This window comes from Alnus glutinosa, chromosome 4 (genome assembly GCF_958979055.1).
Source record: "Alnus glutinosa chromosome 4, dhAlnGlut1.1, whole genome shotgun sequence".
Taxonomy (NCBI): Eukaryota; Viridiplantae; Streptophyta; class Magnoliopsida; order Fagales; family Betulaceae; genus Alnus; species Alnus glutinosa.
In genome coordinates this window covers 19,247,519-19,391,697 of record NC_084889.1, presented here as the reverse complement: position 1 = coordinate 19,391,697, position 144,179 = coordinate 19,247,519, and the positions used below count along the sequence as shown (strand labels likewise).

At 40.3% G+C, this 144,179-nt stretch overlaps 2 protein-coding genes across 2 annotated transcripts; both read left to right on the top strand.

Moving 5' to 3' along the window:
- The first annotated feature begins 544 nt into the window (after positions 1-544).
- LOC133866197 (uncharacterized) lies at positions 545-2,269 on the top strand. Its single transcript, XM_062302737.1, has 4 exons — positions 545-935; positions 1,314-1,383; positions 1,528-1,882; positions 1,994-2,269. The coding sequence occupies exons 1-4, from the start codon at positions 545-547 to the stop codon at positions 2,267-2,269; spliced, it is 1,092 nt and encodes a 363-aa protein (XP_062158721.1).
- A 25,192-nt stretch (positions 2,270-27,461) lies between these two features.
- Positions 27,462-106,147, top strand: LOC133867201 (G patch domain-containing protein TGH). The gene is made up of 16 exons (XM_062303912.1): positions 27,462-27,779; positions 36,959-37,049; positions 37,149-37,243; positions 57,604-57,707; positions 69,191-69,252; positions 69,346-69,420; positions 70,453-70,604; positions 71,396-71,471; positions 71,567-71,653; positions 71,800-71,877; positions 88,950-89,094; positions 90,010-90,499; positions 90,679-90,963; positions 91,041-91,169; positions 91,958-92,179; positions 105,076-106,147. Exons 1-16 carry the CDS (start codon positions 27,645-27,647, stop codon positions 105,829-105,831), a joined length of 2,982 nt encoding a protein of 993 aa, XP_062159896.1. The 5' UTR covers positions 27,462-27,644; the 3' UTR covers positions 105,832-106,147.
- The last annotated feature ends 38,032 nt before the right edge of the window (positions 106,148-144,179 follow it).

The following is a 144,179-nucleotide window of genomic DNA, read 5'->3' as shown; positions in this document are numbered from 1 at the left end:
TGAAGCTACTTATGTGGATGTTGTTGAGGAGGAGCCAGAAATCTCCCTCAATGCCATTACCGGAACTCCCACTCCTAAAACCATGAGGTTAATAGGATGGTTGAAAAATCAGCAGGTCATTGTGCTGATTTATTCAGGCAGCACACATAACTTTGTGGATGTACATTTGGCTACCTTACTTGGAATCCAACCTAAAGGGTAGGATGCCATAAAGGTCCGGATTGCCAATGGTCAGAAGGTTACTAGTTTGGGCAAGAGTAGTCATACTCCTTTGAAGTTGCAGGGAATAGAATTTGTAGTGCAATTGTATGTGTTACCTTTGGCCGGATGTGATCTTGTCCTAGGGATTCAGTGGCTACGGCTTTTGGGCCCCATTCTTTGGGACTTTCAAGCTCTAACCATGGAATTCTCTTTTGCTAACCAAAAATGCTTGTTGAAAGGTTTCCAGCATGGGCAGGTTTGGAGCTTAGAAGATGCTGACAGATTTAAGATTTCGAGGCAAAAATGAGTTATTTTCCAATTGCTCCATAGTTCTTCAGCAGAAATGTCTCTTATTGAATCTGTGCAACATTGGAATGCAGCTGAATTGCAGAGTTTGGAGAAACTGTTGCAGAGTTTTGCTGATGTTTTCCAAGAACCTACTAAGTTACCACCTCACCGAGATCATGATCACTCCATCCCGTTGCAGGCAGGGGTACAAGTAGTATCTGTTAGTCCATATAGATATCCTTATTATCATAAGGAGGAGATTGAAAGGATTGTGAAGGAACTATTGGCCTTGAGGGTTATCAGACCCAACACAAGTCCCTTCTCCTCTCCGGTCTTGGTGGTCAGAAAAGCGGATGCTAGTTGGAGGATGTGCGTAGACTACTGCTCCCTCAACAATGTCACCGTCAAAGATAAGTACCCTATCCTAGTAGTAGATGAATTGTTGGGTGAGTTATGGGGGTCTAGGGTCTTTTCTAAACTGGATTTGCAATCTGGATATCACCAGATCAGGGTAGTGGAGGGAGATATGACAAAAATAGCTTTTCACACCTACGAAGGCCATTATGAGTTTTTGGTTATGCCTTTCGGCTTAACCAATGCTCCATCTACATTTCAGAGCCTTATGAATTCTGTTTTTAAGCTAAATTTGAGGAAATTTATCCTTCTTCTTTTTTTATGACATCCTTGTGTTTAGTCAAGACTTTAACAGACATTTAAACCATCTCTCTATTACATTGAACTTACTTAAGGAACACAAGCTTTATGCTAAGCGTTCAAAGTGTAAGTTTGGTTGTCATACAGTAGACTATTTGGGGCATATATAGTCTTGAGTGACAGGGTGCAAGCTGATCCAGGGAAAATAGAGGCCATGTTGCTTGGCCACTTCCTAAGAAGGTAAAATCCTTAAGGGGCTTCTTAAGCCTCACAGGATACTATAGGAAGTTTATAAGAAATTATGGTACAATTGCTGCTCCATTGACTTCTTTACTTAAAAAGAATGCTTTTGAATGGAATGAAGAGGCTACTCATGCTTTTCAGATGTTGGAGGAAGCTGTCACCCATTGCTCCTATTTTGGTCTTGCCAAATTTCACTCGATCCTTCGTCATTGAGTGTGATGCTAGTGGAGTTGGCATTGGAGTTGTCCTCATGCAGAATAATCGGCCCAATGCATTTCTAAGTAAGGCTTTGAAGGGGATAGCCTTGCATTTATCAACTTACGAAAAGGAGCTCTTTGCTCTCGTGTCGGCCATCCAGAATTGGAGACCATATTTGTTAGGGCATACCTTTGTGGTCAAAACGGATCAACAAAGTCTCAAATTTTTGCTTGAGCAGAAGATTGGTACCCCATGTCAGCAGAAGTGGCTTACTAAGCTGCTTGGTTACAGCTTTAAGGTATAGTACAAGAAAGGAGTTGAGAACAAGGTGGCTGATGCCTTGTCTCTCAGAGAAGGTTGGGAAGTTGATATCAGTCTGTCTCTTCTGTCCATACCTACTACTTCTTAGATTTCAGAGGTCAAAGCTCATTACCAGGTGGATCCCGATATGCTGGAATTGCTTACTAAATGGCATGCTAATCAATTGGATACTAGAAAATATGCTCTTCGAGATGGACTGCTTTTTTATAAGGGCGGACTTTGTTTGGGAAACAATCTGGACCTTCGGACTCAAGTGCTGCATTTTGTTCATAGTTATCCGTTGGTTGGTCACTCAGTGTATGAGAGGACTATGCATAAGGCAAGAAGGGATTTTTTCTGGAAAGGCATGAAGGCTAATCTTTAAGAGATTTTATTAGAGAATGTTATGTATGCCAGCAGAGAATAAGCATGAAAACACTCTACCGGCTAGATTATTTACAGCCACTTCCTATTCCTCATAGGATTTGGTTTGACATTAGCTTAGATTTTATGGAAGGCTTGCCTATTTCTCAAGGCCATTCTGTGGTCTTTGTTGTGGTTGATCTCCTTTCCAAATATAGCCATTTCATCTCTTTGCCCCATCCATACACAACAACTATTGTGGCCCAGGCATTCATTACCAATGTATTTAAATTACACGGCATGCCAACTTTCCATAGTGTCCGACCGTGATCCCACCTTCACTAGTTCCTTTTGTAAGGAGTTTTTTTCGCATGCAAGGCACTTCATTGAATATAAGCACCAGTTATCATCCACAAAGCGACGGGCAAACTAAAATTGTCAATGAAAATAAATATTGACTTCTAATTTAACCAAGTGTGTTTTTATGTGTAACAAAAATATCTTAAATGCGGAATTTAAATAAGACAAGATATTTGTTATGAAGTAAAAACTCTATGAAGAGAAAAACCACTTCGGGGCAGCCAAACCATGTGATAAGCGTTGAATGTTGCACATTCAAGCCCCTTAACTTGCATATGTTAATTCCTTGGCATTGTTATTTGTTTGATTTTGTGTTGTTTTATTGTTTTCAGGTTTTAAATAAATATGCAATTAATTCTATTGATTTTGGGCTTAAAGCACACTTTGAGAAAACTTAGAAGATATGTTTAAGCTTAATCAATCATAATAGAAGACCTATATGATGTTGTTAAGTTTAATCAAATCAAGTGAATGATTAAATCAGAATTTCTCCACTAAGAGTCAAAATCGGATTGGATTCAAATTTGGATTCTGCACATGTCTCATTGTTTTGATCATAACTTTTGACTCAGATATTTGATTGCAATAAAATTAGTGGTGTTGGAAAGCTAATAAAAAATTTAACAAATATGTCAAAAATATATTTTTTCTAATTCGGACGTTTACTATGCCAAAATCGTCCCGCAATAAAAGACCACAATTCTGGACGAATTTGGAATACTTTTCCTACTTGGATTGAAATTTCAATCTCCTACTTGGACAAGAAGACTCAAGAGACAATTTTTCTGGAATTCCAAGAGCTTCTAAGCCTCTCCTAATCTCTATAAATAGCACTGCTACCTAGAACAAATTTAGAGAAAAACTTCTTGAAGGCTTGAAGAGTTGAAGAGAAGTAATCATGGCAGGAGGCCATTGCAGCAGCGTCATGAGCAGCTAAAAACCTTTGTAGGGCATTGATGTAGCCCTATCCAAGCACAATGGTTTGATTCTATTTTAATTTAGAAAATTTTAATTTATACATGTTGGTTGTATAATTATGAGAATTGCTACAATTTGATATTGTTCTTCATCTTTTAATGCAATTGTTCTTCAATTCATAATCAATATTGGTAGAATTCTTCTCTTATCTTAAAAGCCTTTTTACCTTTATTGAACTCAAATCACTCAAATCATTCTTATTTTCTGTGATTATGAGAATGATGATTATACAACGGGTTTAATTGACATATGATCAAGAGGATTAGATAGGCTATGCCTAGGGAAGACGAATCGTACTACACCCTAGTTTAGTGTAATTTAAGTAGATGATTCGTACCAACCGAAGATGGGTTATACTTTTCCATTGATTGTATGTATCCTACTAAAGACGTAGCTAATCCATGCCTAGGGAAGACGGATCGTACCGCATCTTAGAGGTTAGGTGGACGGTCTGTGCCAACCGAAGATGGATTATACTTACATAGACTTCCCAAACAATGTCGACTTTTGAAATCCAACTTCGTGTTGAATACTGATTGACCTAGCCGTCCGGATGGTGTTGCTCTGTCGTCCGGACGTCTTCAAAGCAAACTACTGGACACTGCGGGGTGTCCGAACGCCTTCAAAGGCTCGTCCGGAAGGTTGCACAGGAACCGGTTGATTTGGCTTGGAATTTGCAAAGACTCTTCATGGACATCTTCTAGAAGCTTGTGATCAGTCACATGCTTTGATTTGAACACTGTCTGAATACATGAAGATTCTGAATTAAGAACCGACCATCCTGTTAATTCGCAACCATTACATAAAGTGTTTTTTGTTATACAGAATGTAGCCAATATAAAATACTAACAAACTCTCCCTTTGGCCATTCTAGGACAAAAACACTTGACCGGTTTGGAAACACATTCCTGGTCTAAAAACCAAAAAAATACTCTCCCTTTTTGTCACACAATGACAAAGGGTAAACAGAGTATGAATAAAAACCTTAACCAAAAATAAGAGAAAAGAGCAAGGTTAGGGCTTCAATAAGAAATCAGCAAACACATGTATCTAAACCTGAGAAAACAATTAGAGAGCTTGTTAAAAATACGCAAACATATAAAAAAAAAAGTCTAGTAATCAATGAACATAAATTTCCCTGCATAAATTTTTTTCCAATAGTCAACTAAACTCATGCAATGTGTGTGTGTGTGTGTGTGAAGACTTGCTCAATAAGGTATGATCTTTGCAAATATGATTTAAAGCAACTGAACTTACTAAAGAGAGAAGTTTCATAGTTGGATTAGTCAAAAGTCAAACATTATTATATTAGGGCCTAGTCACCCTCATCTGATACACTACCCCTAAGTTGCAGCACTTTTCTTTTACTTCGTCCTTTAGTGACCGTCTATTTTCGCAATGATTGAGTCACTGACTGTTTCTATTTATAGCTCATAAGTAGTGGATCTTTTTAAATATCCATATTTATTCAATTTTGAATGCTTTTTATCACTTGGTGCTGCAACCTAAAAAGAATGCCAAAATTTATGGGTTATAGGTTCAACTAGCGAATTAGTCAATTTAACCATCCTAGCACAAAAAAAAAAAAAAAAAAAACTCTCAAAAGACTTTTCAAAAGCAAAAGATTAGAGGAGAAAAAAAAATACCTTAGGGGAGCCTTGGATAGTGCACATTGTCATCACATGAGAAAAGTGACTATCTATCAAATAGATGCAGCAGGAAAACTCAGCACATATCAGACTTAAAATCTTAACCATATGAATGTATATTCTATCAAAGCACAGAGAACTTATCTAAACAGAGAAATATACAAAAGATAGCTGAAAACTTTTAGAAGAAACCTTGCATCAAATCCCCCCAATTTTTTATTTTTTTTTAAAAAAAAAAAACAAAAAACAAAAAAAATCATGCAACCCACATAAAAGACTTAAAAGAACGGAAGAGTCTGATCTGAGCATGAAGCAAAGACATGCCTAAGACATGTCACAAACACCAATGGCTTTTCTAAGAGATTCAAATCTGCTTCCATCAAGAGGTTTGGTGAGGATGTTAGCCAATTGATTTTCTAAGGGAATAAAAATAAGAGCTACTTCCCTGAACTCGACAAGGTCACGGATGAAATGATGCCGGATGTCGATGTGCTTGGTTCGAGAATGCTAAACTGGATTCTTGGAAATATTTATAGCACTGGTATTGTCACAGTGAATGACCATCGTGTCTTGATTGAAGCCATAATCACAAAGCAATTTCTTCATCCACAGTAACTGGGTACAACAACTTCCAGCAACAATATACTCAGCCTCGCAGTGGAAAGGAAAATTGAGGCTTGTTTCTGACTCATCCAAGCTACTAGATTAGTACCAACATAAAAACATCCGCCAGAGGTGCTTTTCCTATCATCAGCATTTCCAACCCAATCTGCATCAGAGTATCCTACAAGCACAAGATTTGTTTCTCGAGAAAAATATATACCATAATGAACAGTGGCATTTACATACCTAATGATGTGCTTAACAGCGGTGAGATGAGATTCCATAGGATTAGCTTGGAATCGAGCACAAACTCCAACACTGAAAGCAATATCCGGTCGGCTTGCTATCAGGTAGAGAAGACTGCCGATAATACTTCTGTAAAGAGTAGGATCTACTTGCTTGCCTGTCAAATCAGTACTAGTCTTGACACTTGTGCTCGTGGGAGTACAAGCATGGCTTTTCCCATCCAAACCAAAACGTTTCACCGGATCTTTTGCATATTTAGCTTGAGAAATAAAGATCCCTTCAGAGGTTTGTTTGACTTGCATCCCCAGAAAATAGGCCAACTCACCTATCATACTCATCTCAAATTCTTGTTTCATTTCTTTAGCAAACTCATGAGCTTGAGAATCTAAGGTTGCTCCGAAGATGATATCATCCACATAGATTTGAGCAATGAGTTTGTGATTCCATTGATTTCTGATGAAGAGAGTCTGATCTGCCTGTCCTCTTGTGAACCCTTTATCCTGAAGATAAGTGGTTAATCTCTCATACCACACTCGTGGAGCTTGCTTGAGACCATACAAGACTTTCTTCAGCTTGTAGACATGTTGAGGATAGTGAGGATCCAGAAATCCTTTTGGTTGCTCTACATAAACTTCTTCCTGGAGAATGCCATTCAGAAAGGCACTCTTGACATCTATCTGATAAAGCTTGAAACCTAGATGACAGGATATAGAGAGCAGAATTCTGATAGATTCAAGGTGAGCAACTGGGGCAAAAGTTTCGTCGAAATCTATCCCTTTAATTTGAGTGTACCTTTGAGCAACAAGCCGTGCTTTATTTCAGATCACCGTGCCATGTTCGACTGATTTGTTCTTGAAAATCCACTTTGTGCCGATGATATTGTGATCAGATGGTCTGGAAATTAGAGTCCAGACATCATTACGAATGAACTGATGCAACTCATCATGCATAGCAATAATTCAGCTGTCATCTTGCAAGGCTTCCTCCACTTTCTTTGGTTCAAATTGAGCCAGATAGCAATTGTAAGTCATTTGATTAGCAACCTCATTAGAGGGATTGATTATTCTACTTCTCAACTGTCTACCTTTGTTGAGATTCCCAAGAAGTTGTCTGGAAAGATGATTGAGCTTGACCCAAGAGGCGGGTTCAATTGGAGGATTTATCGGCTCTGGATCTTGATCTGATGTAGGATTAGTCTCCTTAGTAGGCACAATATCAGTTGAATTAGGAAGAACATCTACTGCTGTAGGAGAGACAGGAGGAACAAATACAGAATCAACTGTTGAAGTGGAAGTCTCACTTACATTATCTAAGGGGAAAGGTAGTGCCTCTAGGGTGGACTAAGAAATCCCCCGTTGCTATGTGCCTTAATATCATCATCAATGACCACATTGATGGACTCCATCACTGTTTCTGTTCTGGTGTTATAAATCTTATAGGCACGACTGTTGGTGGAGTATCCCAGAAATATGCCTTCATCACTTTTAGGATCAAACTTTCCCAGATTTTCCCTGTCTCATAAAATATAGCATTTACTACCAAAAATCTGAAAATATTTAACAGTGGGTTTCTTACCTCGCCAAATCTCATATGGAGCCTTGCTAGTTTCTGGCCTCAAGTAGACTCTATTGATGATATGACATGCAGTGTTGATAGCTTCTCCCCAAAAATGATGAGCAAGATTTTTAGAATGAATCATTACTCAAGCCATCTCCTTTAAAACTCTATTTTTTTTTCACTCCACAACCCCATTCTGTTGAGGAGTAATTGGAGAAGAAAACTCCTGTTGAATGCCATAAGAGTGATAGTATTCTTCAAACCGAGCATTCTCAAACTCTCTGCCATGATCACTGCGAATTCTCATGATGTGACAATTTTGCTCTATCTGAAATTTTTTGAACAACTACTGAGCAACTTCAAAAGCATCAGATTTTTCATGAAGAAGAAGAGCCCAAGTGTACCGGGAATAGTCATCTACAATAACCAGAATATATTTCCTCCCACTGAGACTCGAGGTTCGAGTGGGACCCATGAGATCCATATGCATCAGTTCTAAATTACAGGAAGTAAGAATACTTGATGTCTTCTTATAAGTAGCACGAGTCTATTTTCCTAGCTGGCATGGACCACAAACTCCTTTCCCAGTGTCTTTCATTTTAGGAAGATCTTTGGCAACTTCCTTGCTTGCAATCTTGAACATGTTAGTGAAGTTTAGATGACCCAACCATTGATGCCACAGTTCACTTTCATCAATGGTAGCTTTATTGCAGATGATCTAAGACTCTGAGGAGAGACCTGGAATGCCATAACAGTTGTCACTAGTCCTTTCTCCTCCCATTAGCCACTTTCCATTGTTGTCAAAGATGTTGCATTCCTTTTTACGAACTGGACAACCAAGTCATCATCACACAATTGGCTGATGCTGAGAAGATTTGCCTTGAGACCTTCTACATATAGGGTCTTTTGAGATACTTCTATCCCTGGAATGTCAATCTGCCCATTGCCAATCACCTTGGCCTAACTCCCATCTCCAAAAGTAATTCTTCCTCCTCTGCCCATTTAAATATCTTTGAGGAGTGTCCTGTCACCTGTCATATGTTTGGAGCAAACACTATGCAAATACCACAAGCAAGTATCGAGACTTTTAAAGCAGTATGAGCAACTAAATAGAGATTGTCACTTTTTTTAATCCAAACATGTTTATTAGAGGAGTTCTTTTCCTTTTTAGACATGACATAATTTTTCTCAAAAAAAGTAGGACTCTCTAATTTTTTACTGATGAGCTTAACTTGATCACATAAATTATTGACCTGATTTCTAATACCAGGCTCATTATCCCTAGGTGCATGCTTTTTATCTCATGGCTTCTAAGAGCGCAATTGAAAACAATTAGGACGAGTATGACCAATAATACCACAATAATGACAAGTAGAGATAGATTTGTACCTTTTACCTCCATTTCTACTAGATGTATAATGAGTAGACATGCCAAGTTTAACAAATATAGTTCTATAAGCAGGCATAGCATGTGAAGAAGATGTAGCATTATCATTACTCATATTATAACCACAAGGTTTTTCCAAAGGCAGTTTTGAGTGCATTAGAGCATCTTCTACAGACTTAATTTTTTTAATAAACAAATCTTCTTTCTTTTCTGAAACTTTCAAGTCTTTGAAGATGATTTATGCTAAAAGTTTTACAATTTTCAAACTGATCAAACAATTTGTCACACATCCTTTGGAGTTCACCTTTTTCCATTATGAACAAAGATGTAACGACCCGCTTTTACAAAAGAGCATAAGTAATTATATCTGGATAATTACACGTCATTAACCATTCAGAGACGATAAATCTCGCAGCGGAAAATATGAATATCTTTTTTCTTTTTCTTTTTCTTTTTTTTTTAAACCGATAGGAACAATTCCCTTTCAATACATATAGAGCTTTCACTGAAATACCTCGTTTTGCATTATAATAATAAAATGTCTTACAAATAGATACACACAAAAGCGATAACATAAGAGCCACATACGGCTCGTATCCTACATGATTGTAGTCATATTACAAACCATAAAATAAAACATAAGATGTTCAGGAAGTACATAAAATGAAACCTAATATCAACATAGAAGATAGACTGTTCAGCAAGTCTATCACAAAAAGGGAGACATTAAGCAGTCTCATCTATGAAACCAGGATCATCACAAGGAACCTGATAATCCTGATACTTGTCAGTGTCTGTACCTGCACAATCATCTATGAGATGGTGGTTATAATCACAACCCCATAGTTCCATAAGTGAGCTAACTGTCATTCAACAACATCATGATTTATGCGTTATTTAAGGAACAGATATAACATAATGATGTAGTGATAGTTTTCTATGCAAAGTTTAACAGTTCAATATAGTCATTGTACTCCTCTCGTTTGAAGCCGTTAACTCGGTAAGCGTCTTTCTCGAGGCCATTCTCTCTACATTACATTTTGATTAGCTTATTTTCGCACTAGCAGAGTACGTCACATGTCACTCTACTAGCACTTTAAGAGACGTTGACTCCAATATGAATTATTAGGGTTTTCGGTTTCAAACACTATTCCCATCCTGAACCTTGGAGAGACGTTGACTCCAATATTAATAGATTGATTATTAACAGTATACAATAATCAGTCACACGCATCCAATTAAAATAAAACATAAACACAACACTATTGAAATTCAGTACTACCCTCAGTAAGTAATTTATACTCACAGTCCTTTGCTTCCACAGGGTCCACAAAAAATATCAACTGCAGGGTTATATTCATGAAATATAAAATCAGTAAATAGTAGTAAGAAAATTATCATTTATAATTATTTCTTCTAGTCATTTATTACATGGAACCATTAATTGTTTGGATATTTTAATAGCCACATTTTTATTTGCAACCTTATCATTTTTATACTAACAAAAGAGATCATATATATATATATATATATATATACTTTTTCCATTTATATATATTCCTTTTTAGCACTATATTTGGAACCTATAACTTCTTGTATTTAGCACTACAATATATATGTATACATATATATATATATATATATATATATATATATATATACATATATATATATATATATATATACATATATATATATATATATATATATATATATGTATATATATATATATATATATATATATATATATATTTTCATACATTCACATCAAGAGTATACATATACATATATAACTATATTTTTTTTTTTAGTGCTTAGTTAGGCAACCCGTGGACTTCGATTTGATTAACTGATGTGTGTTTTAATGAATACTCGCAAGCGCACGAATCGTTTGCAATATAGTGTGTGCAAGTGCGAGGTCGAATCCATAGGGAAATGGTCAAATGTTGGTATCTTGTTTAATCAACCTCATTTAACCTAGTTCCAAAAGTTTGAGGATTGATTCAAGAACAAAAGACTAAATAAAAGAGATGAAATGAAATATGCAAATTAAAAGAAACTAAGGCTAAGGAATCTACCAAACCAAATCCAACAACTCACACTCTTGGTTTCCACTTGAACACCCAAAGAACATTAAGCTTTGGATGTCACTCAAATGTCTTAACCACAATCTCTAGAACCATTAAATGAATCCAACTCAAAGATAAATCACAAAGAGTACCCATTAGAAATCAAATCATCCGATGTATCCATTCAATGAACAAATCACAATAGATATCATCATTCAAATCGATAAAACAATGTATCCATCGGTTGAAACACATTAAATGTCATATATCTACTAACAACCACATTCATTGCAAAAGATAAAGCATTTAAATGAATGGAATTTGAACAACAAATATGATATATCATCAAATGTGCAAGTAGTATAACAAGAGTGTAAGTGTCATCAATGGAAAGGTTTCATCCTCAACCTTAGTTGAGGTTACTAGCCTTCCACGACTAAAAACACCACAAGAAAATAAAGAACAAATATGGAAATAAAAGAAAAGCTTTACAAAGAGAAAGTGTCTAAGAACAAAAGCTACTGGAATACACTACAAAATGCACGAAATTAAACCTATCTACTGTTCTCTGAACTCTCCAACAATGAGGCATGGCTATGGCTTTTATAGAAGGAAATTAGGGCTAGAAACCCATGTAAAATGACTCCTCTAACCCCCTCTAGGGTTCATCTCTTGCTAGAGACAACCAAGGTCACGAAACCAGCGTGTTCTACTGCGAAAATCATATGGAGAACTGCTTTTTGTCATGGAGAGGCTCCTGATTGGGTGTTCTGGCGCGCTTCTGTAAAATTAAGTTCTGGAAAATTTCGATCGATCGATTAATATTCGATCGATCGACTTCGGGCAAAATTCGATTGATTGAATTTAAGTTCGATCGATCGAGTTCTTCAGAACTTCCGAATTTTCCAAGCAATTCCACATGAATTTTGCCATTCCTCACTTATTGACCTACAAAACAAAAAAAAAACACAAAAACTAACCAAAGCATCAGAAAATAACAAGGTTAAAAGTCTAACTAATGTAAATCAAGGGGTCCAAATACACAATATTTGGCACTCATCAAATACCCCCAAACTTACATTTTGCTAGTCCCTTAGCAAAAACAAAATGGAAAACAAAATCAAAGCATGAAACATAAATCCTCTTTCGTGGGAGAAACGATTGCATTTAGCATATGCAACAAGCCTTTTAAACCCCTAGGACTCCCTAGTGGACGAGTGAAGTCTCGTGAGGGTTTGTCAAAAATGATACGCACAAACATTGAAGTACTGAATTATCAATTGAGCAAAAATCAGCATTCAAGCACATGGTTCACATATCATGAGTATACTTAACAAAATGAATATCATATTATCATGTTATCAAAAATCGATCAACTCATAGATGGAAAATTGATACAACACATGTTCAAAAGTATAAGGTGTGAATAACATAGAGTCATGGGGTTTCGATTTTCCTCAAAGCACATATATCCAAAAATTCACAGGACTTCCATCAAATAACCAAAGCTTATCTTACATTTATTATTATTTATTTATTATTTTGTGTCGGCTGTGCAATGCTTGACTCCATTAAGCTTTCTAATTGACCCATGTAACAAGTGTTGGGCCAGTGACTCCCAAACCAGATGGTTTTAGGGCACTAGATGTAAAAACATCCCTAAGAGCTTAATTACTCAAGTCAAAAAGGCTACGAAGTCAAACTAGCCAAACAAACATCCAAGCTGAACTTCTCATCTTTTTACGCGAGCACCCAATGCTTAATGAGGCAAAGGGCCCGGTTACTCAATGAAAAGTCAAATTGGTGATATTATTCTAAGCAGAGATTTTATTTTTATTTTATTTTTATTTTTTATTTTTATATATATATATATATACAATAAGCCAAGGTTTCATCAACAAGTCATCCTACAAATCTCAAGGCATATAATTTTTAATTCAAATCTCATACCCCACAGAAACAATGCTAATGTGATTATGATAAACAATTTAAACATATCAAGTCTCTCTAATCCAAAGATGAGTCAAAAGATCTCAGATTTTAATGATATGCAAAATTCAACATGTTAAACAAACCAATGAGATGCAAACCATAGTAAGATGTAACCATGCTCAACTAACAATAAGGTATATATATTAACAATTATTAACAAAGAAAACATTAAATGAAAATAGACAGAAATGTCTACCCCACCCCCAAACTAGAATGACACATTGTCCCCAATGTGGCTAGAGATACAATACCGAAATGGTGATGCAAGTTGGGCACACTGCAAGAGAAGCGCTCCCCCAAACTTGAATGGCAGACACTGTCCTGAAAATCACAACTAAAACACAAGAAATAAAATCAAATGATAAGGAAAAATGATGAGGGTTGCCTCCCACAAGCGCTAAGTTTTCAGTCTTCAGCCAGACTTACCATCCTGACGACAATCACTCCGAGTAACTCGGATCCTCTAAAAGGGTCGTCTCAACCTCCAAGCTCTGTAACTCCAAAAATGGCTTCAGTCGTTGCCCGTTCACCTTGAACGTGCTGCCATTTTTTGGATCCTCAATCTCAATAGCCCCATAAGAAAATACTGATCGAACTATGAAAGGGCCTGTCCATCGAGATCGGAGCTTTCCTGGAAACAGATGCAGACGTGAATTGTAAAGAAGGACTTTCTGACCGGGCTCAAAAAATCGCCTCAATATGTTCTGGTCGTGAACCTTCTTCATCCGTGCTTTGTACATCCTAGCACAATCATAAGCATCGTTCCTCAGCTCTTCCAATTCATTGAGTTGGAGCTTCCTCTGTGAGCCAGCCTTTGTGAGATCGAAATTCAGCTGCTTAATGGCCCAGTAGGCTCTATGCTCCAACTCCACAGGCAGGTGGCATGCTTTCTCGTACACGATACGGTAAGGCGACATGCCAATCGGCGTCTTGAAAGCTATCCGGTACGCCCATAATGCATCGTTCAACCGGAGAGACCAATCTTTTCTTGACGGGTTCACCGTCTTCTCTAAAATCCTCTTGATCTCTCTGTTTGAAACCTCCACTTGTCCACTCGTCTGAGGGTGATAGGGGGTGGCAACCTTGTGCGTGATGCAATATTTCTTCATCAGCTACTCGAAGACCCGGTTGCAGAAATGCTTTCCACCATCACTAATAATTGCTTGAGGAGTACCAAAATGAGCAAATATAATGTCTTTTAAAAACTGAACCACAACTCTGTGGTCATTGGTCTTGCAGGCAACCGCCTCCACCTATTTGGACACGTAGTCCACTGCAACCAGAATGTACAGATAGCCGAAGGAGAGTGGGAAAGGTCCCATGAAATCGATGCCCCACACATCAAAGATCTCAACAATAAGAATGGGGTTGAAGGGCATCATATTTCGGCGTGAAATACTCCCTAGCTTCTGACAGCGCTCGCATGAAACACAATACGTGTGAGCGTCTTGAAAGATGGTCGGCCAGTAAAAACCGCACTGCAAAATCTTTGCAGTGGTCTTCTTTGCACTGAAGTGGCCTCCACAGGCATGATCATGACAGAAGGAGATGACACTGGATTGGTCGGCCTCGGGAATGCATCTCCTAATGATCTGATCGGGACAATACTTGAACAAGAAAGGATCGTCCCAAAAAAAATTCTTCACCACGAACATGAATTTGGACTTATCTTGCCGCCCCCAATGCAAAGGCATTTGACCGGTGACAAGATAGTTCACTATGTCAGCAAACCATGGTGAGTGAGCCTGAGCAATATGCATCAACTGCTCATCGGGGAAGGTCTCAGAGATGGGGACGACTTCTTCCGTGAAGTCCACGATTATCCTAGAGAAATGATCAGCCACCACGTTTTCGGAGCCCTTCTTGTCCCGAATCTCAATGTCGAACTCTTGTAAGAGCAAAATCCACCGGATGAGGCAAGATTTAGCATCCTTTTTGGAGAAAAGATACTTCAATGCCTCGTGATCCGAGTAGATGATGACTTTCGATCCTAGTAGGTAGGATCGAAACTTATCCAGAGCAAATACGACTGCCAGCAGCTCCTTCTCAGTGGTCGAATAATTCAGTTGGGCGTCGTTCAGAGTTCGACTTGCATAATAAATGACGTGGGGAAGTTTGTCAATCGCTGCCCCAACACAGCTCCAACGGCGTAATTGGACGCGTCACACATGATCTCGAAAGGTGTACCCCAGCTCGGGGCCGAATGATGGGTGTGGACATCAGAATTGCCTTCAAGGCCCCAAATGCCTTCTTGCAGTCCTCGTCAAAAATGAAAGGGGCCTCATTCACCAACAGTTTGCACAAGGCCCGGGCGATCTTGCTGAAATACTAGATGAATAGCCGATAAAATCCTGCATGGCCCAGAAAAGAGCAAACCTCTTTTACCGTCCGTGGGGGCGGAAGGTTGGATATCAGGTCTACCTTCGCCTTATCTACCTCTATCCCCCGACGAGAGATGACGTGCCCGAGCACAATTCCTTGTTGTACCATAAAATGGCACTTCTCCCAATTGAGTACCAGGTTCTTCTCTTTACACCTCACCAAGACTAACGTGAGGTGGTGCAAACACTCTTCAAAAGATGACGCAAAAACCGAGAAGTCATCCATAAATACCTCCAGGAAACGCCCCACCATGTCAGAAAAGATGCTGATCATGCACTGCTGAAAAGTAGCGGGTGCATTGCATAAGCCAAAGGGCATGCGTCGGTAGGCGAACGTCCCGAACGGACAAGTGAAGGTCGTCTTCTCTTGGTCTTCAGGGTCCACAGGGACCTAGTTATATCCAGAATAACCATCCAAAAAACAGTAATACTCGTGCCCGGCCAACGGCTCCACCATTTGATCAATGAACGGAAGAGGAAAGTGATCTTTCCTGGTGGCGGTGTTCAGCTTGTGGTAGTCAATGTAGACTCTCCATCCAGACTATACTCGAGTTGGGACCAACTCGCCTTCCTTGTTCTGCACGACCGTTACTCCAGCTCACTTGGGCACGACATGAATGGGGCTCTCCCATTTGCTGTTAGAGATTGGGTAGATGACTCCTACATCCAATAACTTGATTACTTCTCCTCTGACGACTTCCTGCATGGTCGGGTTTAGCCTTCTCTGTGGCTCCCTTGATGGTTTGGTGTCTTCCTCCATATGTATCTTGTGCATAACCACCGAGGGGCTGATTCCCTTAATATCTTCTATGGTCCAGCCTATAGCTTCCTTATGCTCTCTCAACACGTCTAACAATTTCTCCTCCTGAAAAGCATGTAGATCCGAAGCTATGATTACAGGCAAAGTTTCGGTTGGACCTAGGAACTTATACTTAAGATTGTCCGGCAGGGGCTTAAGTTCCTTCTTAGGAGGCTTAGGTACTATTGCCTCCTCTTCTTCCTTGCTCACCAGAGGAGCAAACTCTAAAATGGCATTTGTTTGCTCAAGTAACTCATCCAAGTCCAGATCCTCTCCGAACTGAGCAAAGCATGCCTCCAGGATGTCTTTGGTGCTTGATTCTTCCTCTATGATCTCCTTAATCAAGCAGGCATTTCCGATCTCATCACATTCCCTCGGCCTCTTGCTGATGTCAAAGATGTTCAGCTCCACTGTCATATTGCCGAAGGAGATCTTCATTACCCCCGTCCTACAGTTGATCAAGGCGTTAGCCGTAGCTAAGAATGGTCGCCCGAGGATCACCGGTATTTGAACTCCAATATTCTGTACCAGCTCAGTATCTAGCACTATAAAATCCACAGGGAAATAAAACTTGTCCACCTTAATCAAAACATCCTCCACTATTCCCCGTGGTATCTTAACTGACCGGTCAGCCAACTGCAGTGTCATGGAGGTGGGCTTCAATTCTCCTAACCCCAATTGCAGGTAAACTGAATAGGGTAGGAGATTGACACTGGCTCCAAGGTCAAGCAGCGCCTTCTCAATGTGGCTGATGCCTATTGTGCAAGAAATAGTAGGACATCCGGGATCCTTATACTTGATAGGCAGCCTACACTGGAGGATTGAGCTGACTTGCTCGGTCAAACAAACTTTTTTCGAGACATTGGTTTTCCGCTTTACAGTTACCAAATCCTTTAAGAACTTAGCGTAAGACGGCACTTGCTGGATGGCATCCAAGAACAGGATGTTGATCTGCACTTGTTTGAACACCTCCAGAATGTCCTCGAACTTTCCTCCCTTCTTTGGCGCGAGAAGTCTATTAGGGAATGGCGCCTTAGGTATGAACGACCTAGGAGGAGTGTCTATGGTCGGAGCTAATGTAGATGGCTCGACATCTCTCTTCTCTACGCTCCTGCTTCCTTGTCCTTCTTGTGCAACAGGGTTCTCCTCAAGGTGAACCACTTGGTTGTCTACTTGTTTCCCTGAGCTCAGTGTGACAACGGCTTGCACATGCTCCAGCCCATGCACTGCATTTGATGAACTTCCCTCATGGAACTGCAACTTTGGATTTGGCACAGGCTGACTAGAGAGCTTTCCCTTCTCTCTCTCCCCCAGGTGACTAGCATTTTGCCCGATCTGGGTCTCCATCTTGGCAATAGCTTGAGTGTTCACCATGGTAGCATTCTTCACGTCATTGATGGATTGGCCTGTAAGCTGGATGAAGGCCTTAAGAGTGTCTTCCAAAGAAGACTGTGAAGAAGAGGCAGGGGCTTGAGTAGGGGCCTGGTATGATGGTGCTGGCTGGGATGGACGGCTTTGATGGTGAACCGGCTGATGAAATCCAGGGGGGTATTGAGTATGGGATTGGTGAGGAACTCCCCCTTGAGTCATAGGCTGGTTCTGCTTCCAAGAAAAGTTAGGGTGGTTCCGCCACCCTGGATTGTATGATTCGGAGAAAGGTCCACTGGATTGTTTCCGATAATCATTGAAAGCGTTCACTTGCTCCATTGGTGACTCGACAAAAGCCGGCAATGATGGGCAAGTCTGTGCTAAGTGCATGGGACTGGCACAGATAGAATAGCAGTCAACATGGAATGGATTGGCAGCATTCATGGATTTGCTAACAACTAAGGCTTCGACCTTTTTGGTAAGGGCATTTATCTTCATTTTTAATTCTATATCCTCCTTAACCTCGTAGATGCCTCCCTTCTTCTGAATGCGAGCAGCTTTATCTCGACAGCTTGAAAAATCCCACTGTTGGGAATTGTCGGATAACTGATCTAAGGTCCTATACGCCTCCTCTCCTGTCAAACTCAGAAATGCGCCTCCGTTCATCGACTCTATCATGCTACGGTTGGATTGAGTTAATCCTTGATAGAAAAATTGCACGAGTCTCCACTTCTCATATCCATGTGGAGGGCACTTAATCAGCATATCTTGAAATCTCTCCCAACTCTCAGAAAATTTCTCATCTTCTTCTTGAGTAAATGAGCTTATCTCCTTCCTACACTCATTGACTTTGGACATGGGGAAGAATTTGTTGTAGAACTTGTTTAGCAAGTTCCCCCAAGAAGTGATGGAACCAGGCATGTGTTGAATCCAACCATGCCTTGGCTCTATCATGGAGTGAGAAAGGAAAAAGCCTAAGATGCACAGACTCTTCAGAAAAATTTTGAAATTTGAAGGTGGCACAGATGTCTTTGAATTTCTTCCCATGGCTATAAGGATTTTCAAGGTCCAAGCCATGGAATGCGGGTAGGAGTTGGATGACATGAGGCTTGAGGTCAAAGTGAGTGGCATTGGTTAGGGGTAACACTATACATGAAGGAGAATTTGTTGCAACGGGTGCAAACAAATCCCTAAGTGTCCTAGTATGATCAATGTTTTCTCCCCGATTCCTCTCATTCTCATTCACATGCATGTTATCTCCCATCTCAACAGAATTTCTAAGACTTCTCTTAAGAGTTCTTTCAATTTCGGGATCTAAAGATGCCAAGTCTAGGTTCAATGATCTTCTACCAAGCATACACCAAGCATACACAAATGTTTAATCAAAAGACAAACAAAAATAAAGAAAAGAATTTGCTAATGGGGAACAAAGTTCTCCAAAGTACAATCTAGGCTAGTTCCTAGGTAGGTGAGGGGAGTCACATTGGACACACTTAAATCCCAAGACCTGTCCTTCCCTAAATTCGCCTTGTCATTGTCCTTAGATAGCGAAGTAGACCCTCACTAGCAAAAAAATTTTTTTTTTTTTTTTTTTAAATCAAAAGAAAAATTAACACAACTAAAAAGGTAAAGACTAACAAAAATGCATACAATTTACACAAAGATAGCAGCAAAAGTAAAAAATAAGAATACTTACAAATTGGGACCAAAAAGAATTTTTGGTAAAAATTTCTGTTATTGATCTTATCCAGGAGCTGCCTTCTGAGTTGAGGTTGATCGATCGAATATAAAATCGATCGATCGAAAATAGATCGATCGAAATTGTAGTAGATCGATCGAATATTTGAAATTGTACAGGAACAAAAACAGAACAGAAACTCTCTTCTTCTTTTTTTTTTCTTTTTTTGTTAGAACAAAATAAAACAAATTGAGGGTAATATGAAACACAAACTACACAGAATTTGAACTAAATTATAATGAACTAAAAGAAAATTAAACAAACAGGAAAATACTATTAAACAGAAACAAATTATAAACAAAATGGACTAAAAGAAGTACTGGAACAAAGATACTCACCTTGTTCCGAGTTGCTGCTGTGCAGAAAGTTCGTTCGATCGAAGTCTATTTCGATCGATCGATTTTATGTTAGGCAGATGCTAACTCGATCGATCGAATTGATTTTCGATCGATCGATTCTTCAGGGCAACCAGTAAGTTGCAGAAGCTGCAAAACAAATTCGGGAGAAACAAAGAAAGAACTTTAGAATACAGAACAGAAGCTAAACAACAAAAAAAATGAAACAAAAATCTATCTAACTAGTAGAAAAACAAAATCAATCAAACAAAAACCAATTTTTGAACCGATATCCCTGGCAACAGCGCCAAAAACTTGATGTGTGTTTTAATGAGTACTCGCAAGCGCACGAATCGTTTGCAATATAGTGTGTGCAAGTGCGAGGTCGAATCCACAGGGAAATGGTCAAATGTTGGTGTCTTGTTTAATCAACCTCATTTTAACCTAGTTCCAAAAGTTTGAGGATTGATTCAAGAACAAAAGACTAAATAAAAGAGATGAAATGAAATATGCAAATTAAAAGAAACTAAGGCTAAGGAATCTACCAAACCAAATCCAACAACTCACACTCTTGGTTTCCACTTGAACACCCAAAGAACATTAAGCTTTGGATGTCACTCAAATGTCTTAACCACAATCTCTAGAACCATTAAATGAATCCAACTTAAAGATAAATCACAAAGAGTACCCATTAGAAATCAAATCATCCGATGTATCCATTCAATGAACAAATCACAATAGATATCATCATTCAAATCGATAAAACAATGTATCCATCGGTTGAAACACATTAAATGTCCTATATCTACTAACAACCACATTCATTGCAAAAGATAAAGCATTTAAATGAATGGAATTTGAACAACAAATATGATATATCATCAAATGTGCAAGTAGTATAACAAGAGTGTGAGTGTCATCAATGGAAAGGTTTCATCCTCAACCTTAGTTGAGGTTACTAGCCTTACATGACTAAGAACATCACAAGAAAATAAAGAACAAACATGGAAATAAAAGAAAAGCTTTACAAAGAGAAAGAGTCTAAGAACAAAAGCTACTGGAATACACTACAAAATGCACGAAATTAAACCTATCTACTGTTCTCTGAACTCTCCAACAAGGAGGCATGGCTATGGCTTTTATAGAAGGAAATTAGGGCTAGAAACCCATGTAAAATGACTCCTCTAATCCCCTTTAGGGTTCCTCTCTTGCTAGAGACAACCAAGGTCACGAAACCAGCGTGTTCTGCTGCGAAAATCAGAGGGAGAACTACTTTTTGTCATGGAGAAGCTCCTGATTGGGTGTTCTGGCGCGCTTCTGCAAAAGTAAGTTCTGGGAAATTTCGATCGATCAATTAATATTCGATCGATCGACTTCAGGCAAAATTCGATCGATCGAGTTCTTCAGAACTTCCGAATTTTCCAAGCAATTCCACATGAATTTTGCCATTTTCCTCACTTATTGACCTACAAAACAAAAAAAACACAAAAACTAACCAAAGCTTCAGAAAATAACAAGGCTAAAGGTCTAATTAATGTAAATCAAGGGGTCCAAATACACAATATTTGGCACTCATCATTAACCTCCCTTTTTTCTTTTAACACTACACCCTACATCCATTGTTGTAAATTTTACCCCTTTTTGGTACAGATTTGATCTCACTTTTATGCACCAATCAGAATACCAACTTACCAATAAGCAATTTTTTGTTTTTACCCATATGTTTCCCTAAGTCCCCTTCTATTTCCCTTCATTGTTTTTCCACTAGTTTCTGTACACTAATCCCGAAACATAGCACTCCATTTCACTCTCACGCATGTTCACTTTTCTTGATAACAAAATCACACTCACACACTTTTTTATCAAACACCATCAGCATGAGAACTTAAACCCACACACTTGCTACACATGTACACACACGGTTTTTCACCTCTAAGTGCATTTATATATAGATTTTATACCTCCACTATATACATACACATTTACCATAAAAACACAACACCTGTTTACCTAAAACACTCCCACATGTAGCACTTTACACCTAAACACCCATTTGTACACACACAGCACACACGGCTTCCGCTGCTTGCATGACAGTACATACCTTTTTATTTTTCTGTTTCATGACAACACACACCCTTTTATTTTTCTGTTTCAGCACCCCATATATGTCCACAACACACACATCTATAACTCATTCACACTCTCCAAATTACACGTTCAGTTCTTAGCAAACAGGTTCAGTTTATCTCATAGCATAAACACGTCATTTTTTCGATTCTGTTATGTACTTACTTACATATCATTTTCGGTTTCTGCTATGTACTCATGTATATATATTTCTATACAACAAATCATGCCTATCATTCCTCCATCTAAACATTTATCTATTTACATATCATGTTATTCTTCAACTTTAGAAAACATACCGGTTTCTTCTTGGATAGAATAAGTGCTGCACTTATCCCTTTTTGCTGCTGTCAACCGAATCCAAATGTCACTAGCAACCATATAAAAAGAAGAACAAGTAAGGACATGATTATATGGTGAAAAAGAGAAGATTTCCTCTATTTAACTAGGTAAATAGAGAACCTATTGCTGATAGTGAAACTAGGAGCTGCTGTTCGAAAATTATAGGTTGGGTTGAGATTCAAGTTGAACTCTTCTTTGTCTTTTTAAAGGTTACTGTTCGAAGGTGTGAGGAATGAAACTGAAACTGAGTTCCTTGGTTCATTTTTCTATTGTATATTGAACACACCGTGAAGGGACAAGGTACAAGGTGTTACACTTGCTCTCAAGAACTTCAAACAACAAGGGTAACAGGAAATGTAAAAACAGAGAGTTGAAGTTTTGTTTTTCGGTTGTCTTGCTACTGACCCGTTAATATCACAAGGAGGAAAAGATGTATATAACTTTCTAAGCTCTTCTCCATGTTTTGAAAACAGAAACGGCAATGAGGGGATGATTTCAGTTCTGGTTTTTCTACTCTAACCGAAGGTAGGGAATGTTGCAGGAATTCTAATGCAGAAATGAAGTTCGGTTGATATTTTTTTCTTGAACAATGGCTGAAGCTTGAACTCATATCTATAGAGAACATGAGGGGTCCCGATTTCTTTAAGCAAAATGATCTATGGTTAGGGAGCAACCAAGTGTTCGATGAATGCTGGATTGAGATAAAAATCATCATTAAATTTCTTAAATATCTTTTATCTCCTTTAACTATAATTTGAATTCTAACTAATTGAGCTAACTAACCATTTCCTGGTTTCACCCGAACGAAGACTCCTCTCACCCATTTTAAACTCATATTTGACCCCAAAATATCCTATTAGCAGTGATGATTACTAAACAAAAATATCACTTCCAGCTAAGCATTCAGTTACTGTTCACTCAGTAACTTCCAGCATGTTAACCCTTGTATCTTTCAACAAAAAATTATGATTCAACCCTACTGTCGAGCCCATTGCATGAGCTGATTAGTTTCTATTTAAGCTGAGTTTTAAGGGATCTATGATGATGGTCCATACTTTTAAAAACACCTACACAGTTAGTGTTTCCCGCCGAGTTTACTAAGCTAGAAAACCGGTGCTCTAGAAGTCATCATCTTTAAGATTATGTTTTTCAATCCGGTTGGTCACATAAATACATATATATATTGCTCAATTATATATCCCTATATATTTATATAATATACCATATAATTAGAACCTCTTGCAAGAATTAATTAAATACATCTATATAAATACATATATACATAGGTCAATTAGGTCTAATATTCTCACATGTGCATATTCACATTTACCAAAAACATATACTTACATTTATGCATTAACCATACTTTTATTTATCTAACCTTTCGATATATTTTTATTTTAAGTAATTTATTTATTTCTCAGGCGTTACAAAAGAAGTCAATAAAAAATATCACACTCAAGAAATAAATCTTAACCAGAGTGTACCAAGCTCTGATATCAATTAAAAATAAATATTGACTTCTAATTTAACCAAGTGTGTGTGTTTGTGTGCAACAAAATATCTTAAATGCGAAATTTAAATAAAACAAGATATTTGTTATAAAGTGGAAACTTTGTGAAGAGAAAAACCACTATGGGGCAGCCAAACCCAGGAACTCCACTATCCAAAAACAAAGCTAGTTACAAGACATTCGTACTCACATATCCTTATGCAGTAGTCATACCTTTAACTCTGAAATGAAGCCTATTGTGAACGCTTCCCAACCAAATCTCCTACCTGAAGGAGTTTTTGATGGATTCCTTTATCTTAGGGCCGACCCCTAAGATAGACTTCATACGAACTGTTGAGCACACGCCGGCAACGGCTTGAGAGCTAGCAGATCTTCGATTCTCCCTAAACACCCTCTCAAAGCTAAGAGAATTCAATACCAAATTCTGTACAGTTGACAAGCCTAGGGCCCTCTATTTATAGGCTTACAAAAAACCTAAAACTGCTAAGATTCGAACTCTGGCTGTCGAGCGTTCGGACGGAAGTTAGCCATGTCCGAACGGTCTTCTGCGATATCCTTTCAGAAATAGCGCAATTCTATCCTTATCAGGTCCACGTTCGGACGGCTTGGCCAAGAGTCCAAACGGTCTTCACTATAACTCCTTTCTGCGTTCGAACAGAACACTGGAATATTCTAAAATGCTGGACAGCGTCCGGACGTGTTGCCACGTCGTCTGGACGACTTGTAGAGACTTCCCAAACAGTGTTGACTTCTAAAATTCAACTCCGTGTTGAATACTGATTGACCTAGTCGTCTGGATGTGTTGCTCTGTCGTTCGGACGTCTTTAGAGCAAACTACTGGACATTGATAGGCATCCGGACGCCTTCAAAGGCTCGTCAGAACGGTTGCACAGGAACCGGTTGATTTGGCTTGGAATTTGTAAGGACTCTTCATGGACATCTTCTAGAAGCTTATGATCAGTCACATGCTTTGATTTGAACACTGTCTGAATACATGAAGATTATGAATTGAGAACCGACCATCCTGTTAATTCGCAACCATTACATAAAGTGTTTTTTGTTATCCAGAATGTAGCCAATATAAAATACTAACAGTCAACAAAAGTCTTGAGCATTACTTACGTTGCTTTTCTCTGGACTGCTTGGCTCCCTTGGGCTGAATACTGGTACAATACTAGTTGGCATTCTTCCATTCGTATGACCCCTTTTGAGGCGGTATATGGCATTCCCCCCATTCGGCTGCTCTCTTATGTTCCAGGAACTACTATTGTGGAATTAATAGATGTCTTGCTACGAGATAGAGCACAACTTATCACTCTCCTTCGCCACAACATGTAGCAAGCTCAACATCGCATGAAGAAATATGCGGACTTGCGAAGGAGTGAGCGCCAGTCTGAGGTTGGACAACAGGTCTACCTCCATCTTTAGCCCTACCGCCAGAATTCAGTGGTTACTCGACGTGCTCTCAAGTTAGCACCCCGTTTCTATGGCCCTTATACTATCTTGCGAAGAGTCGGCTCTGTAGATTATGAATTGAAGCTACCACCTACTTCTAAAATTCACTCTGTGTTCCATGTTTCTCAACTGAAACTGAAACTGGGGTCTTCTTCAACAGCAGCTGCAACTCTACCTCCTGTTGATGTTGATCATTCAACCAGAGCTTGAGGAAATTCTTCTTCGCCGCTTTTGTCCAAAGAGCAACCTCTCAATCACTGAATTGCTATTTTGTTGGGCGGGTAAGTCTTCAGGGGATGCTACGTGGGAAGAGTACCATACCCTTGTGCATGCTTACCCTCACCTTGTGGGCAAGGTGCTTTAAGAGGGAGGCAATGTAACGAGCTTCCAGTGAGCTCGCCACCTGGATGGACACATGGCGTGGCAATGAACGCGTGACAAGTTTAATAAGCTGCTGCTGGCTAGCTGGAGCTGAGGGCGCATGCAGAATAAGTTATGCCTTTTGTACATACGCTATCTTTTAGTCTTTTAGTCGTTAAGACTTGTTTTGATTTCCTGTTTGGGGTGGGTTGTTATGATTGACTTGCATTTAACAAGTCTTGGTGAAGCATCTTGTTGGATAAGATAAGATGATGAAGTAACTTATAGGATAAGTAATGTTCTTTGCTTATTGGATAAGTAACTTTAAGAAGATATTTGTGGAGAAGATATTTACTGAAGAAGATATTTGTTTGGGGAGATATTTAGGAGCTAACTTTATTAGGCATAGATAAAAAATTAATTGAAGGAAGAAAATTATAGAAAGATAAAAAAAAAAAAAAAAAAATTTGACGGTCATTGTCATCAACAACATGATTTCCAGACTAAAATCACTGCATGATTTAGAGGGTAATCAACCTTCTAGTCTATTGTCTCATGGTTTTGACCTTCTTTCCGGTGGAGATAGAAAAATCACTACATGATTGTGACAAAATGATTTTTTTTCTCATTTTTCACATCCTCCGGCCAACATCCAGAAGCAATAGAACTAGGCAAATTTTCAACAAAAAAATAAAATAAAATCAGGAATTCTTGCAAACATCCAGAAATTAGTTGGTGAGAGTCTTACCTTACTGCTGGTGAAGAACAAACGAAAAGAGAGAGAGAGAGAGAGAGAGAGAGAGAGAGAGAGAGAGAGAGAGAGAGAGAGAGAGAGAGAGAGAGAGAGAGAGAGAGAGAGAGAGAGATGGGCTGAGTTGGTCGTCGGCCACTGTCTCCGACGCCGTTGAAGAAGAACCAACATAAGAGACGGCTTGATGGGGAAAATGCTTGGTGCCTTTCGAAAACGACAGGAGAGAGGAATGCCAAGAGAGAGAGAGAGGGGAGGGGGAGGGAGTGATGACACTGGGGAGGGGAAATGACCTAATTTTCCCTCCCCAACACCTTTTGGCAACCTTTTCTTTCTTTAAAAAAATTAAGACAAAATGCTACGTTGGACTGTGTTCAAAGTATGCGCAATAAACATTTCCCTTTCTTAAAAAGCTTTTCAAATTCATTTATGAAATCCATAACGTGTTAAAAAAGTAATGTTATACATACTCTCGCTTTTTCAAATTCATTTTTCCACATGTCACATTTATAAGTGGCTTTTAAAATTATTATTAAATTAAGATTTAATAAAAATTTATCACAAATTTATTAATAATTTTAAAAGTCATATAAGGGTGTGCAAAAGAGTAAGGTTAGGAACCATATTTTATTCTCTTAAAGTTAATATGATTTTTAAAATCATCATTAAATTTGAGATGTATTATTATTATATTTTGATCAAATGATAATTTTAAAATTCCCGTTAGCTATAAAAAAATAAAAATAAAACAATATAAGTATAAGTGTGTAAGAGTAAGATTAGTCGATGCTAAAGGTGTTGTTTGGCAAAGCCAGGGACGGAACACAGTAGTGGATGATATTGTTCACGTTTTTTTAATTTAATTTTTACATTTTTCAATAACAATCAACATCAAAACATTTCCATTTTCTTTCACTTTTTTTTATTATGTTAATAATTTTTTATTACTATTAAAATAAAAAAAATTCACTACAATAAAAACTTTTTTCACTTTTCTATATAATTTTTTTTTTACTTTATATCACGTCATCACTTCTTACTAATTTCATAATTAATTATTAATTACTCTGTTATGTACCTGCATATGCCAAATAACACCAAAAATACGTGGCATTACCACCCAAGCATTTTTCCTTTTAAAAGCTATTTTTTGTTTTTATAGACACCTATAAAATGTACAAGTAAAATTACTAAAAAAAAATTACGCATCAGTTATCCTCGCTCTTTCTTTCTCTACACTCTTCCATCACAAGGCTTTCTTTGTTCTGCAACCATATTTTCCAAACCCTAGTTCTTAGGATGTAATCAATCACAGAAATTTCTCATTTACTCTAATTTATTTTCGAAATCAGAGCTGTGATTTCGTTTCTGATAATTTGAGGGAAAAATGGATTCGGACGAAGAGGATTACGTGTTCTACGGAACGCCGATAGAGCGTGAGGAAGAGTTTACTAGCCGTAAGAAGAAGGCCGTGGCTGAGGCCTCCGGTAACCTCCGAAGCCTCCCCGTCTGGAAGCAAGAGGTACGCTTGAAGTCGCTAACTCCTGGTTCACATTTTCCTCCTCTTGTTTGGTTCCTGGGAAAGCTCAGGATAGTGAAACCGAAATAAGATTTTGATTGCTTTTTATATATATATATATATATATATATATATATATATATATATAATATTTGTTTGGGTTGCGATGTAAAGGCGAAAGTTCAGTGTCATTGAGCCATGTGATTGCGTTAGGATAAGTTTTGGTGGGCCTCATTATTTGTTTGGAACTGGAAACAAAAAGTTTGCATTGGAAACCCTAAATTGGTGGAAACAGGAAAAGGAATATGAAACTTTGTGCTTAATGAAAAAGGAAAAGTGAAAACTACTAAGCCATTTTTTTTCCCTGTCCTAAGCCAAAAAGGTAATGTATCATTTGAGACGTTGAGATTCAACTCTTCAGCAATTTAAATCAAATGTCAAGTAACATAAATTTTGCTTCTACTTCATTTTCTCAGCAACATTTGCCTGAGTTCCTGTTGTATACCGCCTGTATATGTAGGGATGCCTTACATTTTTTTTAAAACTTTCTATTGCTTATCAAAAGAAGAAGAAAAAAAAAAACTAAAAAATGGGAGTGTTGTGCATTAATCATCCTATCTAGCTTTTTTTTTGATAAGTAATAAACTGGTCTTATTAAAAGCGTAAGACGCCCCTAAATACACCGGAAATATAATAGATTTTGAAGTTCAATGCATTTCATTGATGTATAGTAACGTATAAATAGAGGAAGATATTACATGAGTAAACCTATCTAGAATTTGAATTACAAATATATAAAACAGAATTGTATCTATCTATATTTGAAAATACAGAATCCTATCTCTAGATACTATCTATTTGTTAGGATTCTGTTATTTGAGTAGTTTGAAGGAAGTGGACTGTGAGAGGTGTTCTTGACTAGAGAGGAGTCTTCAAATGTATCTGGACGTGAGGATGTCTCTGCACATGTAGGTGGTGAGGTGGCAGTGAGATCGTCATCAGTTCTCAGTGCTCGGAGTGGCTCGCATTGACAATGGAGATCCTATTGGGTTACCCGGAAGATCAAGAGTTCATCAAATCCTTCAGGGAAGGGTCAAAAATCGTGATCACTCGGAGAGGTAGTAACTAAGCTGGCCGTTTCCTAGAGGTAGCAGTTTTCAGGCTGGGTGGCTAGAAAGGGTTCATTTTGATCCCTGAGGGCCGTGGTGGGTGGGGTTGGATCAAATTCTCAGATGAGATGAGAAAGACAGCTACTTTTCTTTCTGCAAAAATGGATTGCGGTTTTGGGTCTCCGACTGTGTCGGTCGAAAATGAGGGGAAGAAAGAAGAGCAAAAGCTGGGTATGGATCCTTACTAGAAGGGGCCCTCCTTTTTGGAGGTCTTGAGGTCAGGCATGGGCCCTATTGCGGGGGGTAGCCAATCCAGGCTGTTTCATGCTTTAGCGGAGCCGTGTGATCTGGACCTTCTCCCGTCAGTAAGGCAAGCAGAGGAAGAGCTTAGAATGACGGTGGATTGTTTCTCTTTGGAAGCACCTTTGCCTGAACTAATGGGTATTGACCGGCCTTTCTGTCCGTCGAGTAAGAAGATTCTAGCACATCCAAATTTGAATTTTAAAATTTCAAAACGTTGCACGTGGAGCAAGTTGGTTATTGGGTCTAACTTGGCTCTGGGCCGGGCTGTAAGAAAACTTTTGGCCCATTTTGTTGGGACTGGTCTGGGTCATCGTTCGGGTTTCCGCTTAGCCCGACTCTTCCCGAAACCTGTTCTTTCCTGTCCGTTGAGCATCCTGTTGGAGATGTTGTTGGAGATTTCTTCTGGGTCTCCCTTGGATAGCCTTTCTATTGGTGTCTTGGTGGACGCTCCGTTGGAAACCTCTGAGAGTGTGGGTTGGCATCGTCGAGCTCTCCTAGGTGTCTTCTTCAATCGGAGACCTCGTCGTCTCCTCCTCTGCCGGAGATAACATCGCCGGCAGACTATGGGGTGATGTTGGGTTTGTCTTCTTCCGGAGTTGGGCCTAGCTGTTGACACCTTGATCTAGACGGTGATTTGGGTTCGGGTCCGACAGAGATTCAGCAAGACTCTTCATCGGAGATTTCTTTGGGGTCAGAATATGGGGTGGCTTTAGCGGGTGTGGATCCATTGGACGTAGATGGGGACTCGGGTTTTGTAGTCGGGCCAAGTCTTCCTTCGGTAATCCCTGGGTTTTTGGGTTCTGTAGTCGGACTTTTTGAGACTTCTTCTCTTCTTTCAGCACTGGAGACGTCTTCCATGGTTTCTCCGATTATCCATACAGATTCACTCTCTTCGGCTGAGATGGATGAGAAGTTGACGTCGGAGTGGGAGGTAGATGCTAGGAAGAAGGTTGCTGGGTTTTGGGCGAGGTTCCGGGAGTATGCGTGGAAGGTGTCTGAGTAGCATAACGAGAGGTTCAGGGCTATTACGGAAGAAATTATTAAGCGTTAGAAGACTAAGGGCAAGAAGGAGCTTATGAATCTGCAAAGCTCCGTTAATTATGGTGACTTTAAAACTTCTTCTAGGTGTAGGAAAGGTAAGACCCATGTGATGTAGGGTTGTATGCCTTGGGGGTTTTTGTAGTTTGTTTCTCGGGGCCTTAGGTTTATTTTTTTCCTGTTACTTTAGTTGTTTGATGGGTTTTCGGGTTAGCTTTGGTTCTCCTTTGTATGCCTCCTGTGTACTTAGGGGCGCCTTATGCTTTATTTCTTAATAAAATTTTAATTACCTATAAAAAAAAAAAAAATTCGCAACCAAAAGAGGTCAGTGGTGGCAAGGGCAATGGCACGATATTCTGCCTCTGCCCTCTGTACTAGAATGTGCAACCACTGATTGTTTCTTTGCAGTTCAAGAAATTAGATAGGATTCCAAATCGATACCAATCCCAATTGTAGACCGACGATCATCCGGATTTCCTGCTCAGTCAGAGTCACAGAATGCCTGAAGAGTCAATAGTGCCCTTAAGGTAATGAAGGACTCGTTTTGCCGCTTTTTAATGAAGTGTAGAAGGATTATGCATGTGTTGACATAACTGGTTGATAGAAAAGGCAATATCCGGACGTGTGAAGGTACAATATTGCAAAGAACCCACTATATCCTAGAAAAATACAGTATTTACTCCTAGACATTATCTTATAAGTGGAGTAGGGACGTAATAATGGAAAACATGAACATCCAAAGGAACGAAACAGAGAATAGTCAAGACCTTTGTTAAAGAGTTTAAAATATGGTGAAACATCTTCAAGAACTGAAGAAGGAAGACGATTGATGATGAACATAGATGTGACAAAAGCATCAACCCAAAATAAGAGATGAGAAATGAGATTGAGCAAGCAGGGAAAATCCCATTTCCATGATGTGATAATGTTTGCGCTCGGCCACACCATTTTGTTGTGGTGTGTGAGGATAAGAGACATGGTGAATTGATTGGACATATATTCACCACCACCATCATATTGAAATTGTTTGATGGAACTAGAGAATTGATTTTCCACCAGAGATTTGAATTGAACAAAGACTGTGAAAACATTGGATTTATTATGAATGGGATACAACCAGGTAAATCTGGAAAAATCATCATGAAAATAAAAAATAGGACGAACAGCCACCCAAGGACTTTGTAGAGCATGACCAAACATCTAAATGGATGAGATCTAAAGGACACAAAGAGATACGAGGAGAAGATTGAAATGGAAGCTGCTTGCTTTTGCCAAGTTGACAAGGTTCGCAAACACCATTCAATTGCTTGACCCCACTGACTGGAAGGAAAAATTGCTTTAAAACTTGAGAAACAACTTGTTGAGAGGCATGACCAAGGCGAGAATGCCACACAGCTGCAGAAGTCTTGACACCTAAGAAAGCAGTCAATGCATGTTGCTTATTGACCGAGAAGGATTGCAAATGAAGAAGGTAGAGACCACCTTCACTCCGGCCTTCCAATAGAGTGATTCCCGTGCGGTTGTCCTTAACAAAGTAATGAGAACCATTGAGGAGAAAAAAAACGGTCATTATCTTGACAAAATTGATTGATTGAAAGGAGATTAGCATAAGCTTGAGGACAATGTAAAACTTTAGAAAGATGAAAAGAAGATTTAGGAGTATGAAAGCTCATAGAACCAGTGTTTTGAATGCTCAAACTTGTGCCATTCTCCACGGCTACATCTTCAGACCCCAAGTATGGCTACTGTAAGGAGAGATTCTCAAGATTGGTAGTGATGTGTTGATTCGCAACACTGTCAGCATACCAGGGACCATTATCAGCATCTTGGTTGGAGTGAGTTACTGTTGCAGACAGTTGAGCAAGAGGGTGACGACCTTGGAAGGCATGATCCATCCTATAAAAGCAATCCAACGCTTTATGACTTAATTTTCAACAGATTTGGCATGGGGGTCTAGCAGTGATAGAAGAAGAGGTAGGCTGATATTTTGGTGAATAAGAGTTTGGTTTAGGGCCATTCCAACGCTTTCCAGAGGGTTTAGACTTATGGTTTTGATTATTGGCATTGGGCCTAGAGGAGAACATGGCAAACTGATGACTGTCTGCAGTATTGGAAGCTGTTTGGCTATCCAATAGAAGCTTGTAAGAGAGTAATTCATCCTGAAACTCAGTGAAGGTAAGTGATTTGTAGCGGGAAGCCACAGACAAGGATGTGACAATAAGGTTAAATGAAGGGTGAAGTCCACAGCATCATCAGTAACCGGTTGACCAACAGCTACTAGTTGGGCAGAAAAATGCTTAGTAGTTTCAATATAATTAGTGCACCCTTTAGAGCCTTGATGAAGACTCTGTAGCTGGCACTGAAGATGAGAAATTCTGGTCTTTGAATGAGAGGCAAACCAGTTGGAGAGTGAGTCCTAGACTTGTTGGGCGCTGGTGACACCAAAGGTGGTTGACATCACTTTCTTCGTGAGAGTGGCATTAAGCCAAGAAAGAACAAATTGGTATTTCTTATTCCAAAGTTGGAAAGCTGGACGCAGGGTAGCAGTAGCTTTCCCTTGGTCATTCAGGATGTACTTGGGGGGGCACGGTTCAGGATGTACTTAGGTGGAATGAATGGGACATCAGAGTTGGAAGCCATTGATAGAGAAAAAGATAGAAGCGGAAAAGAAAATTGTAGAAGAGATCGAAAAATCTACTTGAGCAATTTAGAGCTCTGATACCATAATAGATTTTGAAGTTCAATACATTTCATTGATGTGTAGTAACGTATAAATAGAGGAAGAGGTTACATGAGTAAAACTATCTAGAATTTGAATTACAAATATATAAAACAGAATTGTATCTATTTATTTTTGAAAATACAGAATCCTACCTCTAGATACTATCTATTTGTTAGGATTCTATTATTTGAGTAGTTTGAAGGAAGTGGACTGTGAGAGGTGTTCTTCACTAGAGAGGAGTCTTCAAATGTATCTGGACGTGAGGATGTCTCTGCAAGTGTAGGTGATGAGGTGGCAGTGATATCGTTTACAAAGTATACTAGAGAAAGCACATAGCTAGAAGGAGAAAAGAAACCGCCCAAAAAAAAAAAAAAAAAAAGAAGAGAAAAAACCCAACAAACCTTCAAAACCAAAAGCCCTTAAACCCGAACCCTCAAGAAGCACACGCTACTACAACATGAGAGCCCTACTACAACACGTGAGGATGCGCTTGTAACACCAAGTAGCCTATAACAAGAAAGAAAACCCAACAACCCTAAAAAACCCAAGCCCTCAAACCCAAAACCAACGGGAAACCCCAACCCTACACCATGTGTGACTTGCCTTTCCTGTGCCGGGAGGTTGCGCTAGAATCACCGTAGTTGATAGAGCTTACCAGATTCTGAACTTCCCTCCTACCTTTGGACTTTGAACGCGCTGACTTAACTCCTTGATGGAAGTCCTCTTCAATGGCTTTCAAAACCGCCAATGACGGATCCAAATCCTCATCACTATCCAACTCCTAGTCCAAAGCCAAATTGGCAGGTAAAACTTCCAAAGGGAAGGGAGAGTTGCCAAGCTCCCCATCCCAATTTTTGTCACTTTGTTCTCACACAATCACCCCCCTAGATGGGTCAAAACCTACTGGCCACTTTTGAGATTGGGTCAACCCATTCACCTTGAGATCCTCTCCCTTAATGGTGGTAGGCGAACCTGGAATTTACGCACCTTCCTTTACAACCGAAGTCTCCCTTTAAGCAAAAACCGCTAGATCTTCTTTCTATTTCGTTCTGTGAGGACCTCCATCCTCTCCCTCTTCTTCCAGTTCCTTTCTAGGTCTTTCTTCTTCTTTGGGTCTTTTTGTTTTTGGGTTTCTCTTCTTCATGGGGTGTCTCTTCTTCTTCTTCTTCGGTGGATGGGTATTTTTCGGCGCTCTAGCGCCCGGCCGATGATCTCTCTGTCGTGTTCGACTTCAACACGCCTTCGGCGCTGCTACGGGTCTCTGCCACGCGTGTGGCCCATGGAGTTTTTTTGAAAGTTGGGAGTTAGATCTACGGGGTTGGGGGCTTCTTCTCCATGCACGCGCCCCCCCAGTGGCTTCTCCGGCGGATTCCGCGCCGTTCCGATGGGTTTCCTGCCCGGTTTAGAGCCACTCACTGGCATCTGTTCTTTTTTTTTTTTTTTTTTCTTAAAAAAAATTTCCTTGTATTTCTGTCATTTCTTTTGTATTGTGGGTTTGTTGTTGGCTCGGGTTTTGGGTGCCTCTCTTGGGTTTTACGGGTTTGTTGGTGTGTTTTTTTGGGAAGGTTGTTCGGGGCTTTTGGTGGGTTTTGGGGGGTTTGTTGGGTTGGGGTGTTTCGGGGCAGGTTTGGGAGGTTGATTGGGGGTTTCTATTTTTTTTTTGTTGGGGGGGGGGGGGGGGGGGTTCTACTGTATGTTGGGTGTTTGATTGGGGTTTTACTGTACTTTGGGTTTCTTGTGGGTTTTCTTGAGTTCTCTTTAGTGGGCTAGCTGGGTTGTTCCTGTGTATACTACCAGTGTACTTAGGGGCACCTTACGCTTTTTTAATAACAATTCTTACTTATCAAAAAAAAATTATATTGAAATTTATTGCTGGTTAACCCTCCAGTTGTAGTCGAGATTTTAGATGATGAAGTTTTGCTCATTTTTTGAAATAGTGGGTTTCTTAAGAAGGCCTAGGGCGTGCTATGATGATGCAAAGATTATGATTTTTATTCATCATTGGATTTCTTTGTAACACCCCCTTCTCGTAGGAAGACAATATTAAGCATCGTTCGAACCAGATACACAAGGATACAAGAATTCTATAAACTGGAAATTAAAGCAAACTAAACATCTCATTAAATAAAACAAACTATCATATCATTGCTACTATATCTCATCCCATTAAAACTTAACCGTTGAACCTTAGTTTTAACATAAGAAAGCATACTGAAACATAAAAGAACTAATGTGCTACATGCATAATTAAATCTCTTCTATGTGAAGGCTTTTGACTCTAGTTTCCCTAGCGTGTAGAATCATTTATGACATCATTTCGGTTGTCTTAAAACGTAAAAACAAAAGGTGAGTCGAATACTAAGTAGATACTAGATACATCATACAAAAATAAATGAAATTGGAAACATTTTTCATTTTGAAAACATCGAAAGGTACATGTAAGACATTTAGACGTATTATAAACATTCTTTCTTTTAATTTATTGAATGGCCGACACACAATTATGCCCTGTGTGTAAGGGTTGCGATTACAGGGATCCCGGCTCTGCTCCCTTGGCCATACGTGGAGTCATGTCTAGGATGTAGACATCACTCAATAAACGATGGTGCATTTGAGTGAGCCATACCGGACGGACCATATGAGATGGTTGCTTCTGCTCATTAGCTTTGGTACCATTGCACATCATTTCATATGGCCAAAACAATTGAAAACCTTTCATGCATTCATACAATTGTTTTCTTTTTTCTTTCTTTTCATTTACTTTTCATCAAGTATCATAACATATTCATAACATAGCGGAAGAATGTACATAAAGTCATTTACATTTAAACCCATAATCAAACATATAGTAGTGAATGCGTAAAAGGGGCTACCAAAAGAAAGGCTAACATTATATCATATACCTTAAAAACATTGAATTGGCATTTTGAAGAAAAGTAAAGGTACAATCATATCTACTTAGCTCGTTCCTTAGCTTGAGCAGCTTTGATTAGGTCTAACAAGGTCGCTTTGATAACCAAACTACTTAAACATGCCTGCGTGTCACCAATGATCTCAATTCCTGATCTTTCCATGTCTAGAAGAATCTGTGTCTTAGCAGTGAACATCACAGCCATAATCCCTAAGGATGACTTCCTGTTGAGAGTGTGCTACCACACGACAAAATAATAATAAAAAAAGAAGACAACAAACAACACAAAATTAACCTAGGATGGATCTAGGGTTTTACATTCTTATTAAACTAGTAGTGCTTGTTTGTGTTTTGGACATAGTATTGGAGTTAAAATCTCATTCTCTCTAAAGGGCTACTAGTAAAATGGGAGCCATGATGAAAAAAGAGTAACTTGAAAAGGGGCTTTTTTTCTTCTTCTTCTTCTATCTATTTATAATCACTTTTTAGATGGTTGCCATTTAAATGAGTTGAAGATTATTATGCTTTAAACATATTTTGTTTTGATAGATAAGCAAAGAAATATTATTAAATAAGCGTAAGGTATCCCTAAGTATGAAGTATACAAAGGAAACCAAACCAGAAAAAGCCGAAAAATCAAAGAAAACACCCGAAAAACCCAAACATCCAAGACACCCAAAGACAACGGAAACCTAAACCCAAATAGCCAAGACACCAAAAGCCCCACAACTGAAACCCCCAACCCTTGCCAAAACACCCTAAACTACATTACATCACAGCAAGGGTCCCCTTGCCTTTAAACATATTTATAATCCTTTTTTTTTTGAAAGGTAACATTTTTATAATCACTTTAGTGCAAACAATTCTTTGGGGCCACACCCGTGGACGAAAGCCCGAGCCTTACTTGACCTGTGTGGAGGGGATGCTTTGCACGGTGTTTTGGGGATCTAGTCGGGACAAAGCACCGGATACCCTGGTTATAAAAAAAGAGTTAAAAAGATCTTTTAAAATGGTTCTGAATATGATAAAGAGATGGCAGGTCCTGACTAATGCTGATTCTCTTTTCTCTTGATTTTTTTTTTTTTTTTGTTATCTCTAGGTTACAGATGAAGAAGGGCGAAGAAGATTTCATGGAGCATTTACAGGAGGTTTTTCTTCTGGTTATTACAATACTGCGGGATCAAAAGAGGGTATACATTTACTTATTTATTTAAATTTGAATCAGTGTTTTTTTTTAATGAAGTTCTGAGTGTAGGTTAACAATAAAACTGAGTGAAACAAATGTGTAGGGTGGGCTCCACAATCATTTATATCATCTCGAAAGAATAGAGCTGAAGTCAAGCAGCAGAGCATTTTGAACTTTCTGGATGAAGATGAGAAATCTGTATGTTTCATTTGGGCCTTGCCAAGATATATGTTTGCTTAAGATTGCTTCACTTAGAGTCTCTCAACTTTGTGAATTCATTGCAGGGATTGTAACTGTTGGGAATTTGGTACATGTTTAGGAAATTGACATATTTTCCATTTAAAAAGATTTTGTCTCTAGAATGAAATATCCATGAGGGGAATAAACTTCTATGGCATGAAAAATTTATATACGTTGTGTAAAATTTATATTTTTATTAGAGGATGATAGGCCTATGTATTGTATAATATTTCATGACTCAGGGTTGTGATTTATTCCTATTCTTCAGCAATTTCAAACATTGTTTAGGGGGTAGAGGATAAGGGGGGATGAAGATACGAAAAGATGAGGAGAGAGGGAATAATTATCACTTTTTTTTTTTGATAAGTAAGCAAAGAAGTTTATAAAAAGCGTAAATGCGCCCCTAAATATACAAGAAGTATACAAAATGACACCAAAACAAGAAAAAAGAGGGAAGAGAGGAAAAACACTCGCAAAACTCAAATACAAGAGAAAACCCAAACACCACAACATAACCAGCCTACAAAACCCAAAGACTATTATATCACATCAGGGGCCCTCTTGCCTTTCCCTGGCTAGTACCAAAACCCCTGGCATCATAATTAATTGTGCACTCTAAGTTCTACACCTCACGACTCCCTTTCAACTTAGAAGTGGAGACTCGAGCCTCTTGACGTTGTTCCTCGTCAACTTGAGCCATTTAGTCTAAAAAGCCCTGTACATTCCCCCTTGCGGGAGACCCCCAGAGTTTGGAAATAGAAGCTAAGATCAATCGCTGCCATGGGAGAACCACCAACCTCTTCAAAACCGCATCCCCTCGAAGATTCACCCACCTTTGAGAAAGACTACAGAGGAGGGCACCCAAACACATAACTAGTTAGTAGGTATCCCTCCTCTTGTTTGTATGTAGGGTGACTGGATAGGAAATGATAAAGTATTATGTAATTGGTAATGGGGGAGAAATTAGTGATGAAGGTTTGTTTAGACATTGTTGAAATGTTAATGAATTAGCAAAGGTGAAAAAGGAAGTAAAGGAGAATTCACTAAACATGGTATCCTCTTCCTTTAAATTATCCAATTTGAGGGAACTAAAAAAGTGGCTTTGAGAGCCTATGACTAAGAAGCCACAACACGGATATGGGAGACGACATAAGAACAATGCATATATGCGATACTTCAATTCTTGAAAAGCTATGATATTACATGGCATTGATACTTTAATTAATTTACATATAAATAAATATTGCTAAGTACATGTTATGTTAATGTTTAGTTTAAAAGACAATAACAATTGCTAAAAGGTAAATCATGTCTAAATAATAAAACATTTTCATATATACATGTAGACACAGAAATAGAAACACACACACATGGAGTTATCATGGAGAGAGAGAGAGAAATTATATAAGTATCCTATAATATCTTGGAGTTTTCTTATTGGACACACTTATCAAAATAAGTTTCCTTACTGGACACATATTGGACATGGACACAACTATTGGTTCAAGGTATCCTTGCTTCCTAGAGTAACAGTATTCTTACAATTTCCCTCCAATCTAGATCGGAGGGTCTGCTCCTCACCTTTCCTCTCCTATCCCTCCTTTCAAATACCCGTAATTTTTCAAGAACGGTTCGGAGGTTGATTGAGTTAATGACCTGATTGTGCATGGTTAAGGTTTTCTTATATGTTGACGAAAATTATTAGAAGAAAATTTTCCCTTTCCGTTGACTTGAGATTCACGTCAATTTCATTTTTTCCAGCCAATTTATTTTCTGAAGAGGAAGTTGCAGTTCAATGGAAGTAAATAATTTTATCGATTTCTTTGTGTTTTCAATTATTTTATTTTTCTAATCAATACAAGGGGGAGAGATTAAAGAGGGAGATCTTTGCCGCTGTTAATATGGATGAATGATACAGGTTGCGAGTTGGCGGGAAAGCTTCCATACACACTGTAGGGAGCGGCCCATTTAGCAACCAGGTGTGCTCTTGAGTTTGCTAATTTGCTAACTTTTGAAGCAATCTAGCTGGGGAAGGTGTGGAGTTGCCAATGGATGTCAGAGATAGTAGGGGCTATTTGTCAGTCGGAGATGAGGCTGGGTTGTTAATAGCCAAGGTAACCACCAGGGAGGTTTGGAGTCCCCTTCCAGAAGCAAGGGTTTGATTCCCCAGGAGGCTGCAAATTTCAATGCAAGCAAAGCGGCAAGCGGTTTCCTCGGGTTGACATCCTGTAGAGGGAGGCATTCAGCTATTGTAGAAAGAATCTGGCCTTGGTCATTGTTGAGGACTGCTGCTGCCACAACAAAAGACTTCCTAATAGCCACATTGAAGTTGACTTTGAGGCGGCCTGGGGTTGGAGGTTTCCATGCATCGTGGTTGAGGCTTGAGTTCACCCAGGCATTCCTGTGGGCTCGGTTGGCAGAACAAATTTGTCTCAGGATGGCTGGAATGTCGGGTTTGGAGTCATCGTGGGCTAAGTTGTTTCTAGAATACAAGATAATGTCCATTGTTAGAGCACTAGCAGCAAATACTTAACCATTTTCCCTAAATTTAGGGAACAAAATTGCTTTTTGCTTCCCTATACAAAAACATTTCACAATAGATTCCCTTATATTTTCCTATATCAATTAATTACTTTATTCTTATTCATACTTTCCTACTTTTTGTCATTATATAACTCATTGGGTACCTACAGTGCTACCCAATACATTAGGTAGTACTGTAGGTACCCAAGGGTTTAGGGGAAATATAGGAAATTGATGTGGGTGATTTTTTTGTTTCTTTTTACAAATTTTTCCTATATTTAGGAAATGGAATCCCCTATAGGGTATCTGATACTAGTGCTCTTATTGCAGCGTGGATTTGGAAGTCATGGGCCTCTTTATTGGGGCTGGCTAGGAGGGAATGGGTGCTAAGGATAGCCTTTATCCTTGTGGAGATGGGTTGGCCATCAAAGGTGGCTGAGTCCAATCACCACATAGATTCAGATGCCATAGGTTAGGAGATGGGAAGGGATTGCCTATTTTTCTTCTCATAGCTGTAAAAATTATTAGGGAAAAACATTCACATTATGCTTTCTAGGATTATGCCAAATAACTAAAAACGAGGGTAAAGTATTTTTTTGTTTGTTTTTATTTTTGTGGCTATAGATGCTAAGTGCAATATAGGTATGAAACATTGCGCTTTACGGGGGCACCAATGATACATGGGCTCTGAGAGAGAGGGGCATAGTCATGATTTGTTGTTAGTTTTTCCAAGGTATTCATGCATCACAATTTTGGTTTTACTTTTTTATTTAGTGAATGTCCTTTTTGAAAGCTGATTGTAAATGTATTTTCTTTTTCGTGCAAGAAGATATGTGTTCCATCTTTATTTGTTGAGTTTTTATTTTTTATTTCTTTTATTTTTAATATATATTAAAGCACAACACACTCTTAGTGGTTCTCAAACTATTAAGACTCCTAGCGAATATGGTGAGAAGACTCCCGGTTGATCAAACTCCCGGTGAGTGTTGATAACACAACGGTTAATAAGGATAAGATTAAGTGGAAGAGTTTTACTTGTATTTAGTTTGCTGATTACAGTTTCTGTATTAGAATAGGATACTTGTAATCAGGTTCTCTAAGAGTTAGTGTTAGATTAGAAAGCTAGAAGATAGGACTTATCTTGTATTCTGTGTAAGCTCTATATATATTGAATAGACGCTCACTAGATGAGCAAGCTTGAAAAGCCAAATAATCAGAACTTTTACATGGTATCAAAGCCTCTCATAGACTAACGTTCCCCCCCCCCCCCCCCAAAAAAAAAAAATCATGACTGAATCCACGGCTTCTTCTGCTGCCTCATCTCTTGCTCGATTTGGGATACAACTCACCATTAATCCGCCATCTTCCAATATTGTTTTCACTGTCCCAAACATGGATCATACCTTGAAAATCAAACTCTCCAATTGGCATTTTACTAGTTGGAGAACTCGGATCATGGCTTATGTTAAAGCCCAAAACACATATGGCTTCCTGGATGGAACTTCTTAGCCTGTCCAGATCATTCCAAATCCGAGCACTACTCTAGATGCTCCTGCAACCGTAGCAAATCCAGAATACCTTGCCTGGTGTCGACGTGACTAGATGTTGCTCAGCGTGCTGATCTCCACGCTCACCCACGCTCACCGAATCACTTGTTGTTCATGTCGTAGGATATGCAACTTCTCATCAACTTTGGACTACTTTAGTGTTCATGTTTGCCTCTCAAGCACGATCTCGTGTTATGCAGATTCATTATCAACTCGCTACTGCCAAGAAGGGTAGCTCGTCCATCACTAAATACTTTCAATCTTTCAAGGCCATGTGTGACAACCTTGCTGCTGCCGGCCAGCATCTCAATGACTTTGAAAGCATCTCCTATCTTCTTGCTGGCCTCGGATCCGATTATGATCCGTTTGTTACCTCAGTCACTACTCGGCTGGATCCTCTCTTTGCAGATGAAATCTATGGTCATCTTCTTGCCCATGAGATGCAGATCGAACATAATCTTTCTCCCACTGAGCCTTCCCTGCCAATGACTCATCTTTCTACCCGAACTCCAATGTCACGGGGCCGAGGTTATCGTTGTCGTGGCCGCAACAAATATCGAGGCAGAGGATCCTTCTCCACTGGCAATGGCCGAGGCAATTACTTCCAACCTGATTCAGCTGCAACTTCAAGGCCCATTTGCCAACTCTATGGCAAAATTGGACACATTGCTCCCAGATGTTATCAACGTCCAGATCCTGCTCTAGCTGCACCACCTTCTTCACCGTATCAGCTTGCTCAAGTTTATTATTCCTCACCTACACTTCCTCCGGAAGAAAATTGGTACCCGGATACTGTTGCAACTCATCACCTTACCAATAATTTGCAGAATCTGAACATCTTTTCTGAAGAATACACTGGCAAGACTAGATTCGCATAGGAAACGGTACAAGTTTGTCAATTTCCCACTCTGATTCTTCTACTCTGTCTCTCTCTATCGTCGTAACTAGAACCTCAAGCAATTACTTCATGTTCCTAACATATGCAAAAACCTTCTTTCCGTTTGTCAATTTGCTCTTGATAATGTTGTTTATTTTGAGTTTCACTCTTCTCATTTTGTCATCAAGGATTGCAGGACCAGGATCCTAATTCATTACATCCAACTTAAAAATGGCCTCTATCACCTCTTTTCTCCGCAAGTGCCTTCATCTCCATCTCAAGCACTCGTTGGTGAGAGGCCTACATCACATCGTTTGCACAAACGCTAGGGACATCCAGCCCTTCGGATTGTCAACCTTTTTAGCTTCCAGTTTCTTCCAATAAGGCATCATCACCTTGCAATGCCCGTCCTTAGGTCAAGGGTCATCAATTGCGCTTTTCAATTTCTACTACTACTACTATTTGTAATCCTTTAGACTTGCTTTATTCAGATAAGGGTCCTTTCCCAACTCTTTCAATAAATGGAAATCATTATTATGTCTCTTTTGTGGATGCTTTTAGTAGATTTACTTGGGTTTATCCTATTCAATCTAAATTTGATGTTATGCCTGTTTTTCTCAAGTTTCAATTAATGTTTGAACGTCTCCTTAATGCCAAAATTAAGTTTGTCCAAATTGATTGGGGTGGCGAATATTGAACCTCAACAAATATTTTCTATCTGTTGGCATTCTTCATCGTGTTTCCTGTCCTCACACTCATCAACAAGAAGGCTGTGTTGAGAGGAAACATCGACATATCATTGATACAACTTTAGCTCTCCTAGTCGATAGTTCTATTCCCAAGAAATTCTGGGATGATACTTGTTTAACTTCTTGTTATTTTATAAATAGATTGCCAACTCCATTACTCAAAAATATTTCTCCCTTTGAAAAGCTTTTTTCTCAAGTTCTGGCTTATAAATTTCTCAAGGTATTTGGCTGTGCTTGTTTTTCGAATCTCAGACCTTACAATTCTCACAAATTCTCCCTTTGGTCCCAAACCTTATGTCTTCTTAGGCTATAACACACACCATAAAGGCTATAAGTGCTACCATCCTGAAATTGGTCACATTTTTATCTCTAGGGATGTCATCTTTCATGAAGAAGTATTTCCTTTTTCTCACAATACTTCTTAGCAAGCTCCCTCCTCACCAGATCTTCCCTCTTCCAGCACTATCTCCGTTTCTCTTCCCTTATCTATTCCATGTAATCTGGAATCTTCTCCTCCAATTACCTTACCTCACTCTACTCCATCCATATTACCTACTAATTCCAGCCTTACTCCTCCTTCTCTTAGTTCTTCTTCCTCTCTTGTAGAATTGGATGTGTCTCAAGCATAGACACCTACTCTTATCCATCCTATGTGGACTCGATTTCAGAATAATGTTTGCACAATCAGGCAGCTCATTGACGGGACTGTTAGATATCCTCTACCTCGGGCCTGACTTTCTGAAGCTGCTCTTATCGAACCTACTTGCTTCTCCAATGCTGTCAAGATTAGTGAATGGCGCAATGCCATGCAGGTTGAGTTTAATGCTTTGCTTAAGAATAAAACTTGAACTCTTGTTCCTTCGTCGGTAGCCAAGAATGTTGTTGGCTGCAAATGGGTTTTTAAAGTAAAGAAAAAGGCTGATGACTCTATAGAACATCACAAGGCTAGTTGCTAACGAAAGCACCAACGTGTCGGTATTGATCATGGTGAGACTTTTAGCCTTGTGGTAAAACCAACTACCATTTGTACTGTTTTGTCGCTTGCTTACTCTGCAGGATGGACAATGAAACAAATAGACATAGAAAATGCGTTTATGCATGGCCTCTTGTCTGAAGATGTCTATATGGAGCAACCCCCAGGTTTCACTCATCCATCTTATCCCCATCATGAATGCAAGTTACAAAAGGCCCTTTACGGCCTGAAAGAGGCACCACGAGCCTGGTTTGCTCATCTCAGTGGGAAACTCCTTCAACTTGGTTTTCTTGGCTCCAAGGCAGATTCCTCTTTGTTTATTTACTGCGCAGCAGCAGTCACTATGTATTTGCTTATTTGTGTTGATGATATTATCATTGTTTCATTAGTTCCTACTGCCATTGATGACCTTTTACAGCTACTAAGCATTGACTTTGCCTTTGAAGACTTGGGTACTTTGCACTATTTTCTTGAAGTTGAAGTGCTACCCATGAGGGATGGTCTCTTACTTTCACAGTAGCAGTATATTCGGGACTTGCTCACTAAAACAAATATGACCGAAGCCAAACCAGTAACCTCTCCAATGTCTTCCTCTTCGGCCTTATCAGCATTCATAGGAGATCCTATGGAAGACCCCACTTTATATCACAGCACGGTTGGTTCTCTTCAGTACTTGTCGCTTACTCGTCCAGATTTGGGGTTTGCTGTCAATCGGGTTTGTCAATTTATGCATTGTCCGACCAAGCTCCATTGGCAAGCTGTCAAATAGATCCTTAGATACCTTAAGCATACGATCACTCATGGCTTGTCACTGCACAAGGCTTCATCATGTTCTCTTCAAGCCTATTCGGATGCTGATTGGGCAGGATGCCTTGATGACCGCCATTCTACTGGTGCATATTGTGTTTTCCTTGGTTCAAACTTGATTTCTTGGAGTTCTCGCAAGCAACCAACTGTCTTCAGGTCTTTAACAAAAGCTGAATATAAGTCAGTTGCTAACTGGTAGTGCGCTAATCGACTATGTGGATTTTACATTTATAAGTTTACCACTCGCAATAGTACGAATCAATTGTACTATAGTAAGGGTGATAGAACCATAGAGATTATTGGTTGTTTTGCGTAATAGGATATTTAAAATAACGTATCTAACTTTAACTTGAGAGTAAAAATAAGAGTAAAGGTTGTAGAATTGAAGCTACAACAATAGGGTGAATAAATGAAAGCGGAAAATGAAAACAAACTTAAAAGAAACTTAGGGTATTGATCTTGTCCAATCCTCAACCAATGAAATGCTTAAAGTCTATATGGATCTTCCTAACATGCATGATATGAGCGCGTAATGGGCGTCAACCATTACGACGACCTTGACACGAAAACACTTTCGTTAAGACGTAATCATAAGGCACCTAGTTTTACATTAAACAACTCCACATAAAGATTTAAATTACAATTGAAAAACGTTTACACTACGAAAGGTGTGGAGTAATTAATGCTCCCTAGCTTATTACTCTACAACACATCCTAATAAGCATACACAATATATGCCTAGTTAGGCTACAATGATAAGGTATCTAGTTTCACACCGAATGCATCACGTAAAAGTTACACTATAATTGAAAAACGGTTTAAACTACCAAAGGTGTGAAACGACCGGTATTCCCTAGTATACCCTATAAGGTGACTCTAATGAGAAAACACACATTATGTCAAAAAACATCATTGCACAAGACATCATTCTCTTTCAAAAATGTTGATTTTACTCATGAATCCAAGAAAACTCATAGACAAGCATAACTCTTTTTCATGAATAAATGGATTGAAATATTGAAAACAAAACCTTTTAGCATGGGTTTTGCAATCCTCTAGCTTTACACAATCATCAAACATATTAAGAAAATCTCAAAAACATCAAGAACACCTCATGGTTTTTGGAGAGGATTTTGATCAAACCCTAAGAACTAAATTAGCTAGACATAATTGAATCTAATCTAAGCATGAAAATTAATGAAAACAGTAAAGGAAATGAAGAACAACAACTATATTTAACTTCTAAAATTCGGATACAAGAAAAAGAAGAAAAAGAAAAGCAAACTAAGCTAGAAAATTGAAGAACAAAGAAGAAAATACAAAGGGAACAAGCTCTCTGGATTTAGGTCCAGAGAGTTGCATTAAAGGAAATGAAAAACACTAGGATTTAAGTGATACACTTGAGCAAATCCAAAATCCCCAAGAGATGCATGTCTAAACCTAAATCCGTAATCTCATATATATAGAGAATTAGATTTACAAAAGACCATCAAGAATTAATTTTAGCCAAGTATTCAGAGCTGGTCGGCGTCCATTTCTGTCCACAAAATCCAACTTATGATTTGAATTACATAAAGAATTCAAAAGATCTGAAAATATCTGATTTTCTGGAAGACAAAGAAATCGATCGATAGATTATAAAGTCGATCGATCGCATTTCGCTTGATCGCAGTCGGGCTTGTCCTGGTTCGATCGATCGACTTTTCTTTGACTGATGAACTTCGATCGATTGATTATAAAGTCGATCGATCGATTATAAAGTCGATCGATCGAATTGCCTTGGTCAATTCTTCAACTAACAAGAACAATCTCGAACTCTGGAAATGACTAAAATACCCTTGATGTATTTTCAGGTCTAATTCAAGTGTTTTGAATTAGATTTCAACTAAGACCTGAAAATAAAACATAAAACAAAACTACAACAAAACGTTATATATACAATACGAACTAGGTCTAACAAATGTAAATTAAGGGGTCTTGAATCGAACAATTCAAAACTTATCATTAACACGGTTGTTGAATTAATCTGGATACGCTCTTTTCTCCAAGAATGTGGCATTCCACTTCCTACTCCACCAAAACTTTGGTGTGACAACATTGGTGCAACTTTCTTGTCTGTCAATCCAATATTTCATTCTCGTATCAAACATGTGGCCATTGATTTCCACTTTGTTCGAGAATTAGTTGCTTCCAAAGACTTGGAGATTCTCTTTGTTCCAAGTGCTGATCAGCTTGCGGATGTGCTTACGAAACTACTTGTTTCAAAACGGTTTCATCATCTATCCTACAAGCTCAACGTCCGATCACTCCTGTTGAACTTGAGGGAGGGTATTAACGCACAACACACTCCTAGTGGTTCTCAAACTATTAAGACTCCTAGTGAGTGTGGTGAGAAGACTCCTAGGTGATCAAACTCCTAGTGAGTGTTGATAACACAACCGGTTGATAAGGATAAGATTAAGTGGAAGAGTTTTACTTGTATTTAGGATTTTGTCATGTGGAGTCCAAGTCCTTTGAATTTTGGTTTGAGGTTAGTGGTGGAGTGCGGTTGGCTGGGAGGAGTAGAAGTATCTTCCGGGCGGTCATCATTGGGTGGCCAAGTCTATTATGGTTGATGCAAGCAATGGAGGGGTTCACCAAGGGAGATGATTCCGGCGAGAATTGGAGAACTTTTGGTCATGGAAGCATAGCATACGTGGTGCTACGTCGAAGAAACAAGCATGGCCGTTGTCTTGAGCTGTCGGAGTATGGAGGGGGAGGAAGGCGCAACTTTGTTGTTATTCCTAAAGGTAGTGATAGGAAGGGCTGGATGGACTGTTGGGTTTAGTTGCAGAGGTTGAGAGCCTATTACGAGAAATGTCTAGGAAGAAAATCTGAAAGGAAGAATATAGCTGTTGCACTAGTGGTGACCGGTCTACATCAGGATGGGCAGTCGTACGCGGCGTCACTAGAAGGAAAACCGATCGGCAAAGTGATCCCAATTGAGTGCAGGGGTAGTCTGGGCAATACGGGGACTTGTCCGGAAGCAAAGATGGAAATCCCACAATTGCAGGCCGATGATCACACTACAGGAGCGGGTGTATCTTCGTTCAAATTGGGAGATGCTATCAATATGGGAGACGTTATGCAGCAGAATCTGGAACATGCGCAAAATCTAGAAGAGTTGAAGAATTTCCTAAGGTGTTTCAAGCTGGATGCCGAGCGTTGGTTGGGCCTGTTGGAGTTGGGCCGCAAGAATAAAGATGCGGTGAAGTCAGGTGTGCTGCTTGTTGGGGTGGTGGGTGGGACTGTCAAAGCCCAGTGTGAAGCTAGGCTGAGACAAAATGCCCCAATGACTCACGAGGCTCGCGTAGAAGAACCCACATTACTGTGCCAGGTGTATACTCGTTGGTCTCCTTGAAAGGTGATGACTCAGTGGAGAGTTAAACCGAAAGAGCCAAGAGTGTCGTCCGCTTCCAACTGTCAGTTGGCTTTTGAGGTGGTGCAGTCTGAGAGGGCCGAACTAGCTCATGGGAGTGGGACGGAGATTGTTGTTGGCGTGGTGCTGTTGGCTGGTTCGAGTTCAGCTGGGCTGCAGACAAACAACATCGAGAAGTGGACTGAGGTCATCGAAGAGGTGGTTGCAAGTGGGTATCTTGCTAAGGAAAAAGAAACGGAAGTTTCAGCAGTTGATGGGGGCATGTTGGTGTGTATGGAGGTTAGAGGGATGTGGGTTGGGGCGAAGGGTAAACTTGGGGTATGTTCAGAGTTTGCCGATAGTACTGTTGGAGGAGTATTGACATTGGTGCCAGCAGTTTCAAATGTGGATATAACGGTGGGTTTGACAGACATGATTCATTGTGAATCAGAGCGTGTTTAAGAGAAGCTGGGTGACGGTTCTCCTAAGGGTGACGTGGAAGGGACGCAGATGTCTGGCCAGATGGGAGCAATCTTTTCTGTGGGTCATTCTGGAGAGATGGTGGGGTCTAAATTCTTGTCTTCTATGGAGGCATATGATGTTGAATATGAAGTTTCCCACACTCACTGCCAAGGGTACAAGGGTAAACTTGGGGTATGTTCAGAGTTTGCCGATAGTACTGTTGGAGGAGTATTGACATTGGTGCCAGCAGTTTCAAGTGTGGATATAACGGTGGGTTTGACAGACATGATTCATTGTGAATCAGAGCGTGGTTAATGGAGAAGGGGAAGAGCTGGTGGATAGTGGCCCACTATCAATTGTACCCTTGGCAGTGAGTGTGGGAAAGGAGCCCAACTCTAGTGTGTCTCCTAGATGGGTGGTTGAGCGAGTGAAGGGTTTTTACAAAGTTGTAGGGTTGTCGTGTGATCGTTTTGAGGATAACTTGATGACACTTCTTGAAGAGATTGAAGCTATGAGAGATTAATTAATAGCAGAGACCATGTCTGCGGCTACCTCCAGATCAGAGATGAAAGGCCAGCGGGAGAGAAAGCGTTTGGATTGTTCCATTAATTATGATAAGAAGGGGGATCACTCAATTAGAAGGCGAGGAAAGGATAGGGGCTCTTCTTGTGTTAATGAAGCCTAAAATAGTAATTTGGAATGTAAGAGGGCTCAATGTGCTGAATAAAAGATTGCGGATTAAAGGGCTCCTCAAAGAGTGAAAGGCAGATTTTGTTTGCTTGTTGGAGACGAAAATGGAAGTCATTACTAGGGCGGTTGTCCAGAGCTTATGGGGATGCCAACATGTTGATTGGTGTTATATGGGTACAAGTGGGGCCATAGGTAGTATTTCGATTATGTGGGATAGGCGGGTTGTGGAGAAGATTGATGAGCGTGTGGGAAGATATACTGTTGCTTGTTCTTTGCGCAACATTGATGACAATTTTGAGTGGGCCTTTTTTTTTTTGGGGGGGGGGGGGGGGTGTATGGGCCTAATGATGATAGGTAGTTGAGTGTTTTGTGGGATGAGATGACTGGTTTGATGAGCTGGTGGGAGATGCCATGGTGCTTTGGGGGAGATTTCAATGTGGTTAGGTTTCCTAGTGAGAGATTGGGTGATTCTGGATTTTTCTGAAGCTATGGAGGAGTTTTTGGAGTTCATTTTTGTACAGAGATTGGTGGATCTACCTCTCCACGGAAGTCAGTTTACTTGGTCCAATGGTCAGGAAGATCAGGTATGGTCTAAAATTGTTAGATTCCTATTATCTTCAAAGTGGGAAGAACATTACCCTGAGGCGACACAAAGACGATTGCCTAGAATTTTATCAGATCATTTTCCTAATACTATTGGACTGTGGAATGCAAAGAGAAAGGAGCAGATATTTTAAATTTGAAAACATGTGGCTTCTGAAGGCTTTGTGGAACAAGTAAAACGTTGGTAGGCTACTTATGAGTTTCATGGCCTGCCTAGTTATGTTTTGGCAAACAAGTTGAAAGCTTTTAAGGTGGATTTGAAGAAATGGAATGAGGAGGTGTTCGGTGATGTGGTGATAGAACTAGTATATTAGGCTGTTAAACCATGCTCAATAGTTGAGCATTCATTGAATATTTATAGGAGAATTACAAGAGTTCATAATAGACTAAGACTCCTATACATACTGAAACTAGGACTCTAGCTTAGAACTAGGAGTCTGGATGAGACCGGATGAGATAGATTTCTTATCAACAACCTTTGGATAGAGTTGTGCCGCACAAGACTCATGCTTGGAGATACAGTCTTGTGTTGTAGTTGCATTAATATCCTCCCTCAAGATCAACAGGGGAGATTGCACGTTGAGCTTATAACAAAAGTTATGAAACTTGGCGGAAACAAGTGGCTTAGTAAGAACATCAACAATGTGATTCGAACTTGGAACAAACCGAACCACTGAGGATTTATCAACAACTCGGTCACGAACAAAGTGAAAGTTGATCTCCACATGTTTCGTACATGCATGAAAGACTGGATTGATTGACATGTAGGTGGCTCCAATATTGTCACACCAAAGTATTGGTGGAGTAGACTGTCGAATCCCGAGTTCTTGAAGAAGTGCACGTATCCAAAGAAATTCTGCTGTGGTATTTGCAACTGCTTTATATTCGGGCTCAGTGGAAGACCTTGAAACCGTCGGTTGTTTACGTGAGCTCCAGGAGATTAAATTACACCCAAGATAGATACAATAGGCACCTATAGAGTGGCGATCATCTGAACATCTGGCCTAGTCAGCATCGGAGTATGCTTGTAAGGTATTGTGAGAGTTGCGATGGAGAAGAAGGCCATGAGAAAGTGTATGCTTCAAGTACCGAATTATTCTTTTTACAGCTTGCCAATTTGGCTCGAGTGGACGATGCATGAATTGAGACACACGGTTGACTACATAGCTTAGGTTAGGCCGAGTGATAGAGAGATACTGTAATGAGCCAACCGTACTATGATAGAGAGATGGGTCTTCCATTGGATCACTTGTGAATGTCGAGAGAGTTGAGGAGGAAGCCATTGGAGAGGTGATCGGTTTTGCTTCATGCATATTAGTTTTCTTCAAATGGTTCATAATATAACGTCTCTGAGAAAGCAGTAGACCCGAATCCAGCTTTAGTGCTTCAACACCAAGAAAATAATGGAGATCATCGAGGTCTTTGACAGCAAAATCTGCACTTAGAAGTTGTAAAAGTTCGGTAATAGCAGCCGGATCTGAGGCTGTGATGATGATATCATCAACATAAATAAGAAGATACTGGTGATTGTCTCGGTGCAATAGAGGAAAAGGGAAGTATCCGCTTTTGATCCCACAAAGCCGAGTTGAAGTAGCTTGTCACTGAGTCTTGAAAACCAAGCTCTTGGGGCCTGTTTGAGGCCGTAGATGGCCTTTTTGAGTCTGCACACATGGTTAGGAAAACTAGGATGAACAAAACCTGGTGGTTGCACCATAAAAACATCTTCAGAAAGGAACCCATGGAGAAATGCATTCTGGATATCAATTTGCTTCATGGGCCAGCTAATAGAGTAGGCTAGAGATAAGACTGTCCGAACTGTTGTTGGCTTCACAACTGGGCTGTAAGTCTCCCCATAACTCACCCCGGCCTGTTGATGAAACCCTTTTGTTACAAGTTGAGCTTTATGTCTTTCTATGGAACCATCGGCCTTTCTTTTAAGCTTAAACACCCACTTGCATCCCACAATATTTTGAGAAGGATGGGGAGGAACAAGTGACCAAGTCTGATTTTGAAGAATTGCATTTTTTTTTGATAAGTAAAGTATATTCAAAAAGCACAAAGGGGCGCAACCCATAGTACATTTTGAAGAAGTGCATTGAACTCGGTTTACATAGCATCTCGCCATTCTGGAATGGGGACAACATTGGAGTAGCATGTTGGTTCACAAATGGCGAGAGATGATGTTGCCACTAAAGCTTGAGGAGCTGGATATTGAATACGACCATATGTGAGTTGCCGTTGTTGCACAATGTTGTTCATGGACCGAGTTCTCATAGAGTGTACTTGAGCAGGAGGCTAATCTGCATAGGAAGTGGAACAAAGCATACTGGAAACTGCTGGAGAATTACTTGAAGAATCAGGGGGGGACCGGGAATGAGAAGAAGAAGAAGATAAAATAGGAGGAGAAGCCGGGGCGACATATAGTTGTAGAAGGAGGAGAAAACAATGATGGAGGAAGCACAATAGGAAGAGAAACACTTGGAGACTCGGGAATAGGAGAGACCTTGGAAAAAGGAAACTGGTCTTCATGAAAGATGACATCTCTAGAGATGTACATCCGGTCAGATTCTAGATGGAGACCATTTATAACCCTTGGGATTTTGGCTATAACCGAGAAAGACACATTGCTTTGAGCGGGGAGAAAATTTGTGAGAGTTATAGGGACAAAGATTTGGATAGCACGCACACCCGAAGATTTTTAGGAAAGTGTAGTCGGCTGTTGTATGGAAAAGTTTTTCAAAGGGAGATTGATTTTGTAACAAGGGAGTTGGCATGTGATTAATGAGATAGCATGATGTAAGACAAGCTTCATCTCAGTATTTTTGGGGAAGGTGGCTGTCAATGAGCAATGCCAAAGTGGTGTCGATAAGATGTCTGTGTTTACGTTCAACATATCCTTGTTGTTGATGTGTATGAGGACGAGAGACGATGAGTAATACCAACAGATTGAAAGTATTTGTGAAGATTACGATACTCACCACTTATAATTTTATGATTAAGTAAACGTTCAACCGTGGCTTGAAATTGAAGAAAAGTGGGCATGACATCAGACTTTGCTTGAATAGGAAAAACCCATGTATATCTAGTGAAAACATCAATGAACGAAACATAATAACGATTTCCATTAACTGAAATATTTGGAGATGGTCCCCATACATCAGAGTGAATTAATTGTAAAGATTTACAAACTTTAGAAATAGATGGATAAAAAGGCAATTGATGACCCTTTACTTGAGCACATGTAGAGCAAAAAAGTTGGGCCTTATTGGAAATAACTGGAAGTTTAAAATGAGACAGGACACATTGAATGGTGTGAAAAGTTGGATGACCTAAGCGCTTGTGCCGGAGTGGTGCGTTCACCAACAAGAGCTTGATTTATTGACGACAACGACGAACTAGATGACAGGTGGTGGGATGAGTGGTGGGGGAAGCTGTGGAGCATGGGAAGCTGCCGATGTGGCAGAGGATTCGGAGTCTGCAGCCATGGATCACGACGTTGGTCGATGATGTAACGACCCACCCCCAATGACACAATATTGTCCGCTTTTGGCTCTCCAAACCAGACTTCCCAGGAGGTCACCCATCCTGGGATTGCTCTTGTAGAAGCACGCTTAACTGCAGAGTTCTGATAGGTTCATAACCATCACGGCTTTAAAACGCGTTGTGTCATAAATGATGCATGTATACATATAAGCATATCTTCATTCCCAGGCAATGTTGGACGTCACAATCACCCCTCTTTGGACCCAGCGTCCTCGCTGGCGTCCCTCATTAGCTTGTGCACGCTCCCCCCATCTCAGGCTGGGCAATGGCTCTGATACCATTTGTAACGACCTACTCCCAATGACACAATATTATCCGCTTTTGGCTCCCCAAACTAGACTTCCCAAGAGGTCACCCATCCTGGGATTGCTCTTGCAGAAGCACGCTTAACTGCAGAGTTCTGATAGGTTCATAACCATCACGGCTTTAAAACGCGTTGTGTCATAATGGTGCATTTATACATATAAGCATATCCTCATTCCCAGGCGATGTGGGACGTCACAGATGATTTGGCTCTGATACCATGGTAGAACTAGTATATTAGGCTGTTAAACCGTGCTCTATAGCTAAGCATTCATTGAATAATTATAGGAGAATTACAAGAGTTCATAATAGACTAAGACTCCTATACATGCCGAAACTAGGACTCTTTAACTCTCATCTATTTAGCATACAATTAGACTTAGGACTCTAGCTTAGAACTAGGAGTTTGGATGAGAGCGGATGAGATAGAGGCCCCGTTTAGTAATCCCCCTGCCCTCCCCTCCCCTTCCCTTATGAGAAGAATTTTTTTTTGAGTGAAAGTAAAAAGTGATTGATGTGATATAAAGTAGAAAGAATTTATATGGAAAAGTGGAAAAATTTTGTATTGTAGTGAGTTTTTTTTATTTAAATAATAATAAAAAATTATTGATGTGATATAAAAAGTAAAAAAAGGTTAAGAATGTTTTGAGTTTATGTTTTTTGGGAGAAGTAAAAATAAGGGGGAGGGGAAGGAGAGGGGGTTATTGAACGGGGTCAGACTTCTTATCAACAACCTTCGGATAGAGTTGTGCCACACAAGACTCATGCTTGGAGGAGTCTTGTGTTGTAGTTGCATTAATATGTGGGGAAGAAAAAGGAGTAATTGGAAGGTATTCGTGAATTGGATTGCATTGATGAGGGTTGGGGATTGGTGGAGGAGGAATAGATGCGGAAGATAGATATGATTAAGGAGTTGGAAAAAAAGGCTTCTTTTTGAGGAGGTAAATTGGAGATAGAAATCTCGTGCTTTGTGGTTGAATGAAGGGGACAATAATTCAAATTTTTTTCATAGGGTGGCTAATTCGCATCATAGATACAATCATGTGGAATCTTTGAGGATAAATGGGGCTATGTCTAATAATTCCTTGGAGATAAAGGAGCATAGTACATTATTATAACAAACTGTACACTGAGCAGAGTACTTGGAGGCCCAGGGTGGATGGGCTTTCTTTTTCATCCATTAATGCGGATGAAGGTCTTTAGTTAGAACGAGAGTTTGAGGAGTAGGAGGTGTGGGAGATGGTGCGGAATTTGAATGGTGATAAGGCGCCGGAACAGGATGAGTTCACAATGGCTTTTTAAAAAAAATGTTGGGATCTTTTGAAGCAAGATATTATGGCTGTGTTTTCAGAATTCCATAATCGACACCAGTTTGAGAAGAGTTTTAACGCAACATTTGTTTCTCTAATTCCAAAGAAGACAGACGTCGTGGATGTAAAGGATTTCAGGCTGATTAGTTTGGTGGGAGGGGTCTATAAACTCATTTACAAGGTACTTGCTCACAGGTTCAAATCAGTATTGGGCAAGATTATTTCTAGCTCTCAAAATGCTTTCATTGGAGGTCGGCAAATTATGGATTCAGATCATAGCTAATGAATGCTTGGATAGTCGAATTAGGTCGAGGGAGGCTGGTTTGTTGTGCAAATTGGATTTGGGGAAAGCTTATGATCATGTTAATTGGGATTTCTTGCTTTACATGCTTCAGCGGTGTGGGCTTGGGGAGAAGTGGAGGGATTGGTTAGAATTTTGTATATCTACGGTAAGATTTTCTATCTCGGTGAATGGCAATCCGTTCGGTTTTTTTAAGAGTTCTCGTGGATTACTGCAAGGGGATCCGCTTTCTCCTTTGTTGTTTGTGGTGGTTATGGAGACTTTAAGCTAGATGTTGAATGCGACGATGAACCAGGGATTATTGACAGGTTTTTCCGTGGGATCTAGGGATAATGAAGAATTAGTGGTGAATCATCTGTTGTTTGCGTGTTACACTTTAATTTTTTGTGGTGCGCAGGCAGAACATGTTTGAAATTTGCAGTGTTTTTTCTTATGCTTTGAGGCTACATCAGGGTTAAGGATCAATTTAGGAAAATCAGAAATTGTTCCCATAGGCGAGGTTTGAGATGTTGATAATTTGGCTCATATTCTTGGGTATCGAGTTGCGTCTCTGCCGATGACGTATTTGGGTTTGCTGTTGGGAGCGTCTTTTAAAGCTACTTCTATTTGGAATGGAGTAATTGAGAAAGTGGACCGTCGGCTAGCTGGTTGGAAGAAATTATATTTGTCTAAGGGTGGTCGGTTGACTTTGATTAAAAGTAATCTATCCAACATTCCTACGTATTATTTGTCGTTGTTCCCCATTCCTCTGAGCGTGACTCAGAGACTTGAGAGACTACAACGGGATTTCTTATGGAGTGGCATTGGGGATGAGGTAAAATTTCATTTAGTAAACTGGCACACTATTTGTACTCCAATTAAGGAAGGTGGTTTGGGAGTTCGAAATTTGATTCAATTTAATCGAGCTTTATTGGGGAAGTGGATGTGGAGATTTGTTAAGGAGCTGGAGGTTTTATGGAGATCGGTGATTGAAGTAAAGTATGGGAGTTTGAGGGGTGGCTGCTGTTCATTAGTGGTTGTGGGGTCTTATGGAGTGAGTGTTTGCAAGTATATTCGAAGGGGGTGCGATAATTTTTATAAGTTTGTGCGCTTGGAGGTGGGAGATGGGTATAATGTACGGTTTTGGCATGATCTTTGGTGTGGAGATAGGCCACTAAAGCTTTGTTATCCAGTTTTGTTCAGTATTGCTCGTTTTAAAGACGCCTGGGTGGTAGATATATTGTCTGTAGTAGATGGAGTTACACATTGGAATGTTGTCTTTGCGCGCCTTGCTCAAGATTGGGAGGTGGAGATGGTCCTTTCCTTACATGAGCGGTTGTATTCTCATCAGATTTGCCATGGAGCGGTTGAGAGGTTAGTGTGGAGTCTCTCTAAGAGGGGGCATTTGGAAATAAAGCCTTAGCTAGTCAAGAGGTTGTCTCTTTTCCTTGGAAGAGTATTTGGCTTGTTAAGGCCCCGTCGCGGGTGTCATTTTTTGTGTGGATTGCGGCATTAGGAATAAACTTGACGCATGACAATCTACATAGGCGTCATATAGTGGTGATTGAGTGGTGCTGTATGTGTAAGAAGAGTGAGGAATCCATTGAACATCTCTTACTTCACTGTAATGTTGCATGGAATATTTGGAGTTTTTTTTTTATAGTATGTTTGGGGTGGAGTGGGTCATGCCGAGACAGGTACTTGATTTGTTGAGTATTTGGGGCAATTTGCTAGGTTGTGATCAAGTTCAGCAAATTTGGAATCAGGTTCTTTTATGTGTCATGTAGGGTCTTTGGCGTGAGATGAATGCTCGGCATTTTGAAGATGTAGAAATGCATGTGTTGGAGTTGCGTCAAAATGTGCTTAATATATTTTTTGTATGGGTTTCAGCTCATCATAGCCTGAGTTGTGCTACGTTTGCAGAGTTTTTAAGTTCTTGCTCTTTTGTTTCATCTTTTTAGGGACACTTTTGTATACTTTTTGTGTATTAGGGTTGTGCCCCCTCTAATCTTTTTAATGATATGAAATTATTTATCAAAATAAAAAAAAAAATTTCTTTTTCTAATGGAGTTTGTGTTGTGGGAAGAGCATTTCATTCATCTATTTAGCAAGTCTTACAACTGATGTGATGAGTAGAGATTGATGAAGTTATGTTGTTGAGGTTATTGTTATAGTTATAAAATCTGAACAAGTTGCTTAATTTGCTTCTTTTTTTTTTTTTTTTTTTTTTTTTTTTTTCGTTTTGGCATTGTAGGAATTTGAAGGTCAATCACTGGGGACATCTTTGCAGTTTGATACGTTTGGATTTACAGCTGCAGAACTCGCTCACAAACAAGCTGAGAAGGAACAACAACAAAGGTTAAGTGTTTGATTATATGTTTTGATGATAATTCATAGCATTGGATCAATCAATAATTCAATTCGTTGACTTGCAAGAGTTGGAACTTGGGATAGCAGGGGGCAAGATAAGTTCTGTTGAGACATGAAATTTTGACTCTGTACAACTAATAATAAAACTTCTGTTATTATGATATTAATTTTGTGTATGCTACTTCCTCTCTCTCTCTCTCTCTCTCTCTCTCTCTTTACGAGTTCTCCTTTCTGATCTTTACAAGAAGAAGATGGAGAGGAGGTGGCATGTAGAAGCAAAGAAGTTTTTGTTCACGGTGGTCGAAGGTGCTTCAGTAGTGAGATTGGAAGAAAGGAGGAGAAGCTTCTCCAGTCGGGTTCTGTTGGGTATCCAGAGTCTAGGTTGGTTGATATCGATAGTGGAATGCTTGTTGTGGTTTCCTGGGGAGAAGGACTTTGTTAGGTCTTTTAGGGAGGGGTCCAAGGTCCTCATCGTGAGAAGAGGTGGTAATGCAGCTGGCAAGTTTATTGAAGTGGCAGTGTATGCTGCAGGAGGTTGCAAAGGGATCATCTGCATTCCTGAAGGGCGAGATGGGCGGGGATGGAGGACGTTCGTCATGGAGTTGGAAAAGGTCAGAGGTTTCTTCAAAGCCCCGGCTGGGCAAGGAACGGCACGTTCAGCACTATTTTTAGAGAAGCCCCGGTTTGTGGGGAATGGAGTTAACCCTGGCGTTAGTAGCGATTCTTATGGCAAAGAAGGTGCACCATCTTATGTGGAAGTTCTGCGCAAAGGCCTCAGTTGCTCGGAGAAGGAGAGTCTGCCCCCCCATCCAGTGGTTCCTTTGAACAAGGACCACTGTGTACGTTTGAAGAAAGGGAAGAAATGGTTTCGAACGGTTCATTCACTGGGCAAGGACCTTAGTGAACGTTGGGGATCAGATGAAGTGATGGGTGTCAGTCGATTACCTGAAATGGCTGCTCAATCCCAACCTGATACGCGAGGTAAACCAGAATGTTCCAAAGACTATGTCAATGTCTCTGCTCAGCCCAATATCTTTGCAGGATTTCAGCTGTCAAGTGAAGAGGACACGTTTTCCCTTCTGTCGCTCTGGCGGGCCAGCTGGAGAAGCTGCAGGCTGACGTGGATCGAGCCCTCTGTCGTGTAAGTGAAGGGCTCCTTCCGTTTGGGCCGGGCTCTAAGCCCAACGGTATTAGACTGAAGAGGAAGAAGGATAAAAAGAAGAAGAAAATGGGAAGGCTTCGTTGGGTACTAAAAATTGTAAAGCCCAACCCCAGTCTTTCGACTCCTGAGTTGGCAGTGTTACTAGAGATGGGGTCGATGTCGGAGAAGGTTTTCGGCGATTTAGTGAGGTCTCTATCAACCTCAGAGACAACCGGTGGGGTGAGCTCCTTGGTGGGTTTTGGGAATCCAGATGCCGAAGTGATTCTAGAGGTTGGAAAGGGTTCGCCTGAGTCGATGGGCTGCATTTCGGTGGTGTCAGAGATTGCCGGTGGGTCGCCTTTCTCCCTTGTAGTCCCTGCTCCGGTAAGCACAGAGGGTGCGATGCAATGGTTGTTTGGACTGGGTCGGGTTCTCTATGTTCTTTGGTTGAGTCGGATCCTGTTGACTCTTGCCCTTCGTTGGTGTTCGGCCCTTTTATCCACAAACTTTTTTCTGGTTTGGGGTTAAGGAACAGACTGGAATTTTCGTTCCCTGAGGCAGAGCCAATTCCTCTATCATGTTGTCCTAGTGACAAGGTTAGGGGACTTTCTGGCAAGGGGTCTTCGGAGTTGCTGTTGAAGATGGCTCTAGAGTATCGTCATTCCTTGGGAATCACGAGTGATGGCTCCGAAGGTCAGATTTCGACTTTGTATGAGAACCTCATCGACAGTCATGATAAGAAGGTAACGGGTTCTAGTCCGAAATCGGTTAACATAGGTACGAGGGAATTAAACAGATTATTCTGTTATGTTAACTATGAGGCACATAGTGGAAGCTCTTCTAGTGGTAGACACAAAGGGAGGGTGCACAACAGTTTATTATGAAGCCCAAAATCCTTTCTTGGAATGTGAGAGGGTTAAATGAGGGTATTAAGCGGTTTAGAGTCAGAAATTTATTGAGGCAATGGAAGGCTAATATTATTTGTTTGCAAGAAACTAAATTAGAGTTTATTCCTAACAACATAGTGAGAAGTCTTTGGGGTTGTCCTTATGTTGATTGGTGTTACTTAGCCTCGTGTGGTGCCTCTGGTGGTATGTTAATGATGTGGGATAAAAGGATTTTCGAGAAGATAGACGTGTTCGTGGGTGAGTTTGTTCTTGCTTGCTCTTTTAGAAGTGTTGTTGATGACTTTCCTTGGGCCTTTGCTGGGGTGTACGGTTCTAACATCGACGCTCTAAGAATTTCTCTTTGGGATGAGTTGGCTGGTCTTTATTCTTGGTGGGAGTTGCCTTGGTGTATTGGGAGCGATTTCAATGTCACTCGATTTCTTGTCGATAGATCGAGAGATGTTCGTCTGAATGCCGCCATGATGGAGTTTTCAGACTTTATTTTTGAGTAGGGTCTTATGGATCTTCCACTTGCAGGAGGGTTGTTTACGTGGTCCAATAATCAGGAGAATCCTTCTTGGTCTCGCCTAGATAGATTTCTTGTTTCTCCTGACTGGGAAGTCAAGTTTCCGGGTACTCTCCAAAAAAGGCTTCCTAGATTGTGTTCTAATCACTTCCCGATTCTTCTTGATGGTGGAGGCGTTCACTGGGGCCCTAGATCGTTCAAGTTTGAGAACATGTGGTTGAAGGCTGAAGGGTTTGTGGAAAGGGTGCGACTTTGGTGGTCGTCCTACCATTTTCAAGGCTCTCCCAGTTTTATCTTCTCTCAAAAGCTTAAGCCTTTAAAGATTGATCTTAAGAGATGGAATGAACACGAGTTTGGCAATGTGGAGGTTCGCATAAATAAGCTTATGGAAGATTTATGTGCTCTTGATAGATTGGATGAACAATGTGGCTTAGCTCCCGAAGAGAAGATAAGGAAATATGAGGTCATCAGAGATCTGGAGAATTCTATTCTGCAGGAGGAGATTAGTTGGAGACAGAAGTCTAGGGTTCTTTGGCTTAAAGAGGGGGATAAATGCCCAAATTTTTTTTCATCGAATAGCAAACTCGAACAAGAGGTCCAATGCCATAGAGTCTTTCTTCGTCAATGGCTCTATTTCTTCCGTTCAGCAGGTTATTAGGGATCATGTTTCTCATTTTTATGAGTCCCTTTTTACAGAACCTTACACTTGGAGGCCTAAGTTGGACAACCTTGAATTCAACTCTTTGGATGCGGTTGAGGCCTCTTCTTTGGAACTTCCTTTTGAGGAAAATGAAGTCTTAAAGGTGGTTAAAGGCATGAATCGTGATAAGGCTCCAGGTCCTGATGGGTTCACCTTAGCGTTCTTCCAAGATTGTTGGGAAGTGATTAAGACAGACCTCATGGGAGTATTCCAGGATTTCTACACTCATAGCAAGTTTGTAAAAAGCATTAAAGCCACCTTTCTTGCTCTGATATTGAAGAAGTTAGGGGCTGTGGATCTTAAAGATTTTGGCCTATTAGTCTTGTGAGTGGGGTTTACAAGATCATTGCAAAAGTTCTTGCTAATAGACTAAGTAAGGTTGTGGAAAAGATCATCTCGAAATCTCAAAATGCTTTTGTGAAGGGTAGGCAAATTCTTGATTCTGTTTTTATTGCTAATGAGTGTTTGGATAGTCGCATTAAATAAGGTGATCCAGGGTTGATTTGCAAGCTGGATATTGAGAAGGCTTATGATCATGTTAACCGGAACTTCTTATTGTTTATGATGAAAAGATGTGGTTTTGGAGATAGATGGTGCTCGTGGATAGCGCATTGCATTTCCTCGGCACGTTTCCTTGTTTTGGTGAATGGCACCCCTTCGGGTTTCTTCAACAGTTCGCGCGGACTTAGACAGGGTGATCCTTTGTCGCCTCTCTTATTTGTCATTGTGATGGAAGCCCTTAGCAAGATGTTCGCTGTTTCTATTCGCAGGGGCTTTCTATCAGGGTTCTCAGTGGGTTTTAGTAGCATCGGGGTGTTTAATATTTCCCACCTGTTCTTTGCAGACGATACTTTAGTCTTTTGCGGGGCTAATCCTGATCATCTCCGTTTTCTTTGGGTTTTATTTTTGTCTTTGAAGCTGTTTCGAGTTTAAAGATCAATCTGGCCAAGTCTGTACTGGTTCCTGTGGGTGATGTGGATAATATGGATGAATTGGCTGGCATCATGGGTTGTGGTGTTTCCTCTCTACCTTTAAAGTATCTCGGTCTTCCGTTGGGGGCCCCTTTTAAGGCTAAGTCCATTTGTGATGATGTAGTTGGTAAGATTGAAAGACGGTTGGCTAGTTGGAAGCAAATGTATCTGTCTAAGGGCGGCAGAGTTACCCTTATAAAGAGTACTTTATCTAACCTACCCACGCACTTCCTTTCTTTGTTCCCCATTCCATCCAGTGTTGCCAGTCGCATAGAGAAGTTACATCGAGATTTTTTGTGGGGAGGTATAGGTGAAGAATTCAAATATCACTTGGTTAGCTGGTCCACAGTTTGTTCCCCTATTTCAGAAGGTGGTTTGGGCATCAGGAATTTGAGGGCCTCCAATCAGGCTTTGTTAGGGAAGTGGTTGTGGCGTTTTGTGCATGAGAGAGAGGCTCTGTGGAGATCAGTTGTGGATGCAAAGTATGGTTCTACGTGGGCTGGTTGGTGTTCCTTAGACCCCCATGGGTCTCACGGGGTGGGGTTATGGAAGAACATTAGGAAGGGGTGGAGCTTGTTTAGCAGCCATACCAGATTTATTTTGGGCAATGGATCCAGAATCAGATTCTGGGATGATGTGTGGTGCGGAGAGATGTCCCTCAAGGAAGCTTTCCCAGGTTTGTATGACATAGCTTGCGACAACAATTCGTTTGTGGCAGCTCATTTGATTCTGGAGAGCGGATCTTTTCAGTGGGATGTCAGATTTATTCGAGCGGCACACGATTGGGAGGTCGACATCTTGACTTTTTTCTTTACCTTATTGTATTCCATTAGTCTTGATCGTGATGGGGAAGATAAAATTTGGTGGTCTCCTTCTCGTAAAGGTAAGTTTGATGTTAGATCTTTCTATAAGGCTCTTGCCTTTAAGGAGACAAGTCATTTTCCCTGGAAAAGTATTTGGCGTACCAAGGTTCCTTTGAAAGTGGCATTTTTTCGCTTGAGCGGCAGCGTTAGGGAAGATCCTTACTATAGACAATCTTAGAAAGAGGCGGCTCATTGTGATTGATAGATGTTGTATGTGCAAAAAAAATGGGGAGTCAGTGGGTCATCTTCTTCTTCATTGTGATGCCGCTGGTGTTCTTTGGAATGCTATTTTTAGCCGCTTCAGTCTTTCTTGGGTTATGCCTTGTCGGGTGGTTGATCTTTTCGCTTGCTGGTGGACAGGTGGTCGCACATGGAGTGCGGTTGTGTGGAGATGGTTCCTTGTTGCCTTTTATGGTGCTTGTGGAGGGAACGCAACGATAGATAGTTCGAGGACAAAGAAAGAACCATTGAAGAGCTCATTTCTTTTTTCTTTTATTCTTTGTACTCTTGGACGGCTGCGTTCCTTGCCCCCTTAGTGATTAGTTTTAATGATTTTCTTGTATTGTTTTCTTCTTTTTCTTAGTGGCCGTTCTTGTATACTACCTGTGTACTTGATCGCTTTCTGCGTTTTAATAAATTTTCTCTTACTTATCAAAAAAATAAAAATAAAAATAAATAAAAAATTGTGTATGCTACATTTATATTTTAGAGGCTATCTAGTTTGTCCCCTTGGTGAACAAAACATTTAGGGCAAAGTAGGCCTTGGTAATTTACTTATGTATCAATGGATTAGAACCATTGACCTCACCTGCGATCCTGCGGTTAGGAGAAGTGGAGGTATCATTTGGCTCGCGCCACTAGTCGAATGCTTTCATTCAGGTGTTAATTATAACCCTCATTTTTTAATTGTCAGAATAAAACTTAAATTAGGAGTTTGTACCTTCAAAAGCTGTTGACGATGGGGGTAGGGTGGTTCAGAGCAAGAAGGCGGCATTGCTCTCTCTCCTATGGGCGTGGAAGGGAAAATTCTAGAAGGTTTTAGGGAATTGGACTGGATCATGCCTTCATTTTGGGCTGGCTTGGTAAGGTTTGGGTTGCGTCGCACGCGTAAGCCCTATTTCATCCGCAAGCAATGGCGGGTTGTTTCCAAATGGACTTGTAAGCCCAATCCCAACATCAGGGGGTTTGACTTAGATGGGTCTGAGCCGAAGGAGCTGTCGAAGGAGTTGCCAGAGTTTTCAAGTTGGGTTTCGAGAACTCTAGATGCGTTGATGAAGGATCTACCGGAGATGTCTCTGATGGTAGGTGTAGTTTTGGTAAATTTGGAAGGAATCCGAATGGTCCTGGTTCGTTGAGGTCCGATGGTGTCAATTGAGCCACCTCGTCGTTGGCTTTCATCCAAGTAATGCCGGAATCTCCGGCCTCGACCTTTCCTTCCACAGTGACAGTGAGACCCAGTGACGAGGGGATACACATACCGGCTATAAGTACTTTTCGGCAAGGCTTTCTTAATTCTAGACAGTCAGTAGTTATGGGTAAAGCTACAGGTACGACTTCTTCCCCCTCTGTCCACTTGAATTTTTCTGGGTTGGTTCGGGAAGCTACCGACCCAAGCAAGGCTGTAGATTGGTTTCCTCCCCCATCTGTAGCTGGGACTTCTAACACAGTGCATGCAGAGGCTGTGTGTACCCCTTGGAAGGTAAAGGGTAAACGAGAGATTCAAAACTTGGATTGCTCCATCAACTATGATGCTAAGGGTGCATCCAATAGGCAGGGGAAAGGCAAATCTCAAGCTGTTTAGTGTTGAAGACTTCGGGGGTTTTTGGGGCTTTGCTGTTTTGTGGGGTTTGGGTTTGTGGGCTTGTGTGGCTTCGGTTGGAGGGCTTGGGTTTTCTGCTCGTTTTGGAGCTTTTGTATATATTGAATGTGTATTCATGGGTGCATTTCGCTTGGAATAAATTATTATTCATAAAAGAAAGGAGTTTGTACCTTTGGTGGTGTAGCGAGAGGAGTGGAATATGTCATATCAAATGAATCAGATTGTTGCACTAGGTATATATTTTTTATTTTTGTTTTCAAGTAATAGAAGCATTTTATGCACACCAGCCTTACCTTATGTACAAAGAATGTTTGCTTGGCCATCTCATCTTTTTCAAAAAAACCGAAGTCTTTGACCTTGCATAAATTTTCAAATTGCATTTGAATGTGGACCAAGCTCTCTTCTGCCAAGCAATCATGTGCTATAGAAGTTAATATCTGTATGTACATATGTATATACATACTCAGGGCTGAGTAGGGCAGGGCAGGGTGATTAAAACCTGTCCGCACTCCAAACCCCATTTGGGTTTTAATAAAAAAACCTGTCCCCATCCTGTCCCTTAATGCAACAGGGAAAACCAGCCTCCTTCAGGATGATTTGGTGTGGATCCACAACGGGGTGGATAAAATTGCCATCCTTGACTCCAATATTTTTGATCTGTTCTCCTGTTCTGGTTACTGAATAATTACGGTAAATGATTTTAGTAACTATTATTTAGTCTTTTATGAATTGATTTTTTGTCATTTTTTCTTTCTTCTGAGCGTGTTGAAGATGGAAACTATCAAATACGATTTGGCCCTCCTTCATTTATGCCTATTATTATTCAGATGTTATTCTGGTTTGATATTATTGTAATATGTTATTATTTCTTTCCATATTAGTTCGTAGGTCTCTTCTATTTAATCTATGTAACCATATCAAGAAATATCAAGGAATTAGAATACCACTCTCTAATTCTCTTTCTCTCCTCCGTTATTATTCTCTATTTTTCTACTTAGTATCAGAGCAGGTTTAGGTTTAGATCTTTCTAAACCTCTCGTTTGGTTTTTCTCCCTTGGTCATATCATCGACTGTGTGGGCTAAGCCTAGCCCACACAGCTAGTGCCTTGTTAGAGCTCTAAAAAGAGCCGTACATGGTGAATGTCTCCGGTGGAAAAGATAAAATTGTTTACCATGTGTTTTCACGGTGGTTCTCGGTTGTTGGTTGTCGACTATCTCTTTGGCAGTCGTAGTTGGTGTCACTGGCTAGTTATGAGTTTCCGGCAGCCATTTGTGGTGTTTTCCAATGCCGTTTGCCTGTCTCGTGAATTTTCGGCGAAATCTCGTAATTTTTGGTGTTTTTATTTGTTTTCGGTAGCTGTTGTGGTATTTTTCGGCAGATTTTGAGTTCTCTAGCGACTTCTATGATGTTTTGAGGCGTCTCTGACAAGTTGTGAGAGTTTCTGCCAAGTTCTGGTCGTCGCCGACAAGTTTCTGGCGAGTTGTTTGGGAAGGTGAGCCCTGTTTGGTTTTGGTTTGTTTTTGCCTATGCTGGATAAGGAAATCTCAGTGGTGTTTGGCTCTTCCATACCCTAGATAAGGATAACTGGGTTTGCTGTTTTAGGTCCCGTTCACTGTGTTTTCTGACCGGTTCAGTGTCTTTTAGAGCTGGTTCAAGTGTTTTTTGTCCGGTTCAATGCTTTTCTTGACCGGTTCAATGAGTTTCAATCCCAGTTCAGTGGTATTTATCCGATTTAGAGTGCTTTGATACCGGTTCAGAGCTTTTTCTTGCCGGTTCAGAGCTTTTTCTTGCCAGTTCAGAGCATATTCCGGCCAGTTCATCGAGGTTCAAGCCCGACTTGTGTTAGTTCAGGTGGTTTATCGCTCGATTGGGATAAATGGAGCAACTATCAGGTTTGTTGCTCAGGGGGAGTACTAGAGTAAGTTACAAGTTGTCGTCGTTAGTTTCTCCGTCGTTGGTGGTATTGATGATCAATTCAAGTGTTTCTTTAATCTCCCTTGAGCTTGAGCCCAAGTGCTTTTATATTGGAGCTATTTAGTTGGAAGTCTGAATTCACACAAACATGGGGATAGGGAAACAGGTGACCTCCCATAGTGAGAATCCAACCTATTGGATTAGACTTATTATCCGTTAGTGATAAAAGCTAAGTGTTAGAGTTAAATCAAGATTCTTACTCTATCGATAAACTTTAGACTAGTTGTATTGTAATAGACTAGGTCTTTATGGTCATGAGATAAGCTAGATAGTTGCTGATAGAACTTCTGTTCATGTAAATCACGTCTAGTGTTTATCTAGATGATTCAATTCTCTATAAAGGCTATACACTGCCATACGGTTTAGTATGCAGTTTTCCTAAATATTCTATAATCCTACATGGTATCAAAGCCATTCAAGACCAACGTCTATGGCTGGTCCAACCTCTGAAACCGATTCTACCAATACCTCTCCACCTCCTATCTCCATCACAGCTGCTTCTCCAATACCTATTCAGAATGTGCATCATCACATCTTTGAAAAACTCACCCAGGATAATTATATCCTATGGCAATTTCTTATGGTTCCTTTCTTAGAGGGCCACAACCTGTTCGGCCATGTTGATGGCACCATTCTGCAGCCTCCCAAACCTATTCCCGACCGAACCTCTGGTCTTCTTTTCTCAATCCAGATCATTTACCTAGGTATCATCAAGATCGAATTATCTTTAGTGCTATCATCTCCACCCTATCAGTGGAGGCACTACCTCATGTTATTGGCCTTTCCACAGCTCGTGAAGTCTGGGTTACTCTGGAAACTCTCTTTGTTGCTCAATCTCAATCCTGTATTCTCCAACTCAAGCAGCAGCTCTCCAACCTGAAGAAAGTTGCTCAAACCGTCTCTGCTTATTTCCAGAAAGCACAAGGGGTTGCTAATCTCTTGGCTGCCATTGGCAAGCCTATCGAAAATTCAGAATTAATTTCAAATATTCTTACTGGCCTGGGTGCTGATTTTGACCCTCTTGTTACATTTGTTACTACAAGGCAAGATTCTATCTCTCTTACTGATCTCTATGGCTACATGCTATCTTATGAGCTGCGTCTTGAGACTCACAAAACAGCACTCGAACTGAACATCTCTACTGCCAACACTGCTCAACGTCAAAGCCCTTCCTATCTGAGGAACAATCGTTTCTTTTAAAGCCAATCTCTACTCCTATGTCGGCTTCCACTACTCTTAGCTGTTTTGAAAGTTAAACCATCACTGACCCAACTCAATACCGAAGCACGGTGGGATCTCTTCAATATCTCTCAATTACTCACCCTGATATTGCCTTTGCAGTCAATAAAGTATCACAATTTATGCAAGATCCTAGGGATACTCACTGGTCTGCAGTAAAGCGTATCCTTCTCTACTTGAAGTCAATAATTTCTTATACCTTCTGTATTTCCAAGAATTCTTCTAGTCAATTCACTGCTTGCTTAGATTCCGATTGGGCTAGTTGTCCTGATGACAGGCACTCTACTTCTGGTTATTGTGTTCTTGGTAAAAACATTTTGTCATGGAACTCCAAGAAACAACCCACGGTTTCACGTTCCAGCATTGAATCTGAGTACAAAGCCATTGCCAATGCAGCAGTTGAATTAACATGGATTCAAATACTACTTCGTGAACTTGGTGTCATATCTCCAAACCAACCAATCTTGTATTGTGACAACATTGGTGCCACATAGCTCACTTCAAATCCTATCTATCATGCTCGCATAAAGCATATAGCGATTGATTATCATTTTGTCCGAGACATGGTTGCTAAAAAGTTACTTGAAGTTTGTTTCATCTCTAGAAAAGATCAATTGGCCGATATTCTCACAAAGCCGCTTGTTGCTGCCCGGTTTATCATGTTCCGATCCAACCTCAACGTGCAGCTTCCCACGTCGAATTTGAGGGGGTGTATTGGATTAGACATATTATCCGTTAGTGATAAAAGCAAAGTGTTAGAGTTAGAGTTAGATCAAGATTCTTACACTATAGATAAACTTTAGACTAGTTGTATTGTAATAGACTAGGTCTCTATAGTCATGAGATAAGCTTGATAGTTTCTGATAAAACTTCTGTTTATGTAAATCACATCTAGTGTTTATCTAGATGATTCAATTCTCTATAAAGGTTATACACTGCCATACGGTTTAGTATGCAGTTTTCCTAAATATTCTATAATCCTACACAACCCTCCCCACAAAAAGGAGCTATTTAGTTGAATGTCTAAAACTCACAAAATGTGGGAATAGAGAGTCAGGTGACCTCCCATAGTGAGAATCCAACTCTCCACACACGAGGCTCAAGATGTCGGGAGACTTGTCGTGGCTGTCCTACGAGAAGTCGAGGGGGTCATGTATCAAGAAATATCAAGCAGTTAGAAGAATACCATTCTCTAATTTTCTTTCTCTCCTCCTTCGTTATTATTCGCTATTTTTCTACTGAGCGTCCCAAGTAACCGAAATATATCTTGATACATATTTTTTACTCCCAGAAAATGGCATCATGAAAGTTTTTCTGGTTTGTTTAGATTATGTTTGTTGTGTATTGCAGGCCATCAGCTATTCCTGGACCTGTTCCTGATGAAATAGTTCTTCCAGCCACAGAGTCTATTGGTTTGTTTCAGTTAATATTGATGATTTCTATGCAAATGTTGTTTTTGATGCAAACTCTGAATCTCATAACCCTTGATTGTTATTTTTGATTAGGTGTAAAATTACTGCTGAAGATGGGATGGCGACATGGTCATGCAATTAAGGAATCCCGTGCAAATTCACTATATGGTATTTTGTTCATTCCAAGATTTATTTGTTTATTTGTCTTTTGTATTTCAGCTGGTTTTCTTTTATGCATGCATCTTGATGCTCTTATACTAACGAGTGTTCTAGTTAGGCCTGGGACTACCTGGGGCTTAGAATTTTAGAAATGAGTATGATGGGTTATTTTGTCATATATACAGAACTGAATGCTTGCAGCTTGCGTGTATCAGTGTATGTATCTTACAGAATGAAATTGGTATAATGCCATATGTCTTTTGTTTTTGCTATAATTGGCAACATTCATGTGTAATAGGTTGTTGACACATGTAACAGTTTCTCTTTTATTTGTCCCCCCTCCCACACCAAGATCTTATCTTATGGGATTCAGCGCCATGTCAGACATAAATTCAGTGTGAATTCTGGTATGACAACTTAAATGTTGATACAAAGTGAATTCTGATACCATAATTTTTTCTAGAATAATCTTCAAGTATACTACTGTGTATTCAGATATTATCTCTCAACTGTAATAGTTGGGCAGAAAGGGAATGTTGTGATTTATGTAACATCCGTAAATCAAGTTTCAGGTTTTCCAGGTATTTTTAGGACTCGTGTCATCCTCTAGAATTGAAAATGCCATCCTACTGCTAGTTGTTGAAGTTGTCTTTCTATATTAAAATATGTTGATCATGCAAAGAGTTGGCTCAAGTGGTAAGAACCTTGATCTTGGTGGCATTCCCTTCATGTTTAAGGTTCGAATTTCCTTGAGTATAAACAATTTCTTGGAGCCACGTACGCCGGTGAAGCTGGAGTCTTATCCGATCTGCTTGGAGGGGTGCTTTGCACGGGTCTGGGGTTTGCCCGTCATAAAATAAAAATGTTGATCATGCAACTATGAAATCTTTACTAAAACGGTTTTCTGTTAGGCTGGACATTCATCTTCCATCAGTTTTATGGTTTCATCTGATTCTATTTTGGTTGATGGCTTTTTTTGCTAGTTTAACTAGACTTCTGCACAAATATATCTCACTTCATGTCTTTGTTATTTACTTACAGATGCTCATAGAGAAGCTCGTAAAGCTTTCTTGGCATTCTCTTCTGATGATGCTAAAGCACAGCTTGCTGACTCTGAGCCTGTTCAGGGCGACCTTGAAATTTTTACTGAGCAGCATGCTAATGATGATGTCCAGTCCTATCAAAACACACCTGTGAGAAAATTTCCCTTGGTTTTTTGCTTTCTACCATTAAATGCTTTTCTGTAATAGACTTTTCTATTTTTGTATAATTTTTCTATGTAATTTGATGGTAAATGTTGTTTGTGGAAATGTATGAATGAAAATAGTGATATGGGTGACTGGTTCGAGATACTCAATCTCCATAGAAAGAAAGAAACAAAGAAAATAGCACTCTATGGATTTTTCTGGATATCCTTACATTTAGGTCCATGGGCTTTTTATAGACTCAGCTTCTAATTATTTTAACAGCTAGCTAACCAAGTAACAACGCTTACAACTGAAATGGGTCTAACTATTACTTGAATGGGCCTAACTCTCAATAAACCTAATAATGGAAAATGGGTTACAATTGTTCAGCCCGACTACTATATCAGATCCATTACATTTTCTCCTTGAGAAAATTTTCATGAACGTGGTCTCAATAATTGATCACATTGAAGCTTTAGGACCATGTTCTTTTGCAGTAAATTTTTTTTGATAGGTAATCAGAGAAATTTTATAAAAAACGTAGGCGCCCTTGAGCGTACAGGAAATATACAAAAACAGAAAAAACAAAGAAAAACAAGAAAAAACACCCGCAAAGACCCAACTACAACAGAAACCCCAAAACACCCCAGCAAAAACCAGCCCACAAACCCTAATCTGCATTACATCACATCAAGAGCCCTCTTGTTTTTGCCCTAGCTAGAACCAGGACTCCTAGCATCAAAATTGATATCGTACTCAAGGTTCTTTAGTTCTCTGACAATGTTTTCTTACTTCAGGTTTATGTGCTCAATCCAAAGCAGGACTTGCATGGTTTAGGTTTCGATCCTTACAAGCATGCTCCTGAGTTTAGGGGTATGTGATTTCTCAAAATGGGTTAGTAACTTTAGGATGGCTGCAATGCAACCGTATCTTAATTTTTTTTTTTTTTTTTTTTTTGATGCATTCAGAAAAGAAAAGATCACGCACGTCTGGGAAGTGGGAGCCTGGAAATAGAAAAGGCTACTCATTGAAAGATAATCTTTTTGGTTTCAATTGTAAGATCTACTATCTGATCAGTTGGTTTAACATGTCCTTGTTGGCTATAATGCTTACGGCTGCATCTGTCTCTGATTCTTATTCTGTTTTGCTTGCGTGGGTTTCTTCTCGAGGTTCATTTCACTTATTAGCTTGAATTCATCAGCAGGAAATGTTGCTCCTGGTTTTGGCATTGGGGCACTTGAAGAACTTGATGCTGAAGATGAGGATGTCTATGCCTCTGGTCAGTATTTATTTGCGTTCAAATCAGCATTATAAATGACTTGTCTTGCTAGTAGTAACCATTTTTTACAGAGGTTTATGCAATGAAACCTGGTCCTGACTGGCTGGTCCAACATGTCAGACTTAGTTTGGATCAGCTTAACCGTGCAACTACTACAATGGTTCAGCAAACCGCTGCTCCAGAAACTATAAGAAAATGGCATGCACATATAAAAGAATATGAATACTGTAAGGCTTATTGCAGATATGTTTGTGAAATTTTTGTTAATCTTTCCAACAAAATGCATGTGAATTTCTTATTTTTACCCTGAAGAAAAAATATTGAGAAAAAGAAAAGAAAGGAAAAAAGAAGAAGAAAAGAGGGCACGGAGGGGCCCGGCCTAGCCACCACAATCACAGGGAGATGGAGGCGTTGAATCCATCCATGCGTGGGGGGTGGAGACGCCCCACCCCTCTTTTTTAGAGTACTGCCTCATGCCCCGTGTAGGAGGATGGAGGCGTTTCACCCACTCATGCGCCTGGGGTGGGGGTGTGAAGGCTCCCTGCCCCACCTCCCTGCACAGAGGGTGTGGCATTGCCCCACACACGGGAAATGTCCCCAAGATTTCCAAAGTTTTGCCCCTGTGGCAAATAAGGACTTGAGTTTTTAGTTTTGACAACTAAAGGTCTAAGTTTTGGTTTTGTGACAAATAAGCTTTGTCATATTTTCCATACAATTTTGTCATATTTTCCATACAATTTTTAACAGAAGACTTGTTAGCTGTCGTCATTTTTTTTTTTTTTTGATGAAGTGTAATATCATTCAAAGCGCAACCAAGTACACATGGAGTGTACAAGAGAAGCATCTAAGAAGGAGAAGAAAAAAAATAAGGAAATCATTAAAGTTAATCACTAAGGGAGCTAAAAACGCAGCAGTCCAAGAAAAAAGAGAATAAAAGAAAGTTTTGAGCTCCTCTATCGTCCTTTCTTGGTCCTTGAAATTTCTAGCATTTCGTTCCCTCCACAAGCACTACAAAAAGCAAGAATGAATCATCTTCTACACAACAACACTCTGAGAGCAGCCGGCAGTCCACCAACAAGCGAATAAATCAACCACCCGAAGAGGTATAACCCAAGACAACCCGAAGCGGCTGAAAATAGCATTCTATAAGGTGTAGGCAACCTCACAATGGATAAGAAGATGATCCACAAACTCCCCATTCCTTTTGCATATACAACACTTATCAATCACGATGACATGCCTCTTTCCAAGATTATCAATGGAAAGAATCTTCCCTAGAGCTGTCGACCAAGAGAAAAAGGTCACTTCCAAAGGAACCTTGGTCCGCCAAATACTCTTCCAGGGGAAATGAGCTTCTTCTTTACAAGCAAGGACCTTATAGAAGTATCTAACATCAAACTTTTCTATGTTAGAAGGGGCCGACCAAAGCTTGTCTTTCACTTCCCTTCGCACTCTAATGGAATACAACAAAGTGAAGAAGGAAGCCAAGATTTCCACCTCCCAGTCGTGAGCCGCTCAAATAAAGCTAACATCCCACTGAAGGGAACCACTAGCAGAGTCCAAGTGAGTTGCAACAAGTGCATCCTTATCACGAGCAATGCCATATAAAACTGGGAAGGCTTCCTTAAGGGTCATTTCTCCGCACCACACATCATCCTAAAATCTGATCTTGGACTCGTCTCCCAGCTCAAATCTGGTATGGCTACAAAAGAAACTCCTGCCCCTCCTTATATTCTTCCATAGCCCCACCCCATGAGACTCAAGGGATTAATAGAACACCACCCACCCCACGCACTACCAAATATAGCTTCCATAATAATTTTTCACCAAGCCTCTCTCTCATGCATATAACGCCACAACCACTTCCCTAAAAAGGCCCTATTGAAAATCCTCAGATTCCGAATTCCCAAGCTTCCTTCTGGAATAGGGGAGCAAACCTCACCATAAAAAATCTCGATAGAGCTTCTCTATACGATTTGCCATACTAGCAAGAATGGGGAAAAGAGACAAGAAATATGTAGGAAGATTGGAAAGAGTACTCTTTATAAGGGTAACCCTACCACCCTTAGACAAATGTTTACAACCCTTGTACAACTTTTGTACAACCCCAACAACTTTTTAAAAAAATTAACTATTGGATAGTTAGGACTCACATGTAGGAAAATAGATCAAATGGAATTAACTATTGGATATATCGGACTCACATGTAGGAAAATAGATTAAATGGTTAGTTTGAAAAGGAGTTGTACAAAGGTATAGTACAAAATGAAATCACCATAGTGGTATGACAATTAATCATTAAGCTTACTCAATGTACACATCACATAATATGTACCTAACACATCAGAATAAACTATGCACCGGAAACTATTATCATAAACTAAGAAATGTTAATTACATCAAATATTATATACATCTTGGCTATACAAAATATGTGTTAGATGCAACACAAGCCATATACAAAGTCTATACAAAAATATAGATTACCTGAGTCCGACACACATACAACTAAATGCGAAGAGCCTTATTAGTAGTATCCCAAATACAACGCCACCGGGTCATCATCGACATCAGCTGTACCTGCAGCCAAAGTATCAACATCTACACAGTCGTAGTGATAGCCACGTCCGCATAGGTGGAAGTGCAAGTCCACAAACTCAGCAATATAAAGCTCACTAAGTTTTCACAAGGAGCCAACTCTTTTCTTGTCTACCTTAAGTTTACTATAATAGCTACAATTAGTGGGAATCATTCTTTCAAAGTGTCGTAGCTAATATGGTAAACACAGGCACTTCGTATCCATGAGGAATCTTACTACTTATACAGTCATTTATACATATATCATATGACTAAGCCATACTCGTATACAAGTTTTTCAAACCTTCAAAAATAACAAGCATACGGGTACGTCTAAGCAGAAAATGAGCAGCATCTTAACCCAGTTATGCAGAGATATGAGTATTTTCAAAACTTTGAGAAATACCTATATCTAAGCACAATTAAGCTAAATGCCATATAAAACATCATATGCACTCTAGCCGTAACTATATACATATGTTCTGTTCCATTCAAATTCATAGGCGTATTGATATGTCTAGTATTAAATTTCATTTAAATCATCTATGCAATCTAGCTGTAACTGTATACATATGTCTGTTCCATTCAAACTCATAGGCATACTGGTACATCTAGCTATGAAAACATCATAAAACGTAAATTATGTCACACATCATGTTATGCTTGCCATACATCTTGTTTTCTTTGTTTTCTGTTGCGAATGCCGTGGGGCTTTATATCCACTGGTCTTACAATTGCTCTGCCATGGTGATCTTTCAACTATGGTCTTAACGTTCAGCATTAATGATTTCGTTCTATGCTCATCTCATCACATCTCATACTCATCATGATCATGCTATCATACACATATGCATTGATGTGAACCCCGTCAAGAATAACGAGACTCAACAACGAAAGGGAACCCAAGACCGTTCTAAGGACAGATTCGAATGGAAAAACCTCGACCTGTTGTTTATGACAAACAAGAACCTCGGTATAAGGAAGACGCCACAAACGGTGGTGGAAATTCCGTTTGATAAGTCGAGATGAACGCCACGGGAAATCCCGATAAGTTCGAGTAGTTCTTCAAAGAACCAAAGAGAATAAAACCGCACAAGTTTTATAAATCATCAATGTCTCTCCAATTACATGGTAGGTACACCTATTTATACAAGAAAATTACTTGCGGAGAAAGTAGTTCTAATCCTAATAAGTAAACAAATCAATTCCTAGCAAGGAAAGAAAATAAATAAAGATCTTAGGTAGGTAAAGAAAATAAGTCTTGCAATCCGATCCTTCTAAATTAACGAACAATCTCAGCAGTTCTTAGCCTTGACCGGATCCTTCTAGAACTTGAATCAAGGTGACAATTCTTTGGTGCCCACGTGGATCATGCTCAATGGGCCTCCCCGAATTTGCTTGAGCCCATAACTCTTGGATGAGTCCGTTGAGCACATCCTTGAACTTCTTTGCTCGTGCTCTCGTAACCGGCCCAATTGGTACTTGAACGAGATCCTTCAAAGCAGTGCCTTGATCTCCATCATTCCCCTCCTCTTGAAAAGGATTTGCCCTCAAATCATCACCTACATCAAAAGGACTCAAATCAGTAACATTAAAAGTGGTACTGACATTGTACTCACCAGGTAAATCTAGCTTGTAAGCGTTGTCATTGATACGCTCGAGGACTTGAAAAGGGCCATCTCCTCTTGGGAGCAATTTGGAACGTCCTTCTTGCATAAGAACGGCGCCTATACCAATACCTAAAGCATCACATTTAATTTCAAACGTTTTAGAAAAGTTAGGTAAAGACAACAAAGGTGCGTTAGTCAACTTCTCTTTGATTAATTGAAATGCTTTCTCTTGTTCTTCTCCCCACCGAAATCCAACGTTCTTCTTGATCACTTCGGTAAGCGGTGCGGCTAAGCTACTGAAGTCTCTCACGAATCGCCGGTAGAAACTAGCAAGTCCATGAAAACTACGAACATTACCAACACTTGTGGGGCTCGGCCAATCTTGGATTGCACGTACCTTCTCTTCATCAACCTGTATACCTTGTGCACTAACAACAAATCCCAAAAATACAAGCTTATCGGTGTAAAAAGTGCACTTCTTTAAATTAGCAAACAACTTTTCTTTCCTTAGCACATCTAAAACGGATTTCAAATGTACTACATGATCGTCTATGTTTTTGCTATAAATGAGTATATCATCAAAATAGACAACAACAAATCTGCCTATAAATGCACGCAAAACATGGTTCATAAGTCTCATAAAGGTGCTCAGAGCATTAGTCAAACCAAAAGGCATAACTAACCATTCATACAAACCATATTTTGTTTTAAAGGCAGTTTTCCATTCATCTCCTTCTTTTATCCTAATTTGATGATAACCACTTTTTAAGTCAATCTTAGAAAATATGCAAGAACCATGCAGCTCATCTAACATATCATCTAAGCGTGGGATAGGATGACGATACTTTACCGTTATGTTGTTGATGGCTCGGCAATCAACGCACATTCTCCACGTCCCATCCTTCTTAGGTACAAGTAAGACCGGAACCGCACATGGGCTCATGCTCTCCCTCACGTGCCCTTTCTCCAACAATTCACTTACCTGCCGTTGAAGCTCCTTTGTCTCCTCGGGATTGCTCCTATAAGCTGGTCGGTTTGGGATGGTTGCACCGGGAACTAAATCAATTTGATGTTCAATCCCTCGGATTGGAGGTAACGCATGTGGTGTTTCCTCGGGAAAGACATCCTCGTACTCCTGCAAAAGAGAAACAATAGAACTAGGCAAAGCAAGGTCAAGTTCGTTATTGTTTAAAAGTGCCTCTTTGTACAAAAGTACAATCATCGGCTGTTTTGAAAACATTGCCCGCTTGATCTCACTCACTTTTGCATAAAAATTCTTTTGTTTTCTCTCTGATTTTCTCTCAAGGGCCGAACTTTGATTTTCTTTCTCTCTCTCATTTTTCTCGGCCTCTCTCTGTTTTTCACTCTTTTTCTTTTGCTCACTCTCTTTCTTTTGATCACTCTCCTTTTGTAATCTCACTTGATCCTCGTATACTTGCTGTGGTGTCAATGGTACAAGAGTGATTGATCGTTGATTAAGTACAAAAGAGTACTTGTTCGTAAAGCCATCATGCTTCACTTGCCTATCGAATTGCCATGGACGCCCTAGCAATAAGTGTCCCGCCTGCATCGGTACTGCATCACACAACACTTCATCTTCATATTTACCGATTCGAAATGCAACTAACACTTGCTTGTTCACCCTTATCTCACCACTATCATTTAGCCATTGCAACTTGTACGGTCTAGGATGTTTTATCATGGGCAATCCCAATTTCTCCACCATAATTGTCCTTGCAACATTAGTACAACTACCACCATCAATAATCACACTACATACCTTGTCTTTAACGTAGCACCTTGTGTGAAAGATGTTCTCCCGCTGTACTTCATCAACTCCTTTTGCTTGCAAGCTCAATGCTCTTCTCGCCACCAATGTCAATGCGTCAGGGGCTAAATACTCCTCATCGGAAACATCCTCCAATGGCGGCATGTTGTCGGTGTCGGAATCTTCATTATCGGTCACAATTTCTCCATTGGCTTGCAACACCATGGCTTGCTTGTTTGGACATTGACTTGCTATGTGGCCCCTGCCTTGACATCTAAAACACTTAATATCACGATTCCTAGAGGTAGAGGCTTCGGTTTACCTTGAGGAACGTGGCTGGTGGTCACGGACTTGGGCTCGGGTTTGGGCGTTTGTGACTTGTCCAGCGGCTTGGCTTGACTCAATTTCTAAGAGGTAGAACTAGAGTTATGGCCTGCACGTGTCCCACTCACTCTCTTGAGTTGTTGTTCCACTTTGATAGCCATATGCACCATATCTTCCAATTCCACATAATGCTGCATCTCTACCTTATCATGGATCTCCCGGTTTAAGCCAAGTAAAAATCTAGCCATTGTAGCCTCCCGATCTTCCTCTACATTAGCGCGGATCATAGCAATCTCCATCTCCTTGTAGTAATCCTCTACGCTTCGACTCCCTTGTCTAAGACCTTGTAGCCTTTTGTACAACTCTCGGTAGTAGTAACTTGGAACGAACAGTTTTCTCATCACTACTTTCATCTCCTCCCATGTGTCTATTGGGCGTTCTCTATTCCGCCTCCTGTTTATCACAAGCTGATCCCACCAAGTAATAGCATATTCAGAAAATTCAATCACAGCTAATTTTACCTTCTTTGTCTCGGAGTAGTTGTGACAATCAAACACGAACTCCATCTTCTTTTCCCATTCAAGATATGCCTCAGGATCAGATCTACCTTGAAAGGACGGAATCTTCATCTTAATACCACCCAAGTTGTTATCTTCACGATTCCTAACTTCTCTAAATCTTCCTCCAGGTCTCCTATTGTTAACAATGGAACCCCGATCTTCTTCTTCATCAAAACCAGACCCATAACGCTCTTCATCCTCCTCCCTCGGTGGAACTCTTTCCCTTCTACGAAAATTACGACCGTTTTGTGGTTGCTCCTCACGTCTATTCTCCATCTGATATATCCGTTCGTGAACCTGCTCCATCTCCATCTTCATCACTCGCCTCATCTCACTCATCATGGTCTCTATAAACATTTTCGGATCGGCCAATTTTGTATCACCTTCGACAATGCTCTTACCAAGTTCGTGAGACATGATTGCTGCAAAACAAAGGTTAGAAAGAAAAAAAGATCCTCACGAATCACTCCCTTACGTGTTTACACTCACGAAAGTGGATCACTCTCCACTCGTGTTTCACTCAAAATAATATGGCTTTTACCCTCTGATGTTCTCACCACTCTTGCCTTTTTCCACTCGATAATTCTCTCTTAGTTCTTTCGAAACTAAACAAACAACTCAAAATTTCCAGCAACAATTCACCCAGAACTACTCAAGGAATTTCAAATTTGAACACAAGGAATATGGAAATTTTCAGATTAGAAATAGAAGGAATATGACAGTTTGGAATTTTGGAAGCACAGAATAATGATTTTTTTTTTTTTTTTTTTTTTTTTTTTTTTTCTAGTCACAAGCAGCAATAATAATTGTAATTGCCAAAAACGATTGATCAGATTTCAACAAGCACATGAAACTATACAAAGGACAATTGAAAGCGACATGTAATTCAAAGATGGAAGTTGCAGATATGGAAAGAAAAGCCAAATCTTGAAATTATTGATCTGAAAATTAAAGCAAAGATTCGCGTAATCAATTAAGAATGGAATTCAAATCTGAAAATTTCAAATCTGAAAAATTAAAGCAAAGATTCGCGAAAATCACAAATCTGAATTTTGACACGATTTTTTTTTTTTTTTTTTTGATGATTAGCAACTGGCTTTTAAGAATAATGAAATAAAATTTCAAAATAGTGATGTGAAGGGATATGCAAACCTGAACTAGAAACTGAGCTTTGATACCAAATGATGTGAACCCCGTCAAGAATAACGAGACCCAACAACGAAAGGGAACCCAAGACCGTTCTAAGGACAGATTCGAATGGAAAAACCTCGACCCGTTGTTTATGACAAACAAGAACCTCGGTATAAGGAAGACGCCACAAACGGTGGTGGAAATTCCGTTTGATAAGTCGAAATGAACGCCACGGGAAATCCCGATAAGTTCGAGTAGTTCTTCAAAGAACCAAAGAGAGTAAAACCTCACAAGTTTTATGAATCATCAATGTCTCTCCAATTACATGGTAGGTACACCTATTTATACAAGAAAATTACTTGCGGAGAAAGTAGTTCTAATCCTAATAAGTAAACAAATCAATTCCTAGCAAGGAAAGAAAATAAAGTCCAAATCAATTCCTAGCAAGGAAAGAAAATAAATAAAGATCTTAGGTAGGTAAAGAAAATAAGTCTTGCAATCCGATCCTTCTAAATTAACGAACAATCTCAGCAGTTCTTAGCCTTGACCGGATCCTTCTAGAACTTGAATCAAGGTGACAATTCTTTGTTGCCCACGTGGATCATGCTCAATGGGCCTCCCCGAATTTGCTTGAGCCCATAACTCTTGGATGAGTCCGTTGAGCACATCCTTGAACTTCTTTGCTCGTGCTCTCGTAACCGGCCCAATTGGTACTTGAACGAGATCCTTCAAAGCGGTGCCTTGATCTCCATCATGCATCGTATAACTTTGTAAGCTTTTCTATCCCTTTTCGAATACATCATGAAAACATAATTCTTAACTCATATGAAATCATCTAAAGGCATAACTTAATATATTTGAAGGTATTGAAATCAATCACAAACATATATCATCTCCAAAATATCAATGGCTCGGGTTTAAGCAAATATAACATTTTGCATATTATAAAACTACAAAACTTAGTATCTTTTTTCAGTGAGTTAAATACTTACCTAGGCTGCTTGACAATTGGGTATGAAAAAATCTTCCTTGTAAGCCACACAATGTATCATTGTACAATACATTGTGATGACAATTAATACACATAATGTTTTCTAATTTTAAATTCTCACTTAGCTCTTGAATTGCTCAAGATCTAAGACCCTTGGAAAACCCATAAATTTTTAGGGCTCCATTTGACAACCCATTAACTAATAACACTAAGATTATCTTACGATTAGACACTAAAAATCACAATATAAACATTTATTAAAAATCTAGGGTTTTGGGTCTTACCTTAATTTCTCACCCAAAGTGAAACCCAATACTTGAAAATTGTTAGAATAGTTCAAGAACACCAAATACCTAAAGAGATTTGAGATATTAAGCTCAATCATGTAAGGATTTACTCAAAATCTAGCAAAGTTAGGATTTTCAAAGTTACCTCAAAACGATAAGTGAAAACGTAGATCTTGTAGCAAGGATCACGTTTTCGGTGTCGGATTTGAGTTTGAAAGTTTCAATATACCAAAATCTGGGGTTTATTATCATACCCAAGGAGAAAGGATGGAGAGAATTCGTTTGAGAGGAGAGAAATGGGGAAGAAATGAGCTGAAAATTTGCTTCCAGCAATTTCTATTGAGGCCTGTCGGGACACGTTAGTGGGTTGTTCGGACGCGCTGAAAATGCAACTTTCTGTCAAGCCCGTTCGGACACAAGATTTGCATGTCCGGACACATGCTGAGAAATGAACCTACTGCCCAACCCATCCACAAGTCGTTCGGACGTGCCAGAGGACACGATTCTACTGCATGACTCGTTCGGACACAACTCAAACTCAATTCTAAATGTTTTCTTAGTGTTTTTCTTCTTCATTTTATCTAATTAATCAATCAATTACTCTAATTCATGTTTTTAACATTTAATTAACATCTTAGACGTTACAGGAACAACATAAGAAAGATGAGGTAGAAAACTCGACAGGGCAGAAGAGGGATGTCAAGACGTGCCCTCACGCGTTAGATAGATAGACACACACATATACTTATATCAAGACTCACAATCATAAAGATTCAAGATATATCTACAACTGTTTTTGCCTCTTTCTCTCTCTCTCCCTCCCCGATTATCCTCCCCTTTTATGGGTCAGTTGTAGGTGGTTAAGTTTGAAGGAAACTCTCTTTCTTGATGGTGAGTTCTTCGAGCTGGTGGTCGGTTGAGTTAAAGGAGTTTGCTTTGTCAGTAGTGGGTGGTTTCACAGGCATTAGGATCCATGAAAAACGCGAAAGAGTGACGAGGTCCATTCTTATAGACAAAGATGAGGCTGCATGGTTACTTTAGTTTTTTCATGATCTGGTAACGGTTCTTGACCGTAGAGTGTTTTGGAACCAATTTGTTTCGGGCTTTCCTCGGATTCTTGCGCATCAATGCTCCAATAGGCATGGTTTCTTTCTAATCATACAAGAATATGAGGGTAGAAGAAGGAAAGGTTCTGTCTTGGTGCCTAAAGGGAAACTTGGCGAAGGGTGGAAGCGCTTCGGGGAGGAGCTTTGTTTAGCTTTCAACAGCCTTCATGCTGGCTGTACGAGCTACTCAAAGCATTTGCATGTAAAGCAAGTATCACAACCTAAGCCTAAATCCGAGGTGAGGAGGAGCTTTGCTGAAGTTCTGAGAGCCTCTCTGCCAAAGATTGAAGAGCCCGTTGTTCCTCCCAACTGCACTCCTGCACTTGCCGGGATTAAATTGACATTTTTTGTTTCGGAGAATGATATCCAGGCTAGTGCAAAGTCTCCGGCGAAGGGCTGTCGTGATCATGCGTTTTCAACGGCGAAGTTGTCTACGGCGTATCCTACTGTGACAAAGATAGATAAGATGGTGAAGGCTTTTCCGGCGAAGGATATTCCACTGAAGACAGCTCCGGCATCTCTTTGTGCTTTGTCGGGAAGAGAGTCAGTTTCAAGCCTAAGGGATAGGGTGGGTGGCTCAAGCTCCCCTATGTTGCCCTTTGCTTTATGCAAGTCACATTTCGGTGATAGCCTCGATCTTCGTAGCATTAGGAAGACGTTGGAGAAGCTACATGTGGAAATCGGATATTGTCTGAAAGGTTTGCACTTGTTGGAAGATGATTTGCTGGGTATTGGACCTAAGCTTCCCGGTCCTAGCTCTTTACCCAAGCCCCAGACTGATTCCTTGAGCTTCAAACTTCCCTAGCCCAAATCCATAAAGCCCTCATATCCCTTATCGGCCCGAGGTCCTTTAGAGCCAGCCCAACTCTCAAAAGGTAAAGCCCCTTTGTGTTTTCCCATCAAGAGGCCCAAGCTTATGGTTAAGGCTAAGGCTGGTTCGGTTCTTCATCCCATTCCAACTCCCCATTTCTCGCTGGATTCTGGTGCTTCGACTTCCGCTGTGCAGTCAGAGTCGTTAGGTTTGGGTTCTGGCAATTCGAAGTCTGTGTCTAGACCAGGTTTTTCTGGCCAGGTTTATCAGCGTCGGAAAATAAGAAATCATCAATCTTTGGCTGTTTGGAAAGTTAAGGGTAGGCAAAACCGGATGTGGGTACGAGTTAGAGCTGGGAGAAGGCTGCAGTTATTTCATTGGTTGGAGATGAGGACACCTTTCCGGCTTCTAAGGATGTATTGTGCCGTGGGGGTGGAGAACCGAAAGTCTTGCAATTAGCCAAAGGATAGCCGGAAGAATTAGCAATCGCATATCTAGGGTCGGACTTAGATTGTTCTTGTCAATATGGGTTCGGCTCAAATGAAGCTAGAGAGACCGTTTTAGGGGAGAAGGGTTCTGTCGGTGAAGAAGGATCTTCTATGGTTTTGTCGGAAGATGGTGGAGGTTTATTGCTGGCTCCTCAGGAATCCAATTCGCGGTTGTGTGCTGTATTGGATGATTCTGGGTTTGATGTAGATTTAGTGGATCAGAGGCAACAAAAAGTCAATCTCGAGTTGGTGATTTTTTCCACAGAAGAGGGCAAAGTGGGCCACAGTACATAAGCAATTTCAGTGGGATCTCAAGTGGAGAACTGCCTCTAGGAAGGATCAGGTGACAAAATGGAGTTTGGGTCTACTCTTAACGGCCTCGTGGCTGAGGAGGGAGTTCATCTAGAATGTTCTTTGAATTTGCAAGATCTCAATCTTGAAGGCCTCTTGCTAAAAGACAAAGTAAGGGATGGTAAGGGGGAGTTAGAGAGAAGTGAGCCGATGGTAATCACGCCACTGGCAGTTGAAGGTGGAGACGGGCAAAGGGTGTCACCTAGATGGGTGGTGGAAAGAATCAAGAGATTTTATCCAATTATAGGGCTATCTTGTGGTGGTTTCGAGGACAGATTGTTGGCTTTGTTTGAGGAGATTGAAGTTGCCAGAGACTGCTCTCTGGCACAACCTAAGACTAATTATTTGTCTTCACAAAGGGCGAAAAGGCAGGGGGTAGGGGTTCATCTCGCTTATATGACGCCTAAAATATTAATGTGGAACATTAGAGGGCTTAATGCGATTGAGAAAAGATTGAAGATTAGAGGGCTTCTAAGGGATTGGAAGGCGGATATTGTATGCTTGGTGGAGACAAAGATGACAGTTATCTCAAGGGAGGTGGTGCGGAGTTTATGGGGTTGCTATCATGTTGATTGGTGTTATTTGGGCACCAATGGAGTGTTGGGTGGGATTTTGTTAATGTGGGATAGAAGAGTGGTGGAGAAAGTGGAGGAATGTGTAGGTAGATCCACCGTTGCTTGTTCTTTGCGCAACTCTGGAGATAATGTAGTTTGGGCTTTTGGGGGGGTTTATGGTCAGAATGATGATAGGGATAGGAGGGATTTGTGGGTTGAATTAGCTGGATTGATGAGTTTGTGGGAGTTGCCTTGGTGTATTGGGGGGGATTTTAATGTGGTTCGTTTCCCTAGTGAGAGGTCTAGTGGTGCCAGCTATTCTGCAACTAAGGAAGAGTTTTCAGACTTCATTTTCATGCATAATTTGGTGGATCTACCCCTTGAAGATGGCCAGTTTACTTGGTCAAATAATCAGGAAGATCGAATATGGTCTAAAATCAATAGATTCTTAGTTTCTTCAGAGTGGGAGGAACGCTTTCTTGATGTGTCACAGAGGAGATTGCCAAGACTTCTCTCCGATCACTTTTCTTTGTTTTTGGATTGTGGGGCACCAAGAGGGGGAAACAGGTATTTTAAGTTTGAGAATATGTGGCTGAATTATGAGGGTTTTGTTGAGCAGGTTAAAATGTGGTGGACGTCTTATGAGTTTTTTGGTTTGCCAAGTTTCATTTTGGCTAATAAATTGAAGGATTTGAAGATAGATTTGAAGAAATGGAATGAAGAAGTGTTTGGTGGTATAGGGAAAAAGAAGAAAGAATTATTGGAGGGTATTCGAGAGCTGGATTTAGTTGAAGAATGGCGTTGCCTAGAGGAAGACAAAAAGGTTCGAAAGGTAGATATGCCGAGAGAGCTGGAGAAGACTCTTCTTTTAGAGGAAATGAATTGGAGGCAAAAATCTAGAGCTTTGTGGTTGAAGGAGGGGGACAAGAACACATTTTTTTCACAGGGTGGCCAACTCACATCGTAAATTCAGTCAAGTGGACTCTTTGAGTATTAATGGTACAATTTCTAGGAATCTTGTGGAGATTAAGGAGCATATAGTCCAATATTACAACAATCTGTATTTTGAGAAATGTTCTTGGCCGCCTAGGGTGGAGGGCCTATCTTTCTTATCCATTGATGAGGATGAGAGCTTTTGGTTAGAAAGAGCGTTTGAGGAGAAGGATGTGTGGGATGTGATTAGGGATTTGAATGTAGATAAGGCGTTGGGTCCTGACGGCTTCACTTTGGCTTTCTTTCAGAAGTGTTGGGATTTTTTAAAATCTGACATTATGGTTGTTTTTGTAGAATTTCATGCTCGAGGCAAGTTTGAAAAGAGCTTTAATGCTACTTTTGTCTCTTTGATTCCTAGGAAGGCTGATGCCATGGAAGTGAGAGATTATCGCCCTATTAGTTTGGTAGGGGGGATCTATAAGATTATTTTAAAGGTACTCGCGAACAGGTTTAAATCAGTTTTGGGCAAGATTATCTCCGACTCTCAGAATGCGTTTATTGGTGGTCGACAAATATTGGACTCGATGCTTATTGCCAACGAATGTGTGGATAGTCAAATTCGATCAGGGGACCCTGGGCTGGTAAGTTGGATATGGAGAAGGCTTATGATCATGTGAATTGTGATTTCTTGCTCTATTTGCTGCACCATTGTGGTTTTGGGGAAAAATAGAGGGCTTGGATTCGTTTTTGTATTTCTATGGTGATATTTACTATTCTTGTGAATGGAATCCCGTCGGGTTTTTTTAATAGCTCTCGTGGTTTGCGACAAGGAGATCCTCTTTCTCCTTTATTGTTTGTGGTGGTTATGGAGGCTTTGAGTTGGATGTTGATTGCCGCTTTGGATCAAGGCAATTTGACAGGGTTTTCAGTGGGATCTAGGGAGATCGAGGCTTTAGTTGTGAATCATTTACTGTTTGCTGATGACACGTTGATTTTTTGTGGTGCGCAAGAAAAACAAATTTGACATTTGAGATGTATCTTTCTATGCTTTGAGGCAGCTTCGGGCTTAAGGATTAACGTAGGAAAATCAGAAGTTGTTCCTATTGGTGCAGTAAAGGATGTCGATAGGTTGGCTCACCTACTTGGATGTTAGGTCGCTTCTTTGCCATTGACATACAGGTTTGCCATTGGATGCTTCTTACAAATCCGTGTCTATTTGGAATGGTGTTATTGAGAAAATGGAAAGGAGGTTGGCTGGGTGGAAGCGTATGTATTTGTCAAAGGGTGGGCGGCTGACTCTTCTTAAAAGTACGCTCTCCAATCTTCCTGCATATCTCTTGTTGCTGTTTTCTATTCCAGTGAGGGTGGCTAATCGTCTTGTTAAAATTCAAAAGGCTTTTCTTTGGGGTGGTATTGGAGATGAGGCCAAATTTTGTTTAGTGAAATGTAATAGGATTTGTACTCCTTTGCATTCAGGTGGGTTGGAAGTTCTCAACTTCATCTAGTTTAATCTAGCTCTTCTGGTTAAATGGTTGTGGAGATATGGTAAGGAGAGAGAGGCTTTATGACGATTGGTGATTGACGCAAAATTGAGAGTCTAAAGGGTGGGTGGTGTTCAAAAGAGGTGTCGGATTCTTTTGGAGTAGGTGTGTGGAAACACATTAGGAGGGGATCGGAGAAGTTTTGTAATTTTGTTCGTTTTGAGGTGGGGGATGGGTCACATATTAGTTTTTGGTATGATTGGTGGTGTGGGGATAGATCTTTGAAGCAGTGCTTTCCAGTTCTGTTTAGTATTGTGAGGAACAAACATGCAATGGTGGTGGATAACTTGGTCGTTCATAACGGAGTTATTCAATGGAATGTTCTTTTTACGAGGCAAATCTAGGATTGGGAGGTAGAGATGGTTCTTTCTTTCTTCGAACCGCTTTACTCCACTTCGATTCGACATGGAGAGGGTGATAGGTTAGTTTGAAACCCCTCTAAAAGGGGTTTTTTTTTTAGGTGAGATCCTATTATGGAGTGCTTATTAGGAAAAATGGCCCATCATTTCCGTGGAAGAGTATTTGGTGTGTTAAGGCTCCGACTAGGATAGCTTTTTCTGTATGGTCAGCAGCTTTGGGCAAAATTTTGACGCATGATAACTTACGTAAGAGGAATGCCGTAGTGATTGAGTGGTGTTGTATGTGTAAGAAGAATGGAGAGTCTATTGATCATCTGTTTTGCTTCGCTGCGACCGTGATCTTTGGAGTTGCATTCTTATCTTATTTGGGGTAGAGTGGGTTATGCCACGAACGGTGTTGAAGTTGTTGACTAGTTGGGATGCGTCGGTTGGGTATGGTCATGCTAAAGAAGCTTGGCAGTTAGCTCATTTGTGTTTATTGTGGTGTATTTGGCGGGAACGGGATGCGCGGCTCTTTGAAGATGTTGAGACATCAATGGTGGAGTTATGGAAGCGTTTGCTTAATATGTTATATATTTGAATAGCGTCCCATTATTGCTTGAATGATTTTACTTATATAGATTTTTTAAACTTATTCTCTTCTCATCCCATTTAGGGGCTTTCTTGTATACTTCCTGTGTATAAGGGTTGCGCTCCTCTGCGCTTTTATTGAATTGAATTACAATTACTTATAAAAAAATAAAGATATATCTACATTTCGTCATGTTCACATTGGACCAGTAAAAAATGCCCTACATGTATTCAAATCCATGTCACAATGCCACATAAACAATTATGCTTAAAAAATTTTAAAAAAAATAAGAAAAAGAGGTGGAGATTCACCCCCTTCACCACCCTCCATCCCTTGTAGAGAGAGGTGTTGAAGGGTGGCTCGGCCATGGGGGTGGTTCGGCCACCCCCAGACTGGCCATGGCCTCTTCTATTTTTTTTCTTTCAAAAAGTATTTTTTAATGTTTTTATTTTTTTTTTTACTGTTTTAAGTTTTTTAATTGTTTTATTGTTTAATTGGGCCATAGGACACGGATCGGTTTCTTTAGGGTGCCGACATGGACTTCCGTCAATTTTTGGACGGAAGTACCATCTCCGTCCTTAGCCATAAACGAGGTACCATCTGTTATACGAAATGAAGTACATGGGGCAAAAAATAAAATCTTTAAACCAAATGAGGGTCGAAGGTACTTAACCCTTATTATAATTAAAAACTCAAGTCCTTATTTGTCAAAGGGCAAAAACTCCAACAGATTTTTTGGGACAATTTCCCTAAAAAGAATTCAGGTTTTGAGTTCATGCTTTTATATACATGATTATATTTCTCCTAAGATGTGTAATGTGTTATTTTACTACTTGTTGATCAATCAGTGGTTTTTTTGAGTATACTATTATTGCATGCTGCCCCCCGTGGCGGTTCTTAACTTATACTACTAACTTTAGATATTTTTGGATAAGAAATATTACTATTAGATCTCTTTTTGGATAAGAAAATAGTTAGTTGAACCTTTTTCTAAAGGTTTGTTACCGTTTCTGTTAAGTACATGTCCAGTCATCCTTTATCAATTTCACTTCTAGTTTATGCTAATGCAAATGATTTAATTTTATCCAGCTAAGTAAACTTCTTGTTCAGGGTTTGACGTCGAGGATACTTATATTCAAGAAGTTGAAGAGCCATCAAGATTGATAACAGATAGTAAACGAAAGTTGGTGGCGAAGGAACTTGGAGTTCTGCCTGGCTTTAGAGTTGCATCAAATTCTGACTACCAGTTAGAACGGTAGTTGTTATTAATAATAATATTGTTATTTTTGAATGGTATAAGAATCTCAAGCCCTGCAAATATCCAATTATAATGTGCCGACGATTCCCAGACCTCCACAAGACTACTAAATATAGCCTAATGGTAATCAAAATTTCTAGTTTTGTAATGTATACAAGTTGATAGGTATGTCTTTCATTAGTAAATAAACGTGTATATGTTATTATTTATTCTTCATTACTAATTTCAGTTAAATTGTCATACTTGTGGATACATTTAATCTTAGGATGGGATGATCCATAGTAAAACATGATTTTTATTTTTTTTTCAACGGGGGTAATATCCTTTTCTCCCCATGAACTACTGGCTATTGTCAACATGCCACAACGAACTGACATCTCGACCAAAAAAGAGCATGTAACTACCATTTTTGTACTTTTACCCCCCCTTTCCGTTAGGGAATCTAGTTAAATTGAACGGAATATTCGATTTTTAGTCGTTAAATTTTGTTTAAAGACAAAAATACCCTCAACCAGTAATTTAATAAAAAAATATATAATTTTTTTATTAAAAAAAAAAAGGAAAAATAGAAGTAGCTCTCTCTGTCTCTCTCTCTCTCTCTCTCTCTCTTTTATTGTTTAATTTTAAGGTATTACATGTAAATTTGAAACTTTAATTAGGGTATTTGAGTCTTTTCATGAATTTGACTAACAGAATGGGGGGTAAAGGTACAAAAATGATAGTTGCATGCTCTTTTTTTGTCGCCGTGTCAGTTTGTGGTGGCATGTTGACAATGACCGGTAGTTCATGGGAGAAAAAGATAATTGCCAAAAAAAAAAGAAAAAAAGATGTAGTTATTTCCACTTGTTCCTCTCTCTTCATCCGAATTTCTGGGACTATAACTGTAGTATGCTTTTGGAAATTGTTCTTCAGGTTTGATGCTCCTGTAGTTCCAAAAGATTTTGTACCCCAGCACAAATTTCCGGGTCCTCTTGAGACAAACTACAAGCTTACTGGTGATCCTCCACCAGAGGTCCCTCCTCCAGAGGATAATAATCTGAAACTCTTAATTGAAGGGGTTGCAACTTTAGTAGCTCGATGCGGTAAATTATTTGAGGATCTTTCTAGAGAGAAGAATCAGTCGAATCCGTTATTTAGTTTTCTGACTGGGGGAAATGGCCATGATCATTATACAAGGAAGCTGTGGGAGGAGCGACAAAAGTGTTCCAACCAAAGAAAGCAGCAAGTTGATGGGAAGTTGTCTTCAAGTATGCAGAAGATGACGGCAGAGAGCCGTGGTAAAATCTTAGGGGAAAAGCCTTTGGAAAGAAGCACTAAAGATTCGAGTTCATCTGTTGCTTCTTCAGAAGTCATTCATCTCCAATTCAGTCTTTCAGATACATTTACTAAACCTGCATCATTCGTGAGTGGCATACATCTTTTCATCTTCCTTTTGATTTATTCGTTTTGATGTTACTAAATTTCTCAGCAATCCAGATTGAAATTTTTTAAAGTTTCGATTTCCTTAGATCACCACTTTGTAATGCTTTACTGGTTTGTGTCTTAGTATTGATGTTTTTCTTTCTTAACACTGGACTTTAGGGTGGGGTGCCTGAAGTTGCAAAGCCTTTCGATGATGATCCTGCAAAGCAAGAAAGATTTGAGCAGTTTCTCAAGGCAAAGTATCATGGAGGGCTACGCACAACAGATTCTAGTGGAGCTAGTAATATGTCTGAAGCAGCACGTGCTCGTGAGAGATTAGACTTTGAGGCTGCAGCTGAAGCAATACAGAAAGGACAATGGGGCAAAGACAGCAAGCTCTCTACACAGCATTTTATGGAGTTTTCAGCAACTGGAGGGATGCAGTTCACTTCTGGTGGAGTAGAGGTATGTTCCAGGTGGTGAAATTTTGGATTTTTGAGTTTGTATCTTCTGATTCAATTTACTGAAATTATTGGAAACAGCAAGTTAAAGATACTGAAGCTGAAGATCTGATAACAAAGAAAATGTTCCCAAAACGCGAAGAATACCAATGGCGTCCTTCACCTCTCTTATGCAAGCGCTTTGATCTCATTGATCCTTACATGGGGAAGGTAGTATCACGCGCTTTTTCCCCTGCTGTCTTTTTCTTGTCAAGGCTTTTCTTTTCTCTGCTTTACTTTTTGTTTCTTTCCTTTTTTCTTCTCTCTCTCTCCCCTCCCCCCCTTCTTTGCCTTCCCTTTGGAAAAGATTTTCCTTTCTCCCTTTTTCCTGTACCATGTCTATTTATCCATTTTTTTCTCCCCTTTCATTCTGTTGACTTGCAAGATTTGTTCCTTTTTGTTTCACATGCTACAAATCATGATCGTTATTGCTACTACTAGTACTATTACTTTATCACACATACTCATAATTCGTACAATTACAATTACAATTATTTTAACGCATGGTGCAATATTGACACAACAGTGCAGAGCAGCTACACTGTTTTGGTTTATTTAGATTCTTGTTCAGTTAGGCTGGAGGCATAATTTATCTTTCTAGATAAATTGGGATCTTTAGAGAAGTAGGATTAGCCTACTAAACATCTTGAGTTTGTTCTTTCCATCCCCTCTTTTTCTTCATCTCTTTTTGTCCTGCTATTTTAGTTTTGCTCTAGTTGGTACTCCTCTCTGTCTCTTTCAGGGAGGAGAGAGAGAGAGGGGGGGGGGGGGGGGTGTGTCAGTAAGTTCAGAATTTTTGCTTCATACTTTCTTTCCTTTTTCATATTTTGGATTTTAATTCCATAAAAGAAAGTGTACTACGTTTCCTCATCACTGAATGGATACACATTACTGAAGCTGTCCTATAATTTGGCTGCTCAGAATATTATATATGCTCAACATATTTTCACCATTTGCAGCCACCTCCAGCTCCAAGGATGAGGAGCAAGATGGATAGTCTTATTTTTACGTCAGATTCTGCCAAAGCAACAAAAGTGGAAGAGACTGTCGCTGCAAATAGAGACTCATTCCCTACACCTCAGTCTGATGCTCAAGGAATAAGCCAAGACATAGCTAATAAGGAAGAAATTGAAGCTGAGGTAGAAGTTGAAAATGTTGAGAGGCCAGTTGACTTGTACAAGGTACTTTCAATTTGTAGTATCATAATTATTTTTTAATTTTTGAATGTTTTAGGCAATCCTGAGCAATATGTGCCTGTTCCTTTGTTTTTCCGTGTCTCTATCGAAGCCTCCCTTTCTGCCTTCTCTCTCCCTTGAAATCCCAAAATGTCACATGAAAATTAATAACTACAACTTTAAGAAGACCTTGAGTAACAACAAGAATATAGTTGTTAGTGCTTAAATTCAACTTCTAAGTTTAGTTGAAAATTGATTCAATTTTTATTTATGTGTATATATATATTTGTTTTCCATGTTATGTTGTATGCATGTACAAATTGAAAGACACTGCCGAATTGCTGCACGATTCGCCAACTTCTTTCTCCAGGGACTGCATGTTGGCGCGTCCACTGACTCTTCTTGTTAGTTGTTCGGTTCTTTTTGTTCCTCTTTTAGAGACGGTTAAGCTGGGTAGCATGAGGTTGTTAAGGTGGTGTTGAGTGAAGTCCAAAGCTTTTGAGCTGGCGGTGGAGGGTGGTTCTACTGGGTTAAGAATTTGTGAAAATTGTAGGGGTTTTATTCGGTGAGTTTTCTTGGGTAGGAGAGACAGTTGCTGGTTGTTAGCCACCGTAGAGGATTTGTTGTCAGTGGAGGATTCCACAGTTTTTTGGAGACGATCCAGAGTTGAATTCCAAGGTATGATTGCTCTAATCTGCACAAATGGTTTTTAGTGGTAGAGGTAGACGGGTGTCATCCTAGTGCTGGAAGGGAGAAAGGGAGGTTGGAGGTCTTTTGTAGTGGAAATTGTGAATGGCTGTGGATTATTCCCAGTCCATTTACGTTGGCTCCCTGCTTGTTGCAAACCATCGGGTGAGGGCAACAACAAAATGATGATGGAGCTAAAACTTACAGCGGAGATGTGAGGGAAGAGGCTGTTTGCAGAGGTGTTGAAGTCCCTGGCAAAGCCTCAATCAACTTTGGGTGGTTTTGGAACTCCATTGACGGCGGCACTGGTCCCTATGGTAAAGGTGATTAAGTCTCCAGCAAAGCCCTTAGCGTCAATGGGTGGCTTCAGGTGGCATTTTGATTGTGGGATAAGAAGGCAGTGGAAAAGATCGACGAGTGTGTGGGAGAGTTCGCCCTTGCTGTTTCCTTCAGAAACGTTGAAGATCATTTCACCTGGGCCTTTGCGGGTGTCTATGAACCTAATTCTAAGAGGGATAGAAGGATTCTTTGGGATGAGTTGGCTGGCATGCTCAGTTGGTGGAACTTGCATTGGTGCATTGGGGGTGATTTTAACATCACCCGATTCCCTAGTGAGAGGTCGGGAACAACTTGCTTTTGCCCAGCTATGATGGACTTCTCTAACTGTATTTTTGATCATGATGGACCTTCCTCTTGTGGTGGTTCTTATACTTGGTCAAATAATCAGGAGTCTTCCCTCTTGGTCCAGAATCGACAAATTCCTTGTTTCTCTGGCTTGGGAAACTTAGTTTTCAAGCTTGTCCCAGAGAAGACTTCTTAGACTTTGCTCGGATCATTTTCCGATTCTCCTTGATTTTGTGACTTTCATAGGAGAAGTAGGTGCTTCAAATTTGAGAACATGTGGATGGAGTCAGAGGTTTTTGTGCATAAGGTGAAATAGTAGTCGGACTCTTACCACTTCCAAGGCTCTCCAAGCTTTGTTGTGGCTAGCGAGCTCAAGGCTTTGAAAGTTGATTTAAGGAGATGGAATGATGAGGTGTTTGGCAATGTAGGGAGAGAGAAAAAGTTCATTTTGGAAGATGTATGTGCTTTCGATACCACTGAAGAAGAGAGGACATTAGGCGACAAGGAGAGAAGGGGAAGTTGTAAGTGAGTTTGAGAGATCCACTCATGGAGGAGGTGAGTTGGAGGCAAAAATCTAGGGTTTTGTGGTTAAGGGAGGGTGTTAAGTGCACAATGTTTTTTTTTTCTCTCTCTTTCACAAAGTGGCCAACTCCAACAGGAGGAAGAACTCCATTGACTCCTTGTTGATTGATCGCTCACTTTCTACCAACCGGATGGAGATCAAGGAGCACATTGTCTAGTTTTATAAAAAGTTGTATATTGAGCAATGAAGTGTGTGGCCTTTGTTGATGGCCTTCCCTTTGATTCTATTGGTGAGGCTGAGGCTAATTGGTTGGAGAGAGAATTTGATGAAAGGGAAGTGTTGGAGGTAGTGAAAGCTATGAATGGTATCAGGGTGCTGAGCATTGATGGCTACTCTATGGTGTTCTTCCAAGCTTGTTGGGATGTGTTAAAAGAAAACATTATGAAGGTTTTTCGTGAATTCCATGCTAGAGGTATGTTCGAAAGAAGCCTTAATGCTACTTTTATTGCCCTCATTCCGAAGATTTTATGGGCTGTTGATCTCAAAGACTTTCATCCGATTAGTCTTATGAGTGGCATTTACAATTTTTTTTTTATAAGAAACCAATCTCATTAAAAAAGCATAAGGCGCCCCTTAGTACACTAGGAGTATACAAGGAAACACCTAATTGGAAAGAAAAAAGCGAGTGAGAAAATCATAAAAGATAAAGGGTGGACATAAGCCGTAGTTCAAAAGTACAGAGTAAGGTAGAACGATGATAGAATAATCTCTTCCAATATACTTTCCAAATCCTCAAAGCTCTTATTGTTTCTTTTCCTCCATAAGCACCAAAAGAGGCAAATAGGCGCCATTTTCCAAACCGCAGTGCTCCTTGGCCTTCCAGAGAACCACCAACAAGCATGCAAGTTGACAATCCGTCTAGGCATAACTCAAGACATCCCGAAATGAGTGAAGAGAGAACTCCACAAAATAGAAACCACATCACAGTGGAGAAGAAGATGATCCATGGACGACTCAGTCTTCTTACACACATCTATTTAACACAATAAGATGATCCACAGACTCTATGGACTCCTCAGTCTTCTTGCCAAGAGCAGCAGACCACACAAAAAAGGCAGCCCTTGAGGGTGCTTGAATGCGCCAAACACTTCTCCAGGGAAAGTGACTACTCTCAATGCAAACTAAAAAGTAAAAGAATGACTTGACCTTGAACAAACCTTTTTTGGAGGAGACCTACGACAACTTATCTTCGTTGCCTCTTCTCACTTTGACTGAGTGCAACGCCTGGAAGAAAGAAACAAAATCATCCACCTCTCAATCGTGAACCTCCCTAGTGATGCTCATGTTCCACCGGTTGGAATCACCCAAAAACTCCAAATTATCTGCAACAGAGGCGTCCTTTACACGGGCAATACCAAATAAAGCTGGAAAAACTGCTTTTAGACCTGTGTCCCCATACTACAAATCATGCCAAAAACTGATCTTGGAACCATCCTCCACAACAAATCTAGCGAATCTTGAGAAAGAATCACAACATTCTCTGATGTTCTTCCACACCCCCACCCCAAAGGCACTTGTTGGCTCGAGAGAGCAACACCTGCCCCATAGGCTGTTGTATTTAGAATCCACCACGACTCTCCACCACGCATCTCTCTCATACCCAAAACGCCATAGCCATTTGCCTAGCAGGGCGTGATTGAACGCCCTCAAATTTCTGATCCCCAGCCCTCCTTCAGAGATATGAGAGCAGATCTTGTTCTAGCTAACCAAGTGATATTTAAATTCATCGCCTATCCCACCCCATAAAAAGTCTCTTTGCAGGACTAGGAAAGAGTAGTCTTGATAAGGGTAACCCTGCACCCTTAGACAAATACAACATTTTTCAACTGGCCAAGCGACGCTCCATCTTAACCACGATACCATCCCAGATAGACTTAGCCTTGTAATACGCGTCGAGCGGCATACCAAGGTACTTTAGGGGCAAAGAGGAAGTCCCGCAGCCCAAGATGAAAGCCAACTCAGCAGCATTATTCATGTTGCCAACAGGGACCAAGAGGAATTTGGTCAGATTGACTTTTAAGCCAGAGACGGCTTCGAAACCTAATAAGAGAACACGTAGGTAGCAGAGGTGGCTAGGGTTAGCCTCACAGAAGACCAAGGTATCATCTGCGAACAACGAGTGTGAGATGTTAACCACGGGAAGCCTAGAACCCACAGAAAGCTTGAGAGACGACCACTGTCAACAGTAACAAAACATTTTGCTCAAAGCCTCCATGACGACTACAAACAGAAGGGGAGATAGATGATTGCCCTGTCTCAACCCTCTAGAACGAAGAAGCCGGACGGAGAACCATTAACCAAAACAGAGAAGCACACCAAAAAAATGTAATGTGATATCCAAGAGACCCATTTTTCCCCAAAACCGCATCTTTTCAGCATGTACAATAAAAACTTCCAGTTGATGTGATCAAAAGCCGTAGTAATATCCAACTTGCAAAGCACCCTAGGAATACCATACTTGATACAGCTATCCAAACATTTGTTGGCTATAAGGACCGAGTCCAAAATATGTCTACCTTTAAGAAATGCGTTCTGAGGCTTTGAGATAATCTTCTCCATAGCATTATTGGATCAGAATCCTATTCGGCTAAAGATAATGCTATAGACTTGAATAAGGATTCTGATCAAGCTTTAGAGTTAAAGAAAGACTCTTCTAGTTAGACTTCTATTTAGATTAACTCTAGACTAGTTGTGAATGTAATCTACTAGGACTCTAGAGTTAGACATTCAGATTAGATAGATAGTTTGTTTCATGTAAAACACATCTAGTGATTATCTAGATGTTTCAGATTCTTCTATAAATACAACTACTGCCATACATGTTTAGTATGCAGAATTACAAACAATCTAAATCTCTATATGGTATCAGAGCCTTTCATGACAAACGTCAATGGCTATCCCAACATCTGAAACCAATTCCACTCAAACCTCCAACCCTCCTCCTATCTCCACCACCGTTGCTTCCCCTGCAGCGTCAATACCTATTCAAAATGTCCATCACCATATCTCAGAAAAACTCACCCAAGAAAACTATCTTCTCTGGCAATTTCTTATGGTTCCTTTTTTAGAAGGACAAAACTTGTTCGGCTATGTTGATGGCACTCTTCCGCAGCCTCCCAAGCTTATTCCCGACAGCACTTCAAGTCTTCTTGTTACCAATCCAGCCTATCTACCCTGGTATCATCAAGATCGGATATTTTTAGCGCCATCATCTCCACCTTGTCTGTGGAAACATTACCTCATGTAATCGGTCTCTCTACATCACGTGAAGTCTAGATCACCCTGGAGACTCTCTTTGCTGCTCAATCTCAATCCTGAATTCTACAACTCAAGCAACAACTCTCCAATCTGAAGAAAGGCGCTCAATCTATCTCAACCTACTTTCAAAAAGCACAAGGCTTTGCAAATCTCCTGGCTGCCATTGGCAAGCCGATCGACAACTCAGAATTTATCTCCCACATCCTTGCTGGCCTGGGTGCCGACTACGACCTGCTTGTCACTTCGGTTACTACAAGACAAGACTCCATCCCTCTCACGGATCTTTATGGCTACATGTTGTCCTATGAGCAGCGCCTTGAGACCCACAAATCAGCCCTTGAACTGAACATCTCCACAGCAAACACAGCTCAACGACAGAGCCCCTCCTATCCGAGGAACAATCGTGGCAACAACTCCGGCTATCGAAACTTCAATTTCTCTCGTGGCAGGGGGCGTGGCTGTGGTTGAGGATCCTCTCCGCAATACTCCTATGGCCCGGGACAGTCCCAACGTCCAATCTGTCAGGTATGTCACAAGCCAGGCCACACGGCTGCAACCTGCTGGTTTCGGTTCGAGCAACGATATCAGGCAGAAAATCCAGCACTGACTGCCAACCTGGCTTCTGCCTCTTCTGCATCAGATCCACAATGGTATCATGACACCGGTTCCAATGTTCATCTCACTAATGAACTCTCCAACCTCAACATGCATGCTGAGGACTACATGGGTACTGATCAAATCCAAGTAGGCAATGGGCAAGGTTTGCATATCTCAAATTCTGGTCGTGGACTCTTACCCACCCCCTCACGTAATTTTCACTTATTCTCTCTCTTTCATGTTCCTCAAATACAGAAAAATCTTATTTCAGTTAATCAATTCACCCGTGATAACCATGTCTTTATTGAATTTCATCCTACTTGTTTCTATGTTAAGGACCTTCGAACTCGTCAGCTCCTCCTTCAAGGCCCGAGTAAACTCGGTCTCCATGGCCATCCCTTGCTGCCTCAACTTCCAGTTCTCTTGCTGCCTTCATTGGTGAAAAAGGTTTCTTTGGATAAGTGGCATCTCAGGCTTGGTCATCCTGCCTCTCCTATTGTCAACCAAGTTGTTCAGTCCAAAAAGCTGCCCGTGTCTCCATCAAAGTCTTCCTCCATTTGCTCTCCATGTCAACAGGGCAAGAGTCATCGTTTACATTTTAGCTATTCTCCTTCTATTTCCAATAAACCTCTTCAATTGTTGTTTCTTGATGTATGGGGCCCTGCTTCCACAACCTCTGTAAACAACAACCAATTTTATTTAAGTGTGGTTGATGATTTTAGTAAATATACTTGGCTTTTTCCTCTTGCTACCAAATCTGAAGTGTGTGCAACTTTTCTTCATTTCAAACAACTTGTTGAAACGTTCTTTAATACTAAAATCAGATCTGTTCAAAGTGATAATGGTGGCGAATTTCGTCCACTCCAAACTGCACTCAATTCCATGGGAGTCTCTTATCGCCTAAGCTGTCCTCACACTCATCATCAAATGGGAACCGTTGAACAAAAACATCGCCACATAGTTGAAACTGGTCTCTCTCTTCTTGCTACTGCCAGTGTTCCATTTACCTTTTGGGACACAGCCTTTGAAACAGCCACACATCTCATAAACCGTCTTCCTTCCAAAGTAACAAAGAAAAAGTCCCCATATGAGTGTCTTTTTCACCTCACTCCAGATTACAAATACTTAAAAATATTTGATTGTGAATACTGGCCTTTCCTCTGCCCATATCAATCTTCTAAACTCTCCTTCCGATCCTCTTCCTGCATGTTTATTGGCTATAGCAAAAATCACCTTGGTTACAAATGTCTTCATATCCCATCCGGTAGAGTGTACATTGCAAGACATGTTGTCTTCAATGAAAACAGTTTCCCATTCTCAACTTCATCACCAAACAGAGTCTCTTCTTCTCCTCAAACACCTTTGTCCTTATCGATTCCTTGTGTTCCGTCCTTACCTTCTCAATATTCTGCATCTTGTCCAAATACACCAAGTTTTACATCTCCAAATTCATCCACTTCTACATCTCCATCAGCAACTACCACTACTCCTAATCTTCAACCCCTTGCTTCTTTTGACCCTTCCTCAAATTCTGAGTTAGCTTCTTCACCTGAACCACTGTCCGTCCTTCCAACTCGAGTCCATGGCATGACCACACGGTCTCAGAATCAGATTTACAAACCTTACATATTTACTGATGGACGAGTGAAGTATCCACCTCCTCAAGCTCTCATTGCTTCCATCGTTGCACATGAAGATGAACCCACTTGTTTTTCTCAAGCCAACAAACATCCGGAATGGCGTACAGCAATGAACACTGAATTTGATGCTCTTCTCAAAAATGGAACATGGTCTCTTGTTCCCTTCTCCCCATCCATGAACATAGTTGGATCAAAATGGGTCTTCAAACTTAAAAGGAAGGCAAATGGGGACATCGAACGGTACAAGGCTTGTCTAGTAGCCAAAGGGTTTCACCAACAACCTAGGATTGACTATGCTGAAACATATAGCCCCGTTGTTAAACCGATCACCATTCGCACTGTGCTTTCCATAGCTGTTTCTGCAGGTTGGGAGATTCGGCAAGTTGATGTCAGTAATGCGTTCCTCCATGGTCTTCTTCAAGAGACGGTGTATATGGCTCAACCTCCTAGATTTCAGCATCCTCAATATCCAACAGCTGTGTGCAAACTTCGCAAAGCTATATATGGCTTAAAACAGGCCCCACGCGCATGGTTTTCTCGGCTAAGTGCTTGGTTGATTGATCTAAAATTCACTAGTTCCAAATCGGATTCCTCCTTGTTCATTTACAAAGCTCACGGCATCACCATCTTTGTGCTCATATATGTTGATGACATTATAATTACAGGTTCACATTCAATGGCAATCACTCAGCTCATCAATGATCTTCACTCATCTTTGCCCTCAAGGATCTCGGCCGACTCAATTTTTTCCTTGGTGTTGAAGCTACATGGCATCAAGTTGGTCTTCATCTTTCACAACAAAGGTACATCAATGATCTCCTCACTAAGACCAATATGTTGCTTGCAAAGCCGATTTCTACTTCTTTGTCCGCCTCCACCATACTTAGTAGGTTTGAAGGTTCAACTATCACAGATCCAACCTTATACCGAAGCACAGTGGGATCCCTTCAATATCTATCTCTTACTCGACCTAATATAGCATATGCCGTCAATAAGGTCTCTCAATTTATGCAAGATCCTAGGGAATCACATTGGTTGGCAGTGAAGCGCATCTTGCGCTACTTAAAGTCTACAATCTCCTATTATTTCTGCATCTACAAGAATTCTTCCAAGCAACTCACAGCTTACTCAGATTCAGATTGGGCAACTTGTCCGGATGATAGAAGATCCACCTCCGGTTATTGTGTTTTACTTGGTAAGAATATTCTGTCATGGAGCTCAAAGAAGCAACCAACCGTTTCTCGCTCAAGTACTGAATCTGAGTACAAAGCAGTGGCCAATGCAGCAGCCGAATTAGCATGGATTCAGTCTTTACTCAGTGAACTTGGTGTTACTTCTCCACATCGACCAGTTCTACATTGTGACAACATTGGCGCCACATATCTCACGTCAAATCCTCTCTATCATGCACGCACAAAGCATATAGAGATTGATTATCATTTTGTTAGAGATATGATTGCTAAGAAACTTCTTGATGTTTGCTTCATCTCTGGGAAAGATCAACTGGCTGATGTCCTCACCAAGCCTCTTCCTGCTGTCCTGTTCGGGATGCTACAGTCCAACCTCAATGTGCATCCTCCCACGTCGAGTTTGAGGGGGCGTATTGGATCAGAATCCTATTTGGCTAAAGATAATGCTATAGACTTGAATAAGGATTCTGATCAAGCTTTAGAGTTAAACAAAGACTCTTCTAGTTAGACTTCTATTTAGATTAACTCTAGACTAGTTGTGAATGTAATCTACTAGGACTCTAGAGTTAGACGTTCAGATTAGATAGATAGTTTGTTTCATGTAAAACACATCTAGTGATTATCTAGATGTTTCGGATTCTTCTATAAATACAACTACTGCCATACATGTTTAGTATGCAGAATTACAAACAATCTAAATCTCTATAAGCATGACTCATTCTATTAGCAAGGACTTTAGCAATGACTTATAAACACCACTCACGACTCTAATACACCGAAAGTCCGCGAGGTCAATCGCCCCAGAAGTCTTGGGGATTAAGGCAATGAAGGAGGCGTTGACGCTTTTCACAAATTTGCTATGAGCATGAAAATCAAAAAAAGACCCTCATGATATCAGATTTGACCACATCCCTGCAGTCTTGGAAAAAAGCCATGGGGAAGCTATCAGGATTTGGAGCCTTATCTCGGTTCATACCTTTCACCACCTCTAGGACCTCCCTTTCCTCAAAAGGAAGCTCCAATCGAGAGGCCTCCTCCGTAGCTAAAGAGTTGAAAGCAAGGCCATCCAACCTAGGCCTCTAGTTGTATTGCTCTGAAAATAAGGACTCATAAAATTGAACAATATGATCTCTGATGGCCGGTTGATCTAAAGAAACTGAGCCGTTAACAAACAATGATTCTATGGAGTTGGATTTCCTGATGAAAGAACTTCGTGCATTTTTCACCTTCTTTTAGCCAAAGAACTCTAGATTTTTCTCTCCAACTAATTTCTTCTTGGGGAATAAATCTTTCCAGATCACTAACAATCGGGCTTTTCCTCAATAACTCTTTAGAGTCTTAGCCTCTCTCTTCCTCAAGCCTATCAAGCGTGCACAAATCTTCAAGACGAGCTTTTTTAAGAGAGTCCACATTTCCAAACACCTATTCGTTTCACAATTTGAGATCGACCTTTAAAGCCTTCTTTTGAGCAAGAACAAAACTAGGGGAGCCTTGAAAGGTATAAGACGCCCACCAAAGCCTCACCCTATCAACAAACCCTTTTTCTTGCAGCCACATATTCTCAAACTTAAAAGGTCTTTTCCCCCTTGGATTCTGCCACGGACAAGGATAGGAAAGTGGTCAGAGCACAAACGAGGAACCCTCTTTTGGAAGGTAGGTGCGACACAAGGACATGGTGAGATTGGACTTCCTCAAAGCACGCCGGATTAGAAAACCAGAGATAATATTGAAAATGAAAATAGGAAAATAGAATATAATAAAAAGAAGGGTTAAATACCTTATTGATACCTGAGTTTTCAGCTTTTTTAAATCTAGTACTTGAGTTTTCATTTGTTTCATAGGTGGTACCTGAGTTCAGGGGTAAAAACCACTTTGGTACTTCTGTTATATTTTTCATCTGAATATTAACGGTCTGCCTAGCGGTTGACACGTAGCACTATATACAAATTGTTTGATGGGTTTTGGGGTGGTTCAGCCAATTTTATTTTTTAAAATTGTATTATTCTATTATTTTTATATACTTTTTAAATATTTTTTTTATATAGTGCCACGTGTCAACTTCAGCGGTTGACACGTGGTAGACCGTTAATATTTGGACTGAAAATGTAACAGAAGTACCAAAGTAGTTTTTATCCATAAACTAAGGTATCATCTATGAAACAAATGAAAACTATAGTACTAAATTTAAAAGAGCTGAAAACTCAAGAACCAATAAGGTATTTAACCCTAAAAAGAAATTGGAAATAATATTTAAAGAAAGTAGAGAATGTAATAGAAAATCTAATGGAGTTTGTATTGAAAAATGAGTAGATAAAATAGAGAAGGGTGCTTTTTGATTAGGTAAAATACATGTTGCTGCTGGAGATGCTCTTAGGAATTGATATATATATATATATATTCTTTTTATGCGCCTGATGGTAATGAGATATATATTTAAATGATGAGTTTGGTTTATGATTTTCGTTATATTGATTGGAAGTATACTTGGAGTTCTATTATGCAAAATAAAGAATTGTTATATATGTCATACATGAATTTGCGCAATTTAGCCCGTCTTTTTCAGTCCAACAGTTTGGAATGAGCTTCCTTTCCGCGTGTGTGTGTGTGTGTGAATAGTTGAATGCTTCTCCTGTTAGTATCTTCTTTTTGCTTCCAGTTTGACATATTGTTATGGGTCTACACCATGACTAAGAATTGAGCTGCACAACATGGCTAAGAAGGAAAGTATACTACGTGGAGAAGAAAGTGGCTGATTAAGGCAAGAGGACCCATTGTAAATGTAGGATACATGCTCGTAAAGCAAGAATCCTACTAGGAGAATAAATGCAGGATTTTAAGGAGAGAAATAAGGGACTTATTTCCCAATAGAGTAAGCAGGATTTTAAGGAGAGAAATAAGGGTCTTGTTGCCTATTAGAGTAAGCAGGATTTTAGGGAGAGAAATAAGGGACTTGTTTCCCATTAGAGTTAGAAGTAATATTTACGTATTATATTTCCCCTTATGTAATCATCTCTATATAAACCTAATAGAGTGATCAATAAAAATATCAAGAAGAAAATTATATTCAACTCTTGTAGTTGCTTTGGAGTTTTTTAGGATTCCTCAAATAATCCTAACATTAGGAGGCCCAAGGTACCTCAAATACTATCACACCATTCACACGCATCTAGTATCCAATTTACCATTGTTCATCCCTTGTTACAGAGGTTCGTAACACATATGTTGATCAAAAACCTTTAAAAGAATGACTTCACTTTATGTATCGTTTCATAACAGAAAAACATCTTTATTTTTGCACTAAAAAAGCCTTCACTTTTTAATATCCCGTGGTAGCGGGAAAGCTCATCTTCGATTGTAAGCCTTGTGGAGATTAGACCAAGATCATGAAAATATTTTCTCTTGAATAGCTCTTATGTTTCATAGGGGTGAGTAAATTATCCGCTTACTGCCTACCGATTGCTTATCAAATCGAACGGAACCGTCATTGATCGCCTACCGACTAATTTTCAGTTCAGTAGTCGGTATAAAATTGTGTTCCGAAAGTTGGTTTGGTAACCGAACTGCCTTTTATTCCAACCGATTAACCGAACCGACATAAAACGAAAAGACGTCATTTTAGTAAGAACGAAAAATTTGATCTTTTTTTTTCTTTTCTTTTTTTTTTCCTTTTAAAAAATCAAAACGACATCATTTCATTACCTATGTTAACCGATTTAACTGACCACTTATTAACTGCTTTACGGACTTAACCGACCGCCTATTAACTGATTTACCGACTTAACCACCGCCTATTAACCGCTTAACCGACTTAACTGACCACCTATTAATTGCTTAACCGAAAAAAATTTACCGACTGCATTCCGACAAAAGTCGGTTAACCAACTGCCTACTAACCGCTTAACCGACTTAACCGAAATAAATTTACCGACTGCATTCCGACAAAAGTCTGTTAACCGACCGAATTAACCGCCTACCGAACCGATGTCCACCCCTAATGTTTCAGACATGAATGCCAAGAGTTTACTGAAATTACAGTCTGTACTTCTAGTGTTGGTCGCTTTTAACCAGTTATTAAGCTAAAGCTTCTATATGATGTAAACTTATATGCAACTTTTTGTTTTTTTGGGGGTCCTAAAGCGTGCATCTTGGATTAGTAGATGTTCAACAGGTGTCCATTCTCTTGAATTTGAGTGTGCAGCTCCCTGGTGCCTGTCTCGTTCATGACATGACAAAATGTGTTCTTTCACACTTGAGCATATTCCATGAGTACAATGTGCAGTTACTTTTTATTTGTGATAAAGCTAACCATCTATATTTGTGCAGGCTATTTTCTCTGATGATTCAGATAATGAAGGGGAAACCACCGGTCTCAACAAAGTTGAGGATCCAGAAAAGAAAATTGAAGCAGCTACTACAACATTAAACCGTTTAATTGCGGGTGACTTTTTGGAATCCTTGGGCAAAGAACTAGGCCTAGCGGTTCCCTCTGATCTGCCATCTTCAACAAGTAAGGCCAGGGTCCCTGTAGGAGATGCCAATATTCTTCCGGTTAAAAATAAGCCATGTTCCACCCCTATTAGTGGGACTTGTGTAAATGTTGATGTTCCTCATGACCTGGAGATAGCTCAAGATGGCAGGTCAAAGAAAAATGAACCCATTCATGGTAACTCAGACAGAAGTTTTAGCATACGTATGGAGACTGGTTCATCTGGGAAGAAATTTGATGAAGTTAATCCAGAAAAGGTGGTCCAAGAGGATAAGAAAGCAAAAACACACTCGAGCCGTCACCAAAATCGAAAGAAGAGTTCATCATCAGAAGATGAGAGGAATAGAAAGTGGTCTAGGCGAGATCGACACAGGAGTGATTCAGATGGTGATTCATCTAGTGACCATCGAGATAGATATCGTAGTAGATCAAAAGGAAGAAAGAAAGGATCCTCTCGAGAGAAAAGCAGTAGCAGCAAAAAACACTCAAAACATGATAAGCGGAGAAGCAGGGATTCTCCGGCCAGATCTCGATATGAGAGTGACAGAGAACATGGAGAAGCCAAGAGAGAGAAGCGTAAAAAGAGGGATTGAGATTTACGAATGCTTTTGAGGAAGATGGCTATGAGATTCAATTGAATGGTTTGTTTACCTGTGAACAGATTTACGTGGTTCCAGAGATGAGTAATACTGTACTCTTGTGCGTTGTGATGCATAGATATTATAATGAATTTTAGCATAGGTGGAAGGCGTCCTGTGTGTCTATCATTGCGAGTGATTTCCTTATACTCGCTCGTGTGCCCGCAGAGAGATATTCCTTTAAGAGCTAGTTATAGGTTTAAGATTCTGGATTGGAGATATTTATTTCTCTCTTCCATATATATATATATGGAAATACAAGATTTTGCCTCGCGCTTGCTTCTCTTTGCTTGTTGCTTCTGTTTGATTTACACTTATCTTTTTCCTTATCATGTCTTATGTGAATGAATGAGCGGCAATGGCTAAGAGCTTAAGAGTATCTGGATAGACGTAGTGAGTGCTACTTGGATTTTCTCCATTTAACACATTCCTTTTAAGTTCAATTTTTGAAATATACTCGTAAAATTTTCTAGACATTTCTTTTCCTGCTTCACTGTGTTTCGATCCACTTAGCAAAGATAAATCCATCTCATTAATGGGCTTGCACTCTCTAAGCCCATGTACTTGGGTTAGGCCTACAATCTACCCTAGTATAGGAATCGGGTCGTTACATGGTGACCCCGTTAAAGGTCGTGGCTCTGCACATGATCTCATTCGAGACTCTTATGGAAGACCATGTGTGTTTGATAGGTCTCTGAGTGGTCGAAAGAATCTTTAGTCCCATCATACGATTCCATGCTGGGCACTTTGAGCTTTGTCGGAAGGGGGGATCCCAAGATTTTGGCAACAAATGGGTGGTAGTGTTATGTAGGAGCTCGTCCATGGCGGAAGGGTGTTTACCATTTATCTTCCAAGACATTTGCTCCAACTTAGACTGAAAGTCTTTTAAGTGAGCGTCAACTCGGCTGCTTGTCTCATTGGAGCCCACTTGTTTTCCCTTTGACTCTCCCACAGGATTGGTTGGCCTTCCTCGTGGTCTCCTCCATTTCTCTTATTGTCTTCAAGCTCATTTTCTTCCGGAGGGGGGAACCCTGGGCTTTTCTCACTTAGATGAGAAGATTTCAAGTTCATCCGCTCGAGCTGATTCATGATAAGCTTGTTCTGTTGCAACACCTGGTCCATGTGCTGGAGTTAGATCTCCATGGTGGATATGTGTTGGTCTTGGGGGATCAGATGCTCTTGGGGGATTGGCCCCTCTCCCTGAGGGTCCTCCGCATCCCTCCTAGCACTCCTCGACTTGGTGGTTGGCATCTGATCTTAGAGAGGAAAAAAGGGACGAAGATTGCACAATCTCATTCCCAAAGACGGTTCCAATCAATGATGCTGAAATTTACATGGTCAATTCCACGCTCGAGCTGATTCATGATAAGCTTGTTCTGTTGCAACACCTGGTCCATGTGCTGGAGTTAGATCTCCATGGTGGATATGTGTTGGTCTTGGGGATCAGATGCTCTTGGGGGATTGGCCCCACTCCCTGAGGGTCCTCCGCATCTCTCCTAGCACTCCTCGACTTGGTGGTTGGCATCTGATCTTAGAGAGGAAAAAAGGGACGAAGATTGCACAATCTCGTTCCCAAAGACGGTTCCAATCAATGATGCTGAAATTTACATGGTCAATTCCACGCCAAGGAGAACTTGAAATTATTGGAACAAAATGGCTGAGAGGCTTGCCGAGGTCAGCCAGCCGATGATACCTCCAATGCCTAAACCAGTCGATAGCTTTGTCATGGTCCTTCTCCAGGAGAGGGAATTCTCGAATAAGTGTGTTTATGAATGAAGGAGTGAGTGAAATGCTTACCTTCCATTTTGATCCTCATTCCCTTCAGTTGAAGGTCATTCCTCTCTTGTACGACAGTCACATTTTGTCTTCCAACTAGGTTGAGTGTAGTTTGTCCATAAATCATGGTCATCGATTATAGTAGGAAGTGGCAGACCTAGGAGTACGACTCAGAAGGGAAACAAAATTATACTTGGGATTTTATTTGGCATCGGCATCTTTCTTTTCTAGAAGTTTTAATAGTGTGCATTTTTTTTTTTTTTGTCACAATATGTATATAACAAAAAAGTATATCTATTAGACTTCCTAAATATATGGCATTTGCAAAATGAATTTGGAAAAAGCTTATGATAATGTAAATTGAGATTTTTTGTTATAGATGCTGAGGAAGTGCGGTTTTGGGGGTAAATGCTGCTCTTGGATAGCTCATTGTATCTCCTTTGGTGCAGTTTTCGATTTTGTTAATGGTTCTCTGTAGTGATCCAGATAATTATCAAAAGATAATTAGGTCTTAATTAGGGATTTGGGACTTTGGCTTTTTGAGTTGACCGAATCAAGAACGTTTGCGGTTCCCACAAGGAATATTCCCGGTTTCCAACACGAACAATCGTTGGCGTATTGTACTATGTGTAGGGAGGTACATCCCACAACTTTAGCGTGTGTGTCAAACCACACCACGAAGGATTGCGGTTGTACGTCGAACGATCACCTAACCCTAGATTTTACATGAACGTTCATGATACGTTTGGGAAACGTTCGCGAAAATCCAGATAAGTTGATTGTTATCTACTTCAATTTCTTCTCCTATAAACACTCCCCACCCTTGCCCTTTCCACCTCATTTCCGCCTTTAGTCAGTAAATCCTTGAGCGAGAGTGTTTTGGAGAGAGAGAGAGAATGATCTCTCTTAGTCTTTCATCTTCAAGAGCCTTAACCTAACTCGTTTTTTAATTGGTTTTTACGTTGTTTAGTTAGCTTTCATGACTAAACTTACTATTTTGTTAATATCTTTAGTTAGTTTTACATCCTTGCTTAGTTTTGGCTTTAATATTAGTTTATGGATAGATTAGTAGTTTAAGTGAGGTTTAATGTACCAAGTTCTACATGAAAGTGCTATTGAGGCTTAGCGCTTTGTTAGAGATCATATTAAGATTTTAGGACTTGCTTAAGACTAGTTTTATGACTTTTAGGTTCGAATTTGGGATTCTGCCCAAGCATTGAATGTTTGACCTTCATTGAACAAATGAATGATGTCCAAGCCGAATGTTCGACCCTCCTGACTGAACGATCGACGAACAGGCTGAAAACCTATTTTGAGCCATTTAGGACTTAAAACCTATTTTAGCTCAAGTTTAAGGCTGATGATAGGTTTTTCTCAGATTTCGAGGTTGTGGAGCCTCAAAAAGACTTTTTAGAGGAGTCGTGCGTTTAACGCCCCGATCCAACAATAGGTTTTTTAAAGCATATATTTCTATATATAACATTTACATAAATATATGCCAATATGATGTAGGACAGAATTTACTAATATTTTTTGTGAAAATGAATATAGAAAAAATGTCAAAAAATAATATTGGAGCAACGCCATTTGATTAGAATTTTACCTCTTTTCAGACAATAGAAGTACAAAAGGAAATATTTGATTGTCAAGCAAGGATTTTATTTTATTTTCTTATTTACAATTAAGACTTTATTTCTTTTACTTACTCGGACTAGATTTGCTTTATTTATTTATTTTCCTTACTATGATAAAATTTCCTATTACTAGTAGGACTAGGTTTACTATTGCGACTAGGAATAGGTTTTACTACTAGGATTAGGTTTACTTTCTCTACAAGTATTTATCTTCTATAAATAGGTTTGCTTATTATGTAAACAGAATCCATTGAATTATTATCAAATTAGAGAATTCTCTCTCAAATACTCTGTGGAGTTTTATCTTTCTTTTAGCCTGCGGGCTCATTTTTATCTTTTTGGGTAGAAGACGAAGACGCTTCTCCTTACAGAATCAAAGACGCTACTATTTGATTAGTTACTTTAGTCTTTCGCTATGTCAGTTGGTATCACAGCCAGGTTTTATCCTAGTCATGACCAATCAACGCAACGGTAACGACCTTCTCCCACAATGCTGCTTGTAGGGGAGGGGGTCTTTTGAGAGCCGAATTCATGGGGTATCCGAGCCAACATTATCCAAATTCGATGGCCAACTTATACTACAGTAACAACTTCTCTAACGACGTCTTTTTTTAGAGAGAGGCTATTTTAGGAGCCAACAACCAGCAATACATCAAACGATCAAAGGCACGATCACAATAGGCACTATATCAAGAGCAATTGCAAGTGGTACATGAACTCTTGGACAATCTCATGCGAATGGTGAGCAAACCAATTCAGTCTCACTGTATCTCAAGGGCTGAATTCTTGGAGCTAAAGCAAGAGACGCAAGAAGTGTTCTGCAACATAAAAGACGCTATCATTAGATTAACAGGGAAACCTTTTGTAGACAGGTTCGTTGACGATGATGTAAGTTGTGTTTGACCTATTTGTAACCATATTTATGAATCTTTGAATAGGAAACTCGTATATGAAGAGAATGTTAGTGATGGTGAAAAAGATGTTGAGGCCACTAATTTGGTTGAAAAAGTGGAGTTGCAATTAGAGAAACAATATGTGCAGCCACAAACCATTGGTTCAAACTACTATACCAGTGGAAGAATATCCACCACAAGCGCAACTCATCATGATCACCACAGAAATAAAGAATGTTGTGAGTTTTAAAGTACTCGCAAGTGCACGAATCATTTGCAATAAAGGGTTTTGCAAGTGCGAGGTCAATCCCATAGAGAAATGGTAAAAAATCAGTTTCTTGTTTAACTAATCTCATTTTAACCTAGTTCCCAAATGTTAAGGTTCAAACATGCAAAACAACTAAGTTAAAGATAATGAAAAACAAAATATAAAAAGAACTAAGGCTTAAGAATCCACCAAACCAAATTCAACAACACACACTCATGTTTTCCATTTAAACACCCAAAGAACATTTACGTTTTGCATTGTTATTCAAGTACTTAACCAAATATGTTAGAACTATTTAATGAATCAAACTCAAAGATAAATCGCAAAGAGTACCCATTAGAAACCAAATCATCCATTGTACCCATTCAAAGAACAAATCACAATGGATACCCTTTTTCAAACCAATAACTCAATATATCCATTAGTTGAAAGAGACAATTCACAATTGATAACACAAGAGCAGCGTGACCTTCTGCAAAGCCAGAGGAAGAAGTGCTTTTGTCATAAGGAAATTGCTGATTGGAGTTCTGGTACGATTCTGCATTTTTTCCATTTCTGCAGGGTGCGCTCGAGCCTAACAGGGCTACGCTTGAGCTCACTTGGGCCAAATGACTGCTCTGCGGTGCATCGCGGTGCGCTGATTGCTACTGAGGGCGCGTGCACTTGAGCTCACTCGACTTGAAGGTTCCTTTGCGGCAAATCGTAACGGGCTAAGTGTTGTTGTGGGCACGTGCGCTCGAGCTCAACAGGGGTGGGCTCGAGCCCATTTCCAAAAATTTTGAATTTTCAGCGTTTTTGCCTCAAAACCTCCATTTTTCACTTAATGACCGACAAAATGCTAAAACACCAAAACTACAAAATACATCAGAAAATAACAAAGTTAAAGGCATAACAAGTGCAAATTAAGTGGTCCAAATATACAATATTTGGCACTCATCAAATACCCCCCAAACATACATTTTGCTAGTCTCTTAGCAAAACAAAATCAAAGTATGAAACATAAATCCTCTTTTGTGGGAAAGACGGTTGCATTTAGCATATGCAATAAGCCTTTTAAACCCCTATGACTCCCTAGTGGGCGAGTGAAGTCTAGTGAGAGTTTGCCAAAAATGATACCCACAAACATTGAAGTACTATATTGTCAATCAAGTAAGAATCCCCACACAAACACATGGTTCATACATCATGAGAATGTTTAACAAAATGAACATCACATCATCAGGACATCAAAAATCAATCAACTCATAGCTAGAATATTGAGACAACACATGTTCTTAAATAAGTGTAAGGTGTGATTAACATAGAATCATAAGGCTTCAACTTTTCTCAAAGCATGTGAACCCAAAGACTCATAGGAATTCTATCAGATGAAAATAACCAAGGCTTAAATCAAAATGTGCAATATTTTTTTTTATTATATATATATTGTGTGTAGGCTGTGTAATGCTTGACTCCCTTAAACTTTCTAATTGACCTATGTAATGAGTGTTGGGCCAGTGACTCCCAAACCATATGGTTTTAGGACATTAGAAGTAGAAACATTCATAAGGGCTTAATTACTCGAGTCAAAAAGGCTACGAAGTCAAACTAGCCATACAATCAACCAAATTAAATTTCTCATCTTTTTAAGCGAACTCTCAATGCTTAGTGAGGCAAGAGGCCTAGTTACTTAATGAGAACTCAAATTGATGATATTATTCTATATTATATCTTCTTCTTTTTTTGTATTTTTTATTTATTAAGCCAAGGTTTCATCAACAAGTCATCCTACTAATCTCAAGACACACATACTCACATCAAATTTCATGCCTCACAAACCCTATGATAATGTGCTTGTGATAAACAATTCAAACCCGTGATATGCAATGATATGCAATGTTCAACATGTTAAACAAACCAATGATATGCAAATCACAGTAAGATGTAATCATGCTTAATCAATAACATAACAATTTTTATTTTATTTTATTTTTAACACAAAAGCAATAAAAATAACCACACAAATAACGAAAATAACAGACAGAAATGTCTACCCCACCCCCCCAATTAAAATGACACATTGTCCCCAATGTGACCAGAAATACAATATCGAATAGGGCGATACAAGTCGGGCACAACATAAGAGAACGCTCCCCCAAACTTGAACGGCAAACTCTTCCTTGAAAATCACAACTAAAACAGAAGAAACAAGATCAAATGATAAGGAAAAACAATGAGGGTTGCCTCTTACAAACGATAAGTTTTCAGTCTCCAGCCAGACTCTCCACAACTGATGACTATCACTCCGAGTAACTCGGATCCTCCAAAAGGGTCGTCTCAACCTCCGGGCTCTGCAACTCCAAGAATGGTTTCAGTCTTTGTCCATCTACCTTGAAGGTAGTACCATTCTTTGGATCCTCAATCTCAATAGCCCCATGAGGGAAAACTAAATTGAGCAATAAATGGGCCTGTCCATCGAGATCGGAGCTTCCCTAGAAAAAGATGCAGACGTGAATTGTAAAGGACTTTTTGACCAAGTTCAAAGATCGTCTCAAAATGCTCTAGTCATGAGCCTTCTTCATTTGTGCCTTTTACAACTTCACACAATCATAGGCATCATTCCTCAGCTCTTCCAATTCATTCAGTTGGAGCTTCCTCTGTGAGCCAGCCTTTGTGAGATCGAAATTCAGCTGCTTGATGGCCCAGTATGCTCTATGCTTTAGCTCCACTAGCAGATGACATGCTTTGCCGTACACGAGATGGTAAGGTGACATGCCAATCTGGTCTTGAATCCTGTCCGGTAAGCCCACAATTCGTCGTTCAAACGAAAAGAACAATCTTTTCTTGACGGGTTCACCGTCTTCTCCAAAATCCTCTTGATCTCTTGGTTCGAAATCTCCACTTGACCACTCGTCTGAGGGTGATATGGAGTGGCAACCTTGTGTGTGATGAAAATACTTCTTCATCAGCTGTTTGAAAATTCGGTTGTAGAAATGCTTACCACCATCACTAATAATTGCTCGAGGAGTACAAAAACAAGCAAATATCTTGTCCTTTAAAAACTGAACCACCACCCGGTGGTCGTTGGTCTTGCAGGCAATAGCCTCCACCCATTTGCACACATAGCCACAACAACAAGAATGTACATATAGTTGAAAGAGTTTGGGAATGGTCCCATGAAATCAATGCCCTACACATCAAAGATCTTAACAATAAGAGTGAGGTTCAGAGGCATCATATTCCATCTTGAAATACTCCCTAGCTTCTGACAGGGCTCACACGAGACACAATAGGTGTAAGCGTCTTGGAAAGTGGTCAGCCAATAAAATCCGCACTGCAAAATCTTTGTAGCAGTCTTCCTTGCACTAAAATAGCCTCCAAAATCATGATCATGACAAAAGGAAATGACATTGGGTTGGTCATGCTTGAGGATACATCTCCTAATGATTTGATCGGGACAATACTTGAACAGACAAGGATCGTCCTAGAAAAAGTACTTCACCATGGCCATGAACATGGACTTATCTTGCCACCCCCAATGCAAAGGTGTTTTGTTAGTTTTTGATTGGCTGTATTCTGTTGACAAAATCACTATCATATAATGTTGCTGCTTCAACAGGGATGCTGTATATTTCAGAGTCTTCAGATATTTAGAGTTTATTGCTTTGATATGGAAAGGGCCTTAATGTGACAAGTTTCAGTGTCACAAGCATCAAGACGCTAATTTCAGAGTTCCGGGAAGATTCTGTGCAGATTCCAACTCAGCAGAAGTTGGATCCCTTGTTTTCGTTCGGACGGCCCCGTAAAGCATTCGGATGCTCATCAGTCAGCAAAATCTATCCGGACGACATGGGAATACCGTCCGGACTCCCATTAGTGTCGAGAAGCTTCAAACGGTTCAAGGTTGCATCCGTCTGGACGTCATGGCAACACGTCCCGACAATCTTCAAAGTTTGAGAGGATTCCAACGTTCTAGTGCATCCTTCTGGACGACGTGGCAATATCGTTTGGACGCCAATCAGAGTTCGAGGAGAATTAGGTTTTCCTTTACAGACACAGACATGGGAAGACAGTTGCATCCGTCTAGACGCCATCCTTGATAAGGCAAGATGTGGAGAATAATTGCAACTGTCCAAACGTCAGGGTAACACCATCTAGACGCTAGTCCTTATTATGGTAATTGCATGCAGCAGAGGTGCAACCATCCGGACGCTAGGGCAACACCGTCCGGACTTAGCCTCATTCAAGAAAGATTTTCAACGCTTTATGGAAAGTCAGTTGCACAGTTCACCATCCGGACTACCTCAGCTTGCGTCCGGATGCCGCCTAGAGAAATCAGAGACAGACTTGATTTAGGTCTTCTTAGCCTATAAATAAAGGCCACTAGGCATGTAATTGGCATGTATTCAATACTGAATTCTTCTGTACTTAGAGAATGTGTTTAGGTAGATATTGTGAAGATCTGCTAGCTCTCTAAGGGTTGCCATTGTGTTGTTGTTGTGCTCATCATTGAAGTCTATCTTAGGGAGGAGCCCTAAGGTAAAGGAATCCATAGAAGACCCCTTCAGGTAGGAGACTTGGTTGGGATGCGTTCATGTTGGGTTACATGTCAGAGTGCTAGATACAATCGCTACATCAGGTATGTGAGCGTTATTGTCTATGTACTAGCTATGTCTTCTGATAGTGGATTTCCTGGGTTTGGCTGCCCCGAAGTGATTTTTCTCTTAATTGAGTTTCCACTTCGTTAACAAAATATTTGTGTTCTTTAAATTCTGCATTTACAATATTTTGTTACACATTGTACACACACACATAGTAAATTAGAAGTCATCTATTTTTCACATTTGACTGGTGACAAGATAGTTTACTACATCAGCAAACCATGGTGAAGGAGTGTGAGCAATGTGCATTAACCGTTCAACAGGGAAGTCTTAGAGATGGGGTGGCCTCCTCAGTGAAATCAACAGTAATCCTTGAAAGATGATCGGCCACTACATTTTTGGAACCCTTCTTATCCCGAATCTCTATGTCGAACTCTTGCAGCAATAATATCCACCGAATGAGGCGAGATTTAGCATCTTTCTTGGAGAAAAGATACTTCAATGCCGCGTGATCCGAGTGGATAATGACTTTCAATCCTAGCAAGTAAGATCGAAACTTATCTTATGCAAAAATGATTGCCAACAACTCCTTCTCAATGGTTGAATAGTTGAGTTGGGCATCATTCAGAGTTTGGCTCGCATAGTAGATGACATGCAAAAGTTTATCAATGTGCTGCCCTAAAACAGCTCCAACCACATAGTCTGATGCGTCACACATGATCTCGAAAGGTGCACCCTAGCTGGGTGGCTGAATGATGGGTGTGGACGTCAGAATATTCTTCAAGGCCTCAAATGCCTTCTGAGCAGCAAGACATCCAACAAGTTCTCCTCCTGAGCAGCAAGTAAATCAGAAGCTATGATTACAGGCAATGTCTCTGTTGGACCTAGGAACTTGTATTTGAGATTGTGTGGTAAGGGCTTAAGTTCCTTCTTGGGAGGCTCGGATACTACTGCCTCCTTCTCCGTGCTCTCCAAAGGACCAAACTCCAAAATGGCTTCCACTTGCTCAAGTAGCTCATCCAAGTATAGATCCTCTCCAAACTGAGCAAGGCATGCCTCCAGGGGGTCCTCAATGTTTGATGCTTCTACAGCTTCTTCAATGATTTCCTCGATCAAGCAGACACTTCAGATCTCATCACATTCCCTCGGCTTCTTGCTGAGGAAAGATGTCCAGCTCCACCGTCATGTTGCTAAAAGAGATCTTCATCATTCCTATTCTATAGTTGATTAGGGTGTTAGCCATAGCATCCTCAACAATTCCCTGTGGGATCTTAACTGACCGATCAGCCAACTAAAGTGTTATGGAGGTGGGCTTCAATTTTCCTAACCCCAATTGTAGGTATACTGAATAGGGTAGGAGATTGATGCTAGCTCGAAGATCAAGTAAGGCCTTCTTAATGTAGTTGACTCCTATCGTGCAAGAGATAGTAGGACATCCAGGGTCCTTGTACTTGATGGGCAGCTTACATTGTAGGATTAAACTGACTAGCTCGGTCAAGCAAAGCTTCTTTGGACATTGGTTCTCCTCTTGACAGTGATCAAGTCCTTCAAGAACTTGGCATACGATGACACTTGCTGGATGGCATCCAAAAATGGGATGTTGATCTACACTTGTTTGAATACCTCCATAATGTCCTCAAATTTCCCTCCTTTCTTGGGCGCCAGCAATTTGTCTAGGTAAGGTGCCTTAGGTACAAAAGACCTAGGGGGAATCTCAACAATGGGAGTGGCTGTAGATGGCTCTGCATCTCTCCTCTCTATGCTGCTACTTCCTTGCTCTTCTTGTCCAGCAGGGTTCTCTTCAAGAAGAACCACTTGATTGTCCACTTGTCTCCCAGACCTCAGTGTGACAATGGCTTGCACATGCTCTTGCCCTTGCACAGCATTTGATGAACTTGCCTCATGGAACTACAACTTCGGGTTGGGGACGGGCTGGCTGGGGAGCTTTCCCTTCTCTCTCTCACCCAGGTGACTAGCAATCTGCCCAATCCGGGTCTCCATCTTGGCAATTGCCTAGGTGTTCACCATGGTAGCATTCTTCACGTCATTGATGGATTGGCCTATAAACTGCATGAAGGCCTTGAGAGTGTCTTTTAAAGTGGACGGAGAAGAAGAGGTTGGGGCTAGAGCGGGTGGTTGGTATTCTGGTGTTGGCTGGGCTGGACGACCCTGATGATGAAATCCGGGGAGGGGGGGGGTATTGATTATGGACTTGATGAGGGGCCCCCCTTGATTCATTGGTTGGTTCTGTTTTCACAAAAAATTAGGGTGGTTTCGCCACCTAGGATTGTAAGTCTCATAGAAGGGTCCTGATGTGAACCCCGTCAAGAATAACGAGACCCAACAACGAAAGGGAACCCAAGACCGTTCTAAGGACAGATTCGAATGGAAAAACCTCGACTCGTTGTTTATGACAAACAAGAACCTCGGTATAAGGAAGACGCCACAAACGGTGGTAGAAATTCCGTTTGATAAGTCGAAATGAACGCCACGGGAAATCCCGATAAGTTCGAGTAGTTCTTCAAAGAACCAAAGAGAATAAAACCTCACAAGTTTTATGAATCATCAATGTCTCCTCGATTACATGGTAGGTGCACCTATTTATACAAGAAAATTACTTGCGGAGAAAGTAGTTCTAATCCTAATAAGTAAACAAATCAATTCCTAGCAAGGAAAGAAAATAAAGTCCAAATCAGTTCCTAGCAAGGAAAGAAAATAAATAAAGATCTTAGGTAGGTAAAGAAAATAAGTCTTGCAATCCGATCCTTCTAAATTAACGAACAATCTCAGCAGTTCTTAGCCTTGACCGGATCCTTCTAGAACTTGAATCAAGGTGACAATTCTTTGTTGCCCACGTGGATCATACTCAATGGGCCTCCCCGAATTTGCTTGAGCCCATAACTCTTGGATGAGTCCGTTGAGCACATCCTTGAACTTCTTTGCTCGTGCTCTCGTAACCGGCCCAATTGGTACTTGAACGAGATCCTTCAAAGCGGTGCCTTGATCTCCATCATTCCCCTCCTCTTGAAAAGGATTTGCCCTCAAATCATCACCTACATCAAAAGGACTCAAATCAGTAACATTAAAAGTGGTACTGACATTGTACTCACCAGGTAAATCTAGCTTGTAAGCGTTGTCATTGATACGCTCGAGGACTTGAAAAGGGCCATCTCCTCTTGGGAGCAATTTCGAACGTCTTTTCACCGGGAATCTTTCTTTTTTCATATGCAGCCAAACCCAATCTCCGGGTTCAAAAACCAGGTTGCGTCGTCCCTTATTGGCTTGTGTGGCATATTGTTCCGTTCTTCGCTCAATGTTGAGTCTTGCTTTCTCTTGTTCTTCTCCCCACCGAAATCCAACGTTCTTCTTGATCACTTCGGTAAGCAGTGCTGCTAAGCTACTGAAGTCCTTCACGAACCGCCAGTAAAAACTAGTAAGTCCATGAAAACTACGAACATTACCTACACTTGTGGGGCTCGGCCAATCTTGGATTGCACATACCTTCTCCTCATCAACCTGTATACCTTGTGCACTAACAACAAATCCGAAAAATACAAGCTTATCGGTGTAAAAAGTGCACTTCTTTAAATTAGCAAACAACTTTTCTTTCCTTAGCACATCTAAAACAGATTTCAAATGTACTACATGATCGTCTATGTTCTTGCTATAAATGAGTATATCATCAAAATAGACAACAACAAATCTGCCTATAAATGCACGCAAAACATGGTTCATAAGTCTCATAAAGGTGCTCGGAGCATTAGTCAAACCAAAAGGCATAACTAACCATTCATTCAAACCATATTTTGTTTTAAAGGCGGTTTTCCATTCAACTCCTTCTTTTATCCTAATTTGATGATAACCACTTTTTAAATCAATTTTAGAAAATATGCAAGAACCATGCGGCTCATCTAACATATCATCTAAGCGTGGGATAGGATGACGATACTTTACCGTTATGTTGTTGATGGCTCGGCAATCAACGCACATTCTCCACGTCCCATCCTTCTTAGGTACAAGTAAGACCGGAACCGCACATGGGCTCATGCTCTCCCTCACGTGCCCTTTCTCCAACAATTCACTTACCTGCCGTTGAAGCTCCTTTGTCTCCTCGGGATTGCTCCTATAAGCTGGTCGGTTTGGGATGGTTGCACCGGGAACTAAATCAATTTGATGTTCAATCCCTCGGATTGGAGGTAACCCATGTGGTGTTTCCTCGGGGAAGACATCCTCGTACTCCTGCAAAAGAGAAACAATAGAACTAGGCAAAGCAAGGTCAAGTTCGTTATTGTTTAAAATTGCCTCTTTGTACAAAAGTACAATCATCGGCTGTTTTGATAACATTGCCCGCTTGATCTCACTCACTTTTGCATAAAAATTCTTTTGCTCTCTCTGATTTTCTCTCAAGGGCCGAACTTTGATTTTCCTTCTCTCTCTCATTTTTCTCGGCCTCTCTCTGTTTTTCACTCTTTTTCTTTTGCTCACTCTCTTTCTTTTGATCACTCTCCTTTTGTATTCTCACTTGATCCTCGTATACTTGCTGCGGTGTCAATGGTACAAGAGTGATTGATCGTTGATTAAGTACAAAAGAGTACTTGTTCGTAAAGCCATCATGCTTCACTTGCCTATCGAACTGCCATGGACGCCCTAGCAATAAGTGTCCTGCCTGCATCGGTACTACATCACACAACACTTCATCTTCGTATTTACCGATTTGAAATGCAACTAACACTTGCTTGTTCACCCTTATCTCACCACTATCATTTAGCCATTGCAACTTGTACGGTCTAGGGTGCTTTATCATGGGCAATCCCAATTTCTCCACCATAATTGCGCTTGCAACATTAGTACAACTACCACCATCAATAATCACACTACATACCTTGTCTTTAACGTAGCACCTTGTGAGAAAGATGTTCTCCCGCTGTACTTCATCAACTCCTTTTGCTTGCAAGCTCAATGCTCTTCTCGCCACCAATGTCAATGCGTCAGGGGCTAAATACTCCTCATCGGAAACATCCTCCAATGGTGGCATGTTGTCGGTGTCGGAATCTTCATTATCAGTCACAATTTCTCCATTGGCTTGCAACACCATGGCTTGCTTGTTTGGACATTGACTTGCTATGTGGCCCCTACCTTGGCATCTAAAACACTTAATATCACGATTCCTAGAGGTAGAGGCTTCGGTTTTACCTTGAGGAACGTGGCTGGTGGTCATGGACTTGGGCTCGGGTTTAGGCGTTTGTGACTTGTCCAGCGGCTTGGCTTGACTCAATTTCCAAGAGGTAGAACTAGAGTTATGGCCTGCACGTGTCCCACTCCCTCTCTTGAGTTGTTGTTCCACTTTGATAGCCATATGCACCATATCTTCCAATTCCACATAATGCTGCATCTCTACCTTATCATGGATCTCCCGGTTTAAGCCAAGTAAAAATCTAGCCATTGTAGCCTCCCGATCTTCCTCTACATTAGCGCGGATCATAGCAATCTCCATCTCCTTGTAGTAATCCTCTACGCTTCGACTCCCTTGTCTAAGACCTTGTAGCCTTTTGTACAACTCTCGGTAGTAGTAACTTGGAACGAACCGTTTTCTCATCACTACTTTCATCTCCTCCCATGTGTCTATTGGGCGTTCTCTATTCCGCCTCCTGTTTATCGCAAGCTGATCCCACCAAGTAATAGCATATTCAGAAAATTCAATCACAGCTAATTTTACCTTCTTTGTCTCGGAGTAGTTGTGACAATCAAACACGAACTCCATCTTCTTCTCCCATTCAAGATATGCCTCAGGATCAGATCAACCTTGAAAGGACGGAATCTTCATCTTAATACCACCCAAGTTGTTATCTTCACGATTCCTAGCTTCTCTAAATCTTCCTCCAGGTCTCCTATTGTTAACAATGGAACCCCAATCTTCTTCTTCAGCAAAACCAGACCCATAACACTCTTCATCCTCCTCCCTCGGTGGAACTCTTTCCCTTCTACGCAAATTACGACCGTTTTGTGGTTGCTCCTCACGTCTATTCTCCATCTGATCTATTCGTTCGTAAACCTGCTCCATCTCCATCTTCATCACTCGCCTCATCTCACTCATCATGTCTTCCATAAACATTTTTGGATCGGCCAATTTTGTATCACCTTCGACAATGCACTTACCACTATCGTGAGACATGATTGCTGCAAAACAAAGGTTAGAAAGAAAAAAAGATCCTCACGAATCACTCCCTTACGTGTTTACACTCAAGAAGGTGGATCACTCTCCACTCGTGTTTCACTCAAAATAATATGGCTTTTACGCTCTGATGTTCTCACCACTCTTGCCTTTTTCCACTCGATAATTATCTCTTAGTTCTTTTGAAACTAAACAAACAACTCAAAATTTCCAGCAACAATTCACCCAGAACTACTCAATGAATTTCCGATTTGAACACAAGGAATATGGAAATTTTCATATTAGAAATAGAAGGAATATGACAGTTTGGAATTTTGGAAGCACAGAATAATGAATTTTTTTTTTTTGGACTTTTTTTTTTTTTTTTTTTTGGACTTTTTTTTTTTTTTTTTTTTTCTAGTCACAAACAGCAATAATAATTGTAATTGCCAAAAACGATTGATCAGATTTCAACAAGCACATGAAACTATACAAAGGACAATTGAAAGCGACATGTAATTCAAAGATGGAAGTTGCAGATATGGAAAGAAAATCCAAATCTTGAAATTATTGATCTGAAAATTAAAGCAAAGATTCGCGTAATCAATTAAGAATGGAATTCAAATCTGAAAAATTAAAGCAAAGATTCGCGAAAATCACAAATTTGAATTTTGACACGATTTTTTTTTTTTTTTTTTTTTTTTTGATGATTAGCAACTGGCTTTTAAGAATAATGAAATAAAATTTCAAAATAGTGATGTGAAGGGATATGCAAACCTGAACTAGAAACTGAGCTCAGATACCAAATGATATAAACCCCGTCAAGAATAATGAGACTCAACAACGAAAGGGAACCCAAGACCGTTCTAAGGACAGATTCGAATGGAAAAACCTCGACCCATTGTTTATGACAAACAAGAACCTCGGTATAAGGAAGACGCCACAAACGGTGGTGGAAATTCCGTTTGATAAGTCGAGATGAATGTCACGGGAAATCCCGATAAGTTCGAGTAGTTCTTCAAAGAACCAAAGAGAATAAAACCTCACAAGTCTTATGAATCATCAATGTCTCCTCGATTACATGGTAGGTACACCTATTTATACAAGAAAATTACTTGCGGAGAAAGTAGTTCTAATCCTAATAAGTAAACAAATCAATTCCTAGCAAGGAAAGAAAATAAAGTCCAAATCAATTCCTAGCAAGGAAAGAAAATAAAGTCCAAATCAATTCCTAGCAAGGAAAGAAAATAAATAAAGATCTTAGGTAGGTAAAGAAAATAAGTCTTGCAATCCGATCCTTCTAAATTAACGAACAATCTCAACAGTTCTTAGCCTTGACCGGATCCTTCTAGAACTTGAATCAAGGTGACAATTCTTTGTTGCCCACGTGGATCATGCTCAATGGGCCTCCCCGAATTTGCTTGAGCCCAAAACTCTTGGATGAGTCCGTTGAGCACATCCTTGAACTTCTTTGCTCGTGCTCTCGTAATCGGCCCAATTGGTACTTGAAAGAGATCCTTCAAAGCGGTGCCTTGATCTCCATCAGACGTGATATTTCCTCTGAAGCCATTTTTCAAGTGTGTTGTTGCTGTGCTACAACTGAAGTCTATCTTAGAGGTCGGCTCTAAGGTAAGGAGTTCCCTTGAAAACCCCTTTAGGTAGGAGAACCTGGTTGGGGAGCGTTCGTGTTGGGTTACACGTCAGAGATCAAGATACAACCACTGCATCGGGTATATGTGAGTGTTACTGTTTGGCTGCCCCGGAGTGGTTTTTCTCTTAACTGAGTTTCCACTTCGTCAACAAAATATTTGTCTCCTTTAATTCCATATTTAATATTTTGTTGCACACCGTTCGCACACACTTGTTAAAATTAGAAGTCCATTTAATTTTTCAATTGATATCAAAGCTTGGTACACTCTGAGACGATTAATTTCTTGAGTGTTTTTTTTTTTTTTTTACTTCTACTATGTCTATATTGAGTATGGATAAAATTGCTTCTATTTCACATGATATGTCTGTTCATAAGACCATGTTCATTAAACCTATCATGTCTCATACTCAATCTATTTGTAAGGGTAAAGGGGATAATCAATCTATACCTACTTGTCATCACTGTGGTATTGTTGGTCATATTCGTCCAAACTGTTTCAAATTAGGTCTTAGAAACCTTGGAAGAAAACCCTTATCCCTAGGAAAGATGAACCAGGTTTTGAAGAACAAGTTAAAGTGTTAAGTGATCAAGTGAAATTCATTAGTGAGAAGTTAGCATACCTCACCCCTAATGAGCAAAGATCTGTCCTGGTTAATAATCAAAAAGCTTCCAAACAAGTCTGGGTCAAAAAGGAAGATAATCTATGTTTAGTTTCTCATACTGTACTAAAAATTCTTGATACTTGTTTGTGGTATTTGGATAGTGATTGTTCTAAATACATGACAGGTGATAAGACTTTGCTAAAAGAAGTTCAGATGGGCAAAGGTTGGCGAATCACCTATGGAGATGGGAGTCAATCCAGAGTCATTGGTAAAGGGATCATCGACATTCCAGGCCTCGGAACATCTCAAGAAGCTCTGTATGTAGAAGGGCTCAAGGAAAATCTCCTCAGCATCAGCCAGTTTTGTGATAATGACTTGGTGGTGCAATTCTCCAAGAAGGAATGCAATATATTTGACAGCAGTAGCAGATGGCTCATGGGAGGAGAAAGAACTGCTGACAATTGTTACGGCCTTCCTGGTTTGGCTGCAGATCCTCAGATTTTCTGCAACAAAGCAACCATAGATGACAGTGAGCTATGGCACCAGAGCTTAGGGCATCTCAATTTCTCCGATATGTTGAAAATTGCAGGCAAAGATGTTAAAGGCCTGCCCAAAATGGAGAAGACTAGAAAAGGAATCTGTGGTCCTTGTCAACAAGGGAAACAGACTCGAGCAGCCCATAAGAAGACCTCAGGTATTCTAACTTCCAAAAATTTGGAATTACTACACATGGATCTCATGGGTCCCACTAGAACTGCTAGTCTAGGTGGGAAAAGATATATTCTGGTTATTGTTGATGACTTCTCTCGATATACATGGGCTATTCCTATTCGGGAAAACTCTGATGCCTTTGATACAGCTCAACATTTGTTCAAGAAGATTCAGGTTGAGCAAAATTGCCAGATTGTGAGAATCCGCAGTGATCATGGAAGAGAATTTGAAAATTCCAAGTTCGAAGAATTATGTCGCTCATATGGAATCAAGCAGGAATTTTCTTCTCCTATCACTCCTCAGCAGAATGGAGTTGTTGAAAGGAAGAACAAGGTAATTCAAGAGATGGCTCGCGTGATGATCCACTCAAAAAATCTTGCTCAACATTTCTGGGGAGAAGCTGTAAACACTGCATATCATCAACAGGGTCTACTTTAGGCCTGAAACAAACAAGACTCCCTATGAAATTTGACGAGGTAAGAAACCCATAGTGAAGTATTTTAAAACTTTTGGAAGTAAATGTTATATACTTCGTGACAGAGAAAATTTGGGGAAATTTGATACCAAGAGTGATGAAGGTATATTCTTGGGATATTCCACAAACAGAGACTATGATGGAATCAATAAATGTAGTAGTTGATGATGAAGAAGTTCAGAGACCTATTTGCATGGAGGAAAAACAGCTCGATTCAGCTGAGCCTTCAACAGCCCCAACTGATATCATTAATCCTTCTTCAAAGGAGTCACCAGATGAATCTCCTTCTTCTCCCACAACTTCGGATACCACTCCTACTACCTCTGAAGATGAGGATACTACTGCTAATCCTCCTAAGCAATCATGGGTGAATCATAATCATCCTTCTCAGCAGCTGCTTGGGAACATAGATGAAGGGCGTAGGCTGAGAAGCAGAGTCATTCAACCCACCAGTGAAGTAGCCAAACAAGTCTCTTACAGCTGCTATCTAGCTTAGACAGAGCCCAAGAAAGTTGATGAAGCCCTACAGGATGAAGGCTGGGTGATGGAGATCAAGGCACCGCTTTGAAGGATCTCGTTCAAGTACCAATTGGGCCGGTTACGAGAGCACGAGCAAAGAAGTTCAAGGATGTGCTCAACGGACTCATCCAAGAGTTATGGGCTCAAGCAAATTCGGGGAGGCCCATTGAGCATGATCCACGTGGGCAACAAAGAATTGTCACCTTGATTCAAGTTCTAGAAGGATCTGGTCAAGGCTAAGAACTGCTGAGATTGTTCGTTAATTTAGAAGGATCGGATTGCAAGACTTATTTTCTTTACCTACCTAAGATCTTTATTTATTTTCTTTCCTTGCTAGGAATTGATTTGTTTACTTATTAGGATTAGAACTACTTTCTCCGCAAGTTATTTTCTTGTATAAATAGGTGTACCTACCATGTAATCAAGGAGACATTGATGATTCATAAAACTTGTGAGGTTTTTTTCTCTTTGGTTCTTTGAAGAACTACTCGAACTTATCGGGATTTCCCGTGGCGTTCATCTCGACTTATCAAACGGAATTTCCACCACCGTTTGTGGCGTCTTCCTTATACCGAGGTTCTTGTTTGTCATAAACAACGGGTCGAGGTTTTTCCATTCGAATCTTTCCTTAGAACGGTCTTGGGTTCCCTTTCGTTGTTGGGTCTCGTTATTCTTGACGGGGTTCACATCATTTGGTATCAGAGCTCAGTTTCTAGTTCAGGTTTGCATATCCCTTCACATCACTATTTTGAAATTTTATTTCATTATTCTTAAAAGCCAGTTGCTAATCATCAAAAAAAAAAAAAAAAAAAATCGTGTCAAAATTCAAATTTGTGATTTTCGCGAATCTTTGCTTTAATTTTTCAGATTTGAATTCCATTCTTAATTGATTACGCGAATCTTTGCTTTAATTTTCAGATCAATAATTTCAAGATTTGGATTTTCTTTCCATATCTGCAACTTCCATCTTTGATTTACACGTCGCTTTCAATTGTCCGTTGTATAGTTTCATGTGCTTGTTGAAATCTGATCAATCGTTTTTGGCAATTACAATTATTATTGCTGCTTGTGACTAGAAAAAAAAAAAAAAAAATCATTATTCTGTGCTTCCAAAATTCCAAACTGTCATATTCCTTCTATTTCTAATCTGAAAATTTCCATATTCCTTGTGTTCAAATCTGAAATTCCTTGAGTAGTTCTGGGTGAATTGTTGCTGGAAATTTTGAGTTGTTTGTTTAGTTTCAAAAGAACTAAGAGAGAAATATCGAGTGGAAAAAGGCAAGAGTGGTGAGAACATCAGAGGGTAAAAGCCATATTATTTTGAGTGAAACACGAGTGGAGAGTGATCTTCTTGAGTGTAAACACGTAAGGGAGTGATTCGTGAGGATCTTTTTTCTTTCTAACCTTTGTTTTGCAGCAATCAAGTCTCACGATAGTGGTAAGAGCATTGTCAAAGGTGATACAAAATTGGCCAATCCGAAAATGTTTATGGAGGCCATGATGAGTGAGATGAGGCGAGTGATGAAGATGGAGATGGAGCAGGTTCACGAACGGATAGATCAGATGGAGAATAGACGTGAGGAGCAACCACAAAACGGTCGTAATTTTCGTAGAAGGGAAAGAGTTCCACCGAGGGAGGAGGATGAAGAGCGTTATGGGTCTAGTTTTGATGAAGAAGAAGATCGGGGTTCCATTGTTAACAATAGGAGACCTGGAGGAAGATTTAGAGAAGCTAGGAATCGTGAAGATAACAACTTGGGTGGTATTAAGATGAAGATTCCATCCTTTCAAGGTAGATCTGATCCTGAGGCATATCTTGAATGGGAGAAGAAGATGGAGTTCGTGTTTGATTGTCACAACTACTCCGAGACAAAGAAGGTAAAATTAGCTGTGATTGAATTTTTTGAATATGCTATTACTTGGTGGGATCAGCTTGTGATAAACAGGAGGCGGAATAGAGAACGCCCAATAGACACATGGGAGGAGATGAAAGTAGTGATGAGAAAACGGTTCGTTCCAAGTTACTACTACCGAGAGTTGTACAAAAGGCTACAAGGTCTTAGACAAGGGAGTCGAAGCATAGAGGATTACTACAAGGAGATGGAGATTGCTATGATCCGCGCTAATGTAGAGGAAGATCGGGAGGCTACAATGGCTAGATTTTTACTTGGCTTAAACCGGGAGATCCATGATAAGGTAGAGATGCAGCATTATGTGGAATTGGAAGATATGGTGCATATGGCTATCAAAGTGGAACAACAACTCAAGAGAGGGAATGGGACACGTGCAGGCCATAACTCTAGTTCTACCTCTTGGAAATTGAGTCAAGCCAAGCTGCTGGACAAGTCACAAACGCCCAAACCCGAGCCCAAGTCCGTGACCACCAGCCACGTTCCTCAAGGTAAAACCGAAGCCTCTACCTCTAGGAATCGTGATATTAAGTGTTTTAGATGTCAAGGCAAGGGTCACATAGCAAGTCAATGTCCAAACAAGCAAGCCATGGTGTTGCAAGCCAATGGAGAAATTGTGACCGATAATGAAGATTCCGACACCGACAACATGCCGCCATTGGAGGATGTTTCCGACGAGGAGTATTTAGCCCCTGACGCATTGACATTGGTGGCGAGAAGAGCATTGAGCTTGCAAGCAAAAGGAGTTGAAGAAGTACAGCGGGAGAACATCTTTCACACAAGGTGCTACGTTAAAGGCAAGGTATGTAGTGTGATTATTGATGGTGGTAGTTGTACTAATGTTGCAAGCACAATTATGGTGGAGAAATTGGGATTGCCCAAGATAAAACATCCTAGACTGTACAAGTTGCAATGGCTAAATGATAGTGGTGAGATAAGGGTGAACAAGCAAGTGTTAGTTGCATTTCGAATCGGTAAATATGAAGATGAAGTGTTGTGTGATGTAGTACCGATGCAGGCGGGACACTTATTGCTAGGGCATCCATGGCAATTCGATAGGCAAGTGAAGCATGATGGCTTTACGAACAAGTACTCTTTTGTACTTAATCAACGATCAATCACTCTTGTACCATTGACACCGCAGCAAGTATACGAGGATCAAATGAGATTACAAAAGGAGAGTGATCAAAAGAAAGAGAGTGAGCAAAAGAAAAAGAGTGAAAAACATAGAGAGGCCGAGAAAAATGAGAGAGAGAAAGAAAATCAAAGTTCGGCCAATGAGAGAAAATCAGAGAGAAAACAAAAGAATTTTTATGCAAAAGTGAGTGAGATCAAGCGGGCAATGTTATCAAAACAGCCGATGATTGTACTTTTGTACAAAGAGGCACTTTTAATCAATAACGAACTTGACCTTTCTTTGCCTAGTTCTATTGTTTCTCTTTTGCAGGAGTACGAGGATGTCTTCCCCGAGAAAACACCACATGGGTTACCTCCAATCCGAGGGATTGAACATCAAATTGATTTAGTTCCCGGTGCAACCATCCCAAACCGACCAGCTTATAGGAGCAATCCCGAGGAGACAAAGGAGCTTCAACGGCAGGTAAGTGAATTGTTGGAGAAAGGGCACGTGAGGGAGAGCATGAGCCCATGTGCGGTTCCGGTCTTACTTGTACCTAAGAAGGATGGGACGTGGAGAATGTGCGTTGATTGCCGAGCCATCAACAACATAACGGTAAAGTATCGTCATCCTATCCCACGCTTAGATGATATGTTAGATGAGCTGCATGGTTCTTGCATATTTTCTAAGATTGATTTAAAAAGTGGTTATCATCAAATTAGGATAAAAGAAGGAGATGAATGGAAAACTGCCTTTAAAACAAAATATGGTTTGACTAATGCTCCAAGCACCTTTATGAGACTTATGAACCATGTTTTGCGTGCATTTATAGGCAGATTTGTTGTTGTCTATTTTGATGATATACTCATTTATAGCAAGAACATAGACGATCATGTAGTACATTTGAAATCCGTTTTAGATGTGCTAAGGAAAGAAAAGTTGTTTGCTAATTTAAAGAAGTGCACTTTTTACACCGATAAGCTTGTATTTTTGGGATTTGTTGTTAGTGCACAAGGTATACAGGTTGATGAGGAGAAGGTACGTGCAACCCAAGATTGGCCGAGCCCCACAAGTGTAGGTAATGTTCGTAGTTTTCATGGACTTACTAGTTTCTACTGGCGGTTCGTGAAGGACTTCAGTAGCTTAGCCGCACCGTTTACCGAAGTGATCAAGAAGAACGTTGGATTTCGGTGGGGAGAAGAACAAGAGAAAGCAAGACTCAACATTGAGCGAAGAACGGAACAATATGCCACACAAGCCAACAAGGGACGTCGCAACCTGGTTTTTGAACCCGGAGATTGGGTTTGGCTGCATATGAGAAAAGAAAGATTCCCGGTGAAAAGACGTTCCAAATTGCTCCCAAGAGGAGATGGCCCTTTTCAAGTCCTCGAGCGTATCAATGACAACGCTTACAAGCTAGATTTACCTGGTGAGTACAATGTCAGTACCACTTTTAATGTTACTGATTTGAGTCCTTTTGATGTAGGTGATGATTTGAGGGCAAATCCTTTTCAAGAGGAGGGGAATGATGGAGATCAAGGCACCGCTTTGAAGGATCTCATTCAAGTACCAATTGGGCCGGTTACGAGAGCACGAGCAAAGAAGTTCAAGGATGTGCTCAACGGACTCATCCAAGAGTTATGGGGCTCAAGCAAATTTGGGGAGGCCCATTGAGCATGATCCACGTGGGCAACAAAGAATTGTCACCTTGATTCAAGTTCTAGAAGGATCCGGTCAAGGCTAAGAACTGTTGAGATTGTTCGTTAATTTAGAAGGATCGGATTGCAAGACTTATTTTCTTTACCTACCTAAGATCTTTATTTATTTTCTTTCCTTGCTAGGAATTGATTTGGACTTTATTTTCTTTCCTTGCTAGGAATTGATTTGTTTACTTATTAGGATTAGAACTACTTTCTCCGCAAGTAATTTTCTTGTATAAATAGGTGTACCTACCATGTAATCGAGGAGACATTGATGATTCATAAAACTTGTGAGGTTTTATTCTCTTTAGTTCTTTGAAGAACTACTCGAACTTATCGGGATTTCCCGTGGCGTTCATCTCGACTTATCAAACGGAATTTCCACCACCGTTTGTGGCGTCTTCCTTATACCGAGGTTCTTGTTTGTCATAAACAACGGGTCGAGGTTTTTCCATTCGAATCTGTCCTTAGAACGGTCTTGGGTTCCCTTTCGTTGTTGGGTCTCGTTATTCTTGACGGGGTTCACATCAATATTTTTTTTCAGTTTTTATTAACTGTTTGAATATTAGGATTTATTTTATAATATTTTGTGAGATAAATAATGCATGAGCTTGATTATTTTCTGCTGCTGAGATTGGGTTAGATGTTCTGTCAGTTATTTGAATTATTTTAGGCTATTTGATTTTACTTGTGTAATTTTTAGAAAGTCCATTTTACTGTTGTTATAATGCCCAATTTTTATTTGAACTCATAGGCTTTAACATTTTTTGTTTTTTTGGAATATATTTCTTTGCATTTTTTTTAGAAAAATATCTTTAGGTAGTTCTTAGCACAGGGTCAAACGAAGGACAGATGAGAGCATAGCAACCACCAGGGCTAGAATGGAAAACAAGCAGGTGATTCCAAAGAGGAATATTCTCAAAGCAAACATTATAGTTGCTCCACTGGATTCCATTGCTCAGATGATTTAGGACAATCATTGGGGCTATCTTTACAGCTGTGCATGCCCCGTGTATCCCTGGCTGGTCGAGACTTTTATGGGTAGTTGGAGGTGATACAGGATGATGAGAGTGGTATCATCCTATAGACGACTGTTCGAGGGCACACAATTCAGATTGAACCGCAGCTGATCAGCTCTATTCTTGACGTACTAGTGCTTATCATTTCAGTGAGTCCATTTTTAGAGATATTGGAGCCTCCTAGCTTGGAGCATCTTATGGACTTCTTTTGATGCTCATCCTCAGGGTGATAAGTGAGCACACTCGCATATCAAGATTGGTGCATTCTCTCCCCCACACAATCTATGGCCCACAGCTCGTAAGAGTGAACTAGTACTGAAGAAGGCTAGATTTCTTTACGTCCTGGTCATGAGGATGCCATTCTATTTGTGCCAGGACATTCTGTAGACCATGCTCGAGCTGAGAGCCGAGCACTTTACAGGTCTTCTTTTTGTGTGCTTAGTCACAAAGATCTGTCTCCATTCCGTGACGGACATTGCTGAGACTAAGCCCAAGGTGAGTGTTCAGGATCCTCTTGGGGGTCAGACTCTCATGAAGTCTAATGCTCAGCTTCAGTTTGAAGGTCAAGGTGAAGCACCTCAGCGTCCTCCAGTACAGGTTAATCAGCATGCTGCTACCTCCTCCTCTCAGATTGCTCCACCTCCTCCATCTTATGATGCTGCTTTTTCCCATATTATGGAGGCATAGGGTTCTCTCCAGAGAGAGGTCAGCACTATTGGCGTCCGGGTTGAGCAGTGCCAAATTGATATCAACAAGTGCCTCAAGTACCATCATCCACATAATGATTATGATGATTGAGTGTTGTGATCATTTCTTTTTTCTTTTTCCAGTTGTTTGATTAACTTTTGTTTATTGGGCTATTTTTGAGACAATTCACTTTTATTCTTGTTATTCTAAATATTAATAATTTCTCTACTGTGGTTTTTCTATACTATGTTTACCCTTTGTCCTTTTGAGACAAAAGGGGGAGTTTTTTATTTTTTGGACCGAGATTGTATTTTTAAACCGGTCAAGTGATTTTTGTCCCAGAATGGCCAAAGGGGGAGTTTGTTAGTTTTATTGGCTTCATTCTGTTGACAAAATCACTATCATGTAATGATGCAGTCTTAACAGGGATACCGTATCATTTCAGAATCATTAAATATTTTTAGAGAATTATTTCTCTAATATGGAAAGGGCCTTATTATGACAAGTTTTAGTGTCACAAGCTTCAAAAAGGCAATTTCAGAGTTCCAGGAAGATTCTGCGAAGTTTCCAACTTAGCAAAAGTTGGATCACTTGTTCCCAATTGGATGGTCCTGTGAAGCGTCCGGACGCCCTCCTATGTCGAGAAGATTTTGAAAGCTAGCGTGCATCAGTCCGAACACTCTTCAGAGATCGAAAAGAATCCAGACTCCTTTACAGACATGATTTGGGAAGACAACTCGTAACCGTCCGGATGCTAGGGCAACACCATCCGAACACGGCCTTAATAAGGAAACATGTGAAGCGCGTTATGAAAAGGCAATTGCACATTTCACTATCCAAACGCTCTCAGCCTCCTTCCAGAAGCCGCCTAGGGAAAACCGAATCAGTGTCGATTTAGGTCTTCTAAAGCTTTTAAATAGAGGCATCTAGGCATGTATTATTTACAGAATTCGGTATTGAATTCTCTAGAACTTAGAGAGGGTGTTTAGGTAGAAATTGTGTAAAATCCGCTAGCTCTCTAAGAGTTGCCCGGTGTGTTATATTGTTCGTGTGAAGTCTAGCTTAGGGAGGAGCCCTAAGCTAAAAGAATCCATTGAAGACCCATTCTGATGGAGATCAAGGCACCGCTTCGAAGGATCTCGTTCAAGTACCAATTGGGCCGGTTACGAGAGCATGAGCAAAGAAGTTCAAGGATGTGCTCAACGGACTCATCCAAGTGTTAGGGGCTCAAGCAAATTCGGGGAGGCCCATTGAGCATGATCCACGTGGGCAACAAAGAATTGTCACCTTGATTCAAGTTCTAGAAGGATCCGGTCAAGGCTAAGAACTGCTGAGATTGTTCGTTAATTTAAAAGGATCGGATTGCAAGACTTATTTTCTTTACCTACCTAAGATCTTTATTTATTTTCTTTCCTTGCTAGGAATTGATTTGGACTTTATTTTCTTTCCTTGCTAGGAATTGATTTGTTTACTTATTAGGATTAGAACTACTTTCTCCGCAAGTAATTTTCTTGTATAAATAGGTGTACCTACCATGTAATCGAGGAGACATTGATGATTCATAAAAACTTGTGAGGTTTTATTCTCTTTGGTTCTTTGAAAAACTACTCGAACTTATCGGGATTTCCCGTGGCGTTCATCTCGACTTATCAAACGGAATTTCCACCACCGTTTGTGGCGTCTTCCTTATACCGAGGTTCTTGTTTGTCATAAACAACGGGTTGGGGTTTTCCCATTCGAATCTGTCCTTAGAACGGTCTTGGGTTCCCTTTCGTTGTTGGGTCTCGTTATTCTTGACGGGGTTCACATCACATTCAGGTAGGAGACCCTAGTTGGGAAGCTTTTGTGTATAGGTACACCTTAGAGTGCAATGTACGATCGCTGCATCGGGGTATGTGAGTGTTATTGCTTTGTAGTAGCTTTGCCTTCTAAATAGTGGAATTATTGGGTTTGGCTGCCTAGGAGTGGTTTTTCTCTTAATTGAGTTTTCACTCGTTAACAAAATATCTGTTTTTTTTAAATTCCACAATTTGATATTTTGTTACACATTATTCATACACATAGTAAATTAGAAGTCTTTAATATTTTTCAAACTTAGAATCCATAAATTCTGGCATTCCTTCTAGGTTGCAGTACCAAGTGATAAAAAACATTTAAATTTTAGTAAATATGGATAAATAAAAAGATCTACTGCTTATTGTGCTGTTAAATCTGTTCTTGCACTTGTCCCTATAGAAAGAGCTAGTGACCAAATCATTGCTGAAATAGATGGTCACTAACGGACTGAGTAAAAGAAAAGTCCTGCATCTTAGGGGGAGTGTATTAGATGAGGGTGACTAGGCCCTATTAAGATAAGGTTTGACTTTTGACTGATCTAACATTAAATACTTCTCTCATTTACACACACACACACACACACACACACACACACGTGTAGTATGAGTTTAAGTATACTGTTTAAAATTTCTATCTGCAGGGAAATTTGTGCTTATTAAATACTTGACTCTCAATTATATGTTTACATATTTTTGAATTGCTATTTGACTGTTTTGTCAGTTTTCAATACATGCTTGTTCTAAAGCTAACTTTAGGAAAAATTATTTTTTACAATTTTTTCTTTAATTTCAGCTTTTCAGTGTAACAAGTCCAGACAGACTTGGTTTAAAGTTCGGACGCATTCGGCCCTGTCGACTGCTAAGCTGGCAATGCGACGTTTGGACGAGTTAGAAACATGTCTGGACGCGAGCCCTATAGGTATAAATCCATCGCTTTCTCGCACAGTCCGCCGCACACCTTTCTTTAAAAATTCTTCTTTTTTTTTCTTTTTTTTTTTCTTTTGTTTTGTTCGTTTTTCTCGATTTTTATCAAGAGTTGTCAGCTATTTTTGTCTTTCTGCATTTTATCATCTCATTCCAGGTAGTTTTACTATTTTCCTCGATTCTTTTATAGTTTTTATGTTTTTTTTGAATTTAGGAATAATTGTTTTGAAATTTTATTGAGATAATATGCATGATGTAATTATTCTGCTGCCTGTTGGGGTTGGACTTGACATATCTGCATTATTGGATTGCTTTATTTTCATATGTAAAATTTTTTGGACATCCAAATTACAGCTGTTATAATGCCAAAAAATTTCTGGGACTAACATGATTTAATTTTGTTGGTGTTATTTTTTTATTTTATTTTTATCTATTTGTTTAAATATTTACAGAAAAATGTCGGCTAGTAGCTCCTAGTGCAGATTCCACCAAAGAACTAAGGAAGGTCTTGAGGCTACCAGAGTCAAGGTGAAAAATAGGCAGATGCTTATTGAGCGAAATGTTGTGAGAGATGATGTCATGGTTGTTCCTTTCGACTTCATAGATCAGTTGATCCGGGAGAACCATTGGGGCTATCTTTACTCCTGCTTTGGCACCATTTATCCCATACTAGTTTGGGATTTTTATGGATATATGGAGGTGGTCCAGGATGACCAAAGCGGACTTACTCTACAGACCACAGTCAGAGGCATTACCTTCAGAGTGGACCTCGCTCTCATCGGCAAATTCATTGGGGTTCACCCCATTCCTATTGAAGGTATTCCATTCCCAGACTAAGTCACTAACTTGATCATCAGGATTGGCTTGTTCTCCTCTCCACATCGTCTTCTAGCAAAGATTGTGCTACACAATCTATGTCCTATAGCTCGACGGAGTGACCTCATTTTAAGAGAGCGAGATTCCTAGGATACCCTTCTGCCTTTGCAAGCACATTGTGCTCACTATGCTCGAGATGCGAGATGAGCATCAGCCTGGTCTTCCATTTGCATGCTTAGTCACAAAGATCTGCATGGCTTTTGTATCAGATATTCCAGACTCCGAGCCCAAGGAGAAAACCAAGGATACCCTTGGCAAGTTGGCAAGCATTACAATGCTGAAATCTGATGCTCAGCTGGGAGATGAGGGTGATGGGGAAGCAGAATTTCCTCCACTTGTTCAACCAGTTCTGTCTGATCCTATTGCTGCTTCATCCTCACACATTGCTCCACCTCCTCCAGCCTCTGATGCTATGCTCTCCCGCATTCTAGACACTGTACTTTTCATTCAGCAGGATGTCAACCATATGAGTGTCTGCATTGAGCATAATCATATTAACATCAAACGTTGCCTCAAAAAATTGGAGCCTGAGGATGATGATGAGGATTACTGAGTGCATTGATCACTCATTTTTTTGTGGTTTTTTTTATTTTCTACAAACTTATGTTTATTTGGGATATACTTTTGAGACATTTTACTTTTATCCTTGTTATTTTGGATAATTAGTACTTATATAACTATGGTTTTTCTATACTATGTTTACCCTTTGTCCTTTTAAGACAAAAATGGGGAGTATTTTTAAAATTTTTGGATTGGGATTGTATTTTTACCCAGTCAAGTGAATTTTGTCCAAGAATGGACAAAGAGGGAGTTTGTTAACTTTTAATTGGCTACATTATGTTGACAAAATCACTATTATGTAAATCTGCTGCCTTAATAGGGATACCATATTTATCAGAGAGTTAGTTTGTAATTGGCTACATTCTGTTGGACAAAATCACTTCTACGTAATGAAGCATTTAGACAGGGATTCAGCTATTCAGAGGTCTTCTAGAAGATTCTGCACAGTTAGTGAATCGGATCCCATACAGTATGTCCGAACGACGTGACATACTGCCCGGATGCTCAATTATCCAAGCATCATCCGGCCAGACAACGAGAACTTTCCGTCCGGACCTTCCTCTATGTCGAGAAGCTTCGAATTGTTCTAGCTTGCATCCGTCCGGACGTTTTAGCAGCACATCCGGACACCACTCAGTGTTCAATCATCTATGGGATTTCCTTTCAAAACACAGATATGGGAAGGCGGCTGCAACCGTCCGGACGATGTGGATTCCCATCCGGTCGCGCTCATCCATAAGGCAAGTCGTGCATTCAAAATCAAGACGTCTGGACACCAGTCTTCAAGGTTTGGACACGCAAGCTACATATATGGAAATTACGTGCATCAGATCAACCGTCCAGACGACATGTTCTATGGTCTGGACACCGAAGCCTTGATATGGAAATTGCGTGCAGCTAAGGTGCGACCGTCCGGACGCGGCTTAATTCAGGAAAGAATTTCTGCGAAAATTTGGAAAGCCGATCGCGCAGTTATCCGTCCGGAAGCCTTAGGTCTATCGTCCGGACGGGGCCTAGGTTTTTCAAGCTAGACGCTCATTTGAACCTGCAGCCTATAAATAGAGGTCCCTAGGCTTAAGAATTGCAAGAATTTGGTATTGAGTTCCATAGTGCTTAGAGAGTTATATTTTAAAGTTATTGTGCTAAGTTAGTTTCTCTCAAGCTGTTGCTGTTGTGTGTTGTTGCTGCGTTGATTTGAAGTCTATCTTAGGGGTTGGCCCTAGGGTAAAGGATTCCATTGAAGACCCTTTCAAGTAGGAGACTTGGTTGGGAGGTGTTCGTGTTGGGTTACACATCAGAGTTCAAGGTAGGACCACTGCATAAGGTTTGTCTTTTGAATAATGGATATCATGGGTTTGGCTGCCCCGGAGTGGTTTTTCTCTTAATTGAGTTTCCACTTTGTTAACAAAATTCTTGTGTCTCTTAAATTCCGCATTTATATTTTTGTTAACACATTGTGCACACACCCACAGTGAATATAGAAATCATTTAATTTTTCATTTGGTATCAGAGTACTGTACACTCTGTTTAGATTTAATTCTTGAGTGTTAATCTTTCCTCTTTAACTTCTATTTAATATAATGTCTCAAGGTCTTAATACTGTTCTTGCCTTTGATGGTATAAACTATGGCTATTCGAAACCTCGTATGTGGTTCTTTTTAAAATCTATTGACTATTGGAGTATTGTTGAAACTGGTTGTACTAAGCCAGCGGATGCAACTCTCAAACTAGTCCCTGAGAAAAACGCATGACTTTCTAATGATAAAGCTCTCCATGCTCTTTGTCAAGCGCTTTCACTATCTGAATTCGCAAGAATCTCAAATTGTGAATCTGCTAAAGAAGCGTGGCAAATTTTAGAAACAACATATGAAGGCACCAAACTTGTTAAATCTGCAAAACTTCAAATGTTGATTTCTAAATTTGAAGAAATTAAGATGTTAGAGGATGAGACATTCGGAGAGTTTTACTCCAAAATGAGCGACCTGAGAAACTCAATGGTGAGTCTTGGGAAAACTGTCTCGGATGTAAAACTCATCCGTAAAATTCTAAGATCTTTGCCTGAGCATTTTAGAATCAATGTAACTACAATTGAACAAAGCAGAGATCTGGAAGAAATGAAGATTGAAGAGTTGGTGGGATCTGTCATTGCCCCCGGTTAGGAAGCTGAAAACCATTGCCCTGAAAGCTTCCAAGAAGAAGGTCAAAGTCTCATCTGGAGATGATTCTGATCCTTTAAACGGAGTGTACCCGCTCTGATACCAATTGAAAATTATTGGAATTCTAATTTATCAAGTGTGCAACAAAATATCACAATGCGCAAAATAAAGAGACAGATATTTTGTTGACGAAGTGGAAACTCAATTAAGAGAAAAACCACTCCGGGGCAGCCAAACCCAGGATATCCACTATTCAGAAGACAAAGCTAGTTACAAAGCAGTAGCACTTACATACTCTTATGCAGTGGTCGTATCTTGAACTCTAACATGTAACCCAACACGAACGCCCCCCAACCAAGTCACCTACTTGAATGAGTCTTCAATGAAATCCTTTACCTTAGGGCCAACCCCTAAGATAGACTTCAGTTTCAGCACAGCAACAACACTTGACAACGGCTTGAGAGTGAGCAGATCAGCATAGTAACTCTAAAATATAACTCTCTAAGCAATACGGAATTTACAACTGAATTCTTACAATTCTCAAGCCTATGGACCTTTATTTATAGGCTACAGGTTCAAATGAGCATCTGGCTTGAAATACCTAGGCGCCGTCCGGACAGTAGACAAGAGGAGTCCGGAGAGACAACTGTGCGATCAGCTTTCCAAATTTCGTAGAAATTCTTTCTTGAATTGAGTCACGTCCAGACGGTCGCACTTTAGCTGCATGTAATTTCCATATCAAGGCTTGGCCGGTCCAGACCATGATATCTGTCGTCCTGATGGAAAATCTGATGTACGTAATTTCCATATATGAAGCTCGCGCGTCCGGACCATGAAGACCGTCTTCCAGACATGAATTTTGAAAATTGAAATTGACTTCTAACAATAAAGTGTGTGCAACAAGTGTCAACAAAAATTAAGCACAGCGGAAAGTAAAAGACACAGATTTTTGTTGACGAAGTGGAAACTCAATCAAGAGAAAAACCACTCCGGGGCAGCCAAACCCAGGAATTCCACTATTCAGAAGACGAAGCTAGATACAAGATAGTAACACTCACATGTACCGATGCAGTTTTCGTACCTTGCTCTCTGACGTGTAACCCAACATGAACGCTTCCCAACCAGGTCTCCTACCTGATGGGGTCTTCAATGGAATTCCTTACCTTAGAGCCGACCTCTAAGAAAGACTTCATTTGTAGCACAGCACACTTGAAACGGCTTCAGAGGGATCTTGAACTTCTCTGAGCTCTTGTGGAATTCAATACCGAATTCTTGCAGTTCTTAATGCCCAGGGGCCTCTATTTATAGGCTGAGGTGCAAAATGGGCGACTGTTGTAATATGTACGGACGCCGTCCGGACGGACAACTGTGAGACAGGATTTTTCGAAAATTTCGTTGAAAATCTTTCCTGTTTAAGACCTGTGTCCGGACGGTGAGACACTGACGTCCGGACGGTCGCACGTCCGTTGCAAGTAAATCCATATAAGGCTTAGCGCGTCCGGACCAAGGGGGATGAACTTCCGGACGTCAATTCTTCAACACGCAATTTCCATATCTGTTATGCGTACGTCCGGACCAAGAGAGGCAGACGTCCGGACGGTTGAAGTCGAATCGGCAATTTCCTTAACTGATGAGCACGCGTCCGGACCAAGGCTGACTGACGTCTGGACGGTGATATTTGAATTGTGATTCTTGCCTTTAGGAGACGCGCGTCCGGACGGGATACCACATCGTCCGAACGGTTGATCGATCTTCCCTTTATTGGAACTTGGAAAGAATCTGAGACTGTTCGAGTACTGATAGGCGTCCGGACGGGCTGCTGCGATGTCCGGACGGATGCAAGCTGGAACAGAAGCTTCTCGATACAGTGTAGGGTCCAGACGGAAAAGATGCGTTGTCCGGACGGATGATACTGGTCTGTCTAGCGTCTGGTCGAGATGAACACGTCGTCCGGACGGATGGAACAGTGGACAGATTGGCGTCCAGACGGCTGACAGGGAATCTGAAATCTTCTATCTTTTTCGCAGTGCAGAGTCTTCTGAAAATGCTCTGACAAGTGAAATCCATTTTTACAGCATCTTTACACATAAGTGATTTTGTCCAAACACAGAATGAGGCCAAAAAAACTAACAAACTCCCCATTTGGCTATTCTGGGACAAAAATCACTTGACCGGTTTGGAAATACAATCTCGGTCCAAAAATTAAAAATTACTCCCCCTTTTTGTCACAAAGGGACAAAGGGTAAAACAGAGTAATAAAAACCAACTGTCATAAGAATTACTCCCCCTAACGGTCTCAGAAGGACCCGGGTAAACAGAATAATATTAGTTTAAGTTTTTAACAAAATAACAGAAACTAACAAAATGTCTCAAAATAACAAAAAAAACAATAAAACAGAGGGAAATCAAACATCCTCTGGCATGTGTACAGTCTGAGCTGCAGCATCCTCATCATCACTGTTGTTCGGATTATGGACTCGAAGGCACTCCTGAAGGTCCAAATGGGTCTGCTCCAACCGCTTGTTGATGGACCGCACTTCGAGCTGCAAGGAGGAGATGGACTGCTGCATGGTGGACATTCCTCCCTGAATGGCAGCTAAGGCCTCCATGATCTGAGAATAATTAGCCTCTGGCTCAGATGGTGGGACGGTATGAGAGGATGAAGCCACGTCTGGAAAAGCAACATGCATAGCAGCAGGCATGTCATCATCAGAATCCTCTCGTCGCAGCTGCGCATTCAACTTCATCAGTGTCTGTTTGCTTAGGGGCTGCTGGATCTTCATTCTAGGCTCTCCATTCACATTGATACCCGACTGAAGGATGATCTGAGTGATTAGACAGCCGAAGGGGAGACCGGTATTGCTCTCATCATGAGCCTCGAGCATGACTCCCAAAATATGCGTGCAAAGACAGAAAGGCAAGGGAAGATGAACAGCATAAACAAACTGTGCCCTCTTTAGTATCAGATCACTGCGCCTGGCAACTGGCCAGAGATTGTGCTGAACAATTTTGGCCAACATACGATGAGCCGGAGCTAGTGCACCAATCCTGATGATAGTTGGACGCCCCTCACCCTGTGGAACGGCATGGAAGAACTCTCAGAGATCGTCCATAGATGGAGGAAGCACCACCTCATTGTAAGGACTGGCAGGCAGATCAAGGACCGGTACTCCGAGGAACCGACTGATGGTCTGGGGATCTACAGTGATGATGTGTCCGTCAACAGTGGACTGCAGTACCATCCCATGCTCATCATCCTGAGCCACCTCAAGGTTGGCATAGAAGAGCCTGACTAGCCTGGTGAGGACGATGCAGGCACAAGTGTAGAGGTAGCCCCAATGATAGGTCTGGATAGTCTCATAAATGCTATCCAATGGAGGCACCATGATGTCAGCACGAACCATGTTTCGCTCAACGAGGACATTGCGGTCCATGATCTTGGCTTGGAAAGCACTCTGCTCTTCCTCTGTCCTCTGGCGGACCCGGCACTGGGAGCTGATGGTAGACATGATTTATGCAAAAGAACGAACAAGAATTTTTGCCAAAAATAATCCAAAAAAAATATTCTTGTTAGTGTAATAAAAATTTGGCAGAATAACAGCAGTAATAAGGACTTTTGTAAAAAATAAAAATAGAGAATATCACAATTAAGTCCAAAGAATTTCAGCATGGCAGATATCCCAAAAAAAACATTCCAAAAAAAAATCTAACAGTTGCAAAATAAACTGAAAGAAATAAGACAAGAAAAGAAAATACCTGGAATGGGAGTGAGAATGCACACAAAAAAAATGAGATCACTCCAAAAACTCAAGAAATCACTCACAAAGTGTCAAAGGAAGGATTTTGTGGAGTATGGAAGAGTGAGATCGATGATCTGGGCTATTTATAGCCTCTGTGGGGTACCCGTCCGGACGGTGTTTTGATGACGTCCGGACGCGCGCTGCCTCGGAAAGGAGTAAAACGGTTACGCACGTCCGGACGAATTAAATTACCAGTCCGCTCGAGGATGACAGCTCATGTCCAGACGTGGAACGGATCCTGTCAGGACGACAAAAAGTCGTCCGTTCGGACTCCAAAAAGGGAACCGTCCGAACTGCTGACTCCACCCGTCCGGACACCAAGAGGGACCGTCCGAACGCTCAACACTGAAACACCAGAAAAACTGAGGAAAATTTTACAGAGATAAAATTTTCTCAAATCAGTGTCAGAACATGCATGAATAATCAACTGATAACACAATCAGAGAGCATCTCAAAACTAAACAGAGATATAAAAGAGAGTTGTGATTTTAATTAGCACAAGTATTTTTCCTGGTCATAGAAAATTCAAATAGACAATTCAACTCACTCAATGCACGTGTGTGTGTGTGTGTGTGTGTGTGTGTGTGTGTGTGTGTGTGTGTGTGTGTGTGTGTGTGTGTGTGTGTGTGTGTGTGTGTGTGTGTGTGTGTGTGTGTGTGTGTGTGTGTGTGTGTGTGTGTGTGTGTGTGTGTGTGTGAAGACTCTTTTCCCACAAGCTATGACTTTCAATATTTTGATCAATAGCAACCACATTTTCTTAGACAGGAGAGAAAATAAATGGAAAATAAGCCAAAAATCAAACCTTATTAGGGCCTAGCCACCCTCATCTGATACATTCCCCCTGCGATGTAGCACCTAAGTGATTTACTTGTACCATGAAGGACAACGTAAATGTTTTACTTGCATGTAAAGGGCAAGGCATAAAGCAAATGTAGCACATAAGCAGAGAATATATACTGTAAATCATAGATTTCATATGATTAACTACTTGTTTCTTATGGTGCTGCAAACTATATGGAGTGCCAGAGTTTATAGGCTCTAGGTTCAACTAGCATGAGGTCAATTTGGTCATCTTATCAAAAACTTCTTCTCTTATCCAGAATTTCTAGAAACAAAGAGGTCAGAGAAGGAAAGATGTACCTTTAGGGGAACTTGGGATAGTGCACTTTTTCATCGCGTGAGGAAAAGAAGCTATCCTACATTTTGCATAAACAGGAAAAACACTTGGCCAATATAGTCATAAACTCTCAATTACATCTAAGCAGAGTAGATTAGATGTAAAAAGACATCTAAGCTTACAGAATTGAGATATCAGGCAAAAAGACATGCAATATCTAAAACGCCAAGAGAAAATAAATCCTGCAAATTCTCCCCATTTTTTTTTTTTTTTTTTTTTAAAAAAAAAACAACAAGCAATATGGAAATGACTTCATATGCAAAGGCAAGATCAAACCTGTATACGCTCAATGATGCCACTACAGAAAAACAGTCGCTCGACCTACTTTTTTGTCTTTCCCAAAATGTACCTGCACAGTTCTTTCAAGAAACATAGGGGGGCAAACACAACTGGTTCTTAGATTGCATATTACAATATGTTAAGTAAATTGAGCAATCAAACCAGATGCCATAAGATTAAGAACTGAATCCTGAAACTGCTAGGTGTGTCTGTACCCCCTCATGGGGTAGCTGTCCTTTTCGACCCAAGCCTGCCTTCCAGTGGGTGGTTGCTGGCAGGACTGCATCATCCACTCCATCATGTTCTGCATCCAGATAGGAGGCTCATTGGAGTATTGCTCTTCTTTCATTTTCTGAGGCCTTCTAAACTGCTTGGGTTTGCTTTTGTAGGTACCACTGTGATTGGCTGGTACAAACCGTTGCTGAGGCCGCTAATGCTGTGGAGCATGAGACCAAGGAGCTCGATACTGATACCTTGGTGCTTGGTGAGGTGCCTGATGCCATGGAGTCTGATGCTGAGCCGCAGGTCTAGTGCCATAATGAGCTTGTCTGGGCACTTCTTTCTTGGCTTTGGCCTTTTGTGCTTTCAGAAGGGAGCACTGAGGACGAACATACCCACTTAAACCACCGTGATGGCATATAGGAGGTCTTCTGATGGAATGAGGCTCCTGAGTGCCTGGAACATCATCGTTGACCTTGTCTTTCCCTTTATCTTCAACAGTGGGAGGAGGCTTTGAGAGGCTTCACAAACACAGTCTTTGAGGAAGAGGGAGCATCAGAAGAGGAAGCTACATACCCGAGACCAGTCTTGTCAGTTGGGCTTTTCTGGATGGACAGCAAACGAGTTAGCTTCTCATCAGTAACTCTTTCTAGCTGGAGCTGCGTCTCTAGTAGCTTTTTGATACTGGATTGAAATGGAGGAACAGGAAACTCAAGAAATGAACAAGAAATTAAGGATAGGAGTTCACCACCCAAGAGATTCACCAAGGGGATATAGATTATC

Coding starts and splice junctions, on each gene's coding strand:
- LOC133866197 (XM_062302737.1), top strand. CDS start 545: ATGTCTCTTATTGAATCTGTGCAACATTGGAATGCAGCTGAATTGCAG. Junction 936..1,313: donor AGTAGTAGATGAATTGTTGG/GTGAGTTATGGG, acceptor GGGCATATATAG/TCTTGAGTGACAGGGTGCAA. Junction 1,384..1,527: donor CTTGGCCACTTCCTAAGAAG/GTAAAATCCTTA, acceptor CATGCTTTTCAG/ATGTTGGAGGAAGCTGTCAC.
- LOC133867201 (XM_062303912.1), top strand. CDS start 27,645: ATGGATTCGGACGAAGAGGATTACGTGTTCTACGGAACGCCGATAGAG. Junction 69,253..69,345: donor TCCAGCCACAGAGTCTATTG/GTTTGTTTCAGT, acceptor ATTTTTGATTAG/GTGTAAAATTACTGCTGAAG. Junction 71,472..71,566: donor GCATGCTCCTGAGTTTAGGG/GTATGTGATTTC, acceptor TGATGCATTCAG/AAAAGAAAAGATCACGCACG.